The 144,179-nt window shown below is 36.5% G+C and overlaps 2 protein-coding genes across 5 annotated transcripts; one reads left to right on the forward strand and one right to left on the reverse strand.

Annotated features, from left to right (window-relative positions):
* Positions 1 to 15,216: 15,216 nt before the first annotated feature.
* Positions 15,217 to 54,265, forward strand: LOC121430958 (transmembrane protein 214-A-like). Its single transcript, XM_041628397.1, has 17 exons — positions 15,217 to 15,372; positions 22,635 to 22,903; positions 24,171 to 24,255; positions 25,294 to 25,425; positions 27,105 to 27,187; positions 27,666 to 27,771; positions 29,304 to 29,385; positions 31,584 to 31,685; positions 33,578 to 33,617; positions 35,980 to 36,081; positions 37,350 to 37,484; positions 38,967 to 39,089; positions 39,554 to 39,671; positions 49,202 to 49,298; positions 50,119 to 50,287; positions 50,755 to 50,969; positions 53,968 to 54,265. Exons 1-17 carry the CDS (start codon positions 15,255 to 15,257, stop codon positions 53,975 to 53,977), a joined length of 1,986 nt encoding a protein of 661 aa, XP_041484331.1. The 5' UTR covers positions 15,217 to 15,254; the 3' UTR covers positions 53,978 to 54,265.
* A 1,450-nt stretch (positions 54,266 to 55,715) lies between these two features.
* Positions 55,716 to 96,361, reverse strand: LOC121430957 (putative deoxyribonuclease TATDN1). 4 transcript variants are annotated; one of them, XM_041628394.1, is made up of 13 exons: positions 96,338 to 96,361; positions 90,371 to 90,391; positions 89,486 to 89,530; positions 85,224 to 85,273; positions 82,610 to 82,673; positions 81,307 to 81,456; positions 79,849 to 79,891; positions 79,167 to 79,252; positions 77,653 to 77,693; positions 75,218 to 75,294; positions 63,741 to 63,811; positions 63,103 to 63,235; positions 55,716 to 57,964 (listed from the first exon to the last, which is right to left on the reverse strand). In XM_041628394.1, exons 3-13 carry the CDS (start codon positions 89,523 to 89,525, stop codon positions 57,865 to 57,867), a joined length of 855 nt encoding a protein of 284 aa, XP_041484328.1. In that variant the 5' UTR covers positions 89,526 to 89,530; positions 90,371 to 90,391; positions 96,338 to 96,361; the 3' UTR covers positions 55,716 to 57,864. The 4 variants fall into 4 exon arrangements, with proteins under 4 accessions (XP_041484328.1, XP_041484327.1, XP_041484329.1 ...); XM_041628393.1 differs by having other exon boundaries at positions 89,486 to 89,566; positions 96,338 to 96,353; XM_041628395.1 differs by lacking the exon at positions 96,338 to 96,361 and having other exon boundaries at positions 90,354 to 90,391.
* Between the last annotated feature and the right edge of the window lie 47,818 nt (positions 96,362 to 144,179).

The raw sequence follows: 144,179 nt of genomic DNA on the forward strand, positions 1-144,179 counted from the left end.
AAAAAAACCTCCAAAAGTGGTAGGCCTATAGCCATGATATGCTTATATCAACAAATGGTCATGCAAAGATGTATAGACAAAATGATAGTGATTTTGCCAGCATATGAGAAAATCCTTTTTATATTACAAAAAGGTTTACGCCTGTGAAACATCAAAACAAGTATGAAAGGGATTCTTACATACTATAGGGTTATCAGTTGAGTTCAAAGATGTTAAGTATGTAATTTTCAATAGTATTTGGAATAACCAACTGGTTCAGATACTAGTTTATCTGTAAAATACCTGACATTCATCCTTACATCCTTGAACAGTACCAAATGTTGAACCGAGAAAAAAAAATACAGTCAGCTGAAATGTTGAATATATAACAAATTTAAGTCATTTTTCTCGTACATTATATTCACAAAGTATACGTGCCAAGTATGGATCTATGGCAATTTGCATTTCTAAACAGAAAAAAAAGAAAAAAAAAATCATGGAAAAGATAAAGAATCAGCTCCTATCAAATGATTTGTTTGCATACAATATTCTAAATATTTCAGAGACTGTCGTAAAGAGCCATCATCGCAGAGTCAACACACTTATCGTTCAGAGAGAGATAAAATATATTTATCGAGAAAGTTTAAGTGATAGAAGACATGTATCTCGATGATATAAAAGAGTATATCTGACATACATTTTATATATGTTTATCTTTCAGCAGTAATTGCATTTGAACTATATATTTTTTTAATGTTTATCGAGAGAGTTTAAGTGATAGAATAATTTATCGATGATATAAACAAGGTAGACTCCAATGAATAATAAAAAAGAGTTTGAAATATACCAGAAGATGTACACGTTTGAATTTTTTTTTTCGTTGTAGTAGACAAAAGCGATTTTGTTTCAGGAAATATTCGAAGTAAACATGATAAGCAAAGCATTATTATGTAGGATACCTGACGTTTTATATCTGTTCATCTTTCAGCACTAATTGCAGGTAAATTTTTAAAATGGAAAGAAAAATAAATACCGTCTTATACAATAAAATAATGTACTTTAGTGGAATGTAGGTATTAAACAAATCAAATTTATTTTCCGCTAAAATGTCTATATTCGTAATTTCTCTTTGCTTAGAAGGAATATTTGGCCAAAAGACACATAACAAAATGAATTTTACTCTACTAATGTCAGATGATTCATCTACATGTTAAAAGATTATTCAACTGACATAAATAATTGCAGAAACGATGTACCCAAAAACACACATCGTTAGAAAAAAGAAAATTATTTCTATCGAACAGGTTTGAGAAATATAAGCACTATATATTCAATAGTGTAGATTTTAATGAATAATTCATAAAAAGAGACAGTATGGAAAAAAAACTCTGGTATTTAGCCAGTTTTTCAGCATTGTATTAAAACAAAAGCTCAATTTCTTAAAATTGATTGAAACAGTCAAACGTCTGGCAGATTCAACTGTATTCATGTACAGTCAAGTAATTATGTATTTTCCGTTCATATATATTATGCAGACTTTTTTTTCAAATATCTGTTGATTTTGAGGATTCTTGAATAACAACGACAAAATTAATCCAAAATAATATGGCGCGAAGATAAAACTATAAGGCGTGAAGATGTTTATGGCTTACTCTTCTTGATGCTGGTAGTCATTCCAAGTAGATGTTCCCTTTTGTTTCCATTGAAGACAAACCTTGGTGTTCTTAAGAAATATCTTGGTCGACACGCCATCCTTTTTTCTCATGTCATATGCAACCTTTGCGAGATGACCGCGTCTGGCCTTGAGGGCAGGGGGGAGGTCGGTGCGGATCGAGATGCGTTTTGGAGTAGGACTACCAGGTAGGGGTTGCGCGTTGACTCGTGGTCGTCGATCTCTATTCTCGAAGGCTGATAGAACTTTGTTTCGGTCGATCATATACACAAATTTGACGATTATTGGGTTGGGTGCTGTGGGTTGAGTAGAGCTTGCGTCTTGAGTTGTGCGTCGGGGTAGACGATGGGCGTTTACAAACGCCATGTTGGCTACTTCATTCGCGTCAATGCCGAGGTCAACGATGCAGTTGCGGATAACTTGGAAGATATTCTCCTCAGGAGTCTCATGTAGCCCGTAGAAGAGTAAATTAGAACGGCGGTTATAAATCTCCAATGAAGTAAGCTTATTTTGTAGGTCATCTATTCGAGACTCCAGGTTGGCCGTAATTTTCGGGATAATATCCTTCTCGATCTCCATAACTTTTCCCGAATTGAACTCAACAGCTCCTTCTATGTCATTTACTTTGGTTTTGATAGCTGCAATATCAGCTGTAAGATAGTCCAGCTTTTCAAAAACCTTTGAGAACGATGATTCCATGTTTTTGTTCACATCCATAAGTGAAAGCGACCCATTGGCGTTCGATGTAGGCCTACTATCAATAGCTGTGCGTGCGGGTACGTTGTGAGACCCCGAAGCCTCAATAACCCCGGGGCCGGGAGCGTTGCTTCGCTCATTGGTCTTAGGGTTCGATTGCGAGCGTAGGTCGCGAGGCATTTTACCTTATGATTGTAATCTCTAATGTCATCTAAAAACAGAAAATGAGTAAGTAATATCCTTCCAAACCAGATCCAATGAATACTAGAATACCAAAGCAAAGTTCTTGAACTGTTAAAATCCGGAATATAATATAGATAAAGGTGAATTTGGAAGTAAAATAAAACAAATCAGCCCGGAGCTGTCGAAGGAGTTGTTCACACAACGGCGTCCATGTAGCGATGCGCTGACGAAACATACTGAGTCAGCTTTAACTTTCAAATAATAAAAGTGACTTAACCATATCATACCAGAGATGCGGGGGGGGGGTTCAAAAACTGCGATTTTGTTTTAATAAAGAGTGAAAATAAGCAAAAAAGGGTGGAGAGACTTTGGGAACCCCTGAGGGGGTAGGCTTTGCTGAGCCTGAGCACTTCTTTATACATGTATGTAGTTGATAGAGGGAAATCTACTGTAACAGTAAATTTTGCTGGGTCTATCTATTTTACTCTTTACTCTTACATTTGGCTTTCCATACTTTATTGTTTACATTCAACTTGTTTATTTCCATTCCTACTCATCTCATCCTTCTTTCCATCCTCTCAATCCACATACATTGTCATGATCTCATCTTTCATTCCATCTCCACAATACATCTCAAATAGCAACACAGGTTCATTGCATTTCATTCATTCAGTTTCCCCTCAGTCATGCTTCCTGGTTTTCCATTAGCTTTCCACTCCACATGGTCTTATTGTTTAATTCTCATTAGGATTCAGTTTAACTCATGATCACCCTTCTCTATTCTCTGATTGGTTCTTATTTTTAAATAGGGTTAGTTCATTTTATAGTTCATACCATTTTCCTTATATTTGATTGGTTGATTTCTATATGATTATCCAATGTGGGTACATTGGCAGAAGATAAGATTGGAAAGTAAAGTCAGTGCTGATCTGGACTTCATCTTGTCAACTTCTAATTTATTTTGTGTTCACCCTATCTTCACTTTAATAATTTTAGTTTAATTAAAGGAGAGCTGAGTTTGATTGAGTACAGGAGAGCATAGGAGACTGAGTTTGGAAGTGTACAAACGGTCATGTTACAACTGGTGCCAGCGGTGTTCCGTTGTCTTATCCGGACCTGATCCAGCCACGCCCTCACTTCATACATTATTACTTCCAGTCTATGCCATTCCTGTTTTGTCAGCATCGACATTTTCTCCCTCCTTCGTTGTATTTTTGAGCTCCATCCTTCTTCATGTATTTTGATACATTATTATTGGTGAGTCTACCTACATTTTGTTTGTATTTTACACCCTCCTTCATTTGATAACAGTATATAGTCCAGCTTTCCAGCAGCACTCATTTTCTAGTCATTTACATCGTAACTCCTGGCTAGATTTTGTAATATTTTTGCTACATCCTTGTTTTGATGTTGGCTGAGTTGGTCGCCCTACTTCATCTGGTGTCTTCCTCTCATATGTCCTGACATGCCAGCTATTGGAGTTTAGATATAAGAGTTCTAACTCTTGTTGTAAATCTCCCTCCTTCAGATGTAGTTTAACTGATATAGATCTCTTTGCATCCAAACAATCTGGTGGTATATCTTCCTCCTTCATATTGGTGCTCAGATCTTGACATTAGCTTTGTATCCAAGCAATGAAGATCTATATTTAATTCATTTTTCTCTACTTGAGACAAGTATTTACTAGAGAAGAAAAGGAAATCTCCCTCCTTCATAATTATACGAATACCTCAAACCTATTCGCCTATTTCATCCTTCGTCGACATAGTCATGTTTCGAATTGAATTGCCAGAGTTTTTCTCTGGCGAAGATGGAAAGGACTTTAGACAATGGGTTAGGAGATTGGAGGTAGTTGCAGCGGCTGACTCATCAGTGGCCGACAAGCTTCAATTTGTCCTTCCCTCCAAATTGACAGGACCCGCTTTCTCTGTATGGGAAAGTCTTCCTCCAAGTGAACGGGCCGACTTTAAACAGGCAAAAGAGAGACTATCCGCTATTTTTGGTCGGTCTGATTTTATTACTACATTCCAGTCATGTATTACAGCTCGAGTGAGGCAGCCGGGAGAGCAGATCCCTGTGTACGCAGCTGCCATTGCATCATTGGTCGAGGAAGCTTTTCCTTCTTATGGTGATAATGCCAAGGAAGGGGAGAAGTTCCGAAGATTTGTCGCTGGCCTGAGCAATGTTTTGCAAGTTAAGATCCACGAAATGGGAGCAAAGACTTTCCAAGAGGCTGTCGAGTTGGCTAATAGAATTGAGAGAGCTCATATTTTCGGCAGACAGACCGAAACCCCCAGTGCAGCTGTCTCTCCATCCGAGGAAACTTCTGATCACCCTTCTCTTCAGAAAGTTTTAGATCGTCTTGAAGATCTTGAGAAGAAATTTTCTTCACTGACACTTCGCCCTACATCTCGTACCCAAAGTAGAGACAAATCGCCTCGTTCTCATTTCAAAGAGGACCGACATCGAGCATTCAGTCCTAGTCCAAGGCGGTATCCTGATTTCCGACGGGAAAGAGAGACAAGCCCCGTCCATCATGGCTATGACTCCCCAGATTATGAGTATCATAGTCGAGAAAGAGCAGCAAGCCCCCTCCATCGTAATTATGCTGATAAATTTCGCCGACGATCACCGAGTCCTCGTGGGAACTTCAATGATGATTGGCGACGTTCACCAAGTCCTAGTGACAGACGAGACAGAGGAAGAAGCCCCCTCCGTCGTGATAGATACTATGATGACTATCGCCGACCTGAACGTCATGGTAATGTGGATACATCCTTTCGTCCTCATTCTCCAAGGAGAGTACATTTCTCTGATAGGCAGGGAAACGACCGTTAGTTGATGTTGTGGGCCAGCCATCAACTACCTCACCGACGGCCCCATCAAACACTGGTATGCACCTCCCTCCTTCGAAGTCTCGTGTGTGTGCCATGAACATTAGCAAGATTACTTGTTCAGTAGGTACACAAACAGATGCACCAAGAGAGAAGCCTGAAGTAAATAGGCCTTACCTTCCTCCGTCGTTGCCTGAATCACCTGACTATCCAGAGTCGAATAGCAAACAATGTCTTCCTACATCAGAGACATCCTCAAAATCAGACGATGATGCTCGTCTTCCTCCTTCATCGTCAAAGATCCTTAATGGCCTACGACTCAAAATCTTTCGTCACCAGCAGTTAGACAAAGATGTACAAGTTGTCAAACACATGGTGATTGAAACAGTCAAACTTGGTCCTAGAGAAATACGCCGTTATTCACCAAGAATGAGACGTTTCCTATGGCAATTGAATCGTTTCAAGGTAGAGGATGGCATCCTTTATCGCACAAAGAGAGACCTGAAAAAGTCAACTATCCTCTATCAAGCTGTTATCCCACAGAGTTTGGTGCCTGAAGTTCTCAAACTACTCCATAGTCATCCTAGTTCTGGACACTTTAGTACAGAGAGAACACTGTCTCGAGCCGAAAATGATATGTACTGGCCTTACATGCACCGAGATATAGTAGACCACTGTGAGACTTGCATGGCATGTGAGTCGTTTAGAAACCCAACTCCCTCTCATCAAGCACCACTACAGAGTGTTACGACAAGCTACCCATTCCAAACGGTTTATGCTGATATTGCGATGTTACCCCGCACTTCCTCTGGTTCTTCCTACATCCTTGTAGTTGTGGATCACTTCTCAAAATTCATCAATCTTTATGCTATGAAGGATCAAACAGCTACCACAGTATCAAAACACTTGTTTGAAGATTATGCCAGGGAACACGGTTTACCTGATGTATTACATACTGATCAGGGACGTCAGTTCGAATCTTCTCTTGTTTATCAACTTTGTAAACAGTTTGGTATCAAGAAAACCCGCTCATCTCCTTACCACCCCCAGGGTGCTGGCATAGTAGAACGAACCAACCGAATCGTCAAAGACCAGCTGGCTAAATACTTGGCAGAGAGAGGAGGTAAATGGGATCAACATCTGAAACAGGTTGAATTAGCTTACAATTCGACTGTACATTCGTCAACTGGGTATACACCTTTCTTCTTGCTGTATGGAAGAGAAGTTCGCCTCCCCCATTCAGTACCATCCCCAGACACAAGATCGACTGGTATCACCCATCATCAGTATGTTCAAGATCTGCGTTCTCGCCTACATCGAGCATTTCAGTATGCTGCTTCACGCAATAATGCAGCTAGAGTCAAACAGCAAGCTACTTACAATAAGAAGGAAAGAAATATCCAATATCTTCCTGGAGATCTGGTTTGGCTCAACAATCCTGCTATGAGTAGAAGTAAGCTTGCAGCTAACTGGAAAGGACCCTACAGAATTGTTTCTTCTTCAATGGGGCCCACAGTTCGAATCCATGGTCTACATGATGACAGGAAAGAGATGGTGATACACAAGAATCGCATCAAACCATATCGATCTTCCACGGACCCATCAGATGGTAACTCCTTCAAATATCCTCCTTCTGGCAGACATCCTTACTTCAGTCAAAGTCTCCCTGATGGTCATACTCACAATATGACCAATCATCCTTACTTCATGCCTAATGGTCATACTCACAATATGACCTATCATCCTTACTTCATGCCTAGTGGTCATACTCACAATATGACCTCTCGCCCTTCCTTCACACCTTTGTCTGGCTCCCTCCCACCATCTTGGAGTGGAGGCCAGGCAAACCTCCCTAATGGTCGTCTCCATCCCGACGATCTACCCCGAAACTCTTCAGACGGACTACATCCACCCCGTAGTCCAGCCGCTTGCTCTGAGGGACATCGTCTTCTTCCTAATGACCAATCCTTGGCTCGACCCTCTGATGACCAATCCTTGGCTCAACCCCCGGATGATGACCAACCCTTGGCTCAACCCCTGGATGATGACCAACCCTTGGCTCAACCCCTGGATGATGACCAACCCCCGGAAGATGACCAACCCTTGGCTCAACCCCTGGAAGATGACCAAACCTTGGCTCAACCTCCCCGCTATGACCAACCCTTGATGGTACCCACAATAAGAACTAGATCTGGTCGCTCTGTTAAGAAACCATCAAGATATAAAGACTATGAACAATAACATTGAACCGGATCGATCAGCCAAATACAGACTTTAATGGAACATTCATCATCGACGGAAGAATTATGTGATGAGAATTTTTTTTTCATCGATCACAGAAATTCCTACCAATGTAATTTTTTTTTCCCTTTTGGATATTTACTAGAAGGAAAATGCATTTGCATTCATAATTGTTTGAAGTTGGTTTTTAAATCTTTGCTTAAAATTAAACACATTTAATGTTTTAACAAAGACAAAACAAAACAAACGAAAGAAATGTTAAAGTGGTAAAGTTTATGGCTTTAAATGATGTGTTCATAGGACTTATTTTCATTTTACCTCGATTGAAAAAAAAAACACCTTAATATTAAAGTAAAAGATTGAAAATGGAATCAGATATAAAAGCAGCAATCGAATTTCATGATTGTAATGCAATTTTGACTGCATTGTATTTACCCTCTAAAAATGTGTTGATACTGCATTTCAAGATTGTATTTCTTTAAACGAAAAACAAACAAACAAAGATCTAGGCAAATTTTGAATGCAAAACAGTTTTCTTTGAATGATATATGCATTAATGTCCTTCTCTGACTGAGATAACATCTATATGAAAGTGGCAAAACAATTGGTTAAAAATATCTTTAAATCAAAGGATAAATGATTCTTGGCAATACTTTTGATTGTCATGTAGATTTCATGAAAATTTACTCTCAGTCACTCTATACAAAAAAAAAAATGCAATGATATTGAAGATTGGATTGTTTCGTATAAGAATTCAAATCTTGATATAAAAAGAATTCATTTACAGAATTTATAATATATGTGAATTGTGAATATTCTTGAAAATATCATTTTTGCAACTAGCCATACTATTGATTAACTTGATTTTGCACACAAAAAAAGCAAATAATTGTTTTCATTATATATCAAATATGGATACTTGATTTTGGAAATATAATGAAACCAAAAAAAAAAAAAAATATTTTATCTCTATTCCATCAAACACGAAACAATATGTTTGGAAAATGGAATGGAAATCGATTTTGTTCAGACAATTTGAATCTTAAAAAAAAAGCAAGGACCAAATGTTCACGAAACAAAACTTAGATTGGTTACAAAGTTGGTAATTTTTTTTTTTTTGTTGATGCATGATCCATTTTCGCTTATGGCAGTTTGTTGTATTTTTTTTCTTTCCTTTTGGACAATCATAGCTTTTTAAGGATATATCGCAAGAAAAAATTAAGTCTGAAAAAAAAAGAAGAAAGCTAATTGTTTATTCGAAAATACTCATGCGACAACAATATGTATACTATTTGTGCTTTTGCAACTAACAGTCAGATTGCCATTGGTAATAGTTAATACTGATTTGAATAATTCTTATTTCTCTTCGAAAGAAATATCGAAGTCAGAATATACATTTTTTTTTCATTCTCTGAAATCGTCTGTTTAGTGACGACCGCTATAAAAGAAAGCAATATTACATAGATTGGGTTTGGAAATATGTCAGTTCTGCTGATTGTTGCAAAAGTAATGACTTATTGATATTACTGTGAACAGTTGAAATTTAAGGTTCCTTCATTATTTTCTTTTATCCTCTTAATTTTTTTTGCCCGTTAAAAAAAAAAAAATTCATGCTGGCAAGAAAAAAAAAAGTTCGGAAAGAAAACATGAATCGAAACTTAAAAACTTTGGAGTGTATATTGAAAAATGAGGACATTTTTAATGAAGAGGGAATCTTATGTAACAGTAAATTTTGCTGGGTCTATCTATTTTACTCTTTACTCTTACATTTGGCTTTCCATACTTTGTTTACATTCAACTTGTTTATTTCCATTCCTACTCATCTCATCCTTCTTTCCATCCTCTCAATCCACATACATTGTCATGATCTCATCTTTCATTCCATCTCCACAATACATCTCAAATAGCAACACAGGTTCATTGCATTTCATTCATTCAGTTTCCCCTCAGTCATGCTTCCTGGTTTTCCATTAGCTTTCCACTCCACATGGTCTTATTGTTTAATTCTCATTAGGATTCAGTTTAACTCATGATCACCCTTCTCTATTCTCTGATTGGTTCTTATTTTTAAATAGGGTTAGTTCATTTTATAGTTCATACCATTTTCCTTATATTTGATTGGTTGATTTCTATGATTATCCAATGTGGGTACATTGGCAGAAGATAAGATTGGAAAGTAAAGTCAGTGCTGATCTGGACTTCATCTTGTCAACTTCTAATTTATTTTGTGTTCACCCTATCTTCACTTTAATAATTTTAGTTTAATTAAAGGAGAGCTGAGTTTGATTGAGTACAGGAGAGCATAGGAGACTGAGTTTGGAAGTGTACAAACGGTCATGTTACACTACCATTTCTTTTTTTTAATCTCCAAGTGGTTATGAACATAGGCGGCGGAAGCGGGGGGACGGGGGGGGGACGTGTCCCCCCCTAAATTTGAGGAGAGGGGGACGGTCCCCCCCTAAATTTGTTGTTGATGACCTTTTTTTTTTTTTTTTTTGCTTGTCAATTTATTTTCCTACGTCCCCCCTATAATTTTTGGGTTGAGTACCTTTTTTTTTTTTTGCTTGTCAAAATTTGTTTGGTTGTCCCCTCCTAAAATTTTTTGCTTCCGCCGCCAATGGTTATGAAACAATGAAAGAGGTTTGCTATAGAGCAGAAACAACGTTTTGACTCATGGGGCTCCAAATTGAAATTCTCCATAAATCATAAATTAATAAGGAGGGGGAAAATAGGCAAAAAGGGTGGGGGACTTAGGGAACCCCTGAAGGGATAGACTTTACTGAGTCAGAACTTCTTTGTATGTAGCTGATAGAGGATTTTTTTTTCTTTAAGTGGTTACGAAACAATGAAAGTGGTTGGCTTTATATACATACAAAAAATAAAAACATTTTGCATAAATAAGGGCTCCGAATTGATAGATACCTGAGAGATAGGGTTTGCTGTGCCAGTACTTCTTTGTATGTAGCTGATGGAGGAAAATCCAATTTTGTTATCTCCAAGTGGTTACAAAACAATAAAAGTGGTCTACTGCAAAGGGGGAAACGCTTTTTAGCTTAATGGGGCTCCAAAATTTTACTAAAAGGGCAAATACGCAAAAGTGGTCGATGGGGGTGATTCAGCAGCCCACTGAAGGATGTAGGCTTTGATATGCCAGCACTTCTTCGTACGAAGCAGATAGAAGAAAGGCTACTCTCTCGTTTCTAAGTGGTTTAAAACAATAAAAGTGGCTTATACTGTAGCAGAAACTATTTTTTGCCTCAGTAAGGGGTTCGGATTTATAAATATTCCATAAATTGGCAAAATATGGAAAAGGGGTGAGTGACTTCAGCAAAACCTCGTAGGGGATAGGCTTTGCTGTGTCAGCACTTCTTTATAATTAGCTGATAGAAGAAAATCTATTTTGCATCCCCAAGTGCTTACAAAACAAAGTGGTTTACTGCAAAGGGGAAACGCCTATTGCCTCAATGGTGCTAAAAATTGCGAATTTTCCAAGAAATGGGCAAAATACAAAAAAGGGGTGGGTGACTTCGGCAGACCCCTGAGGGGGTAGGATTTGCTGTGGCATCACTTCTTTATATATAATAGAGAAAAGCCTGCTCTTTTGCCTCCAAGTGATTTTAAGACGATAAAAGTGTTTTCTCTGTAGCAAAACACCGTTTCGTCACATGGGGGCTCCAAAAAGCACGATATTTTAATAGTTGAGCTACGGATAAGGGGATAACTTTGACAGGCTATTGCGGGACTATGCTTTGATGTTCTTGAACGTAATTGCATGCAGAGCAATGCATCCTCTAACTTTTTCTGAGAGATTTCATTAACATTAAAGTTGCTTTAATATGTAGAAAAAGCCATTTACCCACATCAATTAAATAATATACACCTTTCTATCGCTGTACGTCATGTACAGTATACGCATGACGTTAGTCACACCAACCATGGACCTATTGAGGCGAGGCAAGACCGATTTAATCTTTTGTACTCTCTTCAGCGATAGTCGATATCAAAAGTGTGACGAGGACACGGAGGTTGGTTTTTTGTATCACTTTATTGCAATATCGGATAATATATTCGGATGTATTTGCCATTAATCTAAGCAAGTTAAGACATTAATACTGTTATGAAGCATATCAATTTTATCGTTGATATATCCCCTTTCTTGTCGAATGCTGATATATGCATTGATAAAACTTTGATCCATATATGATACTATTAGCATGATTGCCAAATAAATCATCAATGTGTCTGGATTTCCTATGAGTATTGATATTGTTACGACTTTTTGAATTGAGACCCATTCCTGTCTTGATATCGATGTATAAAACCTCGTTCTTTTTTCATTCACTTCTTTATCTTACTATGAGATAAGTCTTCCTAATTGTTCCTTTTTTCTGATTTTTCATTCTTAGCATTATTTGTTTTTTAATCTTGCTGTATATAATGATATGTATTCCTCATTATTTGTAATCTTTCCTTGTAATATGTGTATATTTTCTTTATGCAGGACCATTATGTGAAACAGCCTGCTAGCTGATTAATGTTTTAACCTGTTGAAAGATGTTTTGATAAATAAATAAATGAATAAATATAGTTGTTGAATATCCGAGAAACAGATTATATAAGCAACAATATAAGAAAGTAGAGGAAATCATTTCGCAGAACGCCAGATTATATTGTGAAGAAAATTGGTTTAGGTATTTGGATGACTGTTTTATTATATGGAAAAACGAGTTTGGTGATGTTCAAGCTTTCTATAATATACTTCAAAATATTCGTGAAGATATTAAGTTAAAAATAGATGTTATTTCAGGAGAAACCATTTCGTTCTTGGATATAAATGTTAAAAAGAAAAGTTGTAAATTGGAAACATATAAACATATATTATAAGATTACAGACAAGCATCAAATATTTGCACTTCAACGCTTGTCATCCGTGACACACAAAAGGAAATGTTCCATATAATCTGGCAAGAAGAATTTGTACTCTTGTGTCTAATGAAGAAATTATAGAAAAAATTAAAAGAATTAGAATCAATGCTTATCCTTCGCAGATATCCAAAGGAACTTGTCGAAGTTGGCATACAGAAAGCACGTTCTATAGAACAAAAATTTTTAAGACAAACAAAAAAGAAGATTGATCAATTAGATAACATTGTTTTCGTTTCTACATATAATCCGAATAATGGAAACTTTTCAAATTCTATAAAACGGCCAATGTCCCTTTTGAATAATGATGCTAACCTTAAATGGGTATTTGATAAAACTAATTATGTTGCAAGCAAAAGAGAAGCTCCTAATTTGAAGAAAATTTTGACAAAAGTATCGTTAGACAAATCACAAGGAGGGACAAAAAATGTGATAATACGATTTAAAACGTGCCCATATATGCCTACTACTGTTAGAAAAAATAAAAGAAGTTCCTGCAGCAGAGTCTCGAGAACACCTGTAATCTTACCGAATTGCGTAATCTTACAGGAAATTGGTAAAAAAACCGTGATTTTACAGAAAATAAACAGAAGATTTTGTAGAAAGCAATAACAGAATCATTCTGTAAATTCATAAAACAAGAATTTTTCTGCAATTTAACAGAACAGGTCTGTTTAAAAAGGGGAAAAGGGTGTTTTATTCAAGGAAATTTGTAAGATTCCATACATCAAATACCAATTTCCTGTAAGATTACGCAATTCGGTAAGATTACAGGTGTTCTCGAGACTCTGCTGCAGGAACTTCTTTTATTTTTTCTAACAGTGTACTACGGATAGGTTAGAATTTAAAAACAATGATTATAAAAAAGCATTCAAATTTAAAGATTCATAATTATGCACATCTCGGAATTTGATTTATTGCATGACCTGCAACGGATGTGGAAAAGAATATATTGGAGGGCCTCCACCGTCAACACATAAGGGAGAAAAAATATCAAATTCTTAATGTAAGTAAACATATATCAATATGTGCAAAAGGAATAACTCCAGAATTTCATGTCTTTTTAGAAATTAAAAAACAGACAATGAAAACGAAGGTAAAATAAAAGAGAAACATTTCATTGACATATTTCAGCCGGAGTTGAATAGGCCTTAATATTATATTATTCATAAAGAATAAAAATAGAAATGGACTAATTCTTTTAATGGGTGTAAATGATAATAATGAAATATCTTTTGATTATAGCGCTTCAGATTATGACGTAAATTACGTCTTTTGATCAAAGCGTTTTAGATTATGAGGTAAATTACGTAAGGATGATAACATAATAATTTCCGTTGCTACGCAACGCATCTTATTAGCGTATACATGCTTGGTATATGGCGCTAGAGCGCAATTTTTGTATGAACCAGTTGTGAATCAATATTTCACTTTCTGAAGAATTAAAGACGAAACTAGTTAAAGTGGAATATTTGAGCATTCTTTGAATATTCTTCATTTAGTTTGATTATAATTTTCTTTCCGAGACTGGGGACATACTTCGTTATATATATATATATATATATATATATATATATATATATATATATATATATATATATTATATATATATATATATATATTGTAAAGAAATGGATGAAGAGAACAATGGTAAACGTAGCCTAAATCAAGGTTCCCCAGAGCTATACCCTATGGAAAAATTGGTTATGCAGAAAAAATGGAAAAAATGTCTCTGCCGGGAATCGAACCCGGCCGGGCCCCAAGCTTTGAACGCCGGTGCCTTAACCACTAGACCACAGAGACGGGCTAGTGGCTAGGCCAACCGAGATCCGATTGACCGTTAGAAAGACAGATTTTCGACACTTTACCAATTACCTTTGACGGGTGAAGGTGGGTTTTGAACAATGACAAGCCGTCATGCCTCAGCTGGATCAAAGCTATTGCTTCGATACAGTACACGTATGTGAGAAAGTATACACTTTACCAATTGGTAAAGTGTCGAAAATCTGTCTTTCTGACGGTCAATCGGCCTAGCCACTAGCCCGTCTCTGTGGTATAGTGGTTAAGGCACCGGCGTTCAAAGCTGGGGGCCCGGGTTCGATTCCCGGCAGAGACATTTTTTCGGCATAACCGATTTTTCCAAAGGGTAGAGAGCTCTGGGGAACCTTGATTTAAGCTACGTCTACCATTGTTCTCTTCATCCATTTCTTTACAATATTTAAATAAAAGAGTTGTCAAAGCTGTTGTACATCATGTATGTGTATAGCTTCACACATTTGTACAGCAATGCCAGGATCGACCTTGACACAAAAGAAGAGAGGATCCAGTTAGTCATAGAAGAAGAATCTCTACATTTCTATTTATTACATTTTTTCGGGGAGGGGGGTCAAGGTGCACAGCTAGCAAGCCAGTGGTGGATGTTCATACTTTTTACACGTGTACAACGTTGCTGATTTAATCATCGCACAGTAAAGATGTCTTCTATTAAAAACTTAGAGTTTTAATAAAGTTTTGGTAAATATTTTTTCACTTAAAAAAAAAAGATAAAAAATTAAATAAATTCTTTAATAAATGAATAAATAGGATTAAGATTGATATGATAAATAAATAATGACCAAAGTACGGCCCATCTTTAATTCTTTATCGATATCTGAATACTATAGTCTAGAGTCTAGTCGAGTCGAGTCGAGTAGATATATGGATATCAAACGGCTAAACTTCTCAAAATGTCGACAAGCGGAGGAAAGTGGGAAACGGTTTCACACAAAAAGAAGGCCACTGTGGCCGATAAAAGGGCGGCACAGAAAGCACTTGTTCAAAATGCACCGACAGTGGATCAGATGTGTAAGAAAACTTTTTATTTGATAAGTAGGTTGATGGTTAATTCAATAGAGAACGAGAGGTATCGCCAGATGTCAGCAACCAGCTTTGCCCCATGTTTGGATTGTAGTCCCACATGTAGTGAATGACGTTATCTTAGACTTTAATTTTAGTTTAATAGATTCAGAATTTGTTCCCTTGTGAGTTAACGTAGCTTTGCACTTGTTCACTGCTACCACCCTGCCTGTGGTGAATCTACAGGTAGGACTAGTATGGTATGCCAATGACATTGGCAATGTTGTATGATGGTGGGCCCCAAGTCTGCGCACCTAACAATTTGAGTTCAGATTTAACATGATTTTTTTCTTATTACACAAAATCTTTGAGTTGATAATGTTCCTTATATTATTAAGAGTAAGTGTACCAAATTTCTCATTAAAAAATAAAAGAAAATATAGGATTTTCTTGAAAAAACTGCGGGCAGTCATTTTCAGATTGAAAAAAACAATGGTACCCCATGTCTGCGCACTCATTCACTTTGCACACGTTTCGGGGATTTTGATGACAAAGTCAAAGGCTGCATTTATGAGGCTGTCACATGAAATGCCCTGAATTCATTATTTTTCCACCATTTTGAGTCGGATTTTTTAATGAATACCTGCCTATGTATTGCATTTGTAAAGTTCGTGCTCGTTGCGTATCTTCTTTAATTAGAATCGCGCAGATACGCGGGTGCGCAGACTTGGGAGACCGCGCAGACTTGGGGGAACTGACCATACAGAGCACACACTTCAAAAAATCTTTAAAATATCACTTTTGTGACCAAAATTACTAATTTTTATACAGTTGCAATTTATTTTTCATTAGACACATGGGAATAATTTTTGTATTCACCAGAGCGCTCGAAAACTTGAATTTTGGGCATATTTTTGTGTACGCCCTCTACTGGTGGAAAGTAATATGGCAAGAAAATTTTCATTTTTTTGTCTTGATCTCTATTTTTAATTAAGAAAAAAAAGATTTAAAGAATCAAATTGAAATAGGAGCCAAGTAGTATACTATGAATAATACTAGGTGTAATGAAAACTGTCAGTGTAAAAAAGTCAAGCATTTGCCCTAAAGAAAAAGAGAAAATAAGCCAAACATTGCCACCCTTATTTTGCCACACATGGAGATATAACTGAGAACAAGGTTATATTATAACCTTGTTCATTGAATGAGTGTAGCTTTGAGGACTTTGTGATGATATTTTTAAAAATTTTGACATATACTTCTTCATCACGAAGCCTTGAATCCCCTCCCTTATACATATAAGAGACACTTCTTCTTTAGGTGTACTGCCCAACGCCCCACAGTGGGAGCCAACCGGGCAGGAAGTGCGCAGATGTTAATGGTGCGGAGAGAGAAGATGCTTTTTTAGTCTTTGCTTTGTATAGATATGAAGTATGTTTCGCTTGAAGGTTTCTATGTTCTTGATTTCGATGGTTGGGGGTGTGAGGGAGTTCCAGTCTGGGATGGTTCTTGGAATGAACGAATACTTGTAACAGTTATTGTTGGTCGAGATTGGAATGAAGTTTATGGATGAAGATTTCCGAAGGGGCCTTTGGACCGGGCTCAGGACTTTTCGCACTGGAATGGCTAGGCGACCCGCAAGCTTGTAAACAAAGATTGATTTCCTTTGCCTTTGGAAATCCATCTTTGAAATTGAACTTGATAAGAATTGAGTCTTCTTGTCTTTCTGTTATTGTTAATGCCCACAATCATTATATTGATTATTATGGCATATGAACAGAGATGCCAAGTTCAAAAAAATGTTATGCGTGAGATTTTCATGATTCGGCGTCTCTGCGCCGAATCATGAAAATTACACTCGTACGCTTGCGAAAAGGCGCGCGCAACGCGCGCGCATGGCTTCATCATGATATCGATCCACTACCAAACCATGCGATGCACGCACACGATTCATCGTATCACGTACTAGCTGTGCGCTGACTGCACTCTCGATTCGTCTCGTGTGCCGGGCTAGACGCGAAGGCGGTCGGCCAGTCGTATAATCTAGCGAATAATGCTACTTTTTCTCTCTTTTTTCTGTTGGATCCCGATGCGTGAGAAAAATGGGTGCCATGCGTGAGATAGTGAGACGGACCCTGAATGCATGAGGTTAAGTTTTTGAAATGACATCATAAGTTTCATAACTTAGAAAGTATATGGACCTAGTTAATAAAACTTGGCCATAAGGTTAATCAAGTATTACTGAACATCCTATTAGAGTTTCATGTCACATGACCAAGGTCAAAGGTCATTTAGGGTCAATGAACTTAGACCATGTTGGAGGAATCAACATCGAAATCTTAACCTGAGGTTAAGTTTTTGAAATGTCATCATAACTTAGAAAATATATGGACCTAGTTCATGAAACTTGGACATAAGGTTAATCAAGTATCACTGAACATCCTGCATGAGTTTCACGTCACATGACCAAGGTCAAAGGTCAGTTAGGGTCAATGAACTTTGGCCGAATTGGGGATATCTGTTGAATTCCCATCATAACTTTGAAAGTTTATGGATCTGATTCATGAAACTTGGACATAATAGTAATCAAGCATCACTGAACATTTTGTGCAAGTTTCAGGTCTCATGATTAAGGTCAAAGGTCATTTAGGGTCAATGAACTTTGGCCGAATCGGGGGTATCTGTTGAATTACCATCATAACTTTGAAAGTTTATTGGTCTAGTTCATTAAACTTGGACATTAGAGTAATCAAGTATCACTGAACATCCTGTGCGTGTTTCAGGTCACATGACCAAGGTCAAAGGTCAATGAACTTTGGCCGAATTGGGTGTATCTGTTGAATTACCATCATAACTTTAAAAGTTTATGGATCTGATTCATGAAACTTGTACATTAGAGTAATCAAGTATCACTGAACATCCTGTTCGAGTTTCAGGTCACATGATCAAGGTCAAAGGTCATGTAAGGTCAATGAACTTTGGCCATGTTCGGGTTTTTTGTTGAATAACCATCATATCTCCGTTAGTTTATTGGTCTAGTTCATAAAAAGTGGACATAAGAGTAACCATGTATCACTGAACATCTTGTGCGAGTTAGAGTACATGTAGTATTCAAAGTTAGCACTGCTGCTATATTGAACCGCGTTATGCAGGTGAGACGGCCAGAGGCATTCCACTTGTTTATTATGACTTGCCGTCTTCCAATAATCTTGTTATGAAACCCGATATGTTTACATTGACTAGCACTCTTGATTGGTGTCGGCACTCAACAGGTGAATGAACTTTCCTAGATTTCTTGTGTGAAGAAATCCTTATAAACTGAGACAGTCCCTGTAAACTGGGACGATCCCAATTTTCTGACCAGCGCCTCTACTGACCGGGTGAACACCCTACTCTTTGACGAATAGTGTATTGGTTTTAACGTGCATAGGTTGTGACTCTCCTAGTCCTATACACGGGACCAACATTTGCGTCCTTTCCGATGGACGGAGTGTTTTACAACTGCATCAGCGTCGGAATTACACGGGGGCGACGGGCGATTTCGCCCCCATGACAGCCCAAATCGCCCCTAAAAATTCTCAAAACCCAATGTTTGGGGCGACTATTTATTTTAGAGTCGCCCCAATAAAATACCATCGACAATGTAAAAAATACTTCACACAATTACGTTCTCAGGCGGCGGAGCAAGCGCATCTTTTATATCGCCCGTGCCAGCTTTAAGTTGAACGGTCGATGCAATATCCGAGCCGGAAGCTTCGCGACTGTACATGTAAATAAACGTGCAATGTAATATGGGATGCGGAGTAAGCATAGTCTTTAGCACAGGCTTTTTAAGAATTGTTGACGCACTTGCCGCATGGCTTATGTATATGTACGCGTGCACGATTAGACTGCACAGCTGGTAACGAGACCACATGCATCTTACGGTATGTGTACTAGGCATGCACAGAATTGTAAGCGATCAGCTGGTGATTGTGACAGCTCTGCTTATCGACATCGTCGAGTCGGAATGCGAGATGGATAATTAGCGAAGCCATATCGTACATGTCTAAATTTAAATATCTGGAAAGCTAAAATCAAGTAACTTTCAATTTACGATATAAAGCACAGTTTCAAATTGCAAAGTGCGTCTCTTTTTCAATACCATGGTTTTTCCATACTTCACCATGTGCAATATCTAATGCACACATTTCCAATTTGGGATATCACAATTCTGTGATATAGTAATTCGAATTGCTCAGGAAATAAATCCCTGTTCACAGCACATAAGATGTACGAGTCTTATATCCTCACAGTCGCTGTCTTTGCTTGTCAAAACAGAGCCTTAATAATCCAAAATCACTTCGCTTATAGTTGTGAATTATAACTTTTTAATTTCTTTCTTGAAGAGGGGTAAATATCAGACAATAAATAATCAAACAAGTATCAATCTAAAAAAAAAAATAGGACGCCGTGCACTTGAGTGTGGTACTTGCATGCTGTTAGCTAGCCAGTTCTCTGCCAGAGCTCTGGGTGAGAATTCTATCAGTAATGGCCTAAGTGATGGTGATTTTCTGTTTCAGATAGAGTTTAGATTTCATGTTTATTTTTGAAAACTGTCGAAAAACTTTATGATTTATTCATTGTGATTAATATTTAAGTTATTAATGAATACATTTTCACCGACTCTCCAGAATGAAAGGCATTTTCTGTGGAGATCTGCGTTTTCAAAATAACTTGTGAAAAACTTAAGGTACATAAACCTACAATACATGTATATAGCCTGTGGCTATGTGTTGGAATTTGAATAGACTGAGTAAGATATTTATTTCATTTCTTTAACATAATTTATATGCAATCCAAGTGCACCCCATAGTCACAATCACACACAAACACCCACACCCATGATTCTAACGATGAAAAAAAAAACCTTGATTTTTTTTATAAATTTATTATTTGATCTGAATTCTCTCTTTCTCCATCTCTCCTTTATATATTTGTTTTATTCATTAATTTTTTTTTTTTTTTTTGGGGGGGGTTCATTGTTCATGGTTCATTAAAGATGAAAAATAAATAAGCCCATGTGTGTTTGGTTGTAAAGGGGATGTGGAGTGAGGGTGTCAAAACACACTTAAACATTTAAATCTGATTTCTTAAATGTTTGAATAAGCCAATAAAGTCTTGGGGCCTCGATTGGCTCAAATCTGAAGTGTGTAAAGCTGAAGGCGACTCTGGTGGGATCACTGTTGATTATTGTAAGGCCTGTAGCTAAAAAAAAATGTTCTGAGCTGTTAGGCGTCACAGTGAGTCTCGTAATGTCAAAAGGTAATGGCTGATATGCGAAAAAAAAAAGTAGCCCCATGAATTAGAAAATAGCCCCAAGATATTCAGTGGTAGCCCCAATGTAAAAAGAAAAGTAGCCCCTAAAAAAAAAATAATTCCTACCCTGAACTGCATTCACACCTGCACTGAATACAGTGGTGAGGCACGATAACACACAACGCTATAGCATCAGATTTTTTGTTAGACGCGTTTCGCCATGAGCGGGACTCGAACCCCTCACGTTGAGATCTACGATCTTATCCGAAACATGCGCTCTAACCGACTGAGCTACGCTGCCTCTCAAATAGAATTAGAAATCCATGATCATGATGAAATCATGTATGTAGATCTACTGACGTAGATTTGTTTGATATAACTTCAAGTTCAAAGGGCCGTTTCCATGAATTCAGTGCAATCGTGGAAAATCATTGTGTCCCTACATAATATCGGGTATTATCGACAACAAGATAAAGGTTATGGATTTCGCTAAGTGGCAAAAAACCACTCATTCAATGAACAAGGTTATGATGTAACCTTATTCTCACATCTCCATGTCAGTAGAGGCGCACGGCCAATATGGGAGACTCCAATCATTAATTTTAGAGACTTGCTTTGTAAAAGAACAAAAGAAACAACACCAACAAAAGCGTAACTATTTCCACCCCAAATTTTGTCTCACTGAGCCTCAGAAGCCCATTTGTTTTGTGTGTGGATGACAACAAAAATCCTTATCAAAACAAAAGTAGACGGTGAATTTTCAATGTAGATGGTGAAAAGGGGTAATTTTTCATGAGGAATCTGCTTATCACATTTTTATTTGCCGCCAAGGTAATTCTTTGAAAGCAAATGTAAACAAAGGAAATTGGTCTCCCAAACTGGAGACTGTCTCTGAAATTGGATACCCAAAATCTTTACAAAAGTCTCTGATATTGGAGATAATCTCTCTCATGGGAGACGGTCTCCAATATTGGCCGTGCGCCTCTACTGCATGTGTGGCAAAATAATGGTGGCAATGTTTGGCCTAATTTCTCTTTTTATATGGGACAAATGCTTGATTTTCTTACACTGTCAGTTTTCATTACTGCTATTCATCATACAACTTGGCTCTTATTTAAATTTAATTCTTGAAATGATTTCTTTCTTAATCAAATATAGAGATTGAAAAATGAAAATTTTCTTGCCATATTACTTTCCACCAATAGAGGACGTACACAAAAATATGCCCAAAATTCATGTTTTTGAGAGCTCTGGTGAATACAAAAATTATTCCCAAGTTACTTAATGAAAAATAAATTGCAACTGTATGGAAATCTGTAATATTGGTCACAAAAGTGATATTTTAATGATTTTTCAAAGAGTGTGCTATGTACAGCATTGGCATACCATAGTCCTACCTGTAGATTCCCCACAGGCAGGATGGTTGCAGTGAAAAAGTTAAAAAAACAAGCGATTATCAACAAGACTAGCAATAAACATGATAAAAAAGACGTTATCATTAACAGCCGTAATCCCAAGATTGTTTTTTTCACCAAATTTCTGTCAAATTGATTAATCAGGACAACAGACGTGACAAACTTTGTTTTAAAACCCATATACATGTAGCTTATATTATAATAACCTGCTTTTTATATAGCACTTAATACATCGGAACAGCGTGTCTGAGCGCTTTACACAGATATATTATTACCCTGGTCATTTGGATTCAATCAGTCATTCCCGCACACAATGTGCGCACATCCTCCACTCCCTGGGGTGTATTCCAATCAGTTGCCGGTGAGGCGCACACAGTATAGTACTGGACAATCTACAATGACTTTTACATTCTACTGGGCACCCATTTAGCACCTATTCATATTATATTTGCATTATATTATACCTATTTACATTACCTTTAGATAATTATGAAGTAAATATATCAGCTGGGATACTATACATCGAACTCTCACAAGTTTGCTTGTATAATTTGTTTGTAGCCCCACTTCAGCAGAGTGCCACCATGTTTAGTGAGGCATTTACAAATGGTTCGGCAAAGGGCACAAAGAAGGCCAACGGGGATGCAAGCCATAGCAGCAAAAAACCAAACCAGCCAACCCAACAGCAGAAGAAGAAGAAAGGAAGCAGTGATGGAAAGAAGAAACCAGAAAGATTTAATACCCTTGATGAAGCACTGGATGCTCTTCATGTCTCTGAGGTTAAAGGTCAACTTGATGATGTGAAGGAGAGGGTTCCGGATTCACCAGCTGTATGTATCTATTGCACACTGCATATCTATAGCCCATTGCACACTGCATGATCTGTTGTGTTTTGATTTTCAAAGAAATTATAAAAGCACCTTATAATTTTCCAGCCGATAAAATCTTGGCAATCAAATTTCCAAATAGTCTTATAAATACTTAATCTAAATTTCCAGTATTTTGTTTTAGCCCCTTGTTAGAAGATTTAAGGAATTTTAGTGCCACAGGGTTGCCAGCCCATCAGGGAAATCATTTTACTTTTTTCCAGTTAGGGAAAAGTCAGGGAATCAGGAAATTTTTAGAAGCCCAAAAGTCCAAAGCATTATGGTAGTCAGTCAGTCTCTTGTATATTTTGTTGCATATCAAAACAACATCCTTGAATGACTGGTTATGTTTTTTTTAGTGTAGCCTCTTTGACTGCAGTACAGTTTTTATACTGAAAATATGTGTGATTCACTGCAACAACTTAGAAAACATGCAAAACTGGGAATACATACATGTAGGTTTAAATAACTATCAGGGAATTTTTAAACTTCATCAGAGAAAAATGAGGGAATTTTGCTTTCTTGAAAAGCTGGGAACTCTGTTAAATATCATGACGATGTCATCATTGGCTGCATTTTGAAGTTGTTGTGGAGATTTGGACATGACTTCAACCAGAAGGCTTGCAGAACCTATTACCCATTGACTACATGTATGTTCAATTGAGAGCCAAGTTCTGCACTGCGATTTGGAGTCCGCTGATTTGTACATTGCGCAGATCACGTCATTACCATGTGATCACCAGAATAATTTGTAAAAAAGGCATGCAAATGAATTTATAATGTTAACCATTAGCTTCCTTCTCTCTTGCGATAGATCCCGTAAACACTAATGAATGGTGCAAGAAGAGGTCAAAATTTGCCTACCTGTGACGCAGATTCTCCGACAATATTTCTATAAAATATATCGGTATGGGGTGATAGTGAATTGTAGCCTTGTTTTGATGGAATACTTAAGGGCGCCCGGAGGCTTGCACTGCTATGTTTACTATGTTTTCTTTACAGATTGGATGGATGGCATCGCGTAATAAGCAAAGTATATGTCGGCCACTATTGCAAACGCTTTACTATCTACAAATGCTATACGATCTGTTGGGTGCTATTTACTGTTGTTTACAGTAAAGCAGCATTCTTATTCTAGTATTACTATCATTTTCACTTTTAATACACCAATCCCTTTAACCTCCTACACTGATGATTGATTGATGCCTATCAATTTATGGCATTTTTTTAGCTTTGGTTGGGAGATTTGGCTCTTTTGCTGAACAGGAAATTATTGACAAAGGAATTGGATCCAACCTTCCCTGACAAGCCATCTGGTAAGTCAATAAATCAGAGTTGTTCCCCTTTAGTGTTTGACATTTTTTATTTATTCAAAGTCAATCTACAGTCATTTTAACAGCTCCAACTTAGACTTCTCGACTAGTCCATTACCCAGGATGCAATTGATATATTCCCACTGTTGATGTCACACTAGTTCAATTCAGTCCCATATGTGGACATTCATGTTAGTAGATCTAGTGTGACATTAACTGATACCGATGATCTTTCACACTCTAGAAAGAAGGGGGAAATAAATGGTTATTTCCTGGTTGTAAAGGTGTGAAATGTAAGACATCAGCAATGTATGGGAATATTATTTTTATACAACCCTGCCTTTTAACCCTAACCGCCTGTTTATTAATTTCATTTTAATTTGTTTCAAAATAAATGTAATGACTCAGATCAGGCCTACTTGTAAGCATTCCAGCTATTTAAATGAAGTAAATAAACCTTGGAAAAAAAGGGCCATCATTTATTATGTTTAACTCTTTGGAGTCTGTACACTATCCATTGCTATGTGCTAATGCTACAAAGTGGAATTGGTCTGTTTAATCCCCAATTACTTTCACATTACATTATAGGTGTATTTATACAACAAAATGGACCCCTCATAAGCACAGCATATGGCTGAAAAGGGCCATCCAGCCCATGAGTGGAAAATTAGTAAATGAATAAATAAAATAAATAAATACACAAACAAGAAAAGCCTGTGCATACATTTTTTTCATCTTTCAATAAAAGGATGTTTATTCAAGCATTCAAGGAAACTTAGTTTATCAAATATTCATTTCTTAGTTTTGGTCTGTTTCCTTTCAATCTCACATCTATTTTTTTTTAATATTTTATAGTTATTATTATATGGGGTTTTAACTTAAAACGGCTGTTAGCAATGAAGAGGATGCTTGAGAAAAAAAAGAAGTGGATGTTGGGGGGGGGGGGGGGGGGGATTGTCATCATGGTGATGTGTGAGGTAGTAACCCTTCTTCATATGGAAAATGGTGATTGAAATAAAATGATGGTTTGTCTACTCTTAGATTATCCTCTTTGTAAGATGAGTAGTTCAGTGAGGAATCTTCTGAAGACATTGATGGATACATACCCTGAGAGAATGCTTAGTATGTTCTTTCAACATTGCATCAGAGAGATAGAGAATGATCTTCCTAAAGGTAAGTACTTTTTAGTCATTGGGACTTCACAAATAGGTAGTGTGACTTTAAAGGTCAAGTCCACCTCAGAAAAATGTTGATTTGAATCAATAGAGAAAAATCAGACAAGCACAATGCTTGAAATTTCATCAAAATCAGATGTAAAATAAGAAAGTTATGACATTTCAAAGTTTCGCTTATTTTAATATATGAACGAGCCAGTTACATCCAAATGAGAGAGTCGATGATGTCACTCACTCACTGTTTCTTTTGCTTTTTATTGTTTGAATTATACAATATTTCAATTTTTACAAATTTGATGATTAAAGCCTCCTTTGCCTGAAGCACCAAATGTTAAAATAGTGGAATTCCTCATGTTATATTTCATATAATATATTTCATATAATAAAATACAAAAGAAATAGTGAGTGATGTCATCAGTTCCCTCATTTGCATACCGACCGAGATGTGCATATAACTGTTTTGTGAAATGAAGCGAAACTTTAGAATGTCATAACTTTCTAATTTTACATCCGATTTTGATGAAATTTTCAGTGTTATGCTTGATGAATTTTACTCTTTTTATTCAAATCAAGTTTTTGCTGGGGTGGACTTGGGGAATGAAACCTTTGGAACATGTGGACTTGTTTTGAAAGCGAAAAATCAATGAATAAGAACAAAGAAAGTTTGAGAAAAATCAGAAAATTAATGAGAAAGTTATGAGCATTTGATAGAGATTCTCCAATTGGCAAAGCGACAAAGATGTGAACAACTTTCCCTTTGATGGGCTGTAAAATACCCCCGAAATGTCTCTTTTTGCTCTTTCTCACGGTGATACAAACTCTTTGTCCATGTTTTCTTTAAAAATTGTATATTTACATGTATATGCCCTCCTATAGAAGGAATACCTAATCTACTGATAGATGCGATGAAAGATGTAGTTTGTGTGAAATATATACAAAAGTACTGGGAAAGTTGTTCACAAGTGACATCACACATCTTTGTCGCATTGCCAATTGGAAGATCTCCATGGCATTACAGTGATCGCAATATTCAAATGCTCATAACTTTCTCATTACTTTTCATTATCTGTTCTTTTTGATTTTTCTGTTTTCACACAAGCTACAGTATCGTGATCCGAAGGTTTCATTTTCCTTTAACCCTATCTAGGCCGGGGTATTTTGGGAGCTCCTAGGCCCCCCTTGAGATCAGATCTCGGCCGTCAACCGCGCGATTGCGCCGAAAATTGGCACGCAGGTTGTCTGGGATATAATCTATAAAACTGTATAGTACTTTATTTCATGCGTAATTAGTATGCAAAATCATACTTTTTCCTCTAACTCCATAAATAAAGCTCCAATTGTTCTAGTTTTTGCATATTAATTATTTGTGGTGTTCTTAGCAAGTTTACATGAAAAGATTGTGGTATCAGATCAATTTCTTATGTATTATATTGTTTATTGCAATTTCTTATGTATAAAAATTTCTTTGTTTGTTGGACCCTTTGTTTATCATTGTTTTTTTTAATGAAATTCGTTGGGGACTCTTCTAAGATCATAAACAGCATAAAATACATACATTTAGACCAGCAAAACTGAAAATAATCATACATTTATGATTTTTGGTTGAAAACACAGTTTACATTGACTGTACTTCAACAGTGAAAATGAATGATCCGTTTGTTGTGATATTATCCACAGGAAATGCAGTAAATGGATATCGGATCTTTCTCCAGCTTCTTGCAGTGGATTATCCTCATTTTGTTACTAATCGTATCTCTGATGTAAGTGAATATATTAAGTTGATGGTGATAATAGTGATGGTGGTGGTGATGATGGTGATGATGTTGATAATGTTGATGATGATGATGATGATATTGATGATCCATGGTTGTGATGATGCCTTTAGCACTGATGCATTTCAATCAAGGAACGTGCAAAGCATCAATATCTAGTAGTTTGTCACTAAGCGTTTAGAAACACTTGTTAAAAGTGCTATATAAATGCATCATATTGTTACTATTGATCAAAGGCTGAATTTAAAAAAAATGTTTTTAACTAGGAAGATGAAAATAATGATTAAGACAATAGGCAATCTGAAAAAATTATGTCTCAAGTTCACTTTTGTAAGATGGATAGCTGCTCAAAAGGCGAATTTCATTTCATAACCTCAGTTCAAATGGAATAAGTAATCAACTTGCACAAACATTCGAGCAAACTTTATCATGACCATTTACCAGCTGTGTAAATGTTTATTTCAAGTATCTGGAGGTATTGAAACGAAGACAGAGTGACCGGGCTACTTGTTTGACCATCCTATGGGGATGTATTCAAGCTGGTCATCATGATCCAGTCATTGGATTGCAAGGTAAGGTATTATAACAATAGCCAGATTGAGGCTATGGCCCATATTCTGAAGTCAGGTTTAACTTAGACCACGGTCTAACTCTGTGCTAAAATTATGGGGAGCCAAAAGTTCAAAAATTCTGTTTATATTGTATATTTCTTATGTTTACTATTTTGTATCCTTTTGCTTTCATAATGAAGAAAAATTCTTCAGTTATTCCCAAACAATTATGAACAATTTGGATGTCATATGCGTTAATTCATTGAATATGTTCTGTTGGGGATTTGTGCTCCAATTGACTCTCAGTAGTTAAACCACAACTATAAACCAGGGTTTAATTTAAACCCAGGTTCAGAATACAGGCCAATGTCTTCAAAATGGTATGCTTTCAAATATCTCTTGATTAATTTGTTCAATATTTGTAAAGAGATAATGGTTACAATTATGAGAGTTTGAAAAATCTTGCTTTAGCCATGAAGTAAAAAAAAACACTGGAAATTAGATTTTGTTTAACTGCCAGTGAGAAGCTAAAGCATCAGTATAATTCAGAATGATATACATATTGACAAGGAAGGAGCTTTTTAGGAACCATGAATTTCAATTTTACTACTGTATTGTATGATTACACTGATCTTTGTAAAGTATATTTCAAAGATTTCATTGAAAATTTTGTCTTAAATGTATTTCAGGTACCGGTAATAAAATAAGAAGTACTGAAAAAATGAAAAGAATACTGATGGTGTCAGGCAAAATAAAAAATTAAGGCTTCCATTTTATGTGTTGTCTTATGGCATTTCTTTGAAATACTGATTTCCTGACTTGATTTCATGACCCATGATTTCATGAGTGCTTCGTGATCTAATGGTTCTGACTCTCACCTTTCAACTAGAGGGTCGAATACTAGCCATGGCGTGTTTTTCTTCAGCAAGAAATTTATCCACATTGTGCTGCACTCAACCCAGGTGAGGTAAATGGGTACCGGCAGGAAGTGTTTCCTCAAAAAGCTGTGCGCACCTGATAGGTAGCCTAGCTTAGCCGGGTAATATAGGAGCACCTAGCAAGGTGGATACGTGCACTTTGCAAATCCTATATTATTTATTAATCATTTTATGACAAAAATTGTGGGTTCTCTTTCACTTTCAAATTACTGAAATATTTTTCTCTAGGTTGGCAGCTCTGATATGGTGATATATGCTTTCATATTTGATTGGGTTTTAGAAGAGCCTATTTGACTACTGGCCAGTGGACAGTTCATTTATGTCTGCTCTTTTCAAATTACAATTATAGCAAAGTTTTATGAAGATGGATTCATTTGAATATTAAATTCATTCATTATAAAGCCATATTAAATTTGAGATTATTAACATTTCATAGATATATAATTTTTTATGTTTTAAGGAGCCAATTAAAAAGAAAATAGTCTGATCTTTTTTAAAATTTGATACAAGTACTTGTCCAACTGTATTAGCAATCAATTGGTTTTCTGAATCTATTCAGTGTGTTGTTAAAAAAATGTAACAAAAATATGTTTTCTGTTTTGTTTATTCCTCAAGTTTGGAGTAAGCTGATGCTACCTCTTCTTGGTCATAAGATGATTTCTCCCTATGCTATCTCTACATTGGATTGGTTCTTAGGGTAAGCTAGTAACATTAGTCATAGGGCTGACATTAATTAGTGTGTATGATCAACTATGATTGATTGCATTGATTAGTGTGTATGATCAACTATGATTGATTACATTGATTAGTGTGTATGATCAACTATGATTGATTGCATTGATTAGTGTGTATGATCAACTATGATTGATTGCATTGATTAGTGTGTATGATCAACTATGATTGATTGCATTGATTAGTGTGTATGATCAACTATGATTGATTACATTGATTAGTGTATATGATCAACTATGATTGATTGCATTGATTAGTGTGTATGATCAACTATGATTGATTGCATTGATTAGTGTGTATGATCAACTATGATTGATTGCATTGATTAGTGTGTATGATCAACTATGATTGATTACATTGATTAGTGTGTATGATCAACTATGATTGATTGCATTGATTAGTGTGTATGATCAACTATGATTGATTGCATTGATTAGTGTGTATGATCAACTATGATTGATTGCATTGATTAGTGTGTATGATCAACTATGATTGATTACATTGATTAGTGTGTACGATCAACTATGATTGATTACATTGATTAGTGTGTATGATCAACTATGATTGATTACATCGATTAGTGTGTATGATCAACTATGATTGACTGCATTGATTAGTGTGTATGATCAACTATGATTGATTGCATTGATTAGTGTGTATGATCAACTATGATTGATTACATTGATTAGTGTGTATGATCAACTATGATTGATTGCATTGATTAGTGTGTATGATCAACTATGATTGATTACATTGATTAGTGTGTATGATCAACTATGATTGATTACATTGATTAGTGTGTATGATCAACTATGATTGATTGCATTGATTAGTGTGTATGATCAACTATGATTGATTACATTGATTAGTGTGTATGATCAACTATGATTGATTGCATTGATTAGTGTGTATGATCAACTATGATTGATTGCATTGATTAGTGTGTATGATCAACTATGATTGATTGCATTGATTAGTGTGTATGATCAACTATGATTGATTGCATTGATTAGTGTGTATGATCAACTATGATTGATTGCATTGATTAGTGTGTATGATCAACTATGATTGATTGCATTGATTAGTGTGTATGATCAACTATGATTGATTACATTGATTAGTGTGTATGATCAACTATGATTGATTGCATTGATTAGTGTGTATGATCAACTATGATTGATTACATTGATTAGTGTGTATGATCAACTATGATTGATTGCATTGATTAGTGTGTATGATCAACTATGATTGATTGCATTGATTAGTGTGTATGATCAACTATGATTGATTACATTGATTAGTGTGTATGATCAACTATGATTGATTACATTGATTAGTGTATATGATCAACTATGATTGATTACATCGATTAGTGTATATGATCAATTGGTGCATTTTTGTTACAGGGGTCTTGGATGGATTTTGATATAACTTACTGTATGCATACTTGGTGAACCTTCTCAGTTTGTCAGATGCATAAAAAGTAGTAATTTTGTAAAATATTTTGTTAAATTTTTGGAAAAAGTGTGGGGGCTAAAGCTTCTCCCTCCCCCCTGTTTCTGTGTCCCCTGTCATAGACGGAAGACATTCTTCCACTCTATATGTGCAACTTATATTTCCAACAATCATTGATTTTTGCCGTTAAAAAAGACATTTTACAGCGATATTAAGGTCTATGAATTATGTAGAAATAATCAGATTTCAGTAATTAACACCGCAGTACAATTTTGTTACAAAGTAATTGTCAATGTAATAAATCCAACCCCAGTTGAATGAGAGTAATAGATTAAGCCTCTGGGATAAAGGCCTCTCACACTGTATCAATCCATACATACACGTAGATCAATAGGCCCTACAGTATGTCATAGCTTTTGCCTAACTGTATGGCTCAAACCCTCTAACAACACTTGGCCTAACAGTGGTTTCTATGCGTTCATTCTGCTCATGGTGTTAGATTTGTTAGTGACTTGTTAGCGCTAACAACACCTTCACTAACAGCGTTTCTGTGCAGCCGCTACTGGACTTCATCCCTATTTCATACTCCTAATGCAATTGTTGCACTGGAGTCTCATGTTAGCTACCATCATAACTTTCAAATGATGCATTGTGTATAGGAGTAAGCTGTGTTTGAATTGACAAAAATGATTTGTTTTGTATTCATAGGCAGAAGCTGGATGAAAAACGTGCCAGTCAAGTTCTAGGTCCTAATGAGTTCTTCCCTATTCTCGACTATGTTTTCACTCCTAACAACTCACTTCAACCAAAGTAAGTCATAACATGCCAATGATTTCTCAAGGAGGTCAATTATATTTTGTTCTTGGACCAGGAAATTGTGTTAAATTTGCTCTGTGTTGTTTTGAAATATTTGACTCCATTTATTCCATTGCGTTCTATTTGGATTGCTTTCTAAAATAGAAAAAGACAGTAATTGCCAATATTAGCATGAAATTTGTTCTATACATGTATGCTGATGACACATTAAACTGGTCGGATTATTCCTAGGGTTTGTAAAGACTTGTCCTGAATTTGCTCAATGCTAAGAGCTGGGCCGGGCTGGATCTCGGAGCCTGAATAGTTGGGAGAATCTCCTGGGCTTGGCTGGTCAGGGTTGAGAGCTGAAATGGCAAAGATTGGAAGCTGTTTATGTCTTCAAAAAATATCAAATAAACAACTGAATAATATGAATCATTTACCTCCATGCTGGAACTAAGCTCATGTATATCCCCAAATATCTAACTTAATACAATACTTAACCTGAATTCAAGCCAAATTAAGCATCTGAAATGCTTTGATCTCAATGTCGTTGTTTGAATTCTTAGTCAGATTTCACCAAACAAAAGTGGAGGGCAGCAACATGTTTGTGGACTTCACCTTGCCATGTAATCACTGATGTTGTTGAAAATCGGGTTAAGGATCTATAATTTGGAATTGGAAATAAATAGGTGGAATTAGTTTGCTATCATTGCAGGGTGTGAAAGTGCACTAGCGCTAGCATGCAGTAGAGTATAGTTATACAGTCCGTATCAAAAAAAGGTTTACACTTTGAAAAAGCCCTGGGGTTTAAAAATATACAACATGTGGGTAATTTTTTCACATATATTCTTGGGTTTTGGGTCTCATCTATCCAATGAAAGTAAAAAATTTGACAGAATGTTATACTTGAGTGAGCACTGTCCATTTTTGTAAAGCTCGCAGAAATCTGTTTGCGCAGAAATGCTCGTTTTCATGCTGTGTCAAAGTGAAAAGGCGAAATCAAACTTAACCTGCGAAACATTTCTCATACATTTCCCTGGCAACTTGAGTCAATTGAAATAAAACGGATACGTTCAAGCATTTTGTAACCATTTTGCCATCCAACTTAAAATTTTAACACTTAGTAAGCACAACCTTTACCCTTTTTGTGCCAGCTGGATCTGAGGACATAAAACAAAAGCTTAAAACAGACATCTCCAACATTTTTCACTAAGTTTTTATCATGTAAAGTGGGTTTACATTTCATTTTTCATTTAATACTTGTTTCTCCACACTTTTGTTAAGCTTGACCATGATTAACAAAATGAGAATCAAGCCTAAGCCATTTCATGTAAATCACAGCTCAGTGTAAAGCAAATATCGTCATGATGGACTCGGTGTGTGGGTGAGTGGGGTGGGGCGCAATGCACCCCTCGAAGTGTTTTGGGCAAGGAAACAAGTTTAAAAAGATAAAAGATATCTTCAAATCAATTTTACTAGATAATTTCCACGTGTTCTTCATGATTAAGGTCTACTTTTATTCGCATAACTATTTCAAAGTTCTGCGCAAATCATTTTTCACGAACTTTTCAAAAGTAAGTGCTGCTCACTCACGCGGAAATATTTTTCGACAGTTAAATCGTCATTTGCTTAAAATGTTAAAATTAAAAGTTGAAATGTGGAAAAATCTTCAGGATATTACATAATTTTACAGGACTTTTTCTAAGTGTAAACTTTTTTTTGATACGCACTGTATAGTACCTACGTGTATGGTCTATATCATTACTTGTTTAATTTGTCATTTTGGTAAAATGAATAAATATAACAAAAATGATTTAATTGATAGATCAAATAAATTAGTATCAAAATAACATTAATGCATTACTACATAAATGAATAAATGAGTATCTTTCTCATTTTTGCAGCTTACAAAAACAACTGTTTGGCCACTACCCAAGACTCAAGGTATGTTAGATCATGAAAGTTTACATTATATTTTCATTTAATTTTTGATTTACAAGTTCAGTAATAATATATCTGTAAAGCGCTTAGACATGTTGTTCAGATTCATTATGCACTATATAAAAGCGGATTACTACTATTCATTACGAAAATCACACATATTTATTTTGATTTGTTTTTTAGATTAAAAGCTTTGCTTTTCAATTGATTAAATTAATTATTATGTTAAACATATATAGAGATTACTTACTCTGGAAAGATATTGATTCGTTTTACCAACCTCCATAGGACTACCCCATTAGAGAACACCATTGTACATGTTAAATCTATAAAAACATTGGTAATCCTCAAACAAATAAATGAGAAAACCATGATGAAAGCATGAAATACATTGTGATAGAATCCTGTCTCTCACAGTGGGTTTTATCATTGGTGAATGTGAGGATTAAAGCATCCATGAATGATTCCTATGTGAAAGATGTGGTTCTGACTTTGGCAAGGTGAATTAGGTCAGATGATCTTTGAAAGTTTGCCTGTTGGTTCAGATAACATGGGAGATGTTTACTTTGTAGATCACCATGGCCCATATTCTGAAGTTGGGTTTAACTTAACCCTAAAAAGACTGGGGGGGCTGATTCAGCCCCCCCTCAACATTTTTCGCGATAAATCCGCCGCGCAAATTTTTTTGACCGCGTCGCTCGCTGACTTTTTATTTTCAAGTCTCGCGCAACTTTTGAGACCCAAATTGTGACCCCCAGGTACGCGGTTCAGAAATTACACAACATTTCGTAAGTGCATGCAGACCCAAAATTACTCAAAAACATGAATTTGTGTACAAATCCAATGCAAGTAGTGTTTTTAGCCAAAATTCATAAATGTATCATTATTTTTCCTTTTACTGCTTAAAATCAATTAATTTTATCTTTTTTATGGTCAAGATAAAGTTCCCGACGATTTCCATTGAAAAAACAATAAAAAACAAAAAGTCGAAAAACAATAAGAAATTTCGAAAACAATAGAATACATAAGAAAATAAATGTGATGTTGAAATTTTTTAAAAATAAATTTGATCATATGCCTATCTAGAGTATGTGAAACAAAAATTAGCATTTCAGGCGCATTATTTTATTAATCAGAGCAAACTTATGATTTTACGCATAAAGTAGCATAATTAATGAAACATGAGATTTTTTGCAGAATTTGATGTTATAGCTTTGTAGATAATGCCATGGGTAACGCGTGTGCCAATTTTCGTCGCGAACGCGCAATCGACGGCCGAGATCATAAGGGGGGCTGAATCAGCCCCCTCCCAGTCTTCTTAGGCATCGAAATAGCCCAGTCTATTTAGGGTTAAACTTGGGTTTGAAATTGTGGGTTTAAAGTATGGATAGCCAATAGGGGCATAAATCACTAACAGTAGAGATATAATATTTCAGCTCATTTGGCTCTCAAATCATCCCCCATTTTCTAGGAGGTATAAATTAGATAATTGTCTTCACCATCAAAGAATCAGGAAAGAGCACAGTAAACATAAGAAATACACAATATAATGTAAATTTTGACACTTTTGGCTCGCCATAATTTTAGGACAGAGTTAGAGCATGGTCTGATTTAAACCTGACTTCAGAATACGGGCCCATGGGTTTAATACTGAAATGTGATGGAGATGAAAATTAAAAGATAATTAAGAGAAAGTTAAGAGTGAGAAGTATCTTTGGTGATGTAAGGTCCAGGAGGGGCCACTTACTTTGACGAGTGGATACCATGCGCGACCAAAAAAACACGTAAAAAGGATGTCTTTTCACGATAGGGCACGTTACGTACGTAACGTGATAAGGGTGTCAAAAACACAAAAATAATGAAAAAAGGGTATCTATTTCGCTAGGAAAATTACGTGTTTAGGGTCAAATTTGCAGGGATGATAAAACAAAATTCAAATGTTTTATAAAGGATGTCCTTTTTGCCCGCAACACTTCGTGTTTAGAGTCCGATTTGCGCGAGGTGTAGAAGATGGGGGCGTACTAAACCAAATAAGGTAAAGCCGACGACCGAAGGACCCGTAACAATAAAACATTCCTGTACTTGTTAAGGGGTTCATTTCAGGGAATATTTGCCAAGAGTATATCGTTTTGTTTCCAATACTTGTTAAGGGTAGGGTTTCACATGCCAATACTTGTTAAGGGGTGCATTTTCAGAATATGGTCGCGCATGGTATCCAGTTGTGAATGGAAGTGGCCCCCCCGGGTGTAAGGTGTACTAGTAAAGAACTTTAAACCAAATGAGATTGGATGAGAATCCCTGGTGATGGTGAGTGGAAGATGAGATGAGAAGTGTAATTTTAGAGGTGTCTTGTGTTTTCTCACAGAGTCTTGCCTTCCAAGAGAATCCTGAGTCCAACCTAAGGAATTTCTTTCCTTCTCTTCTCGCTAGAACAACAGATCATTGTCCTGTTGCTCTAAAGACAGAGGTAAGTACATTGTTGACTTTACTTCATTAAAGGTCAATTCCACCCCAACAAAATATTGATTTGAATAAATAGAGAAAATCAAACTAGCATAACACCAAAAATTTGATCAAATCGGATGTAAAATAAGAAAGTTATGGCATTTTAAAATTTTGTTTATTTTTGACAAAACAGTGATATGCACAACTCAGTGACATGCAAATGAGTCAGTCGATGATGTCCATCAGTCATTATTTCTTTTGTTTTTTATTGTTTGATTTGTATAATATTTCATTTTTACAGATTTTACCATAGGGACCGACTTGACTGAAACGTATAGTATTAAACAATGCTAATTCCACGTGTTCAGGAAGGAATTAATCACTGTTTCACTTGATAATGACGAGAAAATTTTTGTTCGTTTCATATGAGGAAATAAAAAAAGAAATAGTGAGTGGATGAAGTCATCACTCTCCTCATTTGCATACCAGCCAGGATGTGCATATAACTGTTTTGTGAAATCAAGCGAAACTTTAAAATGTCATAACTTTCTTATTTTACATCCGATTTTGATGAAATTTTATTATGCTTGTTGGATTTTTATCTTTTTATTCAAATCTTATTTTTTTGTTGGGGTGAGCGCTGGTGATGTTAGCTCGAGGTAAAGCCGGGGTAATAATAGGAAGCTTTTTGTATCCTCAAGCAAAAAGCGCGATATGAATCCAGCTATTATTATTGAAATGATCTCCTGATACATGTAAACAAATGAAATCACAGAATTTATTATCAGTTAACCCCTTTCTTCACAAGGTCAGTGGTAGTTGATTTATGATGGCTTTATATGTGGCAACATATTGAAGCTAAATGATAGTAGTTACAGTATAACACTAATTTCGTGAGAAAGTCTGTCAAACCAAGGTTAAGTATGACGATATCATCGTGGATCTAGATCTGGTACAGTTATATAACCTGAACTTTGTGAAATCATAAAATCTAAGCTGAAATACAATCATGCTGAAGATCGCCAACACAGATAGGCGCACGTTTGACAGTGTATTATTATTGCTGGAATAAAGGCCCGATGGAAGTGACCGAATCCGCGCTTATTTTGCTTATTTCTCAGCAATTACACAATTTCTTCAAGAATCCTTTGGCACATAATTTTTATTCATACAAACAGACACTTGGGTGGTCATTATGTTAGATTCTGTAAAAAAGTAATTTTGAGATCGTTAGCAGAACTGGAATTTATCTTTAACTCATCTCTATATATTTGTTTGTTTTGTTACCAGCTACTTGAGTGCCTTGTATATTGTCTGTGTCATGATCAGCATTGTTTCAGTGAGTGGCGTCAGATGTATGATAGTCATATGAAACAGTCTAGCGTCTTGATGAATCATATCATCAAAGTCTGGGATCAAGTTAAGGTAAGTGAGGTATGAGGGCACCTCGGCCGTTACATGGCAAAACAATGTATCTGCAAAATGCACCATTAGAAAAAATTAATTTGAAGTTACACCTTTTGTCTTTCTTCAAAAGAAAAATTTTCCAGAGTTTAATTTAATTTTGTTTATTAGAATGTCATTGAAATCATCTTTCGTTTTTATGACATTTAACTTGTTTTTTTAATCGCAATTACTAGTTTAACCATAAATAGGCCGGGCTTTTTTGGGTGTTATATGACCAAAGGGCCCTCCCTTTGGATGTGGCACACTTGTAATCTTCTAATTTCAGATATGCATTGTCATGAATGTGGCTTCTTTGACAAAAGTCATTCACAGGCTATGTAAAAGAAATGTTCAGAGAGTTATCTATCTGCAGATAATATACAGTGCATACATACATACTTACATATGTATGTACATATGAAAAAAACCTTCCATTTTTTTTTCTTGTCCCAAAATTGTATGTGCATTTCTCAAACAGATAGATCTGAAGGCAGATAGTGCCGGTTGGGTGCATGTTCTTGTTTATAATGTGAGATATGAGGTCTGTGTGACTCTATGTGATTCTTCAGTGGCTGGCAGCGATCCTCTGAGAACTTATTTGTTATTGGCTGGCTGAGGTCCTCTACCATCCCCTTGTGCTCCAACAGTAACTTCTGAATCACCACTCACAATATTGTTCTGCCATGTGACGGCCACCGTAAATCTATGCACTTAGCTTTGATACAATCAAAGAAATTAGATTTCAAATATTTAAATTGATTGTCGAACTCTAATTTATGGTTAGTATAAAGGTCATTGCCGAAGAAGAATATGCAACAAGACTCATCAAAACAAAAACCTGTCTTTCCTTAACACCTCTTGATATTACTGACAAATTTAGGAGTGGTCCTAATTATATGGACTCAATTATATGCCCAATGTTTTGTACGTTATGACCAAGGCTTTATGGGATGCTTACAATATATACAAATGACACTTATAGATGGTCATTAGTAGTGATGTCCTAAACTATGATGGAAATTTGTACCATAGCCAATGATCGACTCTAGCGACTTTTCTGTTCTGTAATCATTTCTTGGGAGTCATATATTTACATTGTTGGAGTGTGATGTTTGTCGTTTATCAAAATGGTCAATCAAATAACAAGCATCTACATCACTTATCTTACAAAACATAATACATTTGCTTGGATCTGAAAATTAATCCATACTTGTTACCTTTGTAAAGTGTTAGAACTGTTTTGAAGGTAGATCGTGCTTGTAATTTTTAATGCATTTGATGATATGTATTAATGGTATACCATTTAATTTTGCTACTGACCAGTTTCTTAGATTTTTGTGGAGGGATATCCAAGCATTCAGCTTCACAATTAGAAATACACATAGACTGCTCACAATCAATCTCTTCTCAAGCATGTTAGAGTGCAATAGTTTACTATATGTCATGTTTACTATTAACCAGCTTCCTAAGAAGCTCTTACAGGAGACTGTACGTGCATTCAGTGTAACCAATGAGGAACAGCTTTCTTTAACTCAGGCCAGTATTAGACGTATTCATATTGAACAATGCAAGGCAGCTTGTGAGGTGAGGATTCAACTACATGTAAACTGAAGTGTATATTGGCTATACTATTATAAATACATATTGTTCCAAATATTCTAGTGAGGGTAAAATACAGTTGAAAAAGTTGTGATCCTTTGTACTTATAGCTTTTTTCAAGAATTGCGTAATGACAAAACTATCTTTTATAATGTCTAGAATGTAGAGGCCATAAGAGATACAAGTAAAAATGCCTAGATCGACCTTCCAGGAGTCAAATATTTCTATTTTGACATTCTTACATCTGGATGTATTGGAAAGCAATGTTTTTGAGCACATTATGCAAGCTTTGTATTTTATACCTTTTCAAGAAAAAAATTCTCAAAACAGATTTCTGCGATCCCAAAAGATTTGATATTTAAAAGGCAGAGTTACCTGTAGTTTGTTAACATGAAAATGCATGCGCATGGTTGAATGTCATAATTGATATCACATTTCTCATTGTACAGGAATTATTGGAGAAAATGAGCAGTTTCCGGATGCCATGGAAGACGATGATCTCTGTTGTCTTTCTTTCCATCATGACATTCTTAGTCTTGGATCTATTTACCAGCAATGGTTTCAGTGGTAAGAGACATTGATGTAGTCTTTCTTTCCATCATGACATTCTTAGTCTTGGATCTATTTACCAGCAATGGTTTCAGTGGTTAGACACATTGATGTAGTCTTTCTTTCCATCATGACATTTTTAGTCCTGGATCTATTTACCAGCAATGGTTTCAGTGGTAAGACACATTGATGTAGACTTTCTTTCCATCATGACATTCTTAGTCCTGGATCTATTTACCAGCAATGGTTTCAGTGGTAAGACACATTGATGTAGACTTTCTTTCCATCATGACATTCTTAGTCTTGGATCTATTTACCAGCAATGGTTTCAGTGGTAAGACACATTGATGTAGACTTTCTTTCCATCATGACATTCTTAGTCTTGGATCTATTTACCAGCAATGGTTTCAGTGGTAAGACACATTGATGTAGACTTTCTTTCCATCATGACATTCTTAGTCTTGGATCTATTTACCAGCAATGGTTTCAGTGGTAAGAGACATTGATGTAGACTTTCTTTCCATCATGACATTCTTAGTCCTGGATCTATTTACCAGCAATGGTTTCAGTGGTAAGACACATTGATGTAGTCTTTCTTTCCATCATGACATTCTTAGTCTTGGATCTATTTACCAGCAATGGTTTCAGTGGTAAGAGACATTGATGTAGACTTTCTTTCCATCATGACATTCTTAGTCTTGGATCTATTTAACAGCAATGGTTTCAGTGGTAAGACACATTGATGTAGTCTTTCTTTCCATCATGACATTCTTAGTCCTGGATCTATTTACCAGCAATGGTTTCAGTGGTAAGACACATTGATGTAGTCTTTCTTTCCATCATGACATTCTTAGTCCTGGATCTATTTACCAGCAATGGTTTCAGTGGTAAGAGACATTGATGTAGTCTTTCTTTCCATCATGACATTCTTAGTCTTAGATCTATTTACCAGCAATGGTTTCAGTGGTAAGAGACATTGATGTAGTCTTTCTTTCCATCATGACATTCTTAGTCTTAGATCTATTTACCAGCAATGGTTTCAGTGGTAAGAGACATTGATGTAGTCTTTCTTTCCATCATGACATTCTTAGTCTTAGATCTATTTACCAGCAATGGTTTCAGTGTTTAGACACATTGATGTAGATTTCTTTCCATCATGACATTCTTAGTCTTAGATCTATTTATTTACATCAATAACTGGGATATACCCATTTGATTTGCTAGTTCATTACGATGAACCTGCGTGCCGAATATAGAGTACACAACTTTTCCTGCGCGCGCGCTGCATCTCCTTACCAACGCACTATCCCAAGATTGTCGCGCAATTTGGCGTCCATTTCCTCTTTTACTTTCGCCTGCGGTCGAGTGCAGTCGCAAGCTAAGTACACTCTCAAAATTGCATTTCTGTATTCCGTTTGGATATTTTATTGTGCAATTCTTCCCTTATTTCAATCTTATTTTCTCTCTTCTAAGATTGTTATAGGATTATCACGTCGCGCGGAGCTTCCGTGATATTATTTTAACGTTTCTTGTCCCTCTTCGTGAGTTTGTTTTTTAAAGATACGTTTCTCACAGGCGGGTTGTCTTCACCTCTCCGCCCCATAGCTCCGCGCCTTCCTGCTCGGGCGTTGTCTTCGCTCCTTTTTAATTCTTTTAATTCTTTTTATTCACTGACTTCTTCGTTTATACGACTCGTCGTGAATTAAATTTTTGACTCTCAAAAGTCCGCTTTTTGAGGTCCTTGTCTTCTGGGTTGGGGTTTGTTACCCCCCCTACCCCCTTTGCTTCTCTGTTTTTTTTTTTTATCTTACTACTAGATCACCCTACGGCAATAATGAGCCTTTCGGACTCTCTTTCTGAAGAGCCTCAGGCGACTGCTGTTTCGGGGCCCGACACCGGGGTCTTATCCCCCACCACAGGTAGTATAGATAGCGAGAACAGAGTCAGAGCCCCGTGGGCTCTCAAAGGGGTGGAACCGTGGACGCGCGTTCACGTGCCCCGCTTAATAAGGGTGGAACCGTGGATTTGCGACCACGTGCCCGCACGGTGATGGCCAAGGCTTCCGTCCCGGAACCTGAACCTTATTGGGGAGCGTCGCACTAGTACAGAAAACGGCGACTCCTCTAGGGCTGTCAGACCCACCGGCCATCGGGTCACCTAAAGTCCGGGGGGAGAGCACGGGTCTCTCCACCCGGCAAAGACTAGGCTCGATGCCGTGTAAGACCCCTCTAGGGAGCGTCGGCAAAGGGCTACCAGCCCCTAGTCGGAAGAGGCACCTGAGTCCGACCGTGTCGGACTCTCAATTCAATCTGACGCTGTCAGATTCAGCCGACGCCTCCTCTCGCTCGGCTAGCTCTCCCCGTGGGAGAGCTAAGGAGAGGAAGACAGGCGCAGTCCAGTCTCTGGTCCAGCCTCTGGTCCAGCGTCTGGTCCTCGGCTGGCTCTCCCTGTGGGAGAGCTAAGGAGAGGAAGACAGGCGCAGCCCAGCCTCTTGTCCCTTCTTCCGCTCCGGCGCCGGAGCAACCGAAGAAGAAGAAAAGAAGAAGAGAACCACAGACGTAAGCCCCGCTCCGTCGGGCGGTCTGTCCTCTGATTCTTTTGATGGCCAGGCCTCTCAGCTTCTCAAGCTAATCTAGAGTGCCCTCCAGCACTGCGGGTTTTTACCCCCAGGCTTGCCTGCTTCAGCCGACGGTACTACCAACCGAGCGGATCAAGCAGACACCGGCCATCCAACACACCTCGGAGAGTCACCGGCAATATCATGTTTCGCCGGCTCACGCACCTGCAAGGGAAATTCCCGCTAATACACAGGTGCTATCGACATACGGGCGTCGCCCGCCATTATGTCACCAGACTCCTGATCATTATACCCTCTTCTGCCCCCCGGCGGGGGCCGCATAGAAGAGGAAGAAGAAGAAGAAATTCTAGGTCGCTAACCCCGCTGTGCGGGCAGACCTTCCCTTCTGATTCTTGTGCCGACGGCCAGGCGTCGTAACTTCATGTTACAACAGAACGCCCTCGAGCACCACGGATCTTCATTCTAATGCTCTCTGTCAGCTAAAACCGCCGTGTCGAGCACCAGGCAGGTCAAGCAGACAGTCGCCGTCTCGCACCTCGGAGAGTCACCGGCAATATGATTCGCCGGCCCACGCACCTGCAAGGGAAATCCCCGCTAATACACAGGTGCTATCGACATACGGGCGTCGCCCGCCACTATGTCGCCAGACTCCCGATGATTGTTCCCTCTTCTGCCCCCCGGCGGGGGCCGCACAGAAGAGGAAGAACAAGAAGAAAGTCTAGGTCGCTAATCCCACTTTGCGGGCAGACCTTTCTTTCTGATTCTTGTGCCGATGGCCAGGCGTCGTAACTTCATGTTACAACAGAATGCCCTCGAGCATCACGGATCTTTATCCTCATGCTCCCTGTCAGCTAAAACCGCCGTGTCGAGCACCGGGCAGGTTAAGCAGACATTCGCCATCTTGCACCTCGGAGAGTCACCGGCGATTTCATGATTCGCCGGCTCACGCACCTGCAAGGGAAATCCCCGCTAATACACAGGTGTTATCGACATACGGGCATCGCCCTCCATTATGTCACCAGACTCCCGATATTTGTGGGTCAGGCGTCGCACATACTCCCATGAGCAGTGCGGGTAATTCACCCACGCTTCATATCAGCTTCAGCCGCCTTGCTAAGCACTGTGCGGCTCAAGCAATCACCTGTCCTCTCACACCGGGCATTTATTGAAACGCTGTTCACCTACACGGTGACCCCCGTTTCTATGCAGGTGCTTCCGACATACAGCTTTCAAGCATCAATATGTCGGCAAGCTCTCGGTGACCGACGGCTGGACGTTGCATCCGTTCAGGCTGCATCTATGCGTCCCCGAGCATTACGGGTTCTTATCCTCGTGTTCTCCGTCATTATAAGACCGCCGCGGTCTTATTGCCGGCGTCGGGTATTGAGCGGATTGAGACTTCTCTCGCCAACCCGCACTCCGGGGAGCCATCGGCGAGTTACCTGCATGGGTATTCCCCCTTTTATGCAGGTACTCCCGAATTCGCCCTCTACGTCAAGCCCACGTACGGCGACGACTCCTTCAGCGGTAACTCTCTCCATTCTACCCCCTAAGCGGGCCCGTAGATTGGAGGTAAGATTCTCTTACATACCGCATGCCGCACTTCTCTCGTGAGAATTTTTGGCTGCTTTGAGGGGGCAACCTATCACGTCCGCGGACCGTCCGCCCAGGCGACGGGACCGTCGGTTTCTGGCCTGAACCTCACTTTCTATTCGAAAGTAAGGGTGCCCTGTCTTACTTAGCTCCTACCCTTGCAAGGCCAGTGTCAGGGCTAGTACAGACACCCGTCCTCCAGCGATCGCCGCTGAAGAGAAGGCGACTCCGATATGAGCACCATTACCGCTCAGCGGTATGTCTCACTACCTCATAGCTCTCCGAACTTATGAGTATGTATATCGGATCTGAATGTCACGGCGATTAAAAGTTCTCCTGTGCTTAGTAATCGCTACCCTTCACCACCCGGTGCATTATGGTTATGTTAACCTATTGTCTCGTATTCGGGCGGCTCGTTCGAGCCCTACCCGAGCTGCCATCACCGGTCGTCCAGCTGGACACCGCCGAAAGCACCCGCACCGAATACCTGGAGGGAATCAGCTTTTCATATGCTAGATTTCCCTCCTGTTGACATTCACAGCTGTTCCCCGAGTCCTTCCCGGTCGGGTAAGCATCATCTCGGAGGAAAGAAACCGCCGTACATCTCATGAGATTATTGGCTATGTACGTGCGTTCAAGCTTGTTTAAAGCCCCAGACTTCTCTGTCGGCATTCTATGCCTACTTTCTGGGCACACCCACCGTACCGGGTCGGCGAGTTTACACCAAACTGTACGCCTCCAGACCATCGGTCGAGCTCTAACAGTCTATCTTATAGACTGCCCTCTATGTGGGTCAAGCTTGCGGGCGTCTCCGCCGTTTCCTCCTTGTGTGGAGTGGTCTACGGTGGATGTCTTACCGTGCCCATTTGTCGAACTGTCTTCTTATTTAGAAGCTTTTTCACTCGGCACACTCGAGTCGCCTCGCATGCTGCTTTCATCCTCCCTCCATGCAATGCATGTGGCCATGGTCACCGCACGACCGAGGATGATGTAACCGTGGATGCATGTATGCTTATGCCTACCTTACCACAATCACTACGACCCGCTTTTCTCGGGCCGACTGTGGATGAGTCTCTCCATGTAAGTGATTTACTTCACTGGAGTTCTTCTTTTAGAAACTTAGATGCTCATCCCCCACTGCTTAGGGCGTCATTTTTGCCGCCCCCCGCAGCTTTTTGGAACTCCTTATTCTCCGATATCGGACTGTTCCACGCTGCCGCAACCGGCGCCGGCGGTGCTTGCTCTTACGATCACCTGAGAGACCAGGCCTTGTGGCTGTTTTCATAAACAACTGGTTCTCACCGCAGACTGATGGAAATTTTTGTGATTATTTTCCTCAAGTCTCCCTCCTCCTTCGCTTGTTTCTTCAAGCGAGGACATCGACACTCTTAGCCAGTTTCCATCCCTAACTTGATAGGACAGGGCCGTTGCTACCTCATTCGATTCCGTTGGGAACGTAACTGTTGAGGTATCATATCTGGCGATGTCTGTTCGTTAGAACATCTCTTGATTGTCGCCTTCACGTAGGATCATGACAGAGACTTTCGCCAGCTCCCTCTGGCGTACACTTGCTGCTGCTAGGGATTCTCCCGCCCGGCGGTCATCCATCGCAGCCTAGCCTCACGGGCTCTCTCGGCAATGGTGGCTTGAGCCAAGCCACCTCTTCCACCGCGGGCACTGCACCCTCAGATGGGTGCTTCAATCAGTACGGGAGAAAGGGGATCCTGAGTTCTCTCTCGATCACTCGGTCTATCACACTTTTGTCGTGATGTGTACCGCGCTGTTTCTCTGACACGCCCGGTTGAGCTATTTAACCAGACTGCTTTATTCTACATAGGCAGCAGGTCCGCGGCATTTCTTATTAAAAGGATGGCACTCAGTCGCTTTCTCGACCCTTGACTGCCTTACGAGTGGTTTTCTTCTTAAATCCCTACTCTCCGTCGTTCCTAGTCCCCTTCGGACCGCTAGTAACTTTCTGCCACAGCTCTCTATCAGAATTCTGCAGATGTTCTGCCCTCACGCATTTGAGACAGATATCGAATTCTGGGCGCTTTCTCCCACGCGGAGGCTTCTGAGATCTCTCGCCTTCTCAGATTGTTCGATTGATCACTTACTGAGCCTTAAAGCTTCAGTTTTCCGATCACGATTCTTGTTGAAATTTTCAACAAATTCCGAATTTTACGCTCTAGTCAGCTGGTGATGTTGTTCTCCTGACACTAGGCCGAGGGCCCATGATACTTAGTATCATTCTTCTTGGGCTCTTTCTTGGAATCGTCGTTCACGACTTCTCGAGGTCCGCCTATTGACGCCCCTCTTTCCTTCACTCCTTGCTCTTAAGGACTTCTTCACATGAGGCTTTATCGCCTCCCCTGTCCGTAAGGCAACGGCCTTTGTGTCTTCATCTCCCTATTTTTATGCACTTCTTAGTCTAGACATGCCTCCCTTCACGTTGAATCCGTGTTGGTCTAGCAAATCAAATGGGTATATCCCAGTTATTGATGTAAATTATGAAAATACTTACCATGATTTTCTTATTTACGAGATAACTGGATATACCCATTTGAACCCTCCCTCCTACCCCTCGCCTTGTGTGACAACATGTCTTGCCCGCAGGCTCATGAGAGGAAATGGACGCCAAATTGCACGACAATCTTGGGATAGTGCGTTGGTAGGGAGATGCAGCGCGCGCGCAGGAAAAGTTGTGTACTCTATATTCGGCACGCAGGTTCATCGTAATGAACTAGCAAATCAAATGGGTATATCCAGTTATCTCGTAAATAAGAAAATCATGGTATTTTCATAACCAGCAATGGTTTCAGTGGTTAGAGACATTGATGTAGTCTTTCTTTCCATCATGACATTCTTAGTCCTGGATCTATTTACCAGCAATGGTTTCAGTGGTAAGAGACATTGATGTAGTCTTTCTTTCCATCATGACATTCTTAGTCTTAGATCTATTTACCAGCAATGGTTTCAGTGGTAAGACACATTGATGTAGTCTTTCTTTCCATCATGACATTCTTAGTCCTGGATCTATTTACCAGCAATGGTTTCAGTGGTAAGAGACATTGATGTAGTCTTTCTTTCCATCATGACATTCTTAGTCTTAGATCTATTTACCAGCAATGGTTTCAGTGGTAAGAGACATTGATGTAGTCTTTCTTTCCATCATGACATTCTTAGTCTTAGATCTATTTACCAGCAATGGTTTCAGTGGTAAGAGACATTGATATAGTCTTTCTTTCCATCATGACATTCTTAGTCTTGGATCTATTTACCAGCAATGGTTTCAGTGCTAAGAGACATTGATGTAGTAACTAGTAAATCTAAAATGAGTTGGAAAAGAATGAAATAAAGAGACTACCAAAGTGTGATTGAAAAATAAATACCAAATCATATTTTGTCTCGCCTGCATAGCAGAGCGAGACTGTTGGCGCCGCTTTCCCGATGGCGGCGTCATCAACATTGAAATATTAACCAAGGTTAAGTTTTTATTTGTCATCATATCTGAGAAAGTATATGGACCTAGTTTATAAACTTAGACATAAGGGTAATAGTGTATCACTCAAGATCCTGCATGAGTTTCAGGTCACATGATTAAGGTCAAAGTTCACTTATGGTCAACCAGCTTTGGCCATGTTGGGGTTATGTGGGGTCATCATAACATTGAAATTTTATGGATCTAGTGCATGAAATGTGGACATAAGAGCAATCAAGTATCCTTGAACTTCCTGTGTGAGTTTCAGGTCACATGACCAAGGGTAAAGGTCATTTGAAGTCAACAAACTTTGGTAATGTTGTGGGTATTTGTGGATTGTCATCATACATGTAACTTTATGTGAGTTTATGGATCTAGTTCATGAAACTTGGACATACGTGTAAGAGCAGCATTGTATCCCTGAATACCCTGTGCGCGTTTAAGGAACATGGCCAAGGCCATTCAAAGGTCAATGAACTCTGGCCGTGCTGGGAGTATGTGTTAAATTGGCATCATAACTTAGAAAGATTATGGATCTAGCTCAGGGCAATCAAGTGTGAATGATTATTTTGCACATGTCTTGGGTCACACGATCATGGTCAAATGTCATTTTGGGACAATGGACATATTTTATTATCATATTAGTGTTTTCTTGTGTGAATAATTATTCATTAGCTGTTTTCAAAGGCAGCACTGCTGCTATATTGAATTATTTTATACAGGTGAGAATACCAGAATCATTCCACTTGTTTAACTCTTCATGCGTTACGTTCGTATTATTGCACATCCGTAGGCGTGTTTCGTTCGCATTTTTGCACAACCACACATTTCCCATAGACGTCCCCTGTCCCATTGTTTTTCGAACAATTGCATGCCCCTGAGTGTGCCTAGCTACAATGTATAGCCTGGCGTTTGTGTGTACCGTACATGTGTACCGATCGATCGCGCGTGCGACATTAGTTTAGCGTTTGATGGATTATCGCAGTTTACAAATGACAGAATCTCTGAGTTTTCCCAAAAAATCAATACATCCTGGTCACAGTCAGGAAGTTCATTGAAAAAGGAGAGGAGGAAATCAATAAAACCCTCCCCAAAAACAGTACCATGGCCAGGTTTATTGTTAGGAGTCTGTGACTCATGGCATGAATGTGAATGAGACCCTTTCAATGGAGTACAGTACCTTGACCAGGCAAAAATTTACTCTCTTTTATTTTCCACTATATATGGGCTATTTTTATCAGATTATCATGATTTTGGTATCAATACAAAGCTTATGTAATGAACAGTCAAAGTGGATAAATAAAAATCATGCCACTAACACAAGAACCAAAGTACAAGGGGGCTAAATTTTGTTGGAAGTATTAGGAGAAAGCATTTAGAAAATGTAATTTACTATACATTTTTCCATAATTCATCCAATAAATTTATATATGATAAGAAAGCCCAGGAAACACTCTACAAGTTTGCTACACATTTTCTTTCAAAATGATCAGATAAAAAATTATGGCACTCTGAATAACAGAGTGTATTATACTGCGTAGAGGGGATCACTGCTAAAATAATGCAACACACGGGGGGTTTACAGGTGAACACATTAAGAGTTAAGAAAGTGTGCTATTGCTGAAAATTTGTTAAAACATGCCTGGTCTTCCACCCAAATGTCTGGTCTTTTTCCAGGCAAAAATGAAACATGTGCATTCTGTGTTTGCAATCTTCAGTGTGGTCAGATTTCATGATTTTGCACGGTTGAATTTATGTAAATAAACCAGACTTCATATAGAGCTACCATGATGTGATGGCAATTGGCCTTGATTTTACAGAGTGTCTTATGAAATAATTTTTGTTATTCCTTTATATTGTATCTCATACCAAGATGTTATTTTTCTCTTGTATTGCAAGGTTCAAGGACGGAGACATTCCTTCAGAAATCAGGACTTCTTGCTGTTACCAAACATGCTTGGGCCAAAATCTCTCTCTTTTCAACAAACGTGATGGGGTAAGTCAGGTTTTCCCTCATAAATGTTCTCTTTACAGTTGAGATTGACCAGAAAAAAAGGGAACAAAAGTGCCATTGCTACAAAAAAATTATAGAGTATTATTACCTATAAGAGGCATTATAGCAGATTGATAAATATCCTATTTTGCTCGCTACTTTCAATCCGAGACCAACGAGGTAAACATTTGCCATTTTGCCCTCCCTGGCGTTTGCCCATAGGAATCCTGTACAAAAACAGAGGGCAATATTGGCCATATTTCTGCTAGTGCACTTGCACAGTAGGAGCAGATTTTGATAGTTAATTTCAGTATTTGAGAAATCTGGCTGGAACCAGTTTATGAAAGAGCGCATTGTAGATAATGCACAGCGCGGACATACAAATTGTTCCAAATAATAGCTTGAATTAGACACTACACAGGCTTGAATTAGACATTATACAGCCTTGGGTAAAAATAATATTAACTGGCTCTTCTTTCGGGAAACATCAAGTATGTTGCCCTTAAAAGAACAATATTTCCCTCGTCTCAAGACTGGCCAATATGATTCTGTTGCGAGCGACATATTTGATGTTCCCCTTAAGGCCAGTCAATATACAAATATACATGCTTACCAACATCCCTCAAAAACATTGTCATCACAGATCCATGACAGGGAACTGATCTACTATGTAACATACATTGGAGCATCAAGTCATTTTATATATGTATCTTCTATAGTAAATAGTAGACCATTAGGCATTATGTTTTTTTATAATTTTTTGACAACTTTGAATGTAGATATGAGTATACGCAGACTTCACACTGGATTGTTTTTGTATTAGATGGCTGCATGTAAACACACCAATCTACTATGCCAAGATAAAGGAACTCTGTGGACCTTACCTTACTCTCGCTTTGGAAAAAATATATGATATATGGGCTTGGTTTGTTACCATGGTTACGCCATTCAAAGAATGGATTGCAGAGAATGCTCCCATCTGGTTGGACTGGGTGAGTTACTTATTACATCATCATTATGGTCTTTGCTTCATTGTATTCAGCAGCATCATCATCACCATCTTCACCATGACATCATCATCACCGTCATCATCACCATCTTCACCATGACATCATCATCACCATCGTCATCACCACCATCAACACCAGGATTGTTATATTCATAATAATAATACAGGGTATTTATATTGCGCACATGTCCACCTTGTTAGGTGCTCAAGAAGCTATAATAATCATCTTCATCATCAGTTTCATACCTATCATTTCCATCATCAAAAATATTTTCATCACCATCTTTATTATCATAAAAAATTACTGTATAAGAAATGAAGACAATTTTTAAAGGGAGATTCATAATTTTTCTTCATGCATTATTCAAAACAATCATTTTCTGGATTATGGAAATTTCATATATAATGAATTGAATTAAATGAACAATTACTGATTCCTTCACCAATCAGTTTCTGGCACAGACTGTTGAGATCCTTCAGCTTTTGATGGTTTGGTTGACAATATTATGGGAAGTAGTATCTGACTACGCTATTGCTGGTTGGATTGTTGTAGCGCCATACATGCAACAAGCCTGGGATGTGACTATTGTCTACATGGCCTTGGTCTGGGAAGCCATGTATCCAGTCCTGGACCAAACATGGATCATGATAAAAACAATGTTCAGGTATGACTGTATAGACCAGTTTGTAATTACTTCTTGGACAATTTTGGTCAAATGACCTTTAATTTTTAGCTCATCCGGCCCGAAGGGCAAGATGAGCTTATGCCGTTGCGTGGCGTCCGTCGTCTGCCGTCCGTCCACAATTTCAAAATGCTACTACCTCGCCATTTCAAGTCCGATTTCAATTCTGTTTGCCTTATATGATAGCACTAGGTGGGGCATTCAAAACTTCTACACAGAATTTTGAAATTCATTAAATATACTAATTTATGCGCAAAAAAATGCTACTTCTTTATTTGTTGACCAATTTTGATTTTTTGCTTCCATCTGGTAGAGCTTCATGAGGTTCACCAAACTTCTACACAGAATTTTGACCAGAACAATTTTTATGCTAATTTATGCATATTTTTAAAAATTCACATAAAATACTTCTTCATTTGTTGACCGATTTTGAATTTTTTGCTTCCATCTGGTAGAGCTTCATGAGGTTCATCAATCTTCTGCACAGAATTTTGAAATTTTGACCAGAACAATTTTTATGCTAATTTATGCGAAATTAATTTATGCATATTTTTAAAAATTCACATAAAATGCTTCATTTGTTGACCGATTTTGAATTTTTTGCTTCCATCTGGTAGACCTTCATGAGGTTCACCAATCTTGTACACAGAATTTTGAAATTTTGACTATAACAATTTTTTATGCTAATTTATGCGAAATTTATTCAGAAATCATAGAAAATGCCTCTTCTTTATTTGTTGACAGATTTTGATATTTTTTCTTCCATCCGGTAGAACTTCATGAGGCCCACCAAACTTCAACACAGAATTTTGAAAATTTTCAGTAGAAAATTATTGATGCTAATTTATGCGAAATGTATTCATAAATCACAGAAAATTCCTCTTCTTTGTTGACAGATTTTGATTTTTTTTCTTCCATCTGGTAGAGCTGCATGAGGTTCACCAAACTTGTACACAAAATTTTGAAATTTTGTGTGGAAAATTATTTATTCTAATTTATGCAAAATTTATTCATAAATCACAAAAAATGTTTTTTCTTCTTCATTTGTTAATCAATTTCATTTTTGTTTCCTTTATATGATAGCTCGAGGTGGTGATACAAAATTTAAACATAGAATTTTGAAACTCATTGAATCTGCTATATATTCATATATTTTCAAAACTCGCAAAAATTGCTTACTTATTTGTTGATTGATTTTGGTTATTTTTGTTCCATCTGAGAGCTACATTAGGTTCACCAAGATTCTACACAAAGTTTAGAAATATTGACTAGATAATAATTAATACTTAATTCATATGAAATTTATTCATAGATCACAAAAAATGCTTCTATGTCATTTCTTCATCAATTTCAGTTCTATATCCTCAATTTATGTCACCAATATAATTCACTACAGTGCCAACTGGGCTGAAATTAAAATTGTGTTAAATTGTGCTGCGAGATGCCGGATGAGCTCCACATCAGTGATGTGCTAGTTTTCATTATGATAGGAAGATTTCAGAGCAAGATATAGAAATTGAATAGATCAGGTGATTATAATATCACGTCAATGAACACTATATTAGAGAGTCAAAAGGGGCCTAAGCTTTCGATCCTAGCAGAATCTTCTTCGGAGGCAAAATGACAAACATAAAGTGGAACAACCATAATACAGACCACAGACATTCAACAGCAACACTAGAAACAAGGAGACAAAAGGGACATTAGTGAGAAGAGATGACCAATCAGGTTAATGATAAATCAGGCATAATAAACTGATGCATAAGAGTGCACTCTTATGCACCAGTTTATTATGCCTTTCTTTGTTACCTGTTTGACCCACCTCTCACTAATTCTCTTGTTATTCATCTCTTCCTCATACCCTCTATCACTGTTATGTTCCAGATCCTGCTTGATGTTGCCTGCCTCATATCTTAATCCCTCTTGGCTTGAGGTCTTTCTTTGGGCTTACTTACGCTAACGTCCCTTTGTGTCTGCCTACTCCTTTTCTTTCATCCCCTTCATTAACCTGATTGGTCATCTCTTCTCACTAATGCCCCTTTTGTCTCCTTGTTTCTAGTGTTGCTGTTGAATGTCTGTGGTCTATATTATGGTTGTTCCACTTTGTTTGTCATTTTGCCTCCGAAGAAGATTCTGCTAGGATCGAAAGCTTAGGCCCCTTTTGACTCTCTAATTTACTCCATTGGCTCTTTATTTAGATAAGCAGTTTTCAGCAGCTTCTTTTTGCCAATGAACACTATATGACGGCATTTTTTGCACTTCTACTTTGAATGCATGATAGGGCATGTTGTACAATGAACTTAGCAAAGTGTGAAATACCAGTCGTTTGTGGAGGCATCGCTGTTTTTTTTTTAAATGTGAATGAAAATTCAAAAGATTTATGAATAATCAAGACACCAAATTTGGTATTTTATATATACTTTAGTACCAATGATCTTCCTCTGATCATGCGGAACTACGAACTGGATCATTCTGAGGTGAATTCTGACTTGATGGGTGCTATTATGATAATCACACCAAAGTTTAAAGATAAATGCCAGTTGTGGTAATGATTTCAAAATAAGTTTGTACGGAATTTAATCAAATGACTACCCAAATGTCTATGTATGAATGAAAAATAAGTGCTAAAGGACTCTTAAAGAAACTGTGTAATTTCTGAGAACTTGGCAAAACAAGCATTGAAAATTTGAGCTCCATGTTGGATCTTTTCCAAAGCAATTATGATCTGGAAAAAAGTGATGTCAAAGAAACTTTTGTATCTCGTCTTTTTTAATATACTTCTTTAAGATTTGACAGTATGAAGAATTATTCTTTCAGATAAGCTAATTTTCATATTTTTATACTCTTTGAAGACCAAATTACTATTTTGGTTATTTGCCGAAAACATTCTAAGGAAATTAATGTTAGTTTAGGGGTTTCATATCGTATCATTTTTTAAAGCATATTAACTGTTATCTAATATTTGATCATTTTTTTACAGCAAGACGTAGACCCAGGATCCCAGATGAAACACCAATCCAATCATCAAGTTTCATCTGGAAATATTCTTATCCAAATTGATATTGATTTACATTTATCTCTAATATAATTGTTAAAGTCCATTAAGTTTATCTTTAAGATTCTATGAATTATGATTTAGAAAATGTCCAACATTGCACTATAAGAGATTCCAATGTATTTATTCTGTGCTTTGTATGAAGAAGCGAAGAGAGTTTGGTGCTTTAATGGCTTGCCATCTTGTAATCAATGTAATGCGTAATTCAATGCAGGTTTGACGTCTTGTGAGAAAAAAATCCTTGTTACAAGTTCACTTATTTTTTCTTTTGTCATATAATGTGTCTATATTTGGGAAATGTTAACATCTTTGTGGTTTTCTTGGATATCCTTTCAATATAATTTTGTCTTTATGTAGTCTTTGATATGTATCCTATACAGCTAGTTTCATTCAAACACTCACTGGAACTAGTGTATGATGGTACCGGTGTATTCAGGTAATGTTAGATTCACGTTTACTATGTAGTTATTGTATGAAATGCATCACATGATCAGCAAGGCTTAGCCAGGGTATTACTGATATACATAAAAGCACTCTATTACTTGCAGGTTCAGTTTATGGAATTCATGTCATTACTCAAAAACAAAGCTTCAGGAAGTAGACCAAGTGAAGCCATATTGTTGCTTATAGATATTTTGTTATGTCTACATATCTGCACATTAACCCTAAATAGACTGGGCTATTTCGACGCCTAAGAAGACTGGGGGGGGGGCTGATTCAGCCCCCCCTTATGATCTCGGCCGTCGATAGCGCGATCGCGACGAAAATTGGCACACGCGTTACCCATAGCATTATCTAAGAAACAATAACATCAAATTCTGCAAAAAATCTCATGTTTCATTAATTATGCTAATTTATGCGTAAAATCATAAGTTTGCTCTAATTAATAAAATAATGCCCCTGAAATGCTAATTTTTGTTTCACATACTCTAGATAGGCATCTGATCAAATTTATTTTTAAAAAGTTTCAACATCACATTTATTTTCTTATGTATTCTATTGTTTTCTAAATTTCTTATGTATTTCTTTGTTTTTCGACTTTTTGTTTTTTATTGTTTTTTCAATGGAAATTGTCGGGGACTTTATTTGGACCATAAAAAAGATAAAATTAATTGATTTTTAGCAGTAAAAGGAAAAATAATGATACATTTATGAATTTTAGCTAAAAACACTATTTGCATTGGATTTGTACACAAATTCACGTTTTTGAGTAATTTTTGGTCTGCATGCACTTACGAAATGTTGCGTAATTTCCGAATCGCGTACCCGGGGGTCACAATTTTGGCCTCAAAAGTTGCGCGAGACTTGAAAGTAAAAAGTCAGCGAGCGACGCGGTCAAAAAATTTTGCGCGGCGGATTTATCACGAAAAATGTCGAGGGGGGCTGAATCAGCCCCCCCCCAGTCTTTTTAGGGTTAAATGGGTACAAAGAATTGGTATTTTTCAGGATTATACATATTATGACATTCACAAGTTAAAGGTTTAGTTTGATCGTTCAATCTTTTGTACACATTTATAGACGAGTATTACCTTGCTATTTCCACTCTTGCTTCCATTATTCTACCCCCCCCCCACCACTTTCTCTTCCTTCCCCCTATCTCTCACTTTTGTTCATTTTTTGAGAAAGGTGGGCTATAGAAGGGTCATATTAAAGAACCATTTCTTTAAAGGACATTTTCGCATTTTGAATATAAAGACACCAAAATCAGTTCATAAGGCCTTCACATAACTTTTTCTTTCCATTTTCAAGAGACAAGTTTTTTTTTGTCCCATTTTCACCTGATTTTCTTAAAAATTGTGTCATAGGTCAGGACACCTGTAAATAAAGAAATACAACAGCAAAGGAAGAAAGTATGTCTTAATAGAATTACCTTTATTACTATTGTTTGACAGTGGGGGCTCTTTGATATTGTCTTTACACTTGGTCTAGATGCATTTCATGATTAACAAATTTTGGTAAAGGGTCAGAGTTGCCAGTTTGAAAAAAAATCATGGAATTCACAGAATATGGAAAGCACAAAGTTTATATGTGGCTAGACATTTTGAATTACAAAAAATACCACATAAATCATGAGAGCAAAGTCAGCCAATAATTTATTTTAGCAATGTCATTGACAAGCTTTTTCTATTCCACAGTGTATAATATATACTGGTTTTTCTTAGATATTCACTATTCTCAATTGCCTTATGTTTTTACATGTCACTTAAAAATATAAAATTTGATGTTCAGAACACAAACTTTCATTTTAGAAAATGGAAAACAGAGGAATTTATTGTGATCATTTCATGTGTAGATGTTAAACAATTACCGGTACAAGTATATTAATTTCCTGTATTTCACTTCTGATTTTTTTTGAGGCAGTTTACCGACTGAAAAAGAATATTTGCTAGTTTGTAATCCATTTTCACATTCTATGATATTGCTACCTGTACATAATTGTAACATTATGTTGGACTGGATTCATGTATGATATATGTATTGTAAGATTGGACAATTCACAGAAAGAAATTAAACAAGTTTATTTTTTTTCCATTCAGCTTACTCTTCTGATAATGCAAATATTTGTGATTGTATATTTCTTTATATTTGTGAAATACAGAATACGTTCTGTTATTGTATGAGTCTTTACTTTCATGTCCTGATGGGTTTTAATGTACATCATATAATTTCAATACTTTTAATTTCATTTTTCTTTTGTATATTACACCCGGCATCCTTAAAATCAATGAGATCATTTTTTTTGTCTCTTATGATGTCACAGGAGGCAAAAATAAGCATACCAATTGATACACAAAGCAATGCAACTTACCATAACTATGTACCATTGCTAACAATTACAAGTCTTCATACAATACCACTTCACAAGCAGTAACTAAATGACAGTTTGAATGGTAGCTATATAGGCCCTAGTGTTGTCTGAAGACTTGTGATTATTAGCAATGGTGCATAGTTATGGCAAGTTGCATAGCATTGTGTATTGTGATGCTTATTACTGCCTCCTGTGACATCACAAGAGGCAAAAAAAAACAGAGTGGATTTTAGTGGGGCGGGGCTTAGTATACTGCAGGAACATGCAAGAAAAGTGGAAAAAAATATTGAAATTATATGATGTACACATTAACTGAAGATAACATGAATTGTATGTTTTGGGACCTTTAAAGGGGAAGTTTACCCTCATGAAAAGCTCGCCCTTACGTTAAAATACCCCCAAAATGATAAGAGAAAAATCCATCAAAGATTAAAGAAGTCTTTAGAATTCAAGTTTTAGATTTGTGACATATGCACTGTGCGAGCTGCTGCCCAATATGTTGTGAAATGATTTAATATACTGAAATTTGCATTTCTTTTATTTTTTCAAATTCATGATAACATGGGAAGCTGTTCACTTATAACGTCACAAATAAAAAACAACAAATCAAATAATAGTTGTCACTATCTAAACATCCCATGTCGATCTGACAATGCAAAGGAAAGGCAGCTCAACTCAAACTAGAGTTGGCTCACACTTAATTATAAATAAATTAGTCTCTAAGATTGGACTTCTTGATATTTACTCCCCAACAACTCCAACTGAAAATGCACACATTAAGTCAAACATAAACCCCTACCTCAAACCTTATCTTAATTCTAATCCTGAAATGATTTCAAACAAAAAACCTGATTGCAACTCTAACCCTTCCCTTTTATCTTCAGAGAAATTAGTAGAGGAGCATTTGTCATGAGATCAAATGACAGATTACTGAGAGAGATGAATGTAAAGAACAGTTCAATATCAGTTTATACACAAGGGATCAAGAGAATGATGTCGCTGTAGAGAAATCATCACCTACAGAAGAACATATTTTCTGTGTTCTCAAACATAATATCAGCAAGCTCATTGATATCCTCTCCTCTTGATGCTGCCATCACCTCCAAAACTTGACTGAAATATGACAAGGAGAAAGAAAGTAATATCAAAGTGCAATCAAACCATTAGCTAAACAAACATTTGGTTACACAATATTTGCTTCTACGACAATTGCTCCAGGATTAATTTCATCTAAGATCTAGGGTAGGGGTTGGAATAGGGTTTTGTTAGGTTTCAGGTAGGAAATAATGAGTTGAATTTTGTCATTCTAATAGGAAGTGGAATTTAGAACTGAGCAATTGTCGTCGGAGAAAACGTCATGGAACCAAACATCTCAAGATATTCGCAGTCATAAAAAAATGACAACAGGATTGACAAAATATCGTATGAAAAATAATTCTTAATACACTGAAAAATTTAGTATGAACAATTGAAATGAATAAAGTGAGTTGGAGAAAAAAATTCAGACGATTCTTAACAAATAATTGAAGTATGTACAAATCATTGCTAGTGATTAATCATAGAAAATGAATACACCAGAGCAGAACAAATAATATACCAAATGAATTCAAAACTTAAGACCTTTCTAAAGGAGAATTAGGAACAATATTTCTATCAGGAATGGGACCAACATTCCCAAAAGGAGAGTGTTGTAAAATTCATGAAAAAAAATTGTATTTAATAAAAAGAGCTCAAACTATTGACCGGTACTCCAAAGTCGAAATGGTTTGAAGGTTGCATTTTAATTTCATTATAGATCAAGTTTAATTGTATGCCCATAAACTCCAGAAGCCCATTGCTTAAAACTTTTTACCTGAGAAAACTCGGGTTGATTTTACCGGAGTTTTTGCCCTGTGCTAAAGTCAATGGCAGAAATCAGACTAACCTTAGTTTTCAGTTTTTACCAGAGTTTTCTCAGGTAAAAAGTTTTATGCAACAGGCCCCAGGTATTTCTATTCTCATCTGGACTCCAAATGCATAAAGTATACTATTATTATAACTTGACCATTCTATATCAATTACCATGGCAACAATGCTAATAACCAATGAAAATTAAGAATATCATGTTTACGTTTCTATGAGATAGTTACCATTACTTTATAAAGCCTGTCACACACTACATCATCCGACTATCACACATTTTTTAAAAGAAACAGCAAATCGTGAAAGCTCCAAGAAGTAAAATTATTTTATTTGAAGTTCAGCATAAAGTTATAAATATCTCAACTAAAATTTACCTTTACTGCAAGCCTTGTGGTTGGAGTAAAAGGGATACTACATGCTGAAATTTATGTTTTGAACAGATAAAGAACAATCAGACAAAACAAAACAGAAAATTTCATCACAATCGGACAAGGATTACCAAAGCTATTGCACTTTAAAGAATTGCATTATTCCAGTGAAATAATTCTCGGCAGTTCACATGAATATTCAATGAGCAAACTGATGATGTCATATCCCCACTTGTTCTTTTGTATTATTACGTTTCTTAAAACATTTTCTGGGAAGAACTTGACCCTTAATCTCCCGGGGTATTTTGATTCTTGTCATTCCAGGGGGGGGGGAGCGTTATGGCCCCCCTTAAGCATTCCTAACAATTGTGAATGAAAAAAATTCCGGTACCAAGACCGATTTCTTATGTATTTCTAAAACAGTTTTTTTGTTTTTTTAAATTTCTTATGTATTTCTTTGTTTTTTACTTTTTGTTTTTTAATGTTTTTTCGATGGACATTTTGGGTCTGACATATGCACTTACATAATGTTGCGCAATGTCGTAACCGCGTACCCGGGCGTTACAAATTTGCGCGAGACTTGAAAGTAAAAAGTCAGCGGCGAGGTCAAAAAAATTTGTGCCGCAGATATATCGCGAAAATTGTCGAGGGAGGGCCATTATGGCCCCCCCCCCCAGGGAGGGTTAAAAAAGACTGGACTGACATCTGATAGTGCATTTGATATTCATTCCTGCAACTTATTTCATGATAAGGGAGACATTTCATTCACACATTGTATAAACAAGTGGAATGCCTCTGGCCGTCTCACCTGCATCATGCGATTCAACATAGCAGCAGTGCTGACTTTGAAAACTACTATAACTCGCACAAGATGTTCAGTGATACTTGGTTACTCTTATTTCCACGTTTTATGAACTAGACCAATACACTTACAGAGATAGGATGGTACATGTAATTCAACAAATACCCCCATTATGGCCAGTTCATTGACCTTTGACCTTGGTCATGTGACCTAAAATGTGCACAGAATGTTCAGTGATACTTGATTACTCTTATGTCCAAGTTTTATGAACTAGACCAACATACTTTCAAAGTTATGATGGTAATTCAACAAATACCCCAATTCGGCCAAAGTTCATTGACCCTAAATGACCTTTGACCTTGATCATGTGACCTGAAACTTGCACAGGATGTTCAGTGATACTTGATTACTATTATGTCCAAGTTTCATGAATCAGATCCAAAAACTTTTAAAGTTTTGATTGTAATTCAACAGATACCCCTAAATCGGCCAAAGTTCATTGACCCTAAATGACCTTTGACCTTCGTAATGTGACATGAAACTCATGCAGGATATTTGGTGATACTTGATTAACCGTATGTCAAAGTTTAATATACTAGGTCCATATACTTTCTAAGTTATGATGCCATTTCAAAAACTTAACCTTAGGTTAAGATTTGATGTTGACGCCGCCGCCGGAATAGCGGCGCCTATAGTCTCACTCTGCTATGCAGGTGAGACAAAAATGAGACAAACAAACATGATTTCATGTAATAACATAAGAAACAGGAAAGTGAGGATGTTATGATGACATTTCAGAAACTTAACCTCAGGTTAAGATTTTGATGTTGATTCCCCAACATTGTCTAAGTTCATTGACCCTAAATGACCTTTGACCTTGGTCATGTGACATGAAACTCTAATAGGATGTTCAGTAATACTTGATTAATCTTATGGCCAAGTTTCATGAACTAGGTCCATATACTTTCTAAGTTATGATGCCATTTCAAAAACTTAACCTTAGGTTAAGATTTGATGTTGACGCCGCCGCCGGAATAGCGGCGCCTATAGTCTCACTCTGCTATGCAGGTGAGACAAAAATGAGACAAACAAACATGATTTCATGTAATAACATAAGAAACAGGAAAGTGAGGATGTGACATCATCAGTCCACCTAATGTATACTGTTTTCACAAAATATTGCTGAACTTTAAATTTCAAGAATTTACAATAATACTTCCAAAAGAACGATACGATACTAAATTGAAGATAAAAATAAAGAATAGAACATAACATTATAATAAACGAACATGTTTCGAGGTGTCGCACCTCATCCTCTGCCTGAAAATTATTAACAGAGTCATTGGTATTTATACAGTTAGGATGTCAAGTAAAAATTTCAAGAATGTAGTTACACAGGATTACAAGGTGTGAAATCAATTGTTAAATGGAATGAAGTAAAAAAAAGTTTACAAAGTCTATGGATTTATCAGAAAGGGGTAGGTTAAATTAAATGGATAACATTGTGTGGTAATTGTACACCTGTTGGTTTAGTTGAGGTTGTTTCCATTTGATGAAAAGCCCTTCTTTTATTTTTAGTTGAAAATCTGTTTGAGCAGTATCGAGAATTTTGAAACAGTGGGTACTGCATTCTAACAAGCATTGAGGTTTTTCCTTCAAATTCTCGATACAAGTATCGAGATGAGGTTCAAACCTTTCATGACTATTTAAACTCCAGGCATCCCAATATAAATTTCACTGTTGAAAAGGAAGAACATGGACAATTGCCCTTTTTAGATATTTTAATCAACAATAGCACAGATGTTTATACTACTTCAGTCTTTCATCAGAAGAATTACACTGGGTTGTATACAAATTTTCTCAGCTTTTCTTGTTACAAATACAAAACCGGATGATAAGAACATTGATAGATAGGGCTTACAAAATTTGCAGTCACTCTCATCTCTTTGATACTAGTATCGAGAATTTGAAAAAGGTGTTGAACAGAAACATGTACCCAGGTTGGTTGATCGAAAGGTCATTGAACCAATACCTTCAAAACATCCAAAACCCAAAAATGGTCAGGAGAAAAAAGACTACAAGATTTTTCAAGTTACCTTATATTGGTAAAGCATCAAAGGAACTTGAAAAGAGAATCAACATGATGGTTAAACAATATTGCCAAGATCTTCATATTACTCTTTCTTTCTCATCTTTCAAGCTCAGTTCTTTACTTTCTGTGAAAGACTCCATTCCCCAGGAGCTTCGTGCTCGTGTCGTATATCAATTTACATGTGCGAGATCTAAAGCTCGCTATATTGGTCAAACCAAGCGTCATCATACGACACGAGTACAGGAGCACCTGGGGAAGGACAAGAACTCCCATATCTAGAAACGCCTGCAATCATTACCTCAATGCTTGTTAGAATGCAATATCCCACTGTTTCAAAATTCTTGATATTGCTCAAACAGATTTTAAACTAAAAATAAAAGAAGGGCTTTTCATCAAATGGAAACAACCTCAACTAAACCAACAGGTGTACAATTACCACATAATGTTATCCATTTAATTTAATCTACCCCTATCTGATAAATCCATAGACTTTGTAAACTTTTTTTTTTACTTCATTCCATTTAACAATTGATTTCACACCATGTAATCCTGTGTAACTACATTCTTGAAATTTTTACTTGACATCCTAACTGTATAAATACCAATGACTCTGTTACTAATTTTCAGGCTGAGGATGAGGTGCGACACCTCGAAACATGTTCGTTTATTAAAATGTTATGTTCTATTCTTTATTTTTGTCTTCAATTTACAATGTTATTTGTTGTCCAAATTCGATGAAATTTCAGCATTTTACACTGTGAATTTACTCTTACATTAATTCTTAACATTTTCAGCCTGGAGCATCCCTTTAAGTAAAAATTGGCTTTAAGTCGCAGCCAATGATGACACTATGAAAATTTGTAAATTGAATTCGTTTTTATTCCTATAGGGAGTCTCAGAAAAGACTAGAATTTGGTTTTTAACATTCATACCACTATTTTGAACTCTGATCATTAATAGTTCATAGGTAGAAAATAATGTTCCTTCAAGTGCTATTACATTTTGTTTGAAAGTCATCCAACTCTATAAAGCCTGTCACACATTACATCATCCGACTAGTGGATATTGAACAGGGTCATGTACTTACATAATATGACATGGTTCATTCCTTCCTTTAACACAGTTATCTTCTTCCCATTTCTCTTTCTTCTTGGTAGGGAACTTAGTTTGGACATGTTTGAATCCAGCATGAGTTGCTTTCACTTCACACCAGGGTGCATCTATATCAATAAGAAGGTTTTTAAAATGATGATATAAATCCCAATCAAACATTTGGCTTAAATTTATCACATTCATCACTGAGCCAAGTTGGCTCAGTCGGTAAAGTGTCTGCCCGTCGAACCAAAGATCGTGGGTTCGAGTCCACCCTGGGTGGATGGCTGAAGCCAGTGCGTTGTATGTAAACGTCTCTCCCCTGTTTCATAGCTGCAGGCTATGTTTCAGTGGAAAACATGTTAAATGGAGGTATCATGCATGTTAGGAACTCACAGCACTATTCAAATAAGAGTAGGGGGAAACACCGGTGTAGTGGTCCACCTGCAAGCCCCCAACCAGTTGGAGGAGACCTGCTGGTCACATTTCTGTTCGTGCGCCCTTCTTGGCGACCCAGATTGGCTGGCTCCTTCAAAAATGAGCCTTAGAATGTCTTTGACAGATATATGGTGCTATAAAAATGCTGTGCATCATCATCACATGACTACTGTTACTATTGACCAGTGTTCCTACCTGTTTCAATCATCAACCTGTCCTTTGGTATCGTGCACATTGCTTCTATGTTCTCTGCTGTCTTCAGTGAACTGTATAGAAGAAGAATTTTTAGAAGGTGAGAATAAAATTTACGTATTTCAATTTGAATGGACAAATTCACAATATCTTTCATAATGTAATAACCTCTCTATCATCTTGTATGCAAATAATCTTATTTATATACAAAGACATTCATGAAAAAGAGTCAATATATATCATACATTTTGCCTGCAATAGAATCATATTGGCCCAAGTCCTTAGAAGAGTTCAATATGTTTATTCTATGGGCAATACAATTGATGTTCCTAAAAAAAGAGGAGTCAGTCATTATTAATATTATTATTACCAGTTTACCTACATGTACAACTGCATAATGTGTAATTCATGTTATTATTTGGAACAATTTAAATGCCTGTTGCTTGTCACTTCTTCTTATTTCAGGTAATTCATAAACCTGCTGAAGCAGTCCTGGCTAAGTGTAATACCTAAATGGTTGTCACACAGGTACGCACTATTTATGGCGTGCTCATACAGTGCGTCCCACAAGTAAGGAAACCCATATTTAGATCCAGATATAACAATCATTGAATATGTTTAGATCATAAATTTAACCTCAATTGTAAGAATAAAATCTCTACTTTGATTTGAGACCAAATGCGTTGTGAATTGTTCATGCATTGCAGAGAAAAAACAAAAACTGAGGCATGTCAGAAAAAAAATTATGCAGAATCTGCATCCCATTTAGAGATTAGTGAAAGAAATAAAGAATACAAAAGATACTGTATATGCAAATGAGCCATCCCTTTCTTACGTAAGGTTGTCACATCCTTAACAAATTTCAACCCATTTTTCTCCACAACTTGGTTTTGACAGTGCATTTCATTACACTTCCAGATCATCAATGCATGAACTACATATATTCATATCATATTTGGTATCAAATAAAGCAGAACAAGTGTGTCGCTGGGGCAAGCACATCATATGCCCAACGTGTAACATGAACAAGTAAAATGCCTCTGGCCGTCTCACCTGCATCATGCAGTTCAACATAGCAGCAGTGCTGGCTTTGAAAACTACTATAACTCGCACAAGATGTTCAGTGATACTTGGTTACTCTTATTTCCACGTTTTATGAACTAGACCAATACACTTACAGAGATAGGATGGTAATTCAACAAATACCCCCAATGTGGCCAAAGTTCATTGACCTCACATGACCTTCGACCTTGATCATGTGACCTGAATCTTGCACAGGATATTCAGTGATACTTGATTACTCTTATGTCCAAGTTTCAAAAGTCAGATCAAAAAACTTGCAAAGTTATGATGGTAATTCAACAGATACCCCCATTATGGCCAAAGTTCATTGACCTTTGACCTTGGTCATGTGACCTAAAATGCACACAGGATGTTCAGTGATACTAGATTACTCTTATGTCCAAGTTTTATGAACTAGACCAACATACTTTCAAAGTTATGATGGTAATTCAACAAATACCCCCAATTCGGCCAAAGTTCATTGACCCTAAATGACCTTTGACCTTGATCATGTGACCTGAAACTTGCACAGGATGTTCAGTGATACTTGATTACTATTATGTCCAAGTTTCATGAATCAGATCCAAAAACTTTTAAAGTTTTGATTGTAATTCAACAGATACACCCAAATTGGCCAAAGTTCATTGACCCTAAATGACCTTTGACCTTGGTCATGTGACGTGAAACTCATGCAGGATGTTTGGTGATACTTGATTAAGCTTATGTCCAAGTTTAATGAACTAGGTCCATATATTTTCTAAGTTATGATGACATTTCAAAACCTTAACCTCAGGTTAAGATTTCGATGTTGATTCCCCCAACATGGTCTAAGTTCATTGACCCTAAATGACCTTTGACCTTGGTCATGTGACATGAAACTCTAATAGGATGTTTAGTAATACTTGATTAACCTTATGGCCAAGTTTCATGAACTAGGTCCATATACTTTCTAAGTTATGATGTCATTTCAAAAACTTAACCTTAGCAAGACAGTTAAGATTTGATGTTGACGCCGCCGTCGCCGTCGGAAAAGCGGCGCCTATAGTCTCACTCTGCTATGCAGGTGAGACAAAAATGGAGTTATTGGACAAGCAAGAAAAGTAGAAGGTGGCGACTTGACCTCAAAAGTGATAGAATTCCTGGGATTCATGCTAGTATCATGCACACCAAATTACATGAGCCTAGGTTAAGCTAAACTGAAGTTATCACGTTTTTAAGAACTTCAGAAGGGCAAGATGAAAAGATGCAACTGTGGCCTTGACCTTTTGACCTCAAAATCAATGGGCTTCCTGGGATCCATGCTAGTATCATACACATCAAATTATATGAGCCTAGGTTAGGTCAAACTGAAGTTTATAAGGAAAAGATTTCATTATTACATAATTAAAACACCGTAAAGCGGTTTGCCATATTGAAAAATATAATTGGGAGTCCTCAGTTCCTTTTTTGTGGGACACACTGTATTTGCGTTTATGCATCATACGCTGCATGCATGGAAAGAGCCATACCCAGTACTCACCATACCACACATTATCTAAGCTACAATTCACAGACTAGTTCCAACAAGTTTCTGCAAATATTGCCCACTGCCTAATTTACACACAAGCCAATGAGAAAACCCAAAAGAGAGAGAATATGCTATGATATTGACCGTTGTTAAAGCAAATAATGCAAAATGTGGATTCTGATTGCCATGGAAAAACACATGGTATATAGTCCAGTCAATCTAGCCAGAATAGGGGGGTGACCCGCCACTAATTGCAACACTTGATTTTCCACTGCTATGCCTTCCAGGAAGGTCCCCTTAACAACATACTAAAAGTCCCCAAAAATCCAAGCAGTGGAAATTTATGAAATTTGCATATTATGCAAATTAGCCATAAAAATGTAGAAAAATAAGGAAAATAGTCCAATAATAAGCGAAAATTAATGATAAATAACGGTATTCAATGTTTTTATTCAAAAGCGCCAGCGAATCGACCTAATTTGCATATTATGCAAATAAGCATCCTTATATGGAAGAAATGTCAAGATATTGTGATTGTTCTCATATAGACTGCTTGAAAACATGTCATTTATGTAGACATTTTTGCTACTATCACTAAGCAGGAGAATTCATCACAATGCCTGAAAATTAATTTGCATATTATGCAAATTAGCCATTAAAAATAGAAAATAAGGAAAATAACCCAAAAATTATAAATCAAATGTCAAAAGCAACCAATTTGAACAAAATTTCATGATGAATAAATAAGTACAGGGTCATTCCATGCCAATTCACCCAATGAATGTGCAATTTTGCACCCGACCGTCTCAGAATTCGTTGTAATTTGGTATACATAAAATTCAACATGGCCCAAGCACAAAACAAAAAAATAAGTCCAATCGGTCCGTCGGTTCTCGCGCTACGGCCCGCCCTTTTCTTCTTGTTTTGACAAAAATGGGAGTGACCTTCAACTTTCAATGGCCACTGCGTCGTTACGTGTTGACCAATTTTCATGAAACTGATACCATTTGATAGGAAATTCAGAGAGGAATCCAAAACATGCATCGAATAATGTATTGGAGCAATTTATAAGGTCATGACCTTTGACCTTAACTTTGACCTTGAGTTTGACCCCCGGACAAATAATTTTTTAACTTTATTTTCGTATATATTAATTTTTGGTATGATATTGACAAAATATGTTATAATCAATGATGATATTTTATTTCTTCACATTTAAAAACTCTTCCAAAAATACCATGAAATTTCACTTTAGTCCCACACACTAATATTCATGTTAGTAAAGTGTTTACCAGTTACATGATTTCTTCCAATCTTCAGTTACAGCATGCAAACACATGAAAGAAATTAAGCTTAATCACTTTACAAATAAAAGATTAAACCTTTATGCTCATGAATAGGTATCTGTTTAGGCATTTTATGATTCAGCAATATATATCATATACATATATATACATGTATATATTTTGATGATAAAAGTGAAGACTTTACTACCATGAATATATATGATATATATTGCCAAACATCAAAATGAATATATATTGATGCACATCAAAATGCCTAAACAGATACCTATTCATGAGCATAAAGGTTTAATCTTTTATTTGTGAACTGATTAAGCTTAATTTCTTTTCAATCCTCTACCTGTCAGTCTACAGGTTTTGACAGTCCGTTGGTGAGTAATTGATGTACCATTGTTATTAATAACACCAAAAATGTATCTTTTCTGAGCAAATAAAGATTGCTGTCCTATGTATATTTTAAATGCTAATAAATCTTCCATTGATTTGAAATTGACAGAAAGTGCCTTCTGACCAGTTGTGAAAAAATGAGGCTTTACAAAGGCTTACACTTATCTTGTAATTATATTTACTTAAGGTAAAAATGTGAAGTTTGGTCATAATGACATGGGCTTCACTTTGTCTTGTCTTTCCGTTAATGCCCACAATCATTATATTGATTATTATGGCATATGAACACCAAGATTGACTTGAATTTTTGCCGGGACCGGCAGATACAATGCACCGGGTAAACACCCCACTCTTTGAGGAATAGTGTATTGTTTTAATGTGCATAGGTTGTGACTCTCCTATACACGGTACCAACATTTGCGTCCTTTACGATGGAATGTTTTCCAACTGCGTTCACACCTGCACTGAATAGAGTGGTGAGGCACGCTAACACACAACGCTATAGTATAAGTATCAGATTTTTTGTGATAATATAATTAGTTCTTAGATTTTGAATAACTTTTAAATAGGGCTGTGATCTTAAAGTCAATATAAGGATTAGTATTATTATTATTGCCGTTGACATTAACTATTTTTAGAGTAGTTTCATTTAGTTTGTTTTCCGGATGACGATTTGATCTCATTTCTTTTTAACATAGGATCTTTCCAGAGGATGCATGGTGATGAGGTATCACAGTCATCTGTCAGTAGAATGGTCAAAGATGTGTCAGAAGCTATTGCAAGAAGGAAGAGGCAATTCATGACCTTTCCTGCAACGAGAGAAGAAGTTGAAACAACCCAGCAGCAATTTTACGACTACTGCAGATTTCCAGGGTCATTGGTGCGATTGATGGGACCCATGTTTACATCCAGAGTCCTGGTGGTGAAGAAGCCTTGTACTTTTTGAACAGGAAGAACAGATATTCCATCAATGTACAGGTAAGTAAATTTGTATTTCCCATCCGAAATTCAAACTTTTGGGGAAAATCAAATCAATTTTCAACCAAATAGTTCCAGAATTATGTGAATAATGCAATATTATTTAGGCCAGCTCAATTACTTTTTTTGAAGCTCCAAAAATCTGGACTGCTCCACTGTCAACACGTGAACGAGCTAAATATTGTGGTGGGAGGGAAGGGGGGATGAAGAGCACCCTGAAACGTTTAAAATATGAAACCTTTGAATAGCCAAGAGGTGTTCGAAATTAACAGAAGAAATAGAAATGCCAACATGCTACACAATGTATTATAAAAAAAATGATTAATGGCTTCCTCAAATGAATGTTTGTTAAATATGTTTCTGCATTCGTTATTTAGATTAATGTTTAAAAGTAAACCGGGCATGGTGATCAGTGGTAGAGCGTAGGCCTCATGAATGCGAGGTCGTGGGTTTAATTCTCAACCGAGTCATACAAAAAAAAATTCCACACATGTGCATAGTCTTTTTGCCAGTCATTAATGAATACATCAAAAATATAATGAATAAGAACACCATCCGTTTGATCCTCCATAATAGGGTTATCGAATGCTAGATTACACAAAATCCAAGGAAATCAAATAAGCATTTAAATTTCAAATACAGTCGGGTTTTTGTATTCCCTTGTAAAATTATTAACCTAACATGTAATATCAGGTTAATAGTAGATCAAACTTTTTTTCATGTATTTATTTTTCCCCTTTTTTTGTACCGACTCCCACACACCACTCTGCAAGGTTCTGGATGCCACAAGTGAATGCTACCATTTGAGAATGGATATATGCCCATCCCCTTTCCCTTGATAACTAATTACTGTATGACTTGTATATTGGTTAATCTATGATTATGGGCGGGGAATTTAACTGCTTCCAATACAGAATATCAGGATGCAAGCAGGGAAAAGAATACTCAAGGGCTACGGATGAATTTGCCCCTGTACTGCCGAAAAAGCCATGTTAAACTTAACAAGAAAAGCCCCCAAAAAATCTCATAGGGTCCATTGTTAACTGTACATGTATTACAATACAAAAGTGAAAATTATGGCTTGTCCCCAAAGTAGTCCTGCAAAAATATTAATTTTTTCCCCCTCTGATTGGTCATTTTTGTATTTATTATATAATGGCTAGTTCACAAGACAAGGAATAAAAAAGTGAAAGCTGGAAAGACTATATAATACATAATCAGAATAAATAATATGTATTTTGATTAACATGGAGGGCATTCAAGTTCTGTAATTTTCCTATTTAGAATGTAATTCAGAATGCAAATGCAGTTGTATGCTACACTGGGAAACAAACATCCTACACAAAGAGCAGTATCCTGTTGTTCTTGTCAAGAAGTTATTTGACTGTTCCTACCATGATTCTGTATGTACACATTTCTCATCAATGCACCTTGTATGCCTGGTTAGCTGCAGTACTTGTAAAATTGTCTGTTGATAAGGGGCCTGTTGCATAAAACTTTTTACCTGAGAAAACTCTGGTAAAAACTGAAAACTAAGGTTAGTCTGATTTCTGCCATTGACTTTAATACAGGGCAAAAACTCCGGTAAAAACAACCTGAGTTTTCTCCGGTAAAAAGTTTTATGCAACAGGCCCCTGTATTAATTTCTTCTTTCAATGTTTGAAACATCATGATTGCTTCATCCTCCTTGCATTAGTTTTCTACCGTTTTTGATCACTCTTATAGCTGTGATATTGATGCCTCATCATAGTGTCAATCGTAGAGCTGTCATTACCTGTAGTATATATTTTTTGGGTTCCTTTCAAAAATATCTTCAAGCATGTTGATGATGTAATGTACTGGTACTTCTTCATCATACAATTCAAAATAATAATGATATGCAACTTTTAGTCTAGTCTTAGGAATTAGGAAATATAAAATTATTGAACGTTCATGTGCATAAGGTACATAGACACAATGGCAAAGAACTGTGTCTGAATTCCACTTTATTGACGTTTGTTTTATGCATAATAGATATTTCTTCAATTTTATTGACATTGGCGGTCTAATGAATATATTTATATATATATATATATGCACTGATAAAAATATATAGAAGTCTCCTTACAAGTGATGGCATGTGTGATTGGAACATGCTCTCTGATAAATAATTTTCGTAAATGAAAATTTTGATGAAAGAACTTGTATGTAAAATACTTGAGCTTTCTAAAAGACAAGATAAGGAGCATTAAAAGATACTGTTTCAGTTAATGCCATTTGTGTCAAAGGGTGGAACTACCTCTTACAGGTTGAGATCTGAAGTAATTTCACATCAAAGTGAAATAAACAAAAAGGATATAAGGCATTCATAATTAATGACAATGTAAGGGACAAGTCCACCTATTAAAGTAAATGTTCAGAAGAAATATGAAGAAACCAAACAAATGAAAACACTGCAAAGTTCATCAAAATCAGAGATGAAATAAGGCAGTGAGGATTTAATCCTCACAGGAAGAAAGAGCTGCCTTGAACTTCTGCTATAAAACTTTGACAACTTTGCCTTTGGCCGGCTGGCTGGCTGCTAATTTACTTTAATGTAGGCTTCATATTTTACGAGAGCGACATTCTACACTGCCAATGTAAGTAGTTATTTGAGAATATTCTTCATACTAGCAACTAAAATGAAATTCTATGATATTGTGAGGAAATTTGCCAATTTATTAGATTATTGAACCCGGGACTATAAACCCTAATTTGGCAGTGATCGTCTTCGTTCGACAAGCTAAGTCGGTGGCATCCCGAAGTTCCGGGCGACCAGCTCGTTCGCTAGCGGTGGTGTTAAAATTCATAACATGGATTGCAATGGATGGGACTGAACTCGGACGAGTGACGACGAGCAGACGATCGTGATTTGCCCAAAGTTTGAAGTTTAATTTTACCCAATTTTGTCGTTTTGAAATTTCAGACAGCATTTCATATTTATAAAATATTCATTTTGTTTGAGCTGATTATACATGTAGTCCTAGAAAATGTTGATTTTAACCATAAAATGGACTTACTCAGTGGCACGACCCGTTGCCATGGCACCAAGCGATCCAAATGCCAAGTTTTCTGCAGCGATTTCGTTGTCATCGTCGTATGGATTCCTGTATTGCTCGAAATCCAGCTCCTTCACCACCATACTTAAATGACTGGGCTCGGGTGGAGGTGGACCTCCGCCAGTCTTTCTGCATTCTTTGATGAAATTTGAGTGTTCTTTGCATTGATCCTCATCCTTTTCCACTGGTCTTTTATTTGATGGGTGCTCCATTTATTACCGTATTTGGAATGGAATGTACTGGCTAGCTCATCCCATGCAGGGTTTTTTTCAAATTGCTGTTATAATCAGTCTTCCCTCCGGTCAGTGATAAGTTGGAGGGGGGGGGGTTTCTTTCGGCTGTCTGCCAGATTCCCTTTGCTCTCTCCCTACCAGCTACAACACACCTAGCCTCCTCCATTTTGGATGTAGCAGACAGCATCTGACCTACTGAGCATGCTCAGTAGGAAAAAACCCATGGTTTACACCATGGTCTTAATTTAAACCATGGTTTAAATTTAGACTGTGGTTTTGAACCATGGTCTAAATTTAGACCACGGTTTAAATTTAGACTGTGGTTTAAACCATGGTTTCAAGAAACCATCATTTGTGAATCAGACCATGGTTTAAACCCCCCTAGGGTTTAAACCATGGTTTCAAAAAACCAGGAGGGGGTTTAAACCCAGGGGTGGTTTAAACTTCTTTTGTGAATACGGGCCTTTATGTTTAAGCTTAATACTAAACAACTACCTTTGCCTCTAATTGATATGTTTTTCAAAAATAGTTCGATTCATAGCCACTTCACTCGTCAAGCAAACTCTTTTCATTTACCATTGAACAGAACATCATTTGCTCAAAAACGTGTATTTTTATGGGTCCCAAACTATGGAATTCCTTTACGATTGATATAATACAATGCAATTCTATACAAATGTTCAAAAAATGACTTAAATTATTTCTCCTGAATTATTACTAAATATTTAATTTATCAATTACAAATTAAGCCTTCAGTGTTAAGTGGGAAACCTTTAATAATTTGTATGCACTGAATGATTCATATTTTTTAAATATGATGCATATGATTTGTATTATAATGTATATATTACATAATGTAAATATTGTTATGTTTTTTGTATGTTTGTTTTGTTTCTTTTTTACAAAAAAGCAATTCAGTTGCTATAAACACGTAATTACACCATTAAGGGAGGCCTACATTTTACAAGCTCTGCTTTTCAGTTGGCCCTCCCTCCATTTCAATTATTTATATATCTCGATTTGATGAATGTCTATTGTAATTTTAGAACTTCAAATGTGATTATAATACGTTACTATGTCAATTGTATCATAATTGTAAATATGAAATTGAAAGTGGAAAATAAAATTGAATTGAATTGATACTTATTTGCATAATATGCAAATGACACTACAGACACTAAGCTTAATATAAATGTATTCAACGTCCATAGTGATAGCTGCATAGTAATTTCAACATTATTGAAATTTTCAAGCAGTCAATGAGAGAAAAATCACAATATCTTGACATTTTTTTCCATATATGGATGTTTATTTGCATATTATGCAAATTAGGTAGATTTGTTTGCATTTTTGATTAAAAATATTGATTAAAGTTATTTATCATGAATTTCGTCTCAAATAAAATTGTTTTGGACACTTAATTTGTAATTTTTGGACTATTTTCCTTATTTTTCTTGCTTTTTATGGCTAATTTGCATAATATGCAAATTTCATAAATTTCCACTGCTTGGATTTTTTGGGACTTTTAGTATGTTGTTCAGGACCTTCCAGGATCTTCCTGGAAAGCATTGCAGTGGAATATCAAGTGTTGCAATTTGTGGTGGGTCAAACCCTATATTGACTGGATTAATAGGTAATAATTATATAATATTGGATGGCCTTGAGGTTAATACAAGGAAATATTGGACGAGCTTTGCATAAATATTGGACGAGTCGAAGACGAGTCCAATATTTTGCAAAGCGAGTCCTATATTTCCTTGTATTGACCGAAAAATGGGACATCCAGTATTATGATTATTATTCATACAGAGAATTTTAGCAAATAATTTTTAACTTACCCTCCCGCCCTGAGACTCTGACTCGAGCTCTGCTGTATGATGGGGGGACCTAAAGCTACGCACTTTGTTTTCAAACAATAAAAACTGTCCCAATTTTAATATTTCAACAAATTATATTTCACTAATTTGTGGCAAACATTCTAAAGATCATTAACCAAATAGAAAATATCACAAAACTCACTAATACGAAAATCCTGTCGTGTTTTTCGAAAACCTCATAATTTCGCCGCCCGATGTAGAAGGGGTCCTAAAGCTACGCACTCGATTTATCATGCAAAAAAAATAGTATTTCCTGTGCCTCAATTTCTAAAATATATTCAAATTATTATAGGATAAAATGAAATTAAAGCGAATATAACTCCAAACTTCCTAACAGTTGTTGGTTTTCTCTGCATTTAGAGATTTACTGCAGCCTCTGTAGAAAAAATTTAATAGGAATTGTTCATCACTCTGCAGTCACAGTTCCACACACAGTGCGCATTTGCCATTGAAAACTGCATGCGCGCGCGATGAGTGGTGCGTACACTTCGGGAATTCCCCTTCTAGTCGTCCAATATTTTCAATATTGTGTCACCTCGGAAAAAATATTAGGCGAGTTCAACAAACTTTTTAAGTGGGTCGAGTGCACCAACAAAATAACACTTGTATTTGGGCTCTAAAATTGTCTGTATGAATAATAATCAGAGATATTGTACGTCTCCATGGAAGGGATACATTATACATGTAGGATCAAGCATACAAACACCATGGCTCGTATTCTGAAGTCAGGTTCAACTTAAACTCAGGTTTACAGTTGTGGTTTAAGTATGGGAAGCCAAAAGTATCAAATTTGTTTATTAAGTTTTATGTTTCTTATGTTTACTGTGCTCTTTCCTGATTCATCAATGGTGAAGACAATAATCTATTTATATTTCCTAGACAATTATGATTTGAGAGCCAAATGAGCTGAGGTATGATATCTCTACTGTAAGTGATTATGTAACGATTGGCTATTCATACTTAAACCACAACTTTCAACCTGCTATCAGAATATGGGCCCATAAATGTATATACATATAGCAACCTGCCATTATTAGGGAAGAATAACAACTTACCATCCATTGATGCCAATGAAAAAATCCAAGTCTAATAATTCTGAAACTTCTGCTTTAGATCCAGTAAATGAATGCACCTGACGAATAAAAACAAAAAATATACTCATTTCTTCCACAGTACTTAATAATAGGGGAGGCAACGTAGCTCAGTCGGTTAGTGTGCATGTTTCGGATAAGATCGTAGATCTCAACGTGAGGGATTCGGGTCCCGCTCATGCCGAAACGCATCTAACAAAAAATCTGATGCTATAGCGTTGTGTGTTAGCGTGCCTCAACACTGTATTCAGTACCGGTGTGAATAATGGAAAACATTCCATCTATTGCAAAGGACGCATATGTTTCTCCAATGTATAGGAGAGCCACAACCTCTGCACGTTAAAACCAATTCACTATTTGTCAAAGAGAAGGGTGTTCATCCGGTGAATTGCACCTGCCGGTCCCAGCAAAATTACAAAATTAAGGTCAAGTCAATCTTGATGTTCATATGCCATAATAATCAATATAATGATTGTGGGCATTAACGGAAAAACAAGACAAAAATGCCTATTACAATTTGTTGTAATATGGTAATAAAAATTTTTAAGATGTACATCATTCAATTCCAAAATCCAAAGTAAAACACAGTAATCATAATCTTTTGAAGTTAATTATATTTGACCATTTAAGAGTAAGACACTTGCTGATGTTTATATTTTGTCAGAAGCCTTCATTTCATTTATTTGGTGAAGTGAGAAAAAAGATATATCCTGAGATTGGATTTATTTGTTATTATTTCAAAGAATGATTAATAATAAAAACATGCAAGCAAAAAAGAGGGGAAGCTGATTGTTATTATAAATTTCAATCAATTCTACACTTTACAGTTTGTATTTTTTTTAAATGTTATCATATCTCCTAAGAACTAGAAATTTGAGTGTCATAAAGGGGCTTACCTATGTCAATGTTTTGAGATCGTTGAAGTCATGAGGTTGAGAGTATACTATCTTTGAAGTCATGAGGTTGGGAGTATACTATCTTTGAAGTCATGAGGTTGGGAGTATACTATCTTTGAAGTCATGAGGTTGGGAGTATACTATCTTTGAAGTCATGAGGTTGGGAGTATACTATCTTTGAAGTCATGAGGTTGGGAGTATACTATCTTGAAGTCATGAGGTTGGGAGTATACTATCTTTGAAGTCATGAGGTTGGGAGTATACTATCTTTGAGGTCATGAGGTTGAGAGTATACTATCTTTGAAGTCATGAGGTTGAGAGTATACTATCTTTGAAGTCATGAGGTTGGGAGTACATGTATACTATCTTTGAAGTCATGAGGTTGGGAGTATACTATCTTTGAAGTCATGAGGTTGGGAGTACATGTATACTATCTTTGAAGTCATGAGGTTGAGAGTATACTATCTTTGAAGTCATGAGGTTGGGAGTACATGTATACTATCTTTGAAGTCATGAGGTAGAGAGTACACTATCTTTGAAGTCATGAGGTTGAGAGTATACTATCTTTGAAGTCATGAGGTTGGGAGTACATGTATACTATCTTTGAAGTCATGAGGTTGAGAGTATACTATCTTTGAAGTCATGAGGTTGGGAGTATACTATTCTTGAGGTCATGAGGTTGAGAGTATACTATCTTTGAAGTCATGAGGTTGAGAGTATACTATCTTTGAAGTCATGAGGTTAAGAGTATACTATCTTTGAAGTCATGAGGTTGAGAGTATACTATCTTTGAAGTCATGAGGTTGAGAGTATACTATCTTTGAAGTCATGAGGTTGAGAGTATACTATCTTTGAAGTCATGAGGTTAAGAGTATACTATCTTTGAAGTCATGAGGTTGAGAGTATACTATCTTTGAAGTCATGAGGTTGGGAGCATACTACCTTTGAAGTCATGAGGTAGAGAGTATACTATCTTTGAAGTCATGAGGTAAAGAGTATACTATCTTTGAAGTCATGGGTTTAGAGTATACTATCTTTGAAGTCATGAGGTTGAGAGTAGGCCCGTTTCCGGTATACGTGTACACGCATGGTCAAGTCAGTGCACGTGTACTAAATTCCATCACCGTGTACACCGTAGCATCTGCATAAAGCTTGCATGGGACTACAAAGTCAGTGAACAAGCTCACAGCTTCACATTAAATCTTCGTTCTCAGACACTGCACAGGTTTTAATTACTAATATGTCAATATATTTCAATTAATCTAGAGTTCACTTCCAAAATCGCTGATTTAATCCCCCTTTCATTCTGGAGACTCAAGTTTTTGTACCACGAAATGGGTTTGCTCCGGTCTCAGAGCCAATTTGAGAATCACCAATTAAGATAGCGATCATTGCTACAACTTATGTGTCAAAAATGGACTTTCAAAACGGGCCTAGTTGAGAGCATACTATCTTTGAAGTCATGAGGTTGAGAGGACACTATCTTCGAAAGTTGCTACTCACCACACCTCCTTTGATTTTTTCTCTATTCCTTTTTACAATATCTGAAAAAAAAAATAAGGGAGAGTTTCACTGCATCAAATCTCACTTCAGAGTCTTTAGAGTAGGAGGAGACAAATCACATTTCTATGTAATGGCAAAGACTTTGATTACACATGACTTCCACTCATGAAATATTAATTATTTGCTGGATAGGAATATCAAGAAATCATTGGCCTGTTGCATAACACATTTGCCATAAAAAACTCGGGCAAATTTTTGCTACAGTTATTTTATGTGCAATTTTCAATGGCATAAAGTTTTTTGCCAGAGTTTTTTATGGCACAAGTTTCATGTAACGGGGCCAATGACTCGTCATGTGATTGATGGGTCATCTTCATTATATTTAACTTTAACAAAATTATGTCAATAAATGCTTAGCCTTTGGAAATAATGCTATTGGATTGAATTAAATAATGTAAATCTAAAATCACTGTAGTTACAAAGCTTGTCAGTGTGTCATGAATGCAGGGTCGGTTCTAGTATGATTTTAATTTTGACTGGTGGGTGTTTCATAAAGGTGCTCGTAAGATATGAATGACTTTACGCATGACTGGTGATCCTTTCTTTGTGATATCCCTATGTAATTGATGACCTAAGAACATGTTCCAGTCGTGCCTAAAGTCGTTGGTAACTTTACGAACAGCTTTATGAAATACCAGCCTGGATACTTTTTTTGATGACTTTCCATTAACTAGCATCCCCCGGCCTTACTGAAACCTGGGAGCCATCTTACAAAGAGATACAATTGATCCAACACTCTCAGTGTTATAATTTTTTCTACAGGAAATTTGCACAATGTCCTTAGTAAACAAACAGGAGCACAATAAATTTTTAAGAAAACCATTAATGCATAAATAAACATCATAGCTAGAAAACATTTTGAACAAACGTGCATAATACATGTTGATGGCCGTCCATAGTTGCGAGTGATTGGATCAATAGCAACTCTTTGTAAGAATCTGGATAAAACTTTTATCATAGGTAAAATTATTTGGTCTCATCTTACATTGTCTACTCTTTATTGGTCTGTAGCAGTGTGTCCATTTTTACTAACCATTTGATCTACTTGCCATCTAGTTTACTTACAATCTTGTCTCATGTCCATCTAGGCTACCGGTATATCCATGTCATCTTACATTGGATGCACTTGAGTTACTTATTAACTACATTTTCATTAGAAAATTGCAAAATAATTGGCAAACCTTTACTTTTTAATTATTTATTCTCTATGCGCTTTACTCTATAGAGTGACTTTGTTGCTTCAAAAGTCATATTAATATCATTGATATTCAAAAGTAAATTCATTGCTAAGATATTGACCTACAACTCAAATCATCAAGCAAGCATTCCATATTTTCCATTTTCTCCATTAAATATCCAGTCTCTGTACAAAGCCTATATAACAATCAAGAAGCTATTAATCATGTGCCTATTGGAATGGGGTTTTCCTTGTATCCTAATGAAGAGGTACTCACCTATAAAATCTTGATGTGATGCTCTACAGTGAAGGAATAAAGGAAGATTGGTCTCCTCAGCAAGTATCATCTGTTTCTCAAAATATCTACAAATATAAAACATATCATATATTTCTGGCCATTACTTCATAATCTCTGAACATTATGCCAGTAGAGAAGTATATATGATTATATGCCTAAATCAAGTGCAAGCTTTGTTTGAATCTAAACAATGCAGCAAAACACATGGAATCCTGACACCTAACAAAGAATGCTAAACAAAATAAACATCGAGAAAAATATTTAATAATTTATTTATCAATATCAAATATATGTGCATTAAAAAACAATTCTTTAACAAAAAAAAAGAATAATCGCTAGAGGGTATTCATTTGTCTCGCAATCTACTATGGTCAACAAGGAAATTCGTGATCACTCTGCAGCGGCACTCGAAAGCTCGTGAACTTGTAAGCTAGTGAACACTTTTTGCGAGAGTGATCACGAATTTCCTAGAAAGCCAGTGAACACTTTTTGCGAGAGTGATCACGAATTTCCTTGTTGACCATAGTAGATTGCGAGACAAATGAATACCCTCTAGCGATTATTTCAATCCGCAATAATGAACCTATTTAATAAAAAAAAAGAATATTATCAGATATTATAATAAAAAAGATATTTGATGAATATCAAAATCAGAGCTTACTTTAGTTGTGTATCCTTTGGACAAAAGTGAAGCCTATCATAATCTGGAAAAAAATAAATGGTAGATTGAAAATACCACAAGAACATAGAAAGAAAGGAAAGCGGGAGAATAGCACATCACCAAATTCAAATGGCTTTATATTTTCATGAAAAGTTCCTTTGTAACGGTGAAACTTCTGGTAAGTTTGGCAATAGCAAATTGAGTTATATTATATCATAATGCCTTTCTTTGTTTTTGATAATCAATAACAATATTTATGGTAGAGTCCTAAGCTCTCTGATTTCTAAACTTAATATTCTGTTATTATTTGAAATGTACATTACAACATGCAAGCCAACACAATTGACCTATAATGTACTCTATTTGTTATCCTGTATGAGATGAAAGCTATCTTACCTAATCCGCAGTCACCTAATGCTACAACCTTCTATCTGTTATCCTGTATGAGATCAAAGATATCTTACCTAATTCACATTCACCTAATGCTACAACCATCTATCTGTTATCCTGTATGAGATGAAAGCTATCTTACCTAATCCACATTCACCTAATGCTACAACCTTCTATCTGTTATCCTGTATGAGATGAAAGCTATCTTACCTAATCCACATTCACCTAATGCTACAACCTTCTATCTGTTATCCTGTATGAGATCAAAGATATCTTACCTAATTCACATTCACCTAATGCTACAACCATCTATCTGTTATCCTGTATGAGATCAAAGATATCTTACCTAATCCACATTCACCTAATGCTACAACCTTCTATCTGTTATATAGCTTTCTTACCTAATCCACATTCACCTAATGCTACAACCATCTATCTGTTATCCTGTATGAGATCAAAGATATCTTACCTAATCCACATTCACCTAATGCTACAACCATCTATCTGTTATCCTGTATGAGATCAAAGATATCTTACCTAATCCACATTCACCTAATGCTACAACCATCTATCTCTTATCCTGTATGAGATCAAAGATATCTTACCTAATCCACATTCACCTAATGCTACAACCTTCTATCTGTTATATAGCTTTCTTACCTAATCCACATTCACCTAATGCTACAACCATCTATCTGTTATCCTGTATGAGATCAAAGATATCTTACCTAATCCACATTCACCTAATGCTACAACCATCTATCTGTTATCCTGTATGAGATCAAAGATATCTTACCTAATCCACATTCACCTAATGCTACAACCATCTATCTGTTATCCTGTATGAGATCAAAGATATCTTACCTAATCCACATTCACCTAATGCTACAACCATCTATCTCTTATCCTGTATGAGATCAAAGATATCTTACCTAATCCACATTCACCTAATGCTACAACCATCTATCTCTTATCCTGTATGAGATCAAAGATATCTTACCTAATCCACATTCACCTAATGCTACAACCTTCTATCTGTTATCCTGTATGAGATCAAAGATATCTTACCTAATCCACATTCACCTAATGCTACAACCTTCTCTCTGTTGTTCTGTATGAGATTAAGAAGGTCTTGAAGATATCCTTCTGGACTCTCGGTGTGTTTGTCAAACTCTGTACACCTAGTAGGGTGACATCCAACTGTACTGTATAAGGCATCTAAAACCAAGCAAAAAACAATATTTAACTGGCATTTGAACATATATGCCCATCATGGTATAAATATAAAGTTAAAACATAATTCAATAAAAGAACACCAAAGTCTTGTAAAGAAAAAAATAAGTGTCAAATGATTTTGGTAAAAAACGTGTAATTGCTGAGAAATTAAGCATTGCATTTCTGCGGGAGCCAGATCTTTTTTCCAAGCAAAAATAATAGACTGTCCCACACATGTATATCTGTGTTGGTTATTTTTTTGTGTGGTCATTTTTCAGCTTTAATAGATTTCATGACTATTAAGACTTGGGTTTTTATGTCAATAATTCAGATCTAGATCTCCCATGATTTCCAAGACTTGGTCATTAAATCATTATTTGCTGTAACTACAGGTACTTGACTCTAAGCCATTATACATAAAGCTCTCGTAAACAAGATTAAAACTTAAAGTTGGCCAATAATCCAAGTGAATGCTATGTCCTTTATACAGCTTTGTGTTCTACAATGTAAAAGATGTAGGACTGAAGAGGTATGAAAGAATATGTTGACTTGTAATCTAGTATTGAAAGGGGAAGATCAGGTTGACAAAAGTTTGACGAGTGGATACCATGCGTGAACATGGGGTTTCAATAGGCATCCTAAACAAGTATGTTCTGAAAATGCACCCCTTAACATGTATTGGCATGTGCAATCCTACTCTTAACAAGTATTAGAAACAAAATGGTAGTACTCCCTTACTTTGACTCCCTAGATCCACAGTGATACTACAGCCCTAGCATTAGCAGAAATATTTTTTTCTAGTATGTATATGGACATTTGAGTTACAATACCAACTTAGAGAAGCAAATAAACAAACTGGGTATCATAAAGTTATGGCTGCTGAGTACGTACCACCCCATCTCCCACAGGACCCTTAAAACGTACATGTAGTGTTGGTTCATGTACATCCTTCATAAAGACCCAAAATGGACCCTAAACATGTCGCTCTCCTAGGGAAATAGATACCCTTTTGTCATTATTTTAGTGTTTTTGACACCCTTATTACGTTTTTTTAAGTAACATGCCCTATCTAGATCAATTGTACGTTTTTTTTGGTAGCACATGGTATCCAGTCGTCAATGGAAGTACCCCCCCCCCCTCCCGTAGTGTGACATACCATTGGTTTGAGCTAATTCCAATGCTTCCTTACTATCTGATAGTGAACCACCTGTTATCATCATCTAGACACAGACAGAAAGTTAAAATTGAAAATTCATCTTACATGTATTATCAAACCCAAGAGAAGAAAAAAGCCAAATTGAAAAAACATGCATCATGTACAGTTACGATAATAATCAGTTCTTGTACAGCGTATAACACATTATAAATAACGTCTCTATGCGCTTCCAAAGGACTTGGAAATTATTACCCCAGCTGTAGCTCAAGCAGCCTTCAAGCGCTCAGTAAAATTAAAGGAATAAATTCTTGCCAGGTACCCATTCACCTCACCTGGGTTGAGTGCAGCACAATGTGGATAAATATCTTGCTAAAGGAAACTACACGATGGCTGGGTAGATTTTGTCCATCAAATGAAATGATTCCATAGTATAGTAGATTTCACAGTACACCATGTATCTTTCTTGGGCAAATGTTGGTCCTGAAAAGGACCACCCAATCTCGAAGTTTCGACAAGTGTGTTCTTGTCGTCCTCAGGAGAATAGACCCTAAGCAAATTATGTTTCATAAAGAAATGATTCGAGTTTAAAAGCCAGTTAGAAATGCATCAGCATGATGAGATAAATTATAAATATGTAAGTCTTGACATTTTTTTTACTCAACCCGATTTGATAGAGACACTCCAGGCTGAAAATAATGTGATTGAACAAACAAAGTAAAAGCAGACAAACACGATGAAAATTTTATAAAACCTGACAAGGAAAAGCAAAGTAATGAAATTTTGCAATATTCCGGTGAAAGGGTTTTATGCATGTCTTCATGAATTTGCAATGAGCAAGGCACTGCATATTCCCATTTATTCTTTGTATTTTATTGTATAAAAAAATGAAAAAAATTGATTAAACTAATTTATGTATAAGACAATCATAGCTGCAACTTATTTTGTTATAAAGGAGACAAGCATAACAAGATTTCATGTAAGAAATGAGAAAAAGGAAAGTAGGGACCAGGCGGGGGGAGGGGGTGGCACTCACATTATATTTTGATGAGGGTGTGCCTCACCAGTAGCAGACAGTGACCCGAAGGAGACAAATGATTGGAGGGGCACTGTATTCTTTGTGAACAATGCTTTGTCTCCTCCGGGTCACGGTCCCCCACTGTGCCTCACAAAGCCCTGACACGGGGTCTTAAGGAACTGACTATAGGGTAAAATACGGGGTCTTGGGAACTAAAAATACTCCAAACAGTGAGAAAAACAGGGTCTACAGAACCAGATCTCTGTACTGTACTGCATACCAGGTGCATGTGGGCACTAGCATGGCGCTAGCAGCACGGTATAGAGGTAATATGAAGTCCTGCTTGCAGCTAGCTTTACGATGCTCGTGCTGGAAATTATGCAGGGCTGCATGTAGTTGCACTGGGGAACAGAGATGTTTCGTTGAATTGGTGTCCTGTGAATGGGGCAGGGCAGCTTCTGAATGGAGCTTTTGTTTTTCGGAGTATCGAGGGAACTGAAAATTAGGTCTGAAAAAAAGGGGGTCATCAAAGCAGCACGTCCCTGTACCAATATATGTGAGTGTCCCCCCTTGGCCCCGGGATGGGGACATGACATAATCAGCCTACCTATAGCATGTTCATGAAAGCATGCTGTTTCAACAAAATGTTGCAAAATTTTGAAATTCAATAATTTGGCATTTATTATGATATCAGATTTTTATTTTTGAAATTTCCAGTGTTTTGTTAGTTGTGAATTTTATTCTTTTTATTTTAATAGACAAGGTGATTTACCAGCCCACTGTACCCCTTTACAGTAGGCGTTTCTGTGTGGCCGCTACTGGCTTGCTGTGTAAATATACATGCCATGATATACTGGCTTGCTGTAAATATACATGCCATGATATACTGGCTTGCTGTAAATATACATGCCATGATAAACTGGCTTGCTGTAAATATACATGCCATGATATACTGGCTTGCTGTAAATATACATGCCATGATATACTGGCTTGCTGTAAATATACATGCCATGATATACTGGCTTGCTGTAAATATACATGCCATGATATACTGGCTTGCTGTAAATATACATGCCATGATATACTGGCTTGCTGTAAATATACATGCCATGATATACTGGCTTGCTGTAAATATACATGCCATGATATACTGGCTTGCTGTGTAAATATACATGCCATGATATACTGGCTTGCTGTAAATATACATGCCATGATATACTGGCTTGCTGTGTAAATATACATGCCATGATATACTGGCTTGCTGTAAATATACATGCCATGATATACTGGCTTGCTGTAAATATACATGCCATGATATACTGGCTTGCTGTAAATATACATGCCATGATATACTGGCTTGCTGTAAATATACATGCCATGATATACTGGCTTGCTGTGTAAATATACATGCCATGATATACTGGCTTGCTGTAAATATACATGCCATGATATACTGGCTTGCTGTAAACATACATGCCATGATAAACTGGCTTGCTGTAAACATACATGCCATGATAAACTGGCTTGCTGTAAATATACATGCCACGATAAACTGACTGAATCATCTAGTCATCTACATGTAGGCTCAAGGGTACATACCTTCTTCATCCCCACTTTGAATGCTCTCTGTAGAATATCTTGAAAATCATCTATTAAAAAAAGACAACACATGATTATTAATAGGATATGATAATGATAAAAACATGAATAAATTATTGAATAATGTCTAGGCACGAGGTCCAGCTTGACATTCCTGCCTTTAATAATTGCTTGGAAGAAAAAGGGTTAGAGTAAAAAGTGTTTGTCATTCATAATACTGTGAATAAGAATAGGATTTAAAAGTTAGGGTTCACCTATGGTTAGGCAACCCCCCCCCCAAAAAAAAAAGACAGTTATTTGGGTAATAAACCTTTTGACTATGCACTTATTACATTTCGTCAGTGATTTTACTAACCAGCTCAAACCAGAATTTTTTGCCAAATTTTCTAATTTTTTTTTGCATATTCTGTAAGCCTGTGATTCACTCAATTGATTTGCCAAATTTCAGATAAAAAATTTGTACTATTTAAAGAATAAGAGCATACTGTATCTAAATTTCTTACAAACTGGCTCAACCCTGTACTTTGATTTACAAACTGGCTCAAACCATTCTTTGTGTACTAACTATGAAATCTCTGGAATGGTTCGCACAGGTCAAAGACCTGACCTAGATGCAACGCATATGAGGTTTGTGCCTAAAAAAAAACATGCGAATTGCATGAATGATTTCAGGAACTGGCTAAAACCATGGTTTATACTGCTAAACAAGTGGAATGCCTCTGGCCGTCTCACCTGCATCACGCGGTTCAATATAGCAGCAGTGCTGACTTTGAATACTACTCTAACTCGCACAAGATGTTCAGTGATACATGGTTACTCTTATGTCCACTCTTTATGGACTAGACCAATAAACTTACAGAGATATGATGGTTATTCAACAAAAAAAACCCAACATGGCCAAAGTTCATTGACCTTACATGACCTTTGACCTTGATCATGTGACCTGAAACTCGAACAGGATGTTCAGTGATACTTGATTACTCTTATGTACAAGTTTCATGAATCAGATCCATAAACTTTCAAAGTTAGGATGGTAATTCAACAGATACACCCAATTCAGCCAAAGTTCATTGACCTTTGACCTTGGTATGTGACCTGAAACGCGCACAGGATGTTCAGTGATACTTGATTACTCTAATGTCCAAGTTTAATGAACTTGACCAATAGACTTTCAAAGTTATGATGGTAATTCAACAGATACCCCCGATTCGGCCAAAGTTCATTGACCCTAAATGACCTTTGACCTTAATCATGAGACCTGAAACTTGCACAAAATTTTCAGTGATGCTTGATTACTATTATGTCCAAGTTTCATGAATCAGATCCATAAACTTTCAAAGTTATGATGGGAATTCAACAGATATCCCCAATTCGGCCAAAGTTCATTGACCCTAAATGACCTTTGACCTTGGTCATGTGACGTGAAACTCATGCAGGATGTTCAGTGATACTTGATTAACCTTATGTCCAAGTTTCATGAACTAGGTCCATATATTTTCTAAGTTATGATGACATTTCAAAAACTTAACCTCAGGTTAAGATTTGGATGTTGATTCCTCCAACATGGTCTAAGTTCATTGACCCTAAATGACCTTTGATCTTGGTCATGTGACATGAAACTCTAATAGGATGTTCAGTAATACTTGATTAACTTTATGGCCAAGTTTTATTAACTAGGTCCATATACTTTCTAAGTTATGACGTCATTTCAAAAACTTAACCTCCGGTTAAGATTTGATGTTGACGCCGCCACCGCCGCCGTCGGAAAAGCGGAGCCTATAGTCTCACTTTGCTTCGCAGGTGAGACAAAAACAGTGCGCATGATTTTACGAACTGACTCAAACCCCGTTTTTGTAAAAATTAGCAGGTCCTAAAAATGCATACATGTGCTTCATTTCAAATATTGAAAGAATCAATACAAATTAATGACAAAATTTACATAGAAAAGAAAAGAATGTATGCTTTAAAATTCAACAAATACCCCAACATGGCCAAAGTTCATTGACCCTAAATGACCTTTGACCTTGGTCATGTGGCCTGAAACCAAACAAGGATGTTCAGTTATACTTGATTACCCTTATGTCTAAGTTTCATGAGCTAGATCAATATGTTATTGATATGATGTCATTTCAAAAACTTAAAGGAAATGAACCTTTGTAACAGGTGGGCTTGTGTGGAAACAGAAAAATCAAATATTAAAGCTCTAAGAAATTTTGAGAAAAATCAGACAAATAATGAGAAAGTTATGATCATTTGCATATAGCGATCACTAATCTTATGTGGAGGTTTATGGTTCATTTATATGTGTAACATGAAGAAGGGAAGGAAAAAACAAGCAGAAGAGTTGAAATGGAAAGGCAAGAAAGGATGAAAAGAAGACATTAGAAGTATTATTTTCTTGAAAGTGAGTGAAGTCCTGAAAAGGACTGTAAACCAGATGAGATGAATATAGTTTGAGTAGTAGCAGGATGAAGTGAAAAGAGGTTACTCACTAATCTTATAGATCAGGGGTTCTCAAACTTTTTCTTTGAAGGGCCAGATGAGACTCCAAGTAAACCTGAAAGGGACAGGGTGAAGTGGATACTCAGAAAAAAATGTGCGCGAAGCGCAAAGACCCTCGCAGTCGGGGTCCTAGATGCTCTCTTGTGCAATCTGGCCCTTATTTTGGGAGGATTTAATCCAACAAATTTATAAGAGTTTTATATGGAATGCAGGCAAAATTAGAAAAGATTTCAAAATACAGCGAGAATCAATATTAATGACAACAAAATTGTAGTACTTTATTAAAGGAATCTAGATTATACCTATACATACCTGATATTTGGGAGACAGATAATGTCTTTAAGTATCAATATATTTTGTAGTGGAATGAATGATAGAGTATGTCTGTTGTAGACTCTTGAAGGATGTCAGTCTCCTAGTCACTTTCAATATGGGAAAAAGTGACAGTCTGTCAGCAAAAAGTTGCTTGAACCTCGGCACAAAAGGTGTAATTGCCAGCCGAAGGCACTGGTACAAATGTTCACTGGCCAAACAGGGGCCGCGGTAGCACCCTCCCCCCACTTTTTTTTCAAAAACCATGTACAAAAACGTAAAAATGACCATATGATTGTGATTTTTTGGATGGCCAGCCCACCCCCACTTTGAAAACCATTCCTCGGCCCCTGTCAAGGTACTTCGGTATGAGTTCTTTAAAATATTCATTGTGGAAAATGCACTTTCGCACCAAATATGGCGAGAACATTGCTGGTCATCTGATATTTACACTGATAAGAAAGTATATCGAACAGACAGAAAAGACTCCACTAAACTTTGTTTAAAAGTCAAATTAATTTGACTGCCATTACTTTCATTACGGTTAGGTCTACATGGATACACAATGTAATCATATTGAGCTATGTTTCATTTTGTGACTTAAAAGTGATTTTTAAAAAACCCAGCAGAGTCTCGCGGGCCGGATTATAAAACTCTGCGGGCCGGATCCAGCCCGCGGGCTGTAGTTTGAGAACCCCTGTTATAGATGTGTATTGTCAGTCACATGTGAACAACTTTCCCTTTGATGAACTATAAAATACCCCTAAATTGTCTCTTTTTGTTTTCTCATGATACATGTACATACTCTTTATCCATAATTTATTCTTTGAAAATCTGTATTACATGCCCTCCTATAGAAAGAATGCATGATTTACTGATAGATGTGATAAAAGAGGCATTTAAGTGAAATATATACTAAAGAAATGGGAAAGTTGTTCACATGTGACACCACACATCCTTGTTGCATTGCCAATGCTAGGATCTACATGTACATTACAATTATAATGATCTAAACTTCAAATGCTCACAACATTCTCATTTTTCATTCAATTTTTCTCAAAACTTTTGTTGATCCCTTTCTTTTGATTTTTCTGATTTTGCACAAGCTATCTCAATGTATTAGTTTACCAACAATCTATCAAATGTTCACCAGATGTTTTTTGATTTGAGACAATTAAAATATGGATGGCTATAACCTTTGTTATTTGACAACAAAGCTTACATGTAGGATTTAAAAAAAATCAAATTTATGCTAAAATTTAACAAAATTCCAAACTTGTATCTCTTTCAAGACAAGACAATAATGGCCTTGATGGCAACCATGTATTATTCATCTGTGTTGATACATGATGCTGTACTGGGACACTCAACCAAATCAGCTTACTCATAATGTGTGACCACTGATACATGTAGGTCAATACCAGTAGGTCTAATTTTCTTATACTAACCTTTGTGTTTCTGTGATCCATGGTATAAACCTCTGAACATGCCATCTAGAATGACAATTGACATTCAGATTAGCTTCAGTACTGATTACAAGAAAGTATAGAAACAATACAAAGAACATGTGACAAGTCATCCCTGGGTAGTTTTGGGATTAATAAGGGAAACTCTCTACAAAGTACAATGCATTGATTCCTTTGAAAATGCAACTAAAATCACAATGGAGAGCTGAGAGGCTTTTGTCGAAAGCTGCTGAACTGGGACAGCAGATCAGAAGGAAGGAAGGAAGGAAGGAAGGAAGGAAAGGAAAGGAAAGAAAGAAAGAAAGAAAGAAAGAAAGAAAGAAAGAAAGAAAGAAAGAAAGAAAGAAAGAAAGAAAGAAAGAAAGAAAGAAAGAAAGAAAGAAAGAAAGAAAAAATAATGAATGATGAATTAATTAATAATCAGTCAATAATCCATGAAATAACATTTTTCAAAATGGAGCAAACTGTTTTATAATTCAGAATTAAACATCTAACTTTATAATAGTGGCTACAGTATGTACATGTACATGTAGTAGAATTTGACACTCTCTTCAATAGTCCATGTAGCTAGTCTCCTTTATGCCCAATATTTCCACATTTCTTTTGAAGGAAATAAATTTGGTTTCATAAAAGATAAGTCCAACAAATTTCTGAAAATGACAAAATCTGGCAAACAATACAATATGGTGAAATCAGAGGAAGACAAGATCCTCAGTTGAATTGAGAAGGGCAGTAAGTGGTGGCATATTGCAAATTTGGACAAAAGAGAGATATGCACCCCTCTAATTCAAGCATGATTTCAATGATGGACTTTATTCTAAAGGAATATCAAATATAATTGTAAACCTACCTGCAACAGAAACTTACCTGTCAGATTAACACCAATATCTATCAGATAAAAAATATAAAAGAATATAAATAAAAACAATTGTTGATTTTATAAAAGTTATTCGTCACTCCCAAATTGTCAGAAACATAGAATAATTAAATGTCTAAAAAAGTATCTTCTCTCACACCATATTTAGGTGGATTGATACAGCTAATCTTTGCTGAAATGTAAATTCCAATTTGCAATTAAAAGTAACGTACAGAAGTGACAATTTTAAAGACTTATTGGAACGTGTGTTGTTGCAAACATGAAATAGAAAATAATTGCAATTTCAATTTTTTGATCCGATAGCACCTAATCATGCTATCTCTAAGCCTCCCTGCTTCAGTCTTTGCCTCGATATCACAATAGACCTTCATCCATATATAATCGAGGCAAGTCCATTATTTCTCTTACCACATTTTATTAAGATTACTATTGAGACCCCAATCTACCCCAATGTATCCCTCGTTTTGCACGGTCGGCTTCTGGGCTCCCTGGGTTAGCAATATGTATAGTATCAAAAGAAAGATTAGAGTCTGATGAAAATAGAGGGCCTTCGTTAAAGATAATATAGTGTCATTCTTTGGTGTCATTTAGAATTTAAAAAAAAATAAAAATCTAGACAAAACCCAGTCACCCGAATTGGTAGTCCTGATTACACATGCAGACTCGCACTAACACACTACCGTCGGTGAATGGGGATGATAATAAAATGTTATTCCTGTCTAGTAGTGATGATTATTATATTACATATCATCGAGTGGAGCAAACGCAGTTCAGCGTAACCACTCTAGGCGACACCCCTATACTTACCCGTGTTAAGAAACTGGGACTCGATTTACGCGTATTTACAAGGTATGTATAATATTATGAATACATTATAGGACAAGTCCACCCCAACATAAACTCGATTTGAATAAAAAGAGAAAAATTCAACAAGCATAACATTAAAAATTTCATCAAAATCGGATGTAAAATAAGAAAGTTATTGCATTTTAAAGCTTTGCTTCATTTCACAAAACAGTGATATGGACATCTCGGTCAGTATGCAAATGAGGAACTGACATCACTCACTATTTCTTTTGTATTTCATATATGAAATAGGAAATATTTTTATTTTCTTGTCATTGTCATGTGAAATGAAGTTTCATTCCTCCCTGAACATGTGGAATTCCACTATTTTAACATTTTGTGCTTCAGGCAAGGAGGTCCTAATCATAATTAAAAATTTGTAGAAATTTAAATATTGTATAATTCACACAATAAAAAACAAAAGAAATAGTGGTGAGTGACATTATCGATTCTCTCATTTGGATGTACATGTAACTGGCTCATTCATATAACTATTTTGTTAAAAATAAGGGAAACTTTGAAATGTCATAACTTTCTTATTTTACACCCGTTTTTGATGAAATTTTCAGTGAAAAATAAAGTTTAATTTATTGCATAAGTTTCGCCGCGGACATGAAGGATCATTTGGTCCCATATTGACGTAATGCATAACTACGGGGGGGGGGGGGGGGGGGGGGGGGGTGTGTCCCTTACCACTTCAACCACTAGCCAGCAATTATCATTTTTTCTCTCCTTTTTTAACAAAAATACCCCCCCCCAAAAAAAAAAAGGAACCAGGGTTAAAGAGAAAGAGAATTATGATAGAGGAACACAAAATACTTTATTTTTTCAGCTTTTACTGTTTTATTCGACTTATAATCAAATATTAAATGGGGCTTACCATAGTCAATTCATAAAAAATATTCCTCCTCGGGATTTCAGCTTTCTTTCATGAAATATCAATCTTTTTCATTATTACCAAAAATACTTAAAATGTCCAAATTTTTTATCGGTGTATAAAGCTTTAGCTCATGCTTTGCGCCTGCCATATCTTAATGTTGAGAAACAACTTTATGCTTTTAATGAATTCCTAAAAACACTAAATTCTAAGATCATTAATCGCAATCGAATGATTCGATTGGTAAGCTAATGAATGATTAATAAGTTTCATGAATATTGTTTGAAATGCGTCTCTTTATCAGTTTTGAATATAAAAAAATATCAGCTCATGCTTTTTGCTCGTAATATTTTGATTAGTAACTTCTTCTCTTATATAAAATGCGAGTTTGATAGATAGATAGATAGATATAGATAGATAGATAGATTATGCTGGTGTTGTGAGTGCTTTGTGTTTTCTTATTTTTTTCTTTTTAAACCTTTTTATCGTTTCGGAGCTTCCCTCTATTTCTTTACACTATGATGTAGTCCTTTTTACTTCATTGTTTCAATTCTTTTTTGTTCTCATTTCAATGAAAACATCATTATTAAACTGACATAGAAGACTTTATTACGAAATTTTGACATTGTTTTGTCTTGTTTGACTTTCTTTTTTTCTTCTCCTCATCTTCTTTTTCTTCTTACTTTTTCCCTTTCCTTATTTTCTCTTTTATTTCATTTTATGAGGTATCCGCCAATTCCTACAACAACAAACATATAGAGGCGGATAATCAGTGAGGGAGCGTGGTGGTGTGCCGCTCTAAAAAAAAGGAGGAATATTGGAAGAAAAAAAGAAGGGATGGGGAAAAAATAAAGGAAAAATAAAGAAAGATGATGATTGATAATGAAAATTGGTGATGATGATGGTTGTGGTGACGGTTGTGGTGATGATGGTGATGATAATGATGGTGGTAGTGGTGATGATGATGATGACGAGATGCAATTGTCTTTGCAAAAATTTAGTGCAAAGTTGAATTCATTTAAAGTTTATTATAAAAATAGCAGAAAAAAAAGAAAAAAATGGTATGCGTTCGAGGAAAATCCATCCCCCACCAATTTTTTTTTATAAAAGGTAAGATTTTTTTGTGACGGCGTAGGCCTTTGCTAGCAGCTTTATCGGATATAATTATGGTAAAAAAAGTAAATGAAATGTCAAGTAATACATGATAATGACTAAATAAATAAAAATGGGAAATTTTGGCATTTTATATTTAGGATAGAGCAACTGCTCGTAATAGACGTCACAAATAAAGCATTCTAAATTCTATTAACTCCATTTTTTGTCAAATAAAACCTTCACCGATATTTTGAAATGATTTTTCTCATATTTTCATCATCTTTTTATCAGGGTGAAATTCCCCTTTAATTTACAAAACAGATTCGCAAACAATATCAAGAGTAGTGGGAGGCAAGGGTGAAAAATCTAAGGTAGGGGACCAGGGGCTGGAAAACAGGCAAAAAAAAAACAAAAACAAAAACAAAAAAGAAGGCTTATCACCCCCAAAAGAAGGTCGTCTCGTCCAAAATATATATTTTATTTCGATTTAAATGATGTATTTCTTTCCATCATATATAAAAGAACAAAAATAGTAGGGACATATGATGTGCCCCCTACTATTTTGGGTTAGGGGGAAGTGTCCCCCTGGGATTTGCACCAATGTGGGTGGGGGTGTTGCGCCTCCCTTTCGGAATCCAGTGTGAATAGTCACTGTGATTTCGATCTCATAGTAACCTATAAAAAAATAGAACAGAAGAACGCCTTGAACACAGGCCAAAATGCCTAACAATTTTTCCCCGGCATTAAAGGGGAAGTTCACCCTGACATCAAGTTTATTGTAAAAATAGCAGAAAAAATAATAAAAAATATTGCCGAAGGTTTGAGAAAAATTCATCAAATAATTAAAAAAGTTAAAGTAGAAATATATTGAAAATCGTAAAAATGGAGAATAAAAAAAAATATATCAAAATAAAGGAGAAAATAAGGAGAACACGATGGTGTACATCATTTATCATGGAGACCGATGAAACTCAGTTAATTGATAGTTTAAAGTTCTCTCTCTGAATGCTTCAAACACGCAGAATTACGTCCGCGAAATTGGGGATTTTTTATGACGTCACTGTCTGTACGAGAGGCGTGATTGGCTCTCCCACGTGAAGCTCCACTTGCATGCAAAACCTGTCGCGTTGGTACGTTTTCTCCACACTGTCACTGAATACTTCGATCCCGAAATGAAAGAAAACCCCAAATTTTATCTAGATTTGGATTTTCAAATTGATGATTTTTGAGATGAACAGAATGATGATGAAGTGAACAACAAAGTGACGTAGTTGGAGGTAAATTGGGGGAATTACGCCGATGATGATGATGATGAAAATTCAACTTGCAACACGATCACAAGTCATGTACATGCCGATTCGCTACCAATTCATGCAGCTGGAAGTGCTAGCTACAGCGCGGGCAAAATTTAATTCATGAAAATGAATAACCACATCCAGACAGAGTCTATTATAAGAAGGAAAATAATGATATATCTGTACTTACAAACAGGTGAATAATCCGAACCTGAAGGCAAATCAACTCAACGAATAGCAGCAGACGATATGGCATATTCACCGACGATAAACTTCATGTGGCTGGGATAGATCGTCACTCGTTCTGTTAGATGTAACTTTTATCTCATTAATTTGACAAAATTACGAAACTCAGGGAATTATTTATCTATATAAAAATATAGTAACATCTCTTATCATTTTTCTAATTACGATAAAACCTTTTTTGAAGGAAAACGTTGAGGTAAATTAAAAATTAGATGTAAAAGATCATCCCCATCATTGTGTAGCATATGTGATCGTAAACAAACCATCACAACAACACATGCCGTATTGTTTGCTTGCCTTGACTGAGAGAATAGATCTATGCACGTGTTGCACAGCTCTCAATCAGCAAGGCGAGCAAGGAAGGAATACCGGTACCGTGCATGTTTGAGATGGTTTGTTTGCAATGACATACAAGCTACACATGTTTTACATGTAATTTTAGTTTACCTCAACGTTTTCCTTCAAAAAAGGTTTTTTCGTAATTCAAAAAATAATAAGAGATGTTACTATATTTTTATATAGATAAATAATTCCCAGAGTTTCGTAATTTTGTCAAATTAATGAGATAAAAATTACATCTAACAGAACGAGTGACAATCTATCCCAGCCACATGAAGTTTATCGTCGGTGCATGGCGTCTGCTGCTATTCGTTGAGTTGATTTGCCTTCAGGTTCGGATTATTCACTTGTTTGTAAGTAAGTTATATCATTATTTTTCTTCTTATGATAGACTCTGTCTGGATGTGGTTATTCATTTTCATGGATTTAATTTGGCCCGCGCAGTGAAGCTAGCACTTGTAGCAGCAGCTGCATGAGTTGGTAGCGAATCCGCATGTACATGACTTGTGATCGTCATGCAAGTTGAATTTTCATCATTATCATCATCGGCGTAATTCCCCCAATTTACCTCCAACTACGTCACTTTGTTGTTCACTTCATCATCATTCTCTTCATCTTTAAAATCATCAACTTTTAAATCCAAATCTAGATAAAATTCTGGGTTTTCTTTCATTTCGGGATCAAAGTATTCAGTGACAGTGTGGAGAAAACGTACCAACGCGACAGGTTTTGTATGCAAGTTGAGCTTCACATGGGAGAGCCAATCATGCCTCTCGTACAGACAGTGACGTCATCAAATTCCAGTCAATTCAGAGACCAATGCGAGGCATATTTCGGAGAGGCATTTTAGCGTTTTTTAATCGGCGATTTTCACCTCTTGTATTATTTTCGGTATTTTTGAATGACCCACTGATAATCCCCACATCATTACCTTTCCATTGATATGAGATTACTTGCTTTTTTGTGATATAAAGCTTAGTTCTATGCTAGGGCGCCCCAAATGTGCGTGAGTGGAGTCCCAGTTTCTTAACACAGGTAAGTATGCACTCCTAGTACCAATGAGGTCCAAACATTACATGTAAGGACCTCATAGGCGACATCAGTCGAATTTGGGGTTAGAAATCTTTGAGTACAGGATATTTCGATATTATTTCACAAGTACGCGCTATATTTGTTAATATTTTTTAAAATTATAAATAAGGATCGTAAATACATCGTTAGCAACAACAATAAAATGAAAGATATTAAGGGAAACTTACATTTTGACGACTTTTTCCTGATTTTCTTGGCAGTTGCTCTTCACTTCTGACTCGCGATCGAAGCTGATATGCAGATCACGTGATACGTGTTCTCGTCAGGTGATCGGTTGGTTATTCTTTTCGCCAGACGTTGATAATGATATATTTCATAACGCTAGCATTCATCGCAAATTCAGGTGAAAGCGATTGGAGTTAAACAGCGCAAGCTTTAAATTTTTCAAAAAATAAAGTTTAATTTATTGCATAAGTTTCGCCGTGGACATGAAGGATCATGAATTTTCTGCCAATTTCCCACGCTTCTGGCTACAATTCTGCGTTAAATTTTGTCGCCATAGACAGCTGTTCATGCAACTTTATTTATAAATGGAGTGCCCCTTACGAGAGTTGTTAATGCCGCGGAGAAATCGTTAGGCATTTTGGCCTGTGTTCAAGGCGTAGCTGTTCTATTTTTTTATATGTGTGAGATCGAAATCACAGCGAGTATACACTCTTCCGTATACTCGCTGTGATGTGATCCCGATAGGGAGGCGCAACACCCCCACCCACATGGGCGCAAATCCCAGGGCCGAAGGACATGTCCCCCTCACCCAAAATAGTAGGGGGCACATTATGACATGTCCCCCTACTATTTTTGGTTATTTCATTCAAAATCGAAATAAAACATGTATTTTGGAAGAGACGATCTTACTTTTGGGATGCCCCCCCCCCCTTTTTTTTTTTTGCTTGTCAAATTTCTTTTGGTCAAGATGACCTTCTTTAGGGGGTGATAAAATTTTTGTTTGTTTTTTGCTTGTCAAATTTTCCAGCCCCTGCACGGTCCCCCTTTGGGGAGAGATTTCCGCCCTTGCAAGTAGACATACTCTTGATATTGTTTGCGAATCTGCACGGGCGTCGAGGGCTGGGGGATGAGGAAAAGCGGTGAGACGAGAACAAAAATAGAAGGGAAAAGAGGACAGAAAAAATTGAACGAAAGAAAAATTAATGGAAAATAAGGGGGAAGAGAAAATAGGGAGAAATGTGATGGGTAAAAAAAATTATGGGAAAAGAGGACAGAAAAAAGTGAACGAAAGAAAAATTAATGGAAAATAAAAGGGAGGAGAAAATAGGGAGAAATGTGATGGGTTAGGTCGAGATATTATGTGCCCGTGCAAAAAGAAATGAGCAGAGGTTGAGATGTTGTCCGTTTGGGCAAATGCCTGTCTGTTTGTTGGACTGGCGCCCGTGTTGCAAAATTTATCACCGTAAGCTGATGGAATCACTTCATGTATACCGACAGTGACAGGATTTAGCGGTTGTAGGTATAAATCGCACTCTAACACTCTAAAACTGTGTTCTTTATCAAAAAGCTGTCCTTCATATTCATTTTCGCAAAAGAATATAAAGTTAATTTCAATCATTGTCTATAGTTATCCTGTTTATGATAAAAATACTTAGAAATTGGGTTAGGTTAGGGTTATCAAATTATCAGGGCAGAAAATATTTTATTTTTTCTAATTTTGCACGTCGAGCTGGCATTATTTGATCTGTGAGATTATGTTTTTGATGACATTCATTGTATTCACAGCAATAATTGTTAAACATTGCGCACGCGCCGTGCGCTGCATGAATTATGTAGAACAGGTGAATAACTTACCGCTACACACGAGCAGTTGCTCTATATATTCTATGTAATATAATATATAGAGCAACTGCCCATTTTTAATGGTCCATAATATACCCACTTTTTTCTTTTTTGGAACGAGTATGAAGTTATCTATTGATATACTGAATGTACAATAAAAGTCATTATCATGTATTTCTTGGCATTTCATTTACTTTTTTTTACCATAATTATATCCCATAGCTGCTCGCATAGGCCTACGCCGTCACAAATAACAAACAAAATCTCACTTTTTTTTCTTTTTTGGTGGGGGATGGATTTTCCATACACATACCAATTTTTCAAATTATTTTTTTCTGCTATTTTCATAATAAACTTAAAATGATTTCGCCTTTGCACTATTATTTTTTTTAAAGACAAAATAACAAAATTACATCTAGTTATCGTCATCATATCGTCACCAACTTCATTCTCATCTTCATCACCACTACCACCATCATTATCATCATCATCATCATCACCGCCACCATCACCACCACTATCATCTTCACCAAGATAATTTTCATCATCATCATCATCATTGCCACCATCGTCTTTTTTTCTTATTTTTTCCCCTTCCCTTCTTTTTTTCCTTCCTATTTTCCTCCTTTTTTAGAGGGGCACACTACCACGCCCCCTCACTGGATATCCGCCTCTAAATATGTTTGTTGTATATAAGTTGGCGGATGCCTCATGAAATGAAATAAGGTAAAATAAGGAAAGGGAAACTAAAAAGAAAAAGAAGGACTGAGGAGAAGAAAAAAGAAAGCCAACAAACAAAAACAAAAAATATCAAAATTTAGTTGTAAAGTCTTCTACGTCAGTTTAATAATTATGTTTTCAATGAAATGAGAACATAAAAAAATTGAAACAAGTAAGAAGGGCTATACATCGTAGCAAAGAAATAGAGGGAAGCTCCGAGACAATAAAAAGGGTGAGAAAAAGAAAAGACTTTGAAATACTCACAACACGAGCATAATAAAAAAAATATTGAATAAGCGAGGACAAGTAGCTGAGGGACCCCCCCCTCTCTCTCTAGTTATTTATGTATCAAACTCGAATACACAAGAATTTCTTACTAATCAAAATATTGCGAGCAAAAAGCACGAGCTGACATTTTTTTAAATATTCAAAACTGATAGAGAGACACATTTTGAACAATTCATGAATCATAATAATTATTCATTAGCTTACCAATCGAATCATTCGATTGCGACAAATGATCTGAGAATTAATGTTTTTAGGAATTCATTAAAAGCATAGTATCTCAACATTAAAATAATCAAGGTGGGCGCAAGGTATCAGCTAATACACCGATAAAATTTTTTTGGACATTTTAAGTATTTTCGGTAATCATGAAAAAGATTGATATTTCATGAAAGCTCAAATCCCGAGGAAGAATATTTTTATTAATTGACTTTAAAAAAATATGTTCTAAGCCCCATTTAATATTTGATTATAAGTCGATGCAGTAAAAGCTGAAAAAAATAAAGTATTTTGTGTTCCTCTATCATAATTATCTTTCTCTTTAACCCTGGTTCTTTTTTTTCGTGGGGGGGAAGCATTTTGGTTAAAAAAAGAGAGAAAAAAGATAATTGCTGGCTTGTGGACGCCCGGTGTGGACGGTAGTGGTAGGGACACCCCCCCCCCCCCCCCCCCGTAGTTACACTAGTATGGGACCAAATCATGTCGGAGGCGAAACTTGTGCAATCAATTAAACGTTATTTTTGAAAAAAATTAAAGCTTGCGCTGTTTAACTTCAATCTCAGCTAAATTTGCGATGAACGCTGCGTTATGAAATATATAATTATCAACATCTGGCGAAAAGAATAACCGACCGATCACCTGACGAGAACGCGTATCACGTGATCTGCATATCAGGTTCGATCGCGAGTCAGAAGTGAAGGGCAACTGCCAAGAACATCAGGAAAAAGTCGTCAAAATGTAAGTTCCCCTTCATTTCTTTCAATTTTTTGTTATTTCCAGCAAAATTTATTTCTCAATAAATCAAAATTTAATCAAAAAAGTCTCATATTTAGCTAGTACTTTTGTGAAAATTACAATAAATTTAAGTCCACAAAAAAATTAACCCCAAAATAGCACTGATGTCGCCTATGAGGTCCATACATGTCACTCTAGGCGACACCGCAATACTTACCCGTGTTAAGAAACTGGGACTCCACTCACGCGCATTTGGGCCGCCCTAGCTTAGAACTAAGCTTTGTTTCACGAAAAATTGAATATTCTTATAATTCAATAAATGTTACTAATTACATTAGTACTGTTAAATAGGTACTCACCGGTTCTTTTCTTGAATTTTCTGGAAATTTCCCACGCTTCTGGCTGCAATTCTGCGATAAATTCTGTCGCCATAGACAGCTACACATGCAACTTTATTTATAAATGGAGCGCCCCTTACGAGAGTCGCTAATGCCGCGGAAAAATTGTTAGGCATTTTGGCCTGTGGTCAAGGCGTTCTTCTGTTCTATTTTTTTATAGGTATGAGATCGAAATCACAGCGACTATTCACACTGTTCCATAATGATTCCGAAAGGAGGTGCAACACCCCCCACCCACATGGGCGCAAATCCCAGGGGGATACTCCCCCTAACCCAAAATAGTAGGGGCACATTATCAAATGTCCCCCTACTATTTTTGTTCTTTTATATATGATGGAAAGAAATAGGCCTACATCATTTAAATCGAAGTAAAACATGTATTTTGGACGAGACGACCTTCTTTTGGGGGTGATAAACCTTCCTTTTTTTTTTTGTTAGTTTGTTTTTGTTTTTTTTTGCCTGTTTTCCAGCCCCTGGTCCCCTACCTTAGATTTCCACCCTTGCCTCCCACTACTCTTGATATTGTTTGCGAATCTGTTTTGTAAATTAAAGGGGAATTTCACCCTGATAAAAAGATGATGAAAATATGAGAAAAATCATTTCAAAATATCGATGAAGGTGTTATTTGACAAAAAATGGAGTTGATAGAATTTAGAATGCTTGATTTATTGTGACGTCTATAACGAGCAGTTGCTCTATCCTAAATATAAAATGCCCAAACTTCCCATTTTTAATGGTCCGTAACGACCCACTTTTTTCTTTTTGATAACAAGTATGAATTGATGTACTAAATGTACCATAAAAATCATAATCATGTATTTCTTGACATTTCATTTACTTTTTTACCATAATAATAGCTGCTTGCAAAGGCCTACGCCGTCACAAAAAAAAAATCTTACCTTTTAAAAAAAATTGGTGGGGGATGGATTTTCCTCGAACGCATACCAATTTTTTATTTTTTTTTCTGCTATTTTCATAATAAACTTTAAATGAATTCAACTTTGCACTACTTAATTTTTTCAAAGACAAAATAACAAAATTACATCTCGTCATCATCATCATCACCACTATCATTAGCATCACCATCATCACCACAACCGTCACCACAACCATCATCATCACCAAGATAATTTTCATCATCATCATCTTTCTTTTTTTTTCCTTTATTTTTTCCCCATCCCTTCTTCTTTTTTTTCTTCCAATATTCCTCCTTTTTTTTTAGAGCGGCACACCGTCACGCTCCCTCACTGATTATCCGCCTCTATATGCTTGGTGTTGTATAAATTGGCGGATACCTCATAAAATGAAATAAAAGAGAAAATAAGGAAAGGGAAAAAGTAAGAAGAAAAAGAAGATGAGAAGAAAAAAAGAAAGCCAAACAAATGAGACAAAACAATGTCAAAATTTCGTAATAAAGTCTTCTACGTCAGTTTAATAATGATGTTTTCATTGAAATGAGAACAAAAAAAGAATTGAAACCATAGGCGGCGGAAGCGGGGGGGACGTTCCCCCCTAAATTTGTCGTTGACCTTTTTTTTTTTTTTTTTTTGCTTGTCAATTTATTTTCCTACGTCCCCCCCCCCCTAAAATGTTTTGGTTGAGAGCCTTTTTTTTTTTTTTGCTTGTCAAAATTTTTTGGGTTGTCCCTTCCTAAAATTTGGGGCTTCCGCCGCCAATGATTGAAACAATGAGGTAAAAAGGACTACATCATAGTGTAAAGAAATAGAGGGAAGCTCCGAGACAATAAAAAGGTTGAAAAAGAAAAAAATATGAAAACACAAAGCTCTCACAACATGAGCATAATAACAAATTGGGAATAAGCGAGGACAAGTAGCTGAGGACCCCCCCCCCCCAACTCTCTCTCTCTAGTTATCTATCTATCCGACTCGATTATATAAGAGAAGAATTTACTAATCAAAATATTATGAGCAAAAAGCACGAGCTGATATTTTTTATGAATATTCAAAACTGATAGAGAGACGCAATCGAATTATTCGATTGCGACAAAATTGATGATCTGATAATTTAGTGTTTTTAGGAATTCATTAAAAGCATAAAGTTGATCAATTAACATTAAAATATGGCAGGCGCAACGCATGAGCTAAAGCTTTATAGGCCTACACCGATAAAAAATTTTAAGTATTTTTGGTAATCATGAAAAAGATTGATATTTCATGAAAGAAAGCTCAAATCCCGAGGAGGAATATTTTTATGAATTGACTTTAAAAAAACTGTGGTAAGCCCCATTTAATATTTGATTATAAGTCGAATAAAACAGTAAAAGCTGAAAAACGTTCGCGTGATATTTGGCAACCCCCCCAAAAAAAAAAAATAAATAAATAAAAAATAAAAAAAAGTTTTTAACTATAATAATGATCGAAGGTAATTTTGTCTCGCGTAGAACTGGACAAATGAAAAAAAGATTGTCACTAAAAAAATGAAGGTAATTTTGACCCACGTAAAATTTGGCGAGCCCCCCCCCAAAAAAAAAAAGGAAAAAAGGTTTTAACAAGCAAAAAAAGGCTAAAAAGAGAAAGAAGAGACAAGAATATGAACGAAATATCCCCATTACAAATAATGCTGTGATCATCATACGGGAGGGGTCGCATAGCTAGTATGAACAATGTATTTAATTCCAAAATATTTACTACAAATGCTCACCCCCACCCCCACCCCCCCCCCCCCCCCCCCCGATCCGCCACTGATTCCAATCAATAATGACATTTATCTGCAAAACTGATACTTTGAAATCAAGATACTGAAGATTGATACGCTTTACATAAATTATGAACGTCTGACAAAAAGATAATCTACCGATCACCTGTCCGATCAGCTGACCAGTTCGCGTATCACTTCGGAGTTGATCACTCGTCGCAGCTGTGGAACGCTCACCGAAAATCAACAAAAAGGGCCTGAAATGTAAGTTTAATAGTAATTCATTTTAATTTCAACTCATTTTTTTAATTCTTGAAAGTCTTCCCACCAAATGAAAGTCATATCGCATAACTCCAATTTGTATTAAGGCGTACATTTACCAGTCTTGGGTTTGAAATCAGAACTGAATTGTCTAACCCATAATTTTGGGTAATGTCGCCTATGAGGTCCATACATGTTAATGTTTGGACCTCATTGGTACTAGGAGTGATACATGTAATGTTTGGACCTCATTGGTACTAGGACTAGAGTGCTCTTGCCCCGGGACCCCGACACGTCTTCAGACAGTGTCGGGGTCCTGAGTTCCTCCATGCATTCTCACCGGAGTACAAAACTTCGCGATGTTTGGCATTAGAAAACCGGTGATAATAATGAATTAAAAATCTAACGATGAATATCAATCTTACCTAAACAAACTGTTCCTAAATCAGCTTAACTTTCAATTAAAACTGATGTATACAATTCCAAGAAATCCTTCGAAAGAACGTCAATTTTCGGACTTTTGTTCCAATCGCGAGATCGCCATGTTTGAAGAACGTGAAAATAGTTTCTGCGCATGCGTATATAAATATTCATAAGATGACGTCTCTGCCTTTACAAAACAGTTTAATGAATATGCATGTAAGTAAAAACTTTCGGCAAGTCGCCTCGATTCAGTTAAATCGTGTTTTAGGCATGTAATTCAATACCATTTTTTTCATTTTAATTTGAAAAAAAAATCTGTATTAATGAAAAAATAATTTATTTCATATATATTGCTATTTTGTTACATTCTGTGTTTTTATAATATATATATTTTTCTATTTGTCATTTATTATAAGGTAGCTTGTCAAAAGTCCATGCACCGTTCTTCATCGTTCTTCCCGCATCCGGGTTTTCGCTTCGGCTTTCCCGCCCAACGTTCCCTTATCTTCAAAGGAACGGCCGCCATCAAAGGCCCTTTAATGCCACCGTTCTTTTGTTCGTCTTTCCTGCAAGTCTTAATTTCTGTCGAAAGGCCGAAGAATCTATTCTAAATAGCTCCCTCTACGACCAAAACAAATGTGTGCCTTCATCATGTTCATATTGACTGTCGGATCGAGAGTTCGGGTCACTGTTCTGAACTGTGGTTCGCATCTATCGGGTGCATTCATAAAGCCACGGTAGCTTAAAAAAATAACGCATGTGTCAAAAATCGTTACTGATCTTTCGAATTTGCTGCAATAACCATGAAAACCTCTTTTCTTGCAATTGGAAGACAGTCAATTCATGTTTTAGGTGGGAAAATAAGATTCCACATATTTTCGTTTCGTAGGCCCAAGCCATTCGTAGAATTCACGTCGACTTGGAATATTAATTATTACTCGCATCTCAAACAGGTGTCGAGAACGCCCCCCCCCCCAAAAAAAAAAAGGAAATAGAATGATAAAATAAATATGACCGGAACAGCTTAGCGCTATCATGGCTATTAGGCATAGAAAGATAAAAGATTTACAAAGATTTATTAGAAACTGTTTTAAATAGTTTTTTCATATTTTTGACGGGCAACCATTTCCCCAGGATAACATATTGTCTCTTAATTTTCTTTATCTCCATGTTTTAAAGGAACGGGACCAAAAGGGATTGTGAAAAGAGGAAAAAGAAACTAAGAGGTCAAAGGGAGAGAAAAGGAAGGGGAAACAGAGAGAAATAAGAAAATAATATTTGGATGGAATAAGAGGAAGGGTGAAAAAATGGAGGAAATACAGTTGAAAGAGTGGAAAAAACTCGAAAATTTGAGAGGGGTTCTCCCGATTTCTGCCTCTGCATCGAAATCAATATTCATGAGAAAGCAGAGTTGTGTCCTCGCAGAAACCGTGATCAGGTGTAGCCCAGTCATTTTAGCCCAAATTTTGACCAAACTCGGAACAAATTGGAACAGAATTTTTTTTATCACAATGCATTTCTGTAAGGTCCCTAGTACAACATACTAAAAGTCCCAAACTTTCCGAATAGGGAAAGGCATCTAATTTGCATAAATCCAAGATGGCTGCCAAAATTAATTGATATGCCTTATCCTTAATATTTTTTGTACGGATAATGGAAAAATCTTGAAATGAAATACGCAATTCACTATGATTAAGATATCATAAATCGGTTGCAATCGTTTCCGGGACTGTCCGGTTCATATTTTTCGAAAAATGTGAGAAATTATGCCAAAATTTTCGTATTTTCGGTCAAAAAATTGCATGTGCATTGAAATATTTCTGTTTTAACATTAGCATCAACAACTAATGTAAAATATCAGCATTCGACAAGAAAGGGGATATATCAACGAAAAAATTGATATGCTTCATATCAGTATTAATGTCTTAACTTGCTTAGATTAAGGGCAAATACATCCGAATGTATTATGCCATATTGCGATAAAGTGACACCAAAAACCAACCTCCGTGTCCAGTCACTCTTTTATATCGACAACAACGCGATCGCTTGGATGCCTTTGAAGATAGTACAATATACTAAATCGGTCTTGCCTCGCCTTTGTTGGTGTGACTAACACGCGTAAATACAATGACGTCTAGCGATACAAAGGTGTATATTACTTAAATTGATATGTGGGCAAAGGGCTTTTTCTTCATTTGAAAGTAACTTTTATGTTAATGAAATTTCTTAGAAAAAGTTAGAGGATGCATAATTGATCTGCATGCTGTATGCAATTAGGTTCAAGAACATCACAGCATAGTCCCGCAATAGCTTGTCAAAGTTACCCCCTTATCCGTAGCTCAACTATTAAAAATATCGTGCTTTTTGGAGCCCCCAATGTGACAACGCGGTGTTTTGCTACAAAGAAAAAAACTTTTATTGTCTAGAAATCACTTGGAGGCAAAAGAGCAGGCTTTTCTCTTTGAGTTACATATAAAGAAGTGATGGCACATCAAAGCCTACCCTTTCAGGGGTCTTCTTAAGTCACCAACCCCTTTTTGTATTTTGCTCATTTCTTGGAAAATTCGCACAATTTTTAGCTCCATTGAGGCAATAGGCGTTTCCCCTTCGCAGTAAACCGATTTAATTGTTTTGTAAGCACTTGGGGATGAAAAAGAGATTTTCTTCTGTCAGCTAAATTTAAAGAAGTGCTGGCACAGCAAAGTCTATCCCCTACGGGGTTCGCTAAAGTCAATCACCCCTTTTCCATATTTTGCCAATTTATGAAAAATTCTATAAATCCGGAGCCCTCATTGAGGCAAAAAGATGTTTCTGCTACAGTGTAAGCCACTTTTATTGTTTAAAACCACTTGGAAACAAAAGAGTATCCTTTTGTCTATGTGCTACGTATAAATAAGTGCTGGCACATCAAAGCGTACATCCTTTAGGGAGCTGCTGAAATCACCCCACCCCTTAAGCGTATTTTACCCATTTCTTGTAAAATTTTGGAGCCCCAATGAGGTAAAAGGCGTTTCCCCCTTTGCAGTAGACTACTTTTATTCTTTGGAACCACTTGGAGATAACAAAATTAGATTTTCCTCCATCAGCTACATACAAAGAAGTGCTGGCACAGCAAACCCTACCTCTCAGGGGTTTGCCGAAGTCAACAATCCCTTTTCCATATTTTGCCTATTTATGGAAAAATCTATAAATTCGGAGCCCTCATTGATGCAAAAATGTTTATATATATATATATATATATATATATATAGCAAACCACTTTCATTGTTTCGTAACCACTTGGAGATTAAAAAAAATCCTTTATATCAGCTACATATAGAGAAGTTCTGGCTCAGCAAAGCCTACCCCCTCAGGGGTTCCCTAAGTCTCCCCACCCTTTTTGCCTATTTTCCCCTCCTTATTTTATTTATAATTTATGGGGAAAATCTGCCAATTTGGAGCCCCTATTAAGGCAAAACGTTGTTTCTGCTCTATAGCAAACTTCTTTCTTGTTTCGTAACCACTTGGAGATAAAAAAGTTGATTTTCCTCTATCAACTACAATAAAGAAGTGCTGGCTCAGCAAAGCCTACCTCCCTTAGGGGTTCCCGAAGTCTCAAAAATGCAGTTTTTGACCCCCCCCCCCCCCCATTCGGGCAAAAGGCATTTGTGCTATATGGTTAAGTCACTTTTATTATTTGAAACTTAAAGATGAGTAGGTTTAGTCTATCAGCGCATCGACACTTCCCTCTTCAGGGACTCCAAATTGACATAATAAAATTGGCAAAATACGGCGCATCGACCCCTTCCCTCTTCTGGGGCTCCAAATTGACAGATTTTTTCCCATAAATTGGTAAAATACGGAAAAAGTGCTACATTGGTATACAGTTAAATAGTAGTATAATAGGATGTGGCAGGTCTAATAGCTATACATCTTATTTTTCTCTTGAACTTTGAGATCGAGCAAGCAGAAAATGTCATTATTTTGGTGTACAATGTCACGTGACTAGCATATGATAGTTTCCGTGCCTAGACCCTTTCATGTTAAACAATTAATACAGTCCAAACAGAATCGAACTTATGTATTTAATGTTAATAGTAACAATGTTCTTGTGGTATAAATCTTTGCTTACTGATATTTATGATACAGCGATAGTTTGAGGAAGTCAATGTTTGTAGTATATCGAGGCCGGAATTGATATGATTTGTAATCGGGTCTGAGTACATAGTATACACTGGCGTCGTCTGCTACGTAAACTTAATGAGCGAATATGACCAAAATTAACCACTATGTTTATGCAAATTAGAACACTTTCCCCTATTCGGATTTTCTGGGACTTTTAGTATGGTCTTCTATGGACCTCAAAGAAACGTTCTGCATTGGAATAAATTCTGTTGCAATTTGTTCCAAGTGAAAATTTAAAATGACTGGACTAGTGGGGGTGAAATTATTTTATGACTTGCGTCTTCGGAATGAGAGTACGCATGCGCGTGGACTGGATATTTACGAAATTGTGGTCGTCTATTTCGAAAATTGTATGCCATGAATGAATCAGCATCCTCAAACTTCCTGTACCCTTCTTATTACTGGGGGATTTAGGGGGGAGCCGCCCTTGCCCCCTTCCATTATGAGAGGCACAATTAGAATTTGTAATGCAAAATGCAGCCAAAACAGAAGAGTGCCCCCCCCCCCTAAAAGCGGAACCTTTTTTCCCCCTGTCATGGATCCTCCCCTGACCTTTAGACATTATGTTGTATAGATCCGATTCTTGGTTGGATTTACATTTACAAAGGGCCCCCCCCCCTATTGGCAGAGCAAAAAAAAGGGAAAGAAAGAAAAAAGAGAGGAGAAAAAAAGAAGAGGAAAACATAAAAGGAGGAAGGCGAGTGAATAAGATGATGCGAAGACTTATTAAATAACTTTAATAATCATTACGCCACTGGGACAACCAATTCAAAGAAATAATTAAATATCAACCTTGGGCGGCCGATCGGGGAAAATATGGGTGAAAAAAAAATCACCCCCCCCCCTATTGGCGGAGGCTGGATCCGCCCCTGATTTAGATTTACATTTTATTCACCCTATCGATCCCCTCTCGGGGTATGAGAGTACAACATAAAAACAACATATAACAGACTAAAGTATAACTTCATTTAATTGGTTTAACGTATTAAACGTAATGTTCGGAAATGAAGATAAATACCAACTGTGGTAACGATCTGAAAATCAGAATCCAATGAACTTTACCAACGAAGTGTTTGTATAAATGAAAAATATTTGCCAAATAGCCCTGTGAAAGAAAGTCGTAAAAGTGCTGAGAAATGAGCGATATAAGCACAGAATTCCATCAAATGTCAGGTATTTTTCGAGGCAATGTTATAATACACTGTCCACGTATGCTTTTCTGTTTTAGTGATCATCAGAATTATCGATATTGAGCGGCGATTTCATTATTCTACAAAGATAAGTGTATATTAATGTACTAGGTCTAGATTTATGATGAATATTTCGTATCGAAATCGTCATGTAATCATATTTGAAATTGCGCCTGATACGTTGTGCTGTACATGGTCTATATCCTCCCATAGTTATCGATATCGTCATCACCGCTGTTACTATCGCAATCATCTTCATTTCTCTATTATAAGTATTATCTTCGTTAACATTTCTATTATTTCATTATAATTTTATCATCATAAATCGATGGGGTGGGAGAAGGAGGAGGAGAAGAAGAATTACCAAGGAGAAGCAGACGTACATGTAGAATGGAGGAGCAGTAAAAAGGGATGAGATTAATAATGAGAGATGAGGAAGGATACGGAGAGGAAAAGGAAGATAGAGAAAAAAAGGAGACGCAAGAAGAAAAAGAAGAAGGACGAAGGAAAAGCAGTAGGAGACGTATAAGAAGGGCAGGTGGGCAGTGATATTAGCATTAGGTCAGTGCTCTAAAATAGATGGAATGTGATTATTTATTATTAATATTAGTTAGTACACTTACTGGCCTAAAAGCAAAAGCAAATAGGGCCATGATATAAGCTTCTCCATCAAGAGAATTGAACATTATTGACCTTTCAGGATTGCTTGGCATTGATATTCATCGAACTGTTCTTAGTCATTGCCCTGGCCTATCATGAAAAAGCAAGATCAGTCACCCGTTTAGTAGAGAATCATTGACAATAGCATGCTCAGCGGGTTCGCCACAGAAAACAATGGGAGAGCTAGAAGCTCACAGTCTTGAATTCCCCATATCCGCTGCCGTGATTATTGTCGTAATTTCAATAGATAAACCTACTTCAAAAGACCGTTGGCCCGCCCGATGGGGAATCTTTTGTAATAATGTAGTGTATTAACTCTTACTGTGCCAGGTCCAATACCCCTCTAGTGCCAGGGATATTCGAGGAATCCTAAATTGACCGAAACGTAAGCAAAGACTGATTTTAAAACGGTCATAACTCTTTACCCGTACGTTGTATAACGAAACCTTCTACACATGAAATGATGCATGGTTCATGGACTTTATGATCATGTTACGACCTTTCAAATTTGCGTTTGGAAAAATTGAGAAAGATGAAATATTTTACATCGTTTTTTTCAATAAGTAAAACCTAGAAAATTATGATTTCATGAACATTTCAAAGAGTAAATAACCCAAGGAATTGTACAGATACCAAGAAATTAAGAAAATGAAATGAAAGTTCAATGTTTACCCTTTCAAATGACGTATCTATTGATGTAACTGAACAAAGAAAAAATGTGAAAAATAATGCTCTTTTGAATGAAATACTATTTTCCTATTCAAGTTATTTCCTCTGAAATACGAGAGGGTTTATACACACACAATTGAAACCATCCTTTTCCAAAAAAGGCATTGTCGTCGATCAAGTGACCAATCACAGCACAGCTGCGATCCCCACGCAAACACACACAATAATATATTAGAGCCATGTATCTTCACAGTGCAGCCAACCGTACCCTTACATTAGTGTAGTCTTCAAAACAAGGCCCTTGTTTATTTAGAATGCGCGGTATTCCGCAACAAAATTATTGGTGCAGAGTAAATTTTATGTCATTTCTATTCTTGCCAATATTGTCGTAATGCAAAATATGCTTTAGAAAAATCGTAACCTGGATACGATTTGTGGTGTTCGATGCACTCAACTATATACTGTTTTGGATAATGTAGGCGATTTCTATCCAGTGTCGGCAACAAACATTTGCGACCCACTCAACGATCGTTCTATAGCATGAATCAGTGTAAAGTTTGGTCATACTTTGCCAGGGTCTATTCGTCGGACATCCGGGCTTTCATACTGTAACAAAGTCATTGCCAGTCACAAGGAGACAAAATATAGAAAACTAAAGATGATATATTGAAATATAGATAAAGAGGGATCGGACAGATTCAATACTAATACCCCTTTCATAAACCTATGCGGATAATTCAATAAAAATTGCGTTCATAAACTCCGGAAATAATCCGCATTATTTTTACGAGCGCCCGTCCTGAAAAAGGAGGATAATCGTCATGGAAACCGCACACACCCCCTCCGATGCGGTTGCGTTTGAAAAGGGTGACCTTGTGACCGCTCCATGGCAATTACCCGCATTACTTTCGAAATGCGTTTATAAAGTCAAAATCTGGTCCCGATGCTGCTATTATGCCGATAATTGCAGCATCAAAATAATGCAGATAACTCTGGTCCTCTTCCGAATCTACGACCAAATTATGCTGCTATTAGCCGCATAATTGGGTTTATGAAAGGGGTATAACAGGTTTGGGGTGTAAAATCCCACAAAATGATGTGGGCGTTCTTGGCAAAGTACACAGAACTAGAAGAAAAAAAAATCGTGAATCAAGAAGAGGAAATGCAGATCAGTTACAAACTAAAAATCAATAAAAACTTTCAAAATGAAAATAATACCCTTTTCATAAACCTATCCTCCAATTAGCCGCCTAAGAGTAAAGCGGATAATATAATAAAAATTGCTTTCACAAAATCCGAAAATAAGCCTCATTATTTTTACGAGCGCCCGTCCTGAAAAAGGAGGATAATCGTCATGGAAACCGCACACGCCCCCTCCGATGCGGTTGTGTTGGAAAAGGGTGACCTTGTGACCGTACCATGGCAATTATCCGCAATATTTGGAAATGCGTTCATAAACTCAAAATCTTGTCCCGATGCTGCTATTATGCGGATAATAGCAGCATCAAAATAATGCGGATAACTCTGGTCCTCTTCCAATTTTACGACCAAATTATGCTGCTATTAGCCGCAAAATTGGGTTTATGAAAGGGGTATAAGCCTATTTGTTCTGTATTTCTGGTCTGCCCCCCCCCCCCCCCCCGCCTAAAAAATGTGAGGTCAGTGATTTTTAGCCCTTTTTGTGATGACCCAGGTTGAATACAAAATTAAATGTATTTATTACAAAACATAATTCTCGCATCATCTTCATACGTTATCATTATTACGTAACTGATCTCACATCTCTATCTATCCATCTATCTATCTATCCATAACTGGGTAATTTGTATATTTGTTATGAAATAAAGATGATTTGTATAGAGAGGATATAAAGATCTCTGGAAAAAATATTTTTAAATATGATCATATCTGATCTTTGTAGCCTCATCTATGAAAGGATATTAATCTGAGCCAACTATGCATCTCGTACATGCCAAGGAATTGACAATAGATGCCGGATATTATTTTTCTTGCGGAAAATATAATGCAATATAAAATGAAAATATAATGACAATCTTAGACAAGAAAAGGGCCTCATTGCATATTTTGCCTTTGAATAATTGATTATTTTCAAACTTCATTTCATTCCGCGAGGCTTCATTTCATTCAGCGAGCGAGCATACATAGCAAGCGGTTTGAAAACAAGGCAACGGTCTTCGTCGACATGCCAGGAAGCCCTATGGGATCACTATTTGATATAAAATCGTAGCTGAACAGTGAAAGAACGATAAACATAACATGTAAAATTCACTCTGTGGACATTTCATGATGGGGGTGAAATATTCATTATATCTGTTTCGGCATTAAAAAGAATAATGTTCGACCAAAGTAGCCACCTGTCTGATAGCGACTACACGTTATTGTTCATGCCACCAAGTCATGAACAATAGATGCCCAGACTCCCTTTTATGAGGAATGTCTAATCCGCGCTCCCTCCTGACCTATTATCGAGGAAAGTAATTTAGCACAGGATGTTCATAGAAATCGGGCCACGCGCGCGTCTTTTGATTTGAATACTTGAATATTGAATACTTTCAAAGGTTCCGATACGAACAATACCTTTTCTCTCCGTTGAGATCAAGATTAAAATTCCTCTGTCGCTTTCCCCGGCCCAACACCTTCCATTGACTTATTGCCATTAAAATACATAATTTTTATTCAAATATTTGTTTCGACTTTAAGACATTTAGCATCAACAATATGCTTCAAATTTCCTGTAATCTAAATGATGATGATGATGATGATAGGGATGATGGTAAAGATGTCATGGATAATGTCGAGAATGATAACAAGAAATCAAGGGGGAAACAGCACACCTCCACCACCACGACCACCACAAACACTGGCATCGTTACTTCCACTTATCAAAAGCACAAAGAAAAATAGTTTAAAATAATTAAATCAACTTGTAGCTGAAGCCTATTTTGCATATTTAGAAATAAAGGATAAAGATGAAATTTAAGATTGAAGAAATGTATAGGCTATAATCCTTGACAAATCAAACATACAGAAAATTGAAAGATAAAAGAGGAAAAAGAAATAACAAAGCGATGGGGTGTGAAGGTAGAAATTACTAACAATTTGTAGAAAATTAGATCTTTATCATTTGTTGAACCTTTGTTTATTCAAATAATATGTTTGTAATGGATCATCTATCGGAAAAGTAAGATATTGCTTTCGACAATATCAGAGATTATATTTACTACACCTCTTATTTGTGATATCGATAATTACCCCGTCATTGAAACTATCAATGTAGTAAAAATTAATTTTACTTCCCCTTTCCTGAAAAAAATGAAATGGACATCATTTGCTGTTCAAATTATATATAAGTGACACCACTAAACTTCTTTATAACGTGCATTGTCAATATTTTATTCATGCGGTAGGACTTATGCACAATCAACATACTCGATATGTTAGCACATTTAACATTTTCAATTATCAAATTTGCTTGATATATTTTTTTTTCATTTCGTAGTAATCCAGTTTATGCTACCAGATTTGCCATATAGAAAAATATCGAAATGATAATAATAATCAAAATAACAATAATGATAACAAAATTATGATAATACTCACATACTAATAATGATAATAATAATAACAATAATAAATGAATAAATAAACAATGAGTGTGGTGATTGCAGTGCGACGAGAGTGGGAAATGACAGCCTTCTTTACTCATATATTCATAACGACAACAATTTTGTGAGAATGCAAAAAACAAAGTATAAAACCTCCCCCCTCAAAAAAAAAAAAAAAAAATCTCCCCCAAACCGTGCACATTTGCAGGCACAAAAAAGCCTTAACACAAGAATACTACCATACCGGCCTGCAAAAGACCAAATCGATAGCTCATGAATATTCATGTAACAATAGCGAATGGGCGAGTAGTGCTGGGTGAGGAACATCGTACCGCTCTGTCATTGGTCAATTCCGAGCTGAATGCCTTCGCACACTCGCCTTTGCTCTGCCCATAGAAGTACGTGTATTGCTACACACAACCGTTATATCACACGTTTCTATAGGGGAAATCCTGATTCAGATCGCGGCAATATCCAAAATCAACTCTTCAAAATAATGATGCAAAAATACAATTTTACTCAAAAAATGTCTATGTAAACCACTATTTTTTATGTGATAAAATGAATTGTGAATTCCTTGCCAGTATAACAACATAAAATACACAGAATATGGTGCTGATTTCCTGGCTGTAAAATTGGTTAAACAAAAAAAGTTACTTGGGCACAAATAGCTGCCACTGGCAAGAGTGGCCTATGGTCACAAATAGCTGCCAATGGCGCTTAAAGAGTTAAAGTATGTGTATGCAGTAACTACCGCCTCGACTTCTGTTGTGCTATTTAAAAGATTTCTTTCACCATCATCGAGTAGCGATTAGCGTGTAAAATCGCATAAATTATCTCACAAAACGGATCTAATGTTCATGATTACCAACATCACCATAATCATTACCATTATCTTTCATTTTTTTAATAATAATAATAATAATAGCGGCATATTTACCCAGGGTAGCCACTTCAGTTCCGAAAACTATTCTCCCAGAGGGCCCTGCTATTATTACCCCGGCTTTAGCACGGCTACCTTGATCGGGCGCTCGAGCATTCGAGGAATTTCTTCCTACCGGGTACCCATTCACCTCACCTGGGATTATATAAACTATAAAATTGATACTGGAGAACGATTGGAAATAGATAATGAATGAATGATGATGATAACAGTGATGATGATGGTGGTAATTAGAACTTTGATATTGTGCTCTCTCATTAATATTGTGCTCTGAGTCAGTCGAGGATGTCCATGTGCTCTCTCATTAATATTGATTTCGATAAGGAGATCGGGAAACGCACGCCATTAATAGTAATTTACATTATTTGTATACCACTTACAAGTGAAGCACAAAATATGTATCTAAACGCTACGGAACAAATAGAAAGAGAGAATGAATTTCACCAAAATTTAAAGTATTTGCACAATTCACAGTAGGCTGTAAACGATATGGGGCTTCGTATGCGGAGGGAAAGGCTATTTAATCCCCCCCAAAAAAAGTTTTAACATTGACTTGAATTTCTCTCTTGAATCTGCTTGTTTAATACTTTCTGTTAGATTGTTCCAGAGTTGGATCTAGGGGGGGGGCATGGGGCCCGCCCCTCCCTCCTCCCTCTATTTGCGGAGCAAAAACAAAACGGGGAAAGAAAGACAAAAAGAGGAAAAGAGTGGAGAAAAAAACATAGAAGGAAAACGATTGAATAAATAAGATGAGGGGAAAACAATTTAAAAAAATTATGTCATGTCATTATATAAAAATTTCGCTCCTGCTTCACGCTCGCATTGCCTTTTAGGTGATTTACACATATGGAACTCAAAATATCAAATTTTGAAGTCAATATACATAACATATTTCAACTCGGAAATCGAACTTTCATTTTCAAAAAGTGTTCTGTAAATTTTTTTTTTTTTATTGTCTGAATATCAACATTTTCTGCTCCCGCTGCACGCTCACAAAATTTGATTTGTCAGGTACCTATTATTTTCCTGTATTCCATTTTAGTTATCAGAATATCCCTATTCATGTCAGATTGTAAAACATATTAGCTAGCGCTGCACGCCCGCATATTGATTGGTGAGTTATGAAAATTTCAATATTAATTATATTACAAACTAATTTAAAATCTCCATTTTATGACAGTTTATCAACAATTTTCGGCTGGCGATTTGTGCGCACATTGATTGTTAAAAATATATCAACTCAGGCATCTTATTCGTAATTACAAAAGTGCTTTAAATATATAATATTGACAGATTTCGCGCTCTGATTAGGCTTATTAGATTAATGAATTAATTTATTGATAAATTGTCCCCTTTTCAGAATGGAATATCAAAAAGTTTCATCTCGCGATTTGATAAGAAGAGAAATAGGAAGACAGTCATAATTATCACATGATGGAATATTGTTCTTAGAATATCCCGGCCCTATGTCAAAACTCAAAGTAATAATAATGAATCATATATGTTCCTTTTTAACTGTGATCCATATCCACTCACAATTCTACAAATCTCAAATTTTCCTCGCGCTCGCTTCGCTTGCTTAGTTATGTATTTACCTTTTTCATGATTACAAAGATTGCTTAGAACTTCTATTCTTCAGGTAGAAAAGTAAATATTTTCAGCTCACGCTTCGCGCTCGCATTATTTGATTGTTGAAATATGTAACGTTTTCATTTACAGATAATTAAAAGTAGCCGTTAACAGATTCTTTTTTATCAGAACGATCAATGCGTACTAAATTCATTCATCTCGTTTAGGATCACAAGCATTGCCAGAATGCTATTTTAGGACAAAATACATGAAATAAAAAATTAAAAATTAGCGCGCGCTTCGTGCTCGCACTATTTAGATTAGGCTTGTGAGATTATTTTACATATATTTTTACATTTGATTTAAAAGAATAAAGCTTAAAAGTGACACTATTTGGTTTACATATTATGAAGCGCCTTCTCATATTCCAATTTTACCTTAAACGTAAGTATTTTATTTTCAAACGAAATCTATGAAAAGGGTGCAGTTAGGCTTTCATTTTGATTCCAAATAGTCTCATAATTGGGATTAGTTGCAAACACGGTTTTCGAATAGAAGGCACATCGGGGAACATCAAAGTATCAAGACAGTCACCCGCGCTGACAAAGTGATAATCTCCCCTTGACATACCCCTACCAATCAAGAGGTCATCTTTCTATTGAAATCCGCAACCCGTCAGACCACCTCTCTGTTCAAGAATATACGTTAATCTCCCCAATCAAGAATGGGGTAATTTAAATCTACCTTGTCAATGGGGGTAAGCCGTTAAATACAGCTTGCAATGCGCTGGCCCATGTCATTTTCAACGTCCGGCTTTCGGGGAATTAAAATGAGCATCAAATGGGTAGTTTTCTTGTTCTCGTTTTGTCCCCATACTAGAACCCTGATTTTGTTTCTTTTCGTAATGTGCATTTTGATATGGTTTCCATTATATTTCTTAACATTTCGACATTTAATGTAGTTTTATGCTTGCCTTTATAAAGAGCAATATTACATAAAACCTATTTGGCGTTCGACTGATATTTTATCAACACATTTTTGATTAACCATGTAACTTCCCTCTTTATAGGTCTACTCTTAATGTGAACATTTGAGTTATATTTATTGCCTACCAACTCTCTGTTTACCAGGCTAAAGTGAAGGTCCTCATTTGTGTATGAACGACATGTTCTCATTAAAATACATGTTGTGAGTTTCAAATAAAGAGGACACACTTGTGTAAAAAAATGGCATATTTACATTAAAAAAATTGATAAAGGCTCTCAAAGTGGGGGGGAGGGGCACACGGACCAGATGATCCCCCCCCCCCCGGGATTCACTACATAACTGTACCCTCTGATGTGCAGAATATAGACCCCCGTATAGACCCACTGACTTCTTTTAGTAGAGGTCACAAAATAGACCACAATACTTTTGAGAGCCCAACTATTGTTCAAAATAAATACGGCGCTGATTGGATTGTATTGTGTTACTCCGGCAGGATCCGCACCAGCATGCACTCCATTCTTGTTGATCTGGTATGCTAAATACATCGGTCACATTTGTTCTAAGGCGAGTCGAAAACAGTCATTTTAACAGTTTTTGGACCTGCTAAATATAGGTTTTAATAAAATGAATAAAACGGCTGTTTTCGACTCGCTGTATGGCCGCCGTAGAGCAAATGTGACCGAGGTATTACCATTTTCTGTATGTTAATTTATTTTTTGGTGCATATTTAAATATGCAAGCTATACAGAATGCAGCTATACGATTAACAGGTGAAGTACAAAGTTGGAAGGGAAACTAGGCCAAAGAGGCTTTCGTATTACTAACTTTACGTCGGTAAATTATGTTTACCTTAGACACTGGGAATCTAATTTGCAATAATTTAACATACACACATTGCAGATTAATTTAAATATTTGATAGGAAGAAGAAATCAACGGCAATATACACGTATTGTTCAAGTCAAACGTGAAGGTTAAAAAAGAATAGGTATAGAAAAGTTTTAGAAAAATTCAAAGGAAGAAATAAAGTTGGATGAAAAAAGGAACCATCAGAATTAAGTTGACAAAATTGAATATTATAAGTAGAACAGGAAAATTGAAAGAAATTTGAAAATCCCCTCCCCCCAGCGGACTGGTTTGAAGGGGTGGGGTCACCATGCATAAAATCATGGTACTTGTTGAGGCCTCAGCCCCAGCCCCAGACCCCCCTTCGGTTATGTGGCTCCAGGATGGTAATCAAGAACACTAGGTCACAGAGCACTCTAGATCACAGGGGAAATTTATATAAGAGAATAAAGACGGATCCCAGGTAAAAAGATTTTATAGATTTTCCTGTCCAATATCATGTCGGAGTCACTTAAATGTGTTAACTTGCATTTTCATTCACGCGATATTTTTCATCGGTCATTAAAGTGAAGAATGTGATTAATAGAAGACGCTATAATTCCTTTATAAACACTCAACTATTCATGGTCAAGACTACCTCAACTTTGATAACTTCAATATTCATTTTTAAGTGTTTTTGATTTCGTTCGAAGGTAAAGATGTTTGTAATGGTCTTAAAAAGTAACGAAAGTACTTCTTGTTCTGAATTTCGGGCAATGAAATTCAAGAATTGTGCATTTAAGCTACAATGACCGATATGACAGCTTGAGCATCCAATTTATTTTTTAAAGTTCAAATAAATTATATTTTATTCGTTTGTTTTGCACGGCATCTGTATTATGTGTGAATATATAAGTTTCTAGAATTCAAATGTTTAAACAAATGCAGTGGCGTACCTAGGATTTTCCACAAGGGGGGGGGGGCAAAATCGCCCCAAAAGAGTCCTCAAAAAATGACATTTCACAGCAAAAACAAATTGACAAGAGGGCTAAATTAAACATAGACCTATGTTAAGCTAAAATTTGAATTTCAACGCTGCCCTTAGTTTTCAGCCTTTTTTCCAAAAAAAACGTTTGCATTTTATGTTTTTAGTGTTTTTTTTTCACAGTAGCGTTTCAGTGTATTGCTTTAAACGCCATCATTTTTGGACCCAGGTATGATTTATATTGCATCTTTTGCGTGGGGTTTTGCATTTCGTTTACAAAGATGTTAAGGTCAATTCCATATCTTTCCTTTTCACCCGACAATGCTGACTGTGCGGGCTCAGTGTGATGAAAAAAAAAAATCTTACCCTCGCCTGAACACTTACTTTCAGAAATTCAATTTCTTAACGGTATGTTCTTCAAAATAAAACAACACGCTCGTGCTAAAGGGCTAAAGCTTAATTGTTCTATTAAAGAAATGAAATCTAAATCTTATTGAATTTTGTCATATACTGAAACCCGAAACGAAAAATTATAAAAAAAATGTGAAAGCGTAACTTTTGAAGATATTTACCCCACTGAACTACACACACCGATACAAGGACACAACGATATCCAGATCAGTGACTAGAGATCGCTCGTTTAATAGTTTGCCTAAGACGTCGATATCGTGGACATAGAGGGCGCTCATGCAGAAACATCTTATCGAAGAGCCAACCGGGGGTGTCAAAAGAAAAGATAAAAGCGCAGGCTTCCGTTTTCGCTGCAAAAGGGAACGCTGTCGTCTTAAATGGCAAGAGCACTGACCCGTAGGAAAGAAAAATGGACAATGGCACGCTGAGCGGGTTCGCCGCAGAATATAAAGGTAAAAACGCACGCACACCTTTGACAAGCCGCCTAAACTTATATTTCTTTCTCTTTTTCATTCTTTTTATGCTTTGTTTATGGGAAGGGGGGGGGAGCATGACTGTTCTCTTGGTGTGTGTGTGTTTTATATACTGAACAAATAAAATTTACGAATAGCATGATTGTGTTTTATAATTATATTAAGAGATATCTAGATCATGTAGAAACTTTTAGTCTGTATTATGATTATTCCCTTTGTGATTATGAGATATTAAAGAAATAGTTACAGATTCTAATTTTACATTTAGAATAACTTAACGATTTTCTTAAATATGAATCCTGATTTTATTGATGTTATTCATCTTTTTCACTTGTTATAGCAATTAGGAAGGAATGAATATGATTTTAAATGAAAGGACATACTTAAAAACAACCATTGCCTCCTTTTAAAATAAATATCAAGATATTGTAAAGAATAAATAATTATATGATTAAAAAAAAAATTCTGCCGCTTTGATAATCTCTAATCACCATGGCAGTAGCATAGGTTTTTTTAATCGCCCCCCTTCTAAAGAAAATTGATACGAAACGACCTCCAATTTTATGTTGAAGACCTTTTTTTGCTTGTCAAATTCACATTAAAAACATCGAACTTACTGCCGGATCCGGGGGGGGGGGGGCAAAGCCGGCTCGTCCTCCCCCCTTGAGAAGCATAATGAAAATTTGTGATGTTAAAAATGGTGTTAAAACCGAACTGTGCCCCCTCCCCTTCTTTTTCTTGTCAAATTTTTTTCGGGCCAAATAATTTTTTTTTTTTTTTAAAGATTTCTTTCATTTTGTTTTTTGGCTTAGCAATTTTTTTTCCTGGACGAAATTTCCTTAATTTTGGTTGGAAACCTTTCTTCTTTTTTTTTGCTCGTCAAATTTTTCATTGGAAAAATTTTTCATTGGAAAAAATTTGCCCCCCTTTTGAAAATCATGGTTCCGCCCCTAATTGAGCTCATTTATATGAAGTGCTTACACTGTCAAAAAATAATTTATAAACACTATTTATTGTGTGAATTGCGCAGTAGTTGTTTAAACATTTTAAATAAGTGTTTAAAATCTTAAACAATCAAGCTTTAATTATTGATAATTTGATATTTGAATTTAATTATTGATAATCAAATTTAGAATTTAAACTGTGTTGTTTAAGATTTTAAATACTTGTTTAAACAATTGTGTGATTAGTGTCGTAAACAGCGTTTTTTCAATCATTTTTAACAGTGTATTTGAATGATTAGGAACAAAAAGTGACATGCAAAATATCAAATTAATGGCGCAAAATAGGCGACAGGAGATTGATGACATATGAACTTCCATCATCTAGTAATGTATTTTTTTCACAATTTTTATACCTGCCCCTTTACATGCTCATGATAAGGCCGTCTGCGGCCCCAAATAAATTCACTAGTAAAGAGCTGAAAAGCGGAAGAAGTAGCCTTTGTGGGTAATTGACATCATTGTTATTATATAGTTTACCGCCCTTACCTAGGGATCGGAAAAGTTGGTATTGATCAATTTGAAGAAATATATTACTTTGACCTGTAATCTTAATACAAGTTCCGTTCCCAAATATTATTTTTAAAAACTTGATGCCGCAACGAAACAAAATAGCATTAAGCCGAGATGGGAAAACGGGGAAAGGTAAACAAAGGAGAAAACTATATTTTCATGATTTCCTCGCAAACTTGCGCGGAAGCAAATATTTATAGAGAAAGAAAATCCCGCAAAGCTATCTTTTTCGCCATTGCTTTCCCCTTCGCTCTCACCATTTCTCATGTTCTTTTTTTTTTGGGGGGGGGGCGTTAGGATGGGGAAGGCCACCCCACCGCCTCCTTGCGACGCACTTGTTATAGAAAAATGGAAAAGGTTCATGACAAAGGCCTGACTTTTATTGGGATGTTATGACAAAATCTATCACAAAATTTGATTTCTGCATCAATACTTCAGTGGTACTGCAGTAGAAATATAGATAAGCTGATTTAGTGTCATCATTATTATTCATTAATTCTTATAAGCAAAACAATTAAGATAAAGAACGGGACGTATTCGAAAAAAGCGCCTCTTGGATGCCAGGAAAACAATCAGATAAGCAAGATTCCCGGCGAATTTATGCATCCTATATGTAATGAGCAATTCAATTCTTTGTAATTACAGGCCTATACTTATCCCGCAGAGATTTATATACTCAATGATTGAGGCTTAAAGAATGCCAACAAGATGAAAGATTACATAGTAATCTAGAAACAAACATATGAATTTTAATCATATTTCATGATCATCTTATAATCTCCGTTCAAACAAATTACAAATTGATATTGATATAAGCATCAATAGTATATGAAAATTGTTGGATGATAATGAGATTTGCATATATTTTCATTTCATTTATTTATTTTAAATTCTCATTAAAACATATAACATACAATTCATGCATGCACAGTATACAAAATAAATAAAATGGAAAACATAACAAGAGAGAAAGAACAAAATTAAAATATGTGGGAGCCAGCATTGGACTCCGTGATAATGTCTTTAAAATCATTTCACATCACGGAGTCCTCTAGATTCTAGGCTAAGTCAGCGCAGACCTTTCAGTTGCTGGGTTCCAGAAAATGGGCATCAATATCTTAAAGAGATGATTTGCTGATCACTCAATAATTTCGATCAACGAATATTTTCACAAGCGTACCTAAGAGGGGGGGTAGACTGCCCCCCTCTGACGAGTCATAACTTATGCAATGGACGTACCCCTGCCCCCATGACGAATCACAACTGATCCCGACGAGCCACAAGTGCCCCCTCTTTTGAACTTGTAGACCTTTTTTTTCTTATTTGCTTGTCAATTTTTTTTCTGGTACGAAATCATTTATTTCTGGTTGAAGACAATTTCTTTTCTTTTTTTTGCTTGTCAAATTTTTGGGCAGACGAATTCGCCCCCCCCCACGGAAAATTCTGGGTACGCCGCTGAAAATATTCCTTTAATATATGAGTATTAATTTATTTCTTCGCTTGTTTATTTACATATATCTGTAGATTTCTATAATAATAAAAATGATAAAAAATTTGTAGTACGACACCATGAGTATTATCTCTCGAAAACAAAGAAGACAAGAAGTAAATTAGAGACAAAAAAAGAGAAGAAAAAAAATGAAGAATAAAAAAGAAAAACAAAAGGCAAAAACTAAAAAAAAGGGAAGAAAAAAAACCGACCCAAAAATGAAGAGAAGGTAGGGGAACAAAATAACGAGAATAAAAAAAAGGGCAAAGGAAAATAAAATAGAACAGAAGAAAAGAAAAAAATGAAGGAGAAAGAAAGAAAAAACAAATAATTCAAAAGAAAATATGTTATTTCTTTCAAAGAAAAAACCAGGGCCGTATGTTGACTGGTTATCAGGCAAAGGGAAAAGCAAGAATTTACGGAACTAGACTCATGAATATTCATGTAAATCTTTCTCCGACGCATCGAATGATAGCCTTTTGTCGGGGCCTTAAGTTATATTTTCTATATGGACTTTAGTGCTATTGGCAAATCTGATGATCATGCGAACTTACTAAAATTCACACGTATTACGCATATTCAATTATTATTTTATTTTTAAGTATATTTTTCTTTTATTGTTTGTTTTTGTTTTTTTCGCCTGTTTGCTGACAAAAATCAAATTTATCTCGTTGCCTCGTCAAAAGGCTATATCGATCCTCCATTGGTTCCTGTACAAACGACTTTTAATGCACATCGGAAAAACATCCCTCCATTTTTGCCTAGTTTTGGGACATTACTTCTTCGTTTTGAGGATTGTGAATATTGCGGCTTAAGTTGTAAGTATGTATTGATTCCTTCATTTCAATTTTGTGTAATATTATCAATAATCATTAAATTCCCGAATCTCTTTTGGCCGATCCGGTCCGGATCCGGTGAACTTGGGTGAAACTGTTCGCAGCCCGAACACAGTACGTGTTCGGGCTGCCGCAGTAAAGAGTGCTCTAGACCACTCCTAGTACCAATGAGGTCCAAACATTACATGTATGGACCTCATAGGCGACATTACCCAAAATTATGGGTTAGACAATTCAGTTCTGATTTCAAACCCAAGACTTTGGTAAATGTACGCCTTAATACAAATTGGAGTTATGCGATATGAATTTCATTTGGTGGGAAGCCTTTAAATACTTCCAAAAATGAGTTGAAATTAAAATGAATTACAATAAACTTACATTTCAGGCCCTTTTTGTTGATTTTCGGTGAGCGTTCCACACTGCTGCGACGAGTGATCAACTCCGAAGTGATACGCGAACTGGTCAGCTGATCGGTCAGGTGATCGGTAGATTATCTTTTTGTCAGACGTTCATAATTTATGTAAAGCGTATCAATCTTCAGTATCTTGATTCCAAAGTATCAGTATTGCAGATAAATGTCATTATTGATTGGAATCAGTGGCGGATCGAGGGGGGGGGGGGTGGGGGTGAGCATTTCTGCCCAATCCCCCTATTGAGATTTGTAGTAAATATTTTGGAATTAAATACGTTGTTCATACTAGTTATGCGACCCCTAATTATGATGATCACAGCATTATTTGTAATGGGGATATTTAATTCGTTCATATTCTTGTCTCTTCTTTCTCTTTTTAGCCTTTTTTTTGCTTGTTAAAACCTTTTTTCCTTTTTTTTGGGGGGGGGGGCTCGCCAAATTTTACGTGGGTCAAAATTACCTTCATTTTTTTAGTGACAATCTTTTTTTCATTTGTCCAGTTCTACGCGAGACAAAATTACCTTCGATCATTATTATAGTTAAAAACTTTTTTTTATTTTTTATTTATTTATTTTTTTTGGGGGGGGGGAGGTTGCCAAATATCACGCGAACGTTTTTCAGCTTTTACTGTTTTATTCGACTTATAATCAAATATTAAATGGGGCTTACCACAGTTTTTTTTAAAGTCAATTCATAAGAATATTCCTCCTCGGGATTTGAGCTTTCTTTCATGAAATATCAATTTTTTTCATGATTACCAAAAATACGTAAAATTTTTATCGGTGTATGCCTATAAAGCTTTAGCTCATGGGTTGCGCCTGCCATATTTTAATGCTGATCAAAGTATGCTTTTAATGAATTCCTAAAAACAATAAATTCTCAGATCATCAATTTTGTCGCAATCGAATAATTCGATTGCGTCTCTCTATCAGTTTTGAATATTCATACAAAATATCAGCTCGTGCTTTTTGCTCATAATATTTTGATTAGTAAATTCTTCTCTTATATAATCGAGTCGGATAGATAGATAGATAACTAGAGAGAGAGAGTTGGGGGGGTCCCTCAGCTACTTGTCCTCGCTTATTTGTTATTATTTGTTATTATGCTCATGTTGTGAGAGCTTTGTGTTTTCACATTTTTTTCTTTTTCAACCTTTTTATTGTCTCGGAGCTTCCCTCTATTTCTTTACACTATATAATGTAGTCCTTTTTACCTCATTGTTTCAATCATTGGCGGCGGAAGCCCCAAATTTTAGGAGGGGACAACCTAAAAAATTTTGACAAGCAAAAAAATAAAAGGCTCTCAACCCAAACATTTTAGGGGGGGACGTAGGAAAATAAATTGACAAGCAAAAAAAAAAAAAAAAGGTCAACAACAAATTTAGGGGGGAACGTCCCCGCTTCCGCCGCCTATGGTTTCAATTCTTTTTTTTGTTCTCATTTCAATGAAAACATCATTATTAAACTGACGTAGAAGACTTTATTACGAAATTTTGACATTGTTTTGTTTCATTTGTTTGGCTTTCTTTTTGTCTTCTTCTCATCTTCTTTTTCTTCTTACTTTTTCCCTTTCCTTATTTTCTCTTCAGTATTTCATTTTATGAGGTATCCGCCAATTTATACAACACCAAGCATATAGAGGCGGATAATCAGTGAGGGAGCATGACGGTGTGCCGCTCTAAAAAAAAAGGAGGAATATTGGAAGAAAAAAAAAGAAGGGATGGGGGAAAAAAAAAGAAAAAAAAAAGATGATGATGGCAATGATGATGATGAAAATTATCTTGGTGATGATGATGGTTGTGGTGATGATGATGGTGATGCTAATGATAGTGGTGATGATGATGATGACGAGATGTAATTTTGTTATTTTGTCTTTGAAAAAAATTAAGTAGTGCAAAGTTGAATTCATTTAAAGTTTATTATGAAAATAGCAGAAAAAAAATTGGTATGCGTTCGAGGAAAATCCATCCCCCACCAATCTTTTTCAAAGGTAAGATTTTTTTTTGCCCGGGGGGGGGCACGAGTGGATACCATGCGCGACCATGGGGTCTCGAAAAGCACCCTAAACACGTAATTTCCATATTCTGAAAATGCACCCCTTAACAAGTATTGGCGTGTGAAACCCTACCCTTAACAAGTATTGGAAACAAAACGATACTCTTGGCAAATATTCCCTGAAATGAACCCCTAAACAAGTACAGGAATGTTTTATTGTTACGGGTCCTTCGGTCGTCGGCTTTACCTTATTTGGTTTAGTACGACCCCACCTTCTACACCTCGCGCAAATCGGACTCTAAACACGAAGTGTTGGAGCAAAAAGGACATCCTTTATAAAACATTTTGATTTTGTTTTATCATCCCCGCAAATTAGACCCTAAACACGACGGTTTTCCTAGCGAATTAATAGATACCCTTTTTTCGTTATTTTTGTGTTTTTGACACCCTTATCACGTTACGTAGGTAACGTGTCCTATCGTGAAAAGGACATCCTTTTTCCTTTTTTTTGGTCGCGCATGGTATCCACTCGTCAATGTAAGTGGCCCCCCCCCCCCGGGTTTTTTGTGACGGCGTAGGCCTTTGCAAGCAGCTATTATTATGGTAAAAAAGTAAATGAAATGTCAAGAAATACATGATAATGATTTTTATGGTACATTTAGTACATCAATTCATACTTGTTATCAAAAAGAAAAAAGTGGGTCGTTACGGACCATTAAAAATGGGAAATTTGGGCATTTTATATTTAGGATAGAGCAACTGCTCGTTATAGACGTCACAATAAATCAAGCATTCTAAATTCTATCAACTCCATTTTTTGTCAAATAACACCTTCATCGATATTTTGAAATGATTTTTCTCATATTTTCATCATCTTTTTATCAGGGTGAAATTCCCCTTTAATTTACAAAACAGATTCGCAAACAATATCAAGAGTAGTGGGAGGCAAGGGTGGAAATCTAAGGTAGGGGACCAGGGGCTGGAAAACAGGCAAAAAAAAACAAAAACAAACTAACAAAAAAAAAAAGGAAGGTTTATCACCCCCAAAAGAAGGTCGTCTCGTCCAAAATACATGTTTTACTTCGATTTAAATGATGTAGGCCTATTTCTTTCCATCATATATAAAAGAACAAAAATAGTAGGGGGACATTTGATAATGTGCCCCTACTATTTTGGGTTAGGGGGAAGTGTCCCCCTGGGATTTGCGCCCATGTGGGTGGGGGGTGTTGCACCTCCTTTCGGAATCATTATGGAACAGTGTGAATAGTCGCTGTGATTTCGATCTCATACCTATAAAAAAAATAGAACAGAAGAACGCCTTGACCACAGGCCAAAATGCCTAACAATTTTTCCGCGGCATTAGCGACTCTCGTAAGGGGCGCTCCATTTATAAATAAAGTTGCACGTGTAGCTGTCTATGGCGACAGAATCTATCGCAGAATTGAAGCCAGAAGCGTGGAATTTTCAAGAAAATTCAAGAAAAGAACCGGTGAGTACCGATTTAACAGTACTAATCTAATTAGTTACATGTATTGAATTATAAGAATATTCAATTTTTCGTGAAACAAAGCTTAGTTCTAAGCTAGGGCGGCCCAAATGCGCGTGAGTGGAGTCCCAGTTTCTTAACACGGGTAAGTATTGCGTTGTCGCCTAGAGTGCTCTAGACTAGACTAAGGCCACTCACACATTGTACGAGGTTAGTATGTACTAACCTCGTACAATAGACCGTGTTTGACCCTGGATTTCGAAGTAGTCGGCAAACATCGCTTCATTGCTGAAGTAATATTTGCCGAAGCTCCTTCTCGCTACGCACCGGGGCTCTTGCCGGTAAGTAGCAAGAGTTTGTTGAATATAAAAATAATAATAAAATAATAATCCGATAAAAAAAGCACATTTTGCTTACCTCGGCCTCGAAAGTGACTTCGCTCGTCTCTTCTACAGAAATACAAGGAAGCCCGTTGGTGGCGCTAATAATTTCACAACCTTGATTCAGCTCCTCGGTAATTTTATAACTGTATCTAAATTCTTTGAATGCGCAATCCTCATGATTAATTTACTAATTATGGGCACAAATTAATGAAATGCCTTCAAAAAACATAATTAATGATTATTATTGGTGATGATAACACTCATTTGCATTAATTTAAAAAGATGACTGATAAAAAAAAAATGAAAATAATATACGTGCCTGGAAAGAAACCAGCAGTACAAGCTTTGACGAACGTCAATAATACGTATACGGTATACCAAAGTCTATACAATGAAAAGATTGGACACTTCACGGACTTTGCGTAATGCCTTGCGTCGATATGCGTGTAAAATAGTGTAGGTGCCTATTCTTTCCCTTGTCGTGTCTTTGAAATGAATATAAATCGCGCGCCCTCTTCAGGAGAAAATTGATATCAACGCTGACTGATTTCTATCTCCGTAAAATCTTCACTAAAGATCAAGAAAATATACATATTTTTAGAAAGAAACTTCAAGGAGAAGTCACGGAATGATCTAAATGATTCGGTAAGTGTCAAAGCAGGATGTGGAATATTTATTTATACATAATAATTTATGTGGGCAAAAGCCCACTGTATTTTCGAAGTGTAGTGGTGTGTCGCGTGCGTATGACTGATAATCCTTCGCTCGCGAGACGATATGAACCCATAGTGGACTAAGGCTTGCCCCGGGGACCCCGACACGTCTTCAGACAGTGTCGGGGTCCTGAGTTCCACCATGTATTCTCACCGGAGTACAAAACTTCGCGATGTTTGGCATTAGAAAACCGGTGATAATAATGAATTAAAAATCTAACGATTAATAACAACCTTACCTAAACAAACTGTTCCTAAATCAGCTTAACTTCCAATTAAAACTGATGTATACAATTCCAAGAAATCCTTCGAAAGAACGTCAATTTTCGGACTTTTGTTCCAATCGCGAGATCGCCATGTTTGAAGAACGTGAAAATAGTTTCTGCGCATGCGTATATAAATATTCATAAGATGACGTCTCTGCCTTTACAAAACAGTTTAGTGAATATGCATGTAAGTCAAAACTTTCGGCAAGTCGCCTCGATTCAGTTAAATCGTGATTTAGGCATGTAATTCAATACCATTTTTTCATTTTAATTTGTAAAAAAAATCTGTATTAATGAAAAAATAATTTATTTCATATATAATGCTATTTTGTTACATTCTGTGTTTTTATAATATATATTTTTTTTATTTGTCATTTGTTATAAACTTATATTTCTTTCTCCTTTTCATCCTTTTTATGCTTTGTTTATGGGAAGGGGGGGGGAGCATGACTGTTCTCTTGGTGTGTGTGTGTTTTATTTACTGAACAAATAAAATTTACGAATAGCATGATTGTGTTTTATAATTATATTAAGAGATATCTAGATCATGTAGAAACTCTTAGTCTGTATTATGATTATTCCCTTTGTGATTATGAGATATTAAAGAAATAGTTACAGATTCTAATTTTACATTTAGAATAACTTAACGATTTTCTTAAATATGAATCCTGATTTTATTAATGTTATTCATCTTTTTCACTTTTTATAGCAATTAGGAAGGAATGAATATGATTTTAAATGAAAGGACATACTTAAAAACAACTTTGCCTCCTTTTAAAATAAATATCAAGATATTGTAAAGAATAAATAATTATGATTAAAAAAAAATTCTGCCGCTTTGATAATCTCTAATCACCATGGCAGTAGCATAGGTTTTTTTAATCGCCCCCCTTCTGAAGAAAATTGATAGAGAAAGGAGAAAGAAAGAAAAAACAAATAATTCAAAAGAAAATATGTTATTTCTTTCAAAGAAAAAACCAAAGCCGTATGTTGACTGGTTATCAGGCAAAGGGAAAAGCAAGAATTTACGGAACTAGACTCATGAATATTCATGTAAATCTCTCTCCGACGCATCGAATGATAGCCTTTTGTCGGGGCCTTAAGTTATATTTTCTATATGGACTTTAGTGCTATTGGCAAATCTGAAGAACATATGAACTTACTAAAATTCACACATATTACGCATATTCAATTATTATTTTATTTTTAAGTATATTTTTCTTTTATTGTTTGTTTTTGTTTTTTCGCCTGTTTGCTGACAAAAATCAAATTTATCCCGTTGCCTCGTCAAAAGGCTACATCGATCCTCCATTGGTTCCTGTACAAACGACTTTTAATGCACATCGGAAAAACATCCCTCCATTTTTGCCTAGTTTTGGGACATTACTTCTTCGTTTTGAGGATTGTGAATATTCCGGCTTAAGTTGTAAGTATGTATTGATTCCTTCATATCAATTTCTTACAATATAATTAATAATCATTAAATTCCCGAATCTCTTTTGGCCGACCCGGTCCGGATCCGGTGAGCTTGGGTGAAGCTGTTCGCAGCCCGAACACAGTACGTGTTCGGGCTGCCGCAGTAAGACTAAGGCTAGCTAGAGTGTTGTCAATCATAAACAGACCAGCATACAACTCGTATTTAATGAGTGATATCATTACTTTTGGGTGCAGGAAACATTAACCAGTTTTCAAGCCATTGTCGCCTATGGCTATGGGGTCCATACATGTATTATTATGTTTGGACCACTCTAGGCGACACCGCAATACTTACCCGTGTTAAGAAACTGGGACTCCACTCACGCGCATTTGGGCCGCCCTAGCTTAGAACTAAGCTTTCTTTCCGTAAAAAAAAATTATTCTTATGATTAAATAAATATTAATTAATACATGAATACTGTTAAATCGGTACTCACCGGTTCTCTTCTTGAATTTTCTGCCAATTTCCCACGCTGCTGGCTGCAATTCCGCGGTAAATTTCGTCGCCATAGAGAGCTGTTCATGCAACGTTATTTATAAATGGAGCGCCCTTTACGAGAGTTGTTAATGCCGCGGAGAAATCGTTAGGCATTTTGGCCTGTGTTCAAGGCGTAGCTGTTCTATTTTTTTTTATAAAATTATGTGTGAGATCGAAATCTCAGCGAGTAAACACTCTTCCAATATGGAAGAGTGTATACTCGCTGTGATATGATCCCGATAGGGAGGCGCAACACCCCCACCCACATGGGCGCAAACCCCAGGGCCGGGGGACATGTCCCCTCACCCAAAATAGTAGGGGGCACATTATGAAATGTCCCCCTACTATTTTTGGTCATGTCGTTCAAATTCGAAATGTATTTTGGAAGAGACGATCTTACTTTTGGCATGCCCCCTTTTTTTTGCTTGTTTGCTTGTCAAATTTCTTTTGGTCAAGATGACCTTCTTTAGAGGGTGATAAACCTTCTTTTTTGTTTGTTTTTTGCTTGTCAAATTTTCCAGCCCCTGGTCCCCCTACCTTTGGGGAGAGATTTCCGCCCTTGCAAGTAGACATATACTCTTGATATTGTTTGCGAATCTGCACGGGCGTCGATCGAGGGCTGGGGATGAGGAAAAGCGGTGAGACGAGAAAAAAAAATAGAACTTAGAAGGGGAAAGGCGACAGAAAAAAAGTGAACGAAAGAAAAATTAATGGAAAATAAAAGGGAAGAGTAAATAGGGAGAAATGTGATGGGTAAAATAAATTATGGGAAAAGAGGACAGAAAAAAAGTGAACGAAAGAAAAATTAATGGAAAATAAAAGGGAGGAGAAAATAGGAGAAATGTGATGGGTAAACAAAATTATGGGGAAAGATTCTGGACGCACTATTCATGTTTTATCATGAAAAGGATAAGTTATTTATCCGCGAGCAGACACTTTTTGATATTGTGATCTGAAACTGGATAATGATTTAAATAGAGAACAATCTGCGTATCTGAATTAACGTGTGTTTTAGATTTCGACCTAGAATTTGGGTATTCTAAGTAACTTTCTTATCATGAAAATCAATAAAGAGAGCGCAAAGCGCGAGCTAAAAATATATGATATAACAAAGGGTGAATTTAAGCTCTGTAATGCAAACACTTTGTGGGAAAATTGTGAATTGTGATGGATCACAGTTAAAAAAGAGCTGATGTATTTTATTTTTATTACTTTGAGTTTTTACATAGGACCGGAACATGCTATGAGGGCATTATGTCATCATATGAAATTGATGACCATCTTCCTATTTCTCTCGCATGGGAGCGCGAAATGTGTTAATTTTATGGCCTGAAAACTGGACATTTAAAGCACTTTGTAATTATGCATAAGAGGCATTATATATCTATCAATGCGAGCAGAAATCGCGAGTCGAAGTTTTTGATAAACTGTCATCAAATTAGTTTGATTTAGAATTAATATTGGGATATACATAACCGACTAATCCAAATGCTATAGCGTGCGGCGCTAGCTGATACGTTTTAACAATCTGACCTGAATAGGGAACTTTTTGAGAACTTTATGGAATACAGGAAAATAATACGTACCTGAAAATTCAAATTTTGCGAGCGCGCAGCGCAAGCAGAAAATGATAATGTTCAGATGATATCACAGACATTTTTACAGAGCACTTTTTAAAAATCAATTTGTAAATGAAACAAAATAATGAAAGTTCAATTTCCCAGCTGAAATATGTTTTGTATAATGACTTCAAAGTTTGATTTTTCAAGCTCCATATTGAGCAAGATATGCAAATACCCTAAAAGACAATAAGGCGCGAAGCGCGAGCGAAAATTTTTTATCCTAACAAATAGATTTAAAAAAAAATTATTTTCAGAGTCTTCCCCTAATGTTATTTCATTTAATCATGTTCCTCCTCTTATGTTTGCCTTTCTTCTTTTTTCCTCTCTTTTCCCTTCCTTTTCTTTTTTCCTTTCTTTTTTTTTCTTTTTTTGCTCCGCCAATAGGGGGGCCCGGGCCCCTCGGCCCCCCTGGATCCGCCTATGTTAGCGGTTGTAGGTATAAATCGCGCTCTAACGCTCTAAAACTGTGTTCTTTATCAAAAAGCTGTCTTTCATATTCATTTTGTTCGCAAAAGAATATAAAGTTAATTTCAATCATTGTATATAGTTATCCTGTTTATGATAAAAATACTTAGAAATTGGGTTAGGTTAGGGTTATCAAATTATCAGGGCAGAAAATATATATTTTTTTCTCATTTTGCGCGTCGAGCTGGCACTATTTGATCTGTGTTATGTTTTTGATGACATTCATTGTATTCACAACAATAATTATTAAACATTGCGCACGCGCCGTGCGCCGCATGAATTATGTAGATCAGGTGAATAACTTACCGCTACACACGAGCAGTTGCTCTATATATTCTATGTAATATAATATATAGAGCAACTGCCCATTTTTAATGGTCCATAATATACCCACTTTCTTCTTTTTTTGGAACGAGTATGAATTTATCTACTGATATACTGAATGTACAATAAAAGTCATTATCATGTATTTCTTGGCATTTCATTTACTTTTTTTACCATAATTATATCACACAGCTGTTCGCATAGGCCTACGCCGTCACAAATAACAAAACAAAATCTCACTTTTTTTCTTTTTTGGTGGGGGATAGATTTTCCATACGCATACGTACAATTTTTCAAATTATTTTTTTCTGCTATTTTCATAATAAACTTTAAATGATTTCGCCTTTGCACTATTATTTTTTTAAAGACAAAATTACATCATCATCATATCATCGTCACCAACTTCATTCTCATCTTTATCACCACTACCACCATCATTATTATCATCATCATCATCATCATCACCGCCACCATCACCACCACTATCATCTTCACCAAGATAAATCCTGCTTTTTTTCCTTCCTATTTTCCTCTTTTTAGAGGGCACACCACCACGCCCCCTTACTGGATATCCGCCTCTAACGTTTGTTGTTGTATATAAGTTGGCGGATGCCTCATGAAATGAAATAATATAAAATAAGGAAAGGGAAACTAATTAGAAAAAGGACTGAGGAGAAGAAAAAAGAAAGCCAAACAAACAAGAAAAAACAATATCAAAATTTTGTTGTAAAGTCTTCTACGTCAGTTTAATAATTATGTTTTCAATGAAATGAGAACATAAAAAAATGAAACAAGTAAGATGGGCTATACATCGTAGCAAAGAAATAGAGGGAAGCTCCGAGACAATAAAAAGGGTGAGAAAAAGAAAAGACTTTGAAATACTCACAACACGAGCATAATAAAAAAAATTGGAATAAGCAAGGACAAGTAGCTGAGGGACACCCCCCCCCCCCTCTCTCTCTAGTTATTTATGTATCAAACTCGCATACACAAGAATTTCTTACTAATCAAAATATTGCGAGCAAAAAGCACGAGCTGACATTTTTTTAAATATTCAAAACTGATAGAGAGACACATTTTAAACAATTCATGAATCATAATAATTATACAACTAGCTTACCAATCGAATCATTCGATTGCGACAAATGATCTGAGAATTAATGCTTTTAGGAATTCATTAAATTAAAGCAAAGTATCTCAACATTAAAATAATTAAGGCGGGCGCAAGGTATCAGCTACTACACCGATAATTTTTTTTTTGACATTTGAAGTATTTTCGGTAATCATGAAAAAGATCGGATATTTCATGAAAGCTCAAATCCCGAAGAGCGGAATATTTTTATTAATTGACTTTTTAAAAAAATGTTCTAAGCCCCATTTAATATTTGATTATAAGTCGATGCATTAAAAGCTGAAAAAATAAAGTATTTTGTGTTCCTCTATCATAATTGTCTTTCTCTTTAACCCTGGTTCTTTTTTTCTGGGGGGAAGCATTTTGGTTAAAAAAAGAGAAAAAAGATAATTGCTGGCTTGTGGACGCCCGGTGTGGACGGTGGTAGGGACACCCCCCCCCCCCCGTAGTTACGCCAATATGGGACCAAATGATCCTAAATGTCCGAGGCGAAACTTGTGCAATCAAACGTTATTTCTGAATAAATTAAAGCTTGCGCTGTTCAACTTCAATCTCTTTCAGCTAAATTTGCGATGAACGCTGCGTTATGAAATATATAATTATCAACATCTGGCGAAAAGAATAACCGACCGATCACCTGACGAGAACGCGTATACGTGATCTGCATATCAGGTCCGATCGAGAGTCAGAAGTGAAGGACAACTGCCAAGAAAATCAGGAAAAAGTCGTCAAAATGTAAGTTCCCCTTCATTTCTTTCAATTTTTTGTTACTTATTGAAGCATTAATGTCTCATTAAAGCAAAATTTCAACAAAAGCCTCAAATTTAGCTAGTACTTTTGTTGAAATTACAATAAATTTAGATCCACATAAATCTCTAACCCAATTTTAGCACTGATGTCGCCTATGAGGTCCATACATGTAATGTTTGGACCTCATTGGTACTAGGAGTGGTTTGCACTCCTAGTACCAATGAGGTCCAAACATTAACATGTATGGACCTCATAGGCGACATTACCCAAAAATATGGGTTAGACAATGCTGTTCTGATTTCCAACCCAAGACTTTGGTAAATGTACGCCTTAATACAAATTGGAGTTACGTGATATGACTTTCATTTGGTGGGGATACATTAAAAGTATTAATTAAGTAGTTCAAATTAAAATATATTATCATTAAACTTACATTTCAGGCCCTTTTTGTTGATTTTCGGTGAGCGTTCCACACAGCTGCGACGAGTGATCAACTCCGAAGTGATACGCGAACTGGTCAGCTGATCGGTCAGGTGATCGGTAGATTATCTTTTTGTCAGACGTTCATAATTTATGTAAAGCGTATCAATCTTCAGTATCTTGATTCCAAAGTATCAGTATTGCAGATAAATGTCATTATTGATTGGAATCAGTGGCGGATCGGGGGGGGGGGTGGGGGTGAGCATTTCTGCCCGATCCCCCTATTGAGATTTGTAGTAAATATTTTGGAATTAAATACGTTGTTCATATTAGTTATGCGACCCCTCCCTTATGAAGATCACAGCATTATTTGTAATGGGGATATTTCGTTCATAATTATTCTTGTCTCTTCTTTCTCCTTTTTAGCCTTTTTTTGCTTGTTAAAACCTTTTTTCCTTTTTTTTTTTTTGGGGGGGGGGCTCGCCAAATTTTACGTGGGTCAAAATTACCTTCATTTTTTTAGTGACAATCTTTTTTTCATTTGTCCAGTTCTACGCGAGACAAAATTACCTTCGATCATTATTATAGTTAAAAACTTTTTTTATTTTTTATTTATTTATTTATTTTTTTTTTTTTTGGGGGGGAGGTTGCCAAATATCACGCGAACGTTTGTCAGCTTTTACTGTTTTATTCGACTTATAATCAAATATTAAATGGGGCTTACCACAGTTTTTTTTTAAGTCAATTCATAAGAATATTCCTCCTCGGGATTTGAGCTTTCTTTCATGAAATATCAATTTTTTTCATGATTACCAAAAATACTTAAAATTTTTTATCGGTGTATGCCTATAAAGCTTTAGCTCATGCGTTGCGCCTGCCATATTTTAATGCTGATCAACTTTATGCTTTTAATGAATTCCTAAAAACAATAAATTCTCAGATCATCAATTTTGTCGCAATCGAATAATTCGATTGCGTCTCTCTATCAGTTTTGAATTTTCATAAAAAATATCAGCTCGTGCTTTTTGCTCATAATATTTTGATTAGTAAATTCTTCTCTTATATAATCGAGTCGGATAGATAGATAGATAACTAGAGAGAGAGAGTTGGGGGGGGGGTCCCTCAGCTACTTGTCCTCGCTTATTTGTTATTATTTGTTATTATGCTCATGTTGTGAGAGCTTTGTGTTTTCACATTTTTTTCTTTTTCAACCTTTTTATTGTCTCGGAGCTTCCCTCTATTTCTTTACACTATAATGTAGTCCTGTTTCAATCATTGGCGGCGGAAGCCCCAAATTTTAGGAGGGGACAACCTAAAAAATTTTGACAAGCAAAAAAAAGGCTCTCAACCCAAACATTTTAGGGGGACGTAGGAAAATAAATTGACAAGCAAAAAAAAAAGGTCAACAACAAATTTAGGGGGGAACGTCCCCGCTTCCGCCGCCTATGGTTTCAATTCTTTTTTGTTCTCATTTCAATGAAAACATCATTATTAAAGTGACGTACATGTATAGAAGACTTTATTACGAAATTTTGACATTGTTTTGTTTCATTTGTTTGGCTTTCTTTTTTTCTTCTCATCTTCTTTTTCTTCTTACTTTTTCCCTTTCCTTATTTTCTCTTCAGTATTTCATTCAGGTATCCGCCAATTTATACAACACCAAGCATATAGAGGCGGATAATCAGTGAGGGAGCATGACGGTGTGCCGCTCTAAAAAAAAGGAGGAATATTGGAAGAAAAAAAAGAAGAAGGGATGGGGAAAAAATAAAGAAAAAAAAAAATGATGATGGCAATGACGATGATGAAAATTATCTTGGTGATGATGATGGTTGTGGTGACGGTTGTGGTGATGATGATGGTGATGCTAATGATAGTGGTGATGATGATGATGACGAGATGTAATTTTGTTATTTTGTCTTTGAAAAAATTTTTATTTTGTCTTTGAAAAAATTAAGTAGTGCAAAGTTGAATTCATTTAAAGTTTATTATGAAAATAGCAGAAAAAAAATTGGTATGCGTTCGAGGAAAATCCATCCCCCACCAATCTTTTTCAAAGGTAAGATTTTTTTTTTTGCCCGGGGGGGGGGCCACTTCCATTCACGAGTGGATACCATGCGCGACCATGGGGTCTCGAAAAGCACCCTAAACACGTAATTTCCATATTCTGAAAATGCACCCCTTAACAAGTATTGGCGTGTGAAACCCTACCCTTAACAAGTATTGGAAACAAAATTACAATACTCTTGGCAAATATTCCCTGAAATGAACCCCTAAACAAGTACAGGAATGTTTTATTGTTACGGGTCCTTCGGTCGTCGGCTTTACCTTATTTGGTTTAGTACGACCCCATGCACCTTCTACACCTCGCGCAAATCGGACTCTAAACACGAAGTGTTGGAGCAAAAAGGACATCCTTTATAAAACATTTTGATTTTGTTTTATCATCCCCGCAAATTAGACCCTAAACACGACGGTTTTCCTAGCGAATTAATAGATACCCTTTTTTCGTTATTTTTGTGTTTTTGACACCCTTATCACGTTACGTAGGTAACGTGCCCTATCGTGAAAAGGACATCCTTTTTACGTTTTTTTTTGGTCGCGCATGGTATCCACTCGTCAATGTAAGTGCCCCCCGGCCCCCCGGGTTTTTTGTGACGGCGTAGGCCTTTGCAAGCAGCTATTATTATGGTAAAAAAGTAAATGAAATGTCAAGAAATACATGATAATGATTTTTATGGTACATTTTAGTAGGCCTATATCAATTCATACTTGTTATCAAAAAGAAAAAAGTGGGTCGTTACGGACCATTAAAAATGGGAAATTTGGGCATTTTATATTTAGGATAGAGCAACTGCTCGTTATAGACGTCACAATAAATCAAGCATTCTAAATTCATCAACTCCATTTTTTGTCAAATAACACCTTCATCGATATTTTGAAATGATTTTTCTCATATTTTCATCATCTTTTTATCAGGGTGAAATTCCCCTTTAATTTACAAAACAGATTCGCAAACAATATCAAGAGTAGTGGGAGGCAAGGGTGGAAATCTAAGGTAGGGGACCAGGGGCTGGAAAACAGGCAAAAAAAAACAAAAACAAACTAACAAAAAAAACAAAAAGGAAGGTTTATCACCCCCAAAAGAAGGTCGTCTCGTCCAAAATACATGTTTTACTTCGATTTAAATGATGTAGGCCTATTTCTTTCCATCATATATAAAAGAACAAAAATAGTAGGGGGACATTTGATAATGTGCCCCTACTATTTTGGGTTAGGGGGAAGTGTCCCCCTGGGATTTGCGCCCATGTGGGTGGGGGGTGGTGCACCTCCTTTCGGAATCATTATGGAACAGTGTGAATAGTCGCTGTGATTTCGATCTCATACCTATAAAAAAATAGAACAAAAGAACGCCTTGACCACAGGCCAAAATGCCTAACAATTTTTCCGCGGCATTAACAACTCTCGTAAGGGGCGCTCCATTTATAAATAGAGTTGCATGTGTAGCTGTCTATGGCAACAGAATCCATCGCAGAATTGAAGCCAGAAGCGTGGGAATTTGGCAGAAAATTCAAGAAAAGAACCGGTGAGTACCGATTTAAGAGTAATTATATATTCATTAACATTTATTGAATCATAAGAATAAAGATTTTTTACGGAAAGAAAGCTTAGTTCTAAGCTAGGGCTGCCCAAATGCGCGTGAGTGGAGTCTCAGTTTCTTAACACGGGTAAGTATTGCGGTGTCGCCTAGAGTGATTGGTTTGCGCCTCATTTTACAATAAAAATACAGAGTCAGAGAGCGTTTGGTCTACATTATCACATGAATAACAGCGTGTGGGACTGAACTGCCGGTCTGGAGTCTGACGAGATCTCGCCGAATAATATTAAACAACACAGTTAGGCCCGTCGCAGCAGCAAGCCAGTTCATTGGCATCATTTACATTTAGATCGCAGCTTTTGGAGTACTCAACGGTTAAAATGTCAAAATAAAATAGTGTAACTCACCAATGAATCTCCGTGTGTTGGCAGCGCACGGCCGCGGATTTGCCATTTTTCGCAATGATACGGTGGGGGGGGGGGGGGGGGGGGGGCTGGGGGAGCCTCTCGGCCACGCCGCGCCGGCGGCCGGGGCGGCGAGCCGGGGCTGTTGCCGGTGGTGGGAGTGGGGAGGGGGGTCTAGATCGGACACTCAAACGAGCTCCGGTAGGAAGAATCAGTCCGGGTATCCGAGAGCAAAGACCTGTGAAAAATGAGTTACAACCTACACCACGGAAAAGGTTTGATATCATTGCAGGGGTGTAGACCCTCAGACTAAGTTAGCATAGGTATTAGTCTCAAAATGTGGTATCACTATACAACCATTGAATTTAAAGAGCAATGTAAAATAGCTAAAAATGAAACAAAATCAATAACTTTTAAGGGGAAGGTGAAATGGCCATTTCGCTTGTATCATAAATACCGACGTCCTTCATGAATCAAAATGTTGCTGGGTCACATGCATCTTACGTTACAGCAACATTCAAAAGTGAAATTGAAATATTGAACCTTCAAAATCTGACGGCCAGCTCCATTTCCATCTCAATTATAGCAAATTAAGACGATAAATCGATTTTGTGTTTAAAAATGTGTCGCTCTATAAAACTGCATGTATATTGGAATCATATATGCGTTATTCATAACAAAACAAAGTATAGCCTGCGAGCTATACAATCTTGTAGTGCCGTATAGTTTTGGATCCATGCAACGCTGCTTAAATCAATTAGAGTTACTGCCTAATCTGATCCAAACCAAATTCATTACCACTGCATGGTGACCCGCCCTCAGAAACTAAAATGATCGATGGAGTCAGACGTGGAGTATGGGGCAAAATATTTAAAGAACTGCACCATGAGCGACCGAAGCGATTGAGCCAAAAATTACGTTCTCAACACAATTATGATTTTATCAAGAAAATCTAACAGTATTTTCTCATTTTCCTTTCCGATTTTCTTTCTTCTAACTTCTTTCTATTTTATATTGAAATTTACGTGGCTTGCTTTACAACAGAAATAGTTTTTTGCCTCAATGGGGCCGGCTCCAAAATGGCAGATTTCCCCTACAAATAGGCAAAAATCGGAAGGGGGAGGGGGGGGGTAGGTTACAATTTCTTAGCACTTTTTAAAATGCAGCATATCGTGAAGAAGAAGTACTTGTCTCCAAGTAGTTTTAAGACGATCCAGTGGCTTGCTTGACAGCGGAAACAGCTTTTTGCCCAAATGGGGGCTCCAATAGATTTTTACATAGACAAAATACTGAAAATAGCTGGTGACTTTGGTAGCCCCCTCCCCTAAGCGAGAGGGTTGTCAGCACCCTTTTCTTTATAAAACACATGGATAGAAGTTTTTTTTTTTTTGTCTTAAAGTGGTTTCAAATGAATAAAAGCGGGTTTTATAGATAGCATTTTTACTATGTAGTAAATTACTACATAGTAAAAATGCTATCTGCCTCAATAGAGACTTCATAAATAATGGCAAATTTTCCAAGAAACAGACAAACTTCGGAAAAGGATGGGGTGATTTGGCAGTTCCCCCCCCCCCGGAGGGTGGGGGATTGGGGCCTCTTTGTCAATGAACCAAGGGCAATATAAGATTTTTTTTTTAGCCCGTATTTTTATGGTATAGTTAAAACATACATAAATTTGTTATAAATTTTGCCAAAATCTTCATTTTGTTATGAAAACGCATTAAGTTCCATTGTAGTTATAAAGCGCCTCATGTTTAACAACACAAAATCACATTATCATATCAATTTTTTTCATATCTACTTGAGATTGAAGTGGATATTGGCCATGAGTGTATTCCTATTTTGAAGGTATGATATCTAAATTTCACTTAAGAAATGTTACTGTAACTTTAGCGCTGTCATTCAGCAACATTTTGATACATGAATGACGTATTTATGGTTTATACAAGAGGAAATATGGCAACTTACATTTCACCTTGCCCTTTAAGTTAATTGATTAAAAAAAATTGTGCCATTTTACATCGCTCTTTAAATTCGACTGTAGAAAAAAAGTGATACCAAAATTTGAGACTACTACCTACCTAGCAGTGATCTAGAGGGTCCATATTATTCCCTTATGGTCTTAAACCTTTTCTGTGGTGTGGTTTGTACGAAATCCTTAAATAGGGTCCCTATAAGATTTTGCTCCCGGACTAAATAAAGGGGCGCCATATTTTTTTATATTCATGATATTGATCATTAACGTGAGGGTCGCCAAACTCATTGACCAGAAGTCAACGGGGCTCCAGAATAGTTTTAAAATTAGGGACGCAAAATTTAACAAATTTAACATAAGGGGTCGGGGATGTCTTTATCCTAGAAGATAGGGGGGGTCAGCGGATCCAGCCTATCACCAATAGGGGGAGGGGTGGATTTTCTTCAACCATTTTAAGGACTAACCAAACGTGTTTAGGGTATGTTTTTTCCCCAAGCTTTTTCCGCTGGGTCATAATCTGGCGACAACTATATACAGTGCGTATCAAAAAAAAAAGTTTACACTTTGAAAAAGCCCTGGGAATTAAAAAATATACAACATGTGGGTAATTTTTTCACATGTTACCTTGGGGTTGGGTCTCATCTATCCAATGAAAGTAAACGTTTTGACAGAATGTTATACTTGAGTGAGTACTGTCCATTTTTGTAAAGCTCGCAGAAATCTGTTTGCGCAGAAATGCTTGTTTTCACGTTGTGTCAAGGGGAAAGGGCGAAATCAGACCTACCCTGCGAAACATTTCTTATACATTTCCCTTGCACTTTTAGTCAATTGAAATAAAAAGGATACATTCACGCATTTTGTACAATTTTGCCACCCAAATTGAAATTTCAACTCTTATTAAGCACAACCTTTACCCTTTTTGTGCCAGCTGGATTTGAGGACATAACTGAATCTGAACAAAACTTTATATCAGACATCTCCACCATTTTTTCACTAAGCTTTAATCATTTAAAGTGGGTTTACATTTCATTTAGGCTAATACTTGTTTCTCCACACTTTTGTTAAGCTTGACCATGATTAACAAAATGAGAATCAAGCATGAGCCATTTAATGTAAATCACAGCTCAGTGTAAAGCAAATATCGTCTCGATGGCCTCGGTGTTTGGGGGAGAGGGATGGGGCGAAATGCAATCTTCAAAGTATTTTGGGCAAGGAAACAAGTAAAAAAAAAGGTAAAAGATATCTTCAAATAAAGTTTACTAGCTAAATTCAATGTGTCCTTCATGATTAAGGTCTACTTTTATTCGCATAACTAATTCAAAGTTCTGCGCAAATCATTTTTCACTAACTTCTCAAAAGTAAGTGGTGCTCATTCAAGCGGAAATATTTTTCGACAGTTAAATTGTCATTTGCTTAAATGGATCTGTACCAGTGTTAAAATGTGGAAAAATCTTCAGGATATTACAAATGTGTAATCTTACAGGGTTTTTTTCAAAGTGTAAACTTTTTTTGATACGCACTGTATAGGGACCAAACGTGTAAACAAAGTCAGCGAAAAACAGGGTATTATTTTGCAGGCACTCAGAGAAAAACTCGTGTAGGGGGTGTTTGGGAAAAAAAATTGGGGCACGCGTGTGTACAGCAATAAGCAATCTACCACACAATGTGATGCATGGGCTTTCCCCCGAAATGGGGGATAATTAAGATTCAAATTCCCGGAAGACCACTTCCATTCACGAGTGGATATACCCTAAACAAGGGAAGCAAGTCTTTTCCAGATTATGAAAATGCATCCCAGGCCCTTACAAGTATAGTGGGAATTTGATCGAAAATACGTAGTTTCCCTAACGAAATATATCCCTTTTTCAGTATTTGAACATCTTTTTGACACCCTCATATAACGTTTCATTTACGTAACGTGCACATTGTTGAAAAGAAATTCCTTTTTACACGTGGTCGCGCCTTGTATCCACTCGTCAATGGAAGTAGCCACCCCATCAGGCGAGCTCTGGGGGGGGGGGGGAACCAAATGTGGCTCTGGATTAAGATCGTCCTAAATCGGATATATCGCTATTAGCGTAGTAGCGATCATAATTTGCTCACCAAACGCAGACTGAATGTTTCCGTCGCAGAATTTGTTGCGAAACGTAACTCATATCACACAACTTGCATTGCAGGACAGTGTTTTGCGAGGGGCCCAAAAGTCTCTTCCAAAATCAAAATACCTCCTAGTCCAGTCAATCTAGCCAGAATAGAGGGTGACCCGCCACTAATTGCAACACTTGATTTT

Source organism: Lytechinus variegatus, chromosome 17 (assembly GCF_018143015.1).
Source record: "Lytechinus variegatus isolate NC3 chromosome 17, Lvar_3.0, whole genome shotgun sequence".
Taxonomy (NCBI): Eukaryota; Metazoa; Echinodermata; class Echinoidea; order Temnopleuroida; family Toxopneustidae; genus Lytechinus; species Lytechinus variegatus.

What these genes read in the sequence shown, in the direction of transcription:
- LOC121430958 (XM_041628397.1), top strand. Translation starts at nt 15,255, where the DNA reads ATGTCGACAAGCGGAGGAAAGTGGGAAACGGTTTCACACAAAAAGAAG. An exon ending in ACCGACAGTGGATCAGATGT is followed by an intron (nt 15,373 to 22,634) that starts GTAAGAAAACTT and finishes ATTTGTTTGTAG; the next exon opens with CCCCACTTCAGCAGAGTGCC. An exon ending in CTGTTGCTCTAAAGACAGAG is followed by an intron (nt 36,082 to 37,349) that starts GTAAGTACATTG and finishes TTTTGTTACCAG; the next exon opens with CTACTTGAGTGCCTTGTATA.
- LOC121430957 (XM_041628393.1), bottom strand. Translation starts at nt 89,549, where the DNA reads ATGTCAATTGTCATTCTAGATGGCATGTTCAGAGGTTTATACCATGGA. An exon ending in TCAAAGTGGGGATGAAGAAG is followed by an intron (nt 82,674 to 85,223) that starts GTATGTACCCTT and finishes GTCTGTGTCTAG; the next exon opens with ATGATGATAACAGGTGGTTC. An exon ending in ATCACATCAAGATTTTATAG is followed by an intron (nt 77,694 to 79,166) that starts GTGAGTACCTCT and finishes TTTTTTTTTCAG; the next exon opens with ATATTGTAAAAAGGAATAGA.